The 144,179-nt window shown below is 29.8% G+C and overlaps 6 protein-coding genes and 4 long non-coding RNA genes across 14 annotated transcripts; 6 read left to right on the top strand and 4 right to left on the bottom strand.

Moving 5' to 3' along the window:
* Positions 1–12,641: 12,641 nt before the first annotated feature.
* Positions 12,642–17,521, top strand: LOC108345939 (uncharacterized). The gene is made up of 5 exons (XM_017584803.2): positions 12,642–13,321; positions 14,528–14,686; positions 16,366–16,467; positions 16,586–16,732; positions 17,179–17,521. Exons 1-5 carry the CDS (start codon positions 12,779–12,781, stop codon positions 17,311–17,313), a joined length of 1,086 nt encoding a protein of 361 aa, XP_017440292.1. The 5' UTR covers positions 12,642–12,778; the 3' UTR covers positions 17,314–17,521.
* A 2,009-nt stretch (positions 17,522–19,530) lies between these two features.
* On the bottom strand, positions 19,531–24,353 carry LOC108344933 (uncharacterized). Of its 2 annotated transcripts, none has more exons than XM_052867190.1 (10): positions 23,871–24,353; positions 23,653–23,730; positions 22,856–23,165; positions 22,542–22,765; positions 22,259–22,361; positions 21,400–21,504; positions 21,109–21,279; positions 20,483–20,653; positions 20,038–20,138; positions 19,531–19,934 (listed from the first exon to the last, which is right to left on the bottom strand). In XM_052867190.1, exons 1-10 carry the CDS (start codon positions 24,204–24,206, stop codon positions 19,875–19,877), a joined length of 1,659 nt encoding a protein of 552 aa, XP_052723150.1. In that variant the 5' UTR covers positions 24,207–24,353; the 3' UTR covers positions 19,531–19,874. The 2 variants fall into 2 exon arrangements, with proteins under 2 accessions (XP_052723150.1, XP_052723151.1); XM_052867191.1 differs by having other exon boundaries at positions 19,532–19,934; positions 23,949–24,349.
* A 4,519-nt stretch (positions 24,354–28,872) lies between these two features.
* On the bottom strand, positions 28,873–31,732 carry LOC108343763 (uncharacterized). Its single transcript, XM_017582136.2, has 2 exons — positions 30,206–31,732; positions 28,873–30,020 (listed from the first exon to the last, which is right to left on the bottom strand). Exons 1-2 carry the CDS (start codon positions 31,339–31,341, stop codon positions 29,117–29,119), a joined length of 2,040 nt encoding a protein of 679 aa, XP_017437625.1. The 5' UTR covers positions 31,342–31,732; the 3' UTR covers positions 28,873–29,116.
* Positions 31,733–45,753: 14,021 nt separating this feature from the next.
* Positions 45,754–49,813, top strand: LOC108345972 (trigger factor-like protein TIG, Chloroplastic). The gene is made up of 7 exons (XM_017584851.2): positions 45,754–46,265; positions 46,817–46,900; positions 47,076–47,169; positions 47,262–47,354; positions 47,787–47,936; positions 48,113–48,208; positions 49,038–49,813. The coding sequence occupies exons 2-7, from the start codon at positions 46,830–46,832 to the stop codon at positions 49,107–49,109; spliced, it is 576 nt and encodes a 191-aa protein (XP_017440340.1). The 5' UTR covers positions 45,754–46,265; positions 46,817–46,829; the 3' UTR covers positions 49,110–49,813.
* A 1-nt stretch (position 49,814) lies between these two features.
* LOC108345971 (heavy metal-associated isoprenylated plant protein 47) lies at positions 49,815–52,176 on the top strand. Of its 3 annotated transcripts, XM_017584850.2 has the most exons (4): positions 49,815–49,917; positions 50,021–50,099; positions 51,011–51,298; positions 51,989–52,176. In XM_017584850.2, exons 1-4 carry the CDS (start codon positions 49,912–49,914, stop codon positions 51,997–51,999), a joined length of 384 nt encoding a protein of 127 aa, XP_017440339.1. In that variant the 5' UTR covers positions 49,815–49,911; the 3' UTR covers positions 52,000–52,176. The 3 variants fall into 3 exon arrangements, with proteins under 3 accessions (XP_017440339.1, XP_052723149.1, XP_017440337.1); XM_052867189.1 differs by lacking the exon at positions 51,989–52,176 and having other exon boundaries at positions 50,021–50,092; positions 51,011–51,822; XM_017584848.2 differs by lacking the exon at positions 51,989–52,176 and having other exon boundaries at positions 51,011–51,822.
* An 11,407-nt stretch (positions 52,177–63,583) lies between these two features.
* On the bottom strand, positions 63,584–66,108 carry LOC128193536 (uncharacterized). Of its 2 annotated transcripts, XR_008244841.1 has the most exons (6): positions 65,626–66,108; positions 65,161–65,465; positions 64,619–64,793; positions 64,260–64,396; positions 64,053–64,128; positions 63,584–63,685 (listed from the first exon to the last, which is right to left on the bottom strand). It is a non-coding gene; the product is annotated as an uncharacterized LOC128193536 (long non-coding RNA). The 2 variants fall into 2 exon arrangements; XR_008244840.1 differs by having other exon boundaries at positions 64,260–64,793.
* Positions 66,109–74,913: 8,805 nt separating this feature from the next.
* On the top strand, positions 74,914–75,673 carry LOC108345282 (uncharacterized). Its single transcript, XR_001833648.2, has 2 exons — positions 74,914–75,162; positions 75,375–75,673. It is a non-coding gene; the product is annotated as an uncharacterized LOC108345282 (long non-coding RNA).
* A 31,223-nt stretch (positions 75,674–106,896) lies between these two features.
* Positions 106,897–107,942, top strand: LOC128193535 (uncharacterized). Its single transcript, XR_008244839.1, has 2 exons — positions 106,897–107,005; positions 107,560–107,942. It is a non-coding gene; the product is annotated as an uncharacterized LOC128193535 (long non-coding RNA).
* Positions 107,943–123,459: 15,517 nt separating this feature from the next.
* LOC128193534 (uncharacterized) lies at positions 123,460–125,392 on the top strand. The gene is made up of 2 exons (XR_008244838.1): positions 123,460–124,306; positions 124,479–125,392. It is a non-coding gene; the product is annotated as an uncharacterized LOC128193534 (long non-coding RNA).
* Positions 125,393–135,976: 10,584 nt separating this feature from the next.
* LOC108345798 (nuclear poly(A) polymerase 1) lies at positions 135,977–142,415 on the bottom strand. Its single transcript, XM_017584559.2, has 13 exons — positions 142,310–142,415; positions 141,572–142,196; positions 141,403–141,480; positions 141,158–141,265; positions 140,561–140,623; positions 140,310–140,471; positions 139,245–139,358; positions 139,086–139,148; positions 138,649–138,978; positions 137,917–138,081; positions 136,877–137,806; positions 136,298–136,368; positions 135,977–136,200 (listed from the first exon to the last, which is right to left on the bottom strand). Exons 2-13 carry the CDS (start codon positions 141,689–141,691, stop codon positions 136,155–136,157), a joined length of 2,250 nt encoding a protein of 749 aa, XP_017440048.1. The 5' UTR covers positions 141,692–142,196; positions 142,310–142,415; the 3' UTR covers positions 135,977–136,154.
* Between the last annotated feature and the right edge of the window lie 1,764 nt (positions 142,416–144,179).

Genomic DNA, 144,179 nt, shown 5'->3' with positions numbered 1-144,179 from the left:
TTTTTTTAATTTAAATTGTTTAACGAACTTTTTTTCTTTTTATATGTATTTATTTGCATTTTAATATAACATATTTTTTCAATTATAATATTAATTTAATTAATATAGAAAAAGATATTGATGATGACAAAGATAAAATGTAATAACATATGAATATACATTAAAATAAATAAATAGTTGCAAGATATTCAACAAGTAACTCACTTAAAAATTCATATTAAAAATATTTCTTAGAATAAAAACCTTAAAAAAATATTATAAAATAAGGCAGATAATATCATATACGTATTAAAAATAATATGTAATAATTATTTTACTTAAATATTCAGGAATTATTAGTTAGATAAGTTTATAACAATTTGCTATTGGAAGTGATGAACATGCCAAGAGTTGACTCGTATAAAATTTATACGTCATTTTCTTTCATTTGTCTCATATAAATGCAGGTAAACTTGAATTTTCTTTTTGAATAATGTTATATCAAATTTTCCAATTCAAATTTGTAATTAAAAAGTAAAGATTTACAATAAGTAAAATAATGATATATAGTTAATGATTTTTTTTAAATCCTTTATTATATATATATATATATATATATATATATATATATATATATATATATATATATATATATATATATATTAGAGAGGTTTATATGGGATAGGTTTATGTAGAACAGGCTCATGTGAAACCCGTTACAATGACAAGTAGATTGATCTATACCTTCAACCATCTATATATATAGTTGTTTGTGGTTCAGCAAAACATAACAAAAAGTGAGAAATAGAAATTACAACCTCTTTCACAATCTTGTCAAATAGGTTTAAGATTTCTATCTTTTGTTAATTATGGCTGAAAATCTATCTTAATCATTCAATGAAGTATCAAATAATTATGATAGAATTTTGATTTTCTAAAGTTATTTGGTACTTCCTTGATTTGATTGAGATTGAGATTTCATAGATAAAAAGAAAGTATTCAAAAAGTTTCCTCCCGCTTTGATTGTTCTTTTACACCAAAAATATTTACTAATACATGTTATATATTTTAATGTGACATTTTATTTTATTTCTTCTTCTTCTTTAACATCTCTCCATGAAAATCATCATCTTTATACTTTTTCTAAAAGTTGTTTTTCACTTTCCAATATGATTACATTTTATATGAAAATTATGTTTTATTACACAATTTTTTTTAGCTTTGCTCACAGTATTATTTTCAGTGTTAGATTGCCGCTCGATTTGATTAGGAAAAATTATTTAGTTGAATTAGATTCTAAGATAAGAAATTAAATAATTAAAAGTGTGGAACTCACATGAAAAATTCATAAACTCATATAAGAAAGAAAATTGACACTTGTCATAATTACGATAATTCTCACTAAAAAGTCTTTCAATTCATTGTTTTAACATAAAGCTATGTTATATAATATATATATATATATATATATATATATATATATATAGTTTTGTTTCTACCGGCTCAATAGCATACTAAAAAGCACAATTCAAGAAGTTTCATTAAGTTTTTTCGTTATGAAATAGTCCAAAACCTATGTTCATTGTAATATTTATATATTATAATTAATCTTAACAATTTAGTATTGTAATTATTATTTATGATGACTCATTATATTATCATTAACTATTATGTTTTATATAATTGAGATAAGTATTATTCATACATCCATGATTAATCCTATAAATACATGATTTGTGTTGTTATGAATTTTTAAAAGAAGAAAAAAGTTTAACAAAAAATAAATAAATTGCCTATCAACTTCCATTCCATAAATTGAAACGGTTTTAATGAAAGTCGTGTTTTGGATGCACATCTTCCTTATATTTTCATTTTTTTCTTCTGTTTTTTAATTAATAATGACACAACATTTATATGAAGAAAGAGCAGCTATAGAATTTGAAATTTATCTATTTTAAATGTGTACTTATCATATCCTAAAAGAAATCATAAAAGTGTGAGTGTTCTTTGTATCATGAAGTTTGTAGACTTATTATTGTGAGTTATCATAACCATAAGTTCCAATTTTCTTTCTTCAATATAAGAGTTTATGTGATTTAATAGTTCAATTATTGCATGTTGTCCTTAGAACCCAATTCAACCAAAAAATTTCTACTAATATGATCCTACAAGAGTCTCACTTAAAAATAATATTCTTGCAAAACTAAAAAAGAAATAAAATTATGTATGGAAACACAATTTCCATAAAATAAAATAAACTGTGTCTGTGTCTTTTCTCACACATTAAAAAAAATAAAATAAAATTCATATTTTAATATTACTGTTACCAAAAAAATATGAAAAAAAAAATCATATTGTAAAGCATAATTTATCATTATTTAACTAGAAAACACATTTTTTTTTTCAGGCACTACATAATGTTCTCAATTAAAGAAATTGGGCAAGTACATTGACCCTTGGGACTTTAATAAAACACATTTTGTATTTTATCTATTGTAACGCTGACTTGATATGCCGTTTGATAAAAATATGTGATATTTAAAAAAAATTAATATAATGTGAATATTAATGTAGAGTCGTTTTGAAAATTCTTTTATTCCAACAGGCTATACAAATATTAATTGAAACTTATTAGTCAAACAATGTTTTATGTTTATTGGCACATTATATAACATTTTTAATTATATACAAAAATACTTATAATAGCATCTGCGTAAATTAGCCAACTGAAATAAAGTGTCGCGATTGAGATATTTTTTTTAAATAAGTTAGATGAACAATTGTGAAATAAAAATATATTAGATTTATAAATTGCATGCAATATTTTATTCTTTTAACCCGTTTAATAATGAGTATTGATATATTGACACCCAAAACTACTTTATAATTATAATCTTTTAATTAAAAAATATTGCGGTACTTTCATACTATCAACAATTTGGATTGCTTTTAATTTTTTTTAAGAAATACTTTATTGATTCTTTGTTTTTAATGTATTAAATGATTATTCTAAGAACAATACGATAAAAGATAATTTGATATAATTTATTTGTTAACATTGATATGTTAAGAAGAGATAGTCCAAGTTTTGGTTTGTTGTGTTATCTTGAACCATAGCTTTTATTTTGGTTATTTTTCGGTGTTGAAACATGTTATAGATCTTAAATTGATTAAAGATAAAAACAAATTATAGTGTGTAAATAAATATAAATTTTATCAAAAGTCAATTTAAAAGAATAAGCAACACTTAGATTCAATTTTCTAATACTAAGCTAATGCTTATGACTCTCTCCATAAAGTCATAAAAACTTGAATTGAATTAGCATACATTAAAGAATAGAAAAACTTATAATAGATCATGCAGGTAGAGTCTAACTTTGGACACACTTGTCTCTCTTTTTTCTAAGGGAACTTATCATATCTTTGTTGCTATTGAGTTTAATAAAAATATTTTAGAGTTTTCTTACTATATTCACTTAGATTTTTTCCAAAATGAACCAGCAACCTAATTGTAATGTAAGATTTATAAAAAGGAATGATTCTAATCTATTTAAACATACCTGTAAATTTATTGATTTCAACTTTTTGTCATGATAATGTAAGAATTCTTTCTTTAATAGATAAGATTATGTTGGTATTAAGTAAATTACTAAAATTAACTAGTGGTTTCTATCCAAAATTAGCACCTGATTAATTTTTAGAGTTAAATATGTTTTTAATTTCTTAATTTTTAGTAAAAATTATAATTGATTTTTCTTCAAAATTTTGACCTAATTTAGTTTTTAGAAATGTGTGAATTTAATTTTTTAACCAAATTTTTATAAATTTATTTGACATTTCAAACGTATTCTACGGTAATATTTGAGTTGTTTATATTATTTAATACATTTTTTCTTTAATATTAGTTGAGAAGTACATTTAAAACCTCAAATAAATTTAACAAAATTTGATTAAATGACTAAATTTATGCAATTTTTAATATGAGAAACTAAATTAGTCTAAAATTTTGAACAAAGACTAATTTCAATTTTTAATGAAAGTTAAGAAACCAAAAACATATTAACCATTATTTTTACTGCAAAAAATACCATCTTCATAATTCCAATTCTTATTAAGAAGTCATCTTTTAAACATAGAATTTAAACGTATAAAATGTTATTTAACATTAATGTTGTGCGTTCACTTGTAATTTCTAATGGAGCTAATTATATTTAACATGAAGATATTGAATTTGATCGAAGCATTGAATTCATGAAGAAAGTTCTTGAGAATATGTAGGTATGTGAAGGAAACAACTATAAGAAAGTTTTGGTCAAGATTAATAGCAGAAGTGACAATAGGATAGTATGATGGACCCCAAATACAAAGATTATTTTTAAATTATTACTAAACCCATATAATATATTATGTTATTTTTTTTAGGTGAAGAATTTATGACATGGCACAAGATTTAATTAGGGATTCAGAGTCTTCATCATCCTCTACTGTTTTCATCATCCTCCACTGTCTTCATCATCCTCCAATGTCTCCAAAACGCAACTACCAACGCTATTCTCCATCATTTTTCTTCTCGTTCTGGGCGGCAATGAAGGTTGTTTGCTTTATTTTCCTTCGACCCTGCGAGTTGTGCAGAGTAGAGACTTTTGCTGGGGCCTTTCACTTTGTTCTTAACTTTTTGGGAACAATGGCTTAAGTGGGTTTTCCTTGTCAAAACCTGGATGCCAAACACAGAAGAAAACAAAAGAGATTTGTGGTTTTTTTGAGTCAGAATAGCTAACGCTTTATGGAGTCGATTTATATCTATTTGATGGGGTTATATGAAATTAGAGTTGTTGGGAGGAGGATGCAGTAGTGAGTCTCCAAATGAGGTCAACGACATAATCGATCAAGTTGATTCTGGTTAAATTTCTCCTTCATTTTGTGCATTGAAAATTCAGAAAAAGTAATTCCTAACTTTAAACCCCTAGAAATATCATCATCCAGAGAAAAACATATAACACAAACATCAAAACCCATATTCCAATATATAAAGCTGAAGATGGAAACACCCACCCTCCAATCATTTTGACTATAATAAAATAAAATAAAATAACACGAGGAAAGAAAAAAACGTACCTTGCTTGAAATTTCAATTCTTGAAGATGACAGTAAGTATAAGGGTGACCGTTGACGGTGCCGGTCCAATTAATTCTGGTGAGTGTGTATTTGGGACAACCATAAGGATCTGCCACGGACAAGAACGTGGGAAAGTAATGCTCCTCGAGGTAGCATTCGTCGTTGCGGTAACATGGGATCTTGAATTTCCTCTAGAGGGTTCGGTCCTTGACGACGAGGCGAGTGGCGGTACGTGAGGGCGAAGAATTGAGAGCCGACGCAGAATGAGGGCGGAGAAGGAGATGGAGCAGTGGACCGCGACGATTTGAGTGTCGCCACCGACATGATGGAGTCGGTTTTCGTTAGCGCTGGTAGTTGCGTTTTGGAGTGGATCTTTTGGGTCAGTGGGCGTCTCAACGACAATGTCTTTACGGGGAATATGGTTTTCATCCTCCGGCTTATCACTGAGATTTGGGGATATTTTGGATTGTTCATCTGAGGAAGGGATATGATATTTGGTGGTTCGAAGTTGTGTTTGGATGATGCAAGGACTGATTGGAGATTGGAGTTAAAGAGGGTTTAGGCGTAATGGTGAAAATGGTGACTGCCAGTGGTGAAAACCATGGTGGACCTTTGGATTGATTTAGTTTTTGGCTTAATTTGAAGATAAGTAAATTCCTAATCTGAAAATTAGTAAAACCCTTTGTCATGTCATAGTGACTTAAATTAAATAAAAATTTCACGCAAACAAACACTTTCAGATCAGTATGCAACACGTCAGTCTCATTTAACGTCGTTTCTAAGATTTAACGGACCAGACTTAGTTGACTCAATTTTTTAAATATTTAGACCCAATTGATTCAATTTTACAAATATTATGACCCAATTGAGACACTTAAAAATATGAAGACCTAATTAAGATTTCCATACAAACATGAGGAGCATTCGAGGGTTTAAACCTTTAACATTTATATAACATTAAATAAATATATAAATGCTTTTATATATGCTTTTATATGTAAATTAAATTTATCATTCTTAAAACCCTGATAAATACATAATTTTAATAAATAAAGTCATCAAATAATAAATAAACACAAACTTCTCATAAATGCATATATTAACCTGTAAAAGTTATAAATACATAATTAAATACTTTCACATATTATAATTACATATTTAATATAAATATTTAATGAATATATTTATTTTTTATTAATAATTATATAAACATTATACAGTGTACTTTATTATATTTATTAAATATAATACATATTATGCACTGAATTTATTAATGTAAACTTTATAAGAAAACGAATACATAAACGTTTCTATAAATATTTTCACTAGTCTTCACATTATAAATATATACATGATACTAATAAATGCATAAATTTAATTTTAAAAAAAATTTAAATAAGTACATTAAATACTTTCTTATTATAAATATTTTTAAGAATGATAAGTTTAATTTTAATATAAAAGTATTTAATTTATGCATTTATTTATTGTATTATTTATATAAATATTAAATAATACTCTCTTTTTTTAAATGTAAAATTAACAAAACAAAAATCCTTTTTATATGTATATTTAACATTTTTAAAATAACCTGTTTTTTCAATTGTATATGTGTTAAATATATTATATAACTATTATTACATAAAAATTGAGGAATTATTAATTAAATAAGTTTGTAATACTTATTTGTTGGAATGGAGTCCCAAAGAGTTAACTTAAACAAGTTTTACATATAATTTTTCTTTGCACATTTTAGTTAGTTCTCCAAAACAAGGATTTACACTATGTAAAATAGTGTTAAATAATTTAAAATTAATTTATAATGTGTACATGTGTGAATAAATATAAATAATTTATAATTAATGATACTAAATATAAAATTTACTTAGAAATTGGTCAATAACTAAATATATTCAATACAAAAAAAATTGTATAAAACAATAAAGATTTAAAAGAAATTTTATACAAATTATATGACAAACTAAACTACTTTTTAATCTATGTAAAAAATTACTTGAAAAATGTTCATATAGTACAGGTTTATGTGGGATAGGTTTATATAGTACAGGTTTATGTGGGATAGGTTTATGTGAGATAGGTTTATATAGAACAGGTTTACGTGAGATACGTTTATAATAATTAGATTGACCTTCACTTTCAATCTGTATATATATGTTAGTTTATGATTCAACAAAACATAACAAGACACTCAAAGTGAGAGTTAGGAATTGTAGCCTCTTTTATAGATTTCTCTGATAGGTTTAACAATTTTACTCTTTTTATTATGTCTGAAGATCTATCTTAATCAGTCAATGAAGTATCAAATAATTAAGATGAAAATTATATTTCTAAAGTTATTTGGTACTTCCTTGATTTGATTGAGATTGAGATTTCATGAGTGGATATAAAATATTCAAAGAGTTTATAGTGATAAAAATTAATATAATAGGTGAATCTTTTAATCTTTCATATACGAGAGTTAGGAATTGTTAGTTCGTGGTATATTAGTTTGTGTTTCAACAAAATATAACAAGACACCCAAAATGAGTGTTAGGAATTGTAACTTCTTTTATAGATTTATCTTCTGGGTTTAAGAATTTTACTTTTTTTTGTTATGTTTGAAGATCTATCTTAGTCAGTCAATGAAATATCAAATAATTAAGATGAAAATTATATTTCTAAAATTATTTGACACTTCTTTGATTCCATTGAGATTGAGATTTCATGAGTGAATAGAAAATATTCAAAGAATTTATCGTGATAAAAATTAATATAATAGGTGAATGTTTTAATATTTCCTTTATGAGGTTTTTTTATGAGAAGTTCATTTGACATGTTTACTAGTACATTGTATATATTTTAATATAACATGTCATTTTATTTCTTTTTGAATATCTTTACATGAAAATCACCATTTTTATACTTTGTATAAACTCATGCCCTTCACTTCTCCAACTCTCTACAAAGAACACAAGTCTTTGTTGAATAAGCATCTTATTTCTTGATTTACTTTTGTATTTGTCATTCAATTATTTGAACTTTTTAATATTATTATATTTTTTTCACATTATAAATTGTCATTTTTCAAAGAGCTTTGATGATGACTAAAGAATATATATAACACATTTGTTATATACCTAAAAATTTGTCCAATATCATTATACGCACACAAAAAAATCATCATAACTCTAAGTGTATTATGTATACTTGAAAGCATATCAATCATCCGATCCGAGATCATCTCGATTTATATATATTCCCTATTAGTTTTGAACAATAGATCTAGAAACATTTCAACTTGAAGGCCAAAAAATATTTGTAGAATTTGTCGGGTTTCTTTGATTTAATAAGAACATTAATATAATTTGTGTAAAACTTAGTTTCGGTTTTCCTTTCTTTATTACTATAAATTCAAAAACGACAATAAAATTTATCAAAAATGATTTGTTAATTATTCAAAAGAATGATATTTTGTTGAAGAATATTAGTTTCATATTTTGAAAGAGGAAAATAAATGTTATTATTTTAGAAGTTAGTTCTATGTCTTATCCAACGAACCATCTCACCAAATTATTAATGATAATATGCAAGCCTTTAATTAAAAAGATCTTCACATAGCAACATTAAGTTTTTCACTCTAGTTTCTTTTTTTTTTCTTTTTTCTTTTACTCAAATGGTATTGAATTAATAAAAATAGGTATTTTAAGAAAAAAATAGGTGTATAGGTAGGTAACACAATTTAAAAATGAAGAAATGTTTATAAAATAATTAGAAAATCATGTTTTGAAAAATATTTTCTTTCTTATGTAAATTTTTATATTTCAAAACAACACTTCTATTAATTTTAAATTTGTGGAGTATAAACATGATTTTTTATTACATGAAAATTGTGCTTTTCATACACTTTTTTTTTTAAATTTTGCTCACTATATTATTTCCAATGTTAGACTCCTGCACGATTTGATTAGTAGAGATTTTTTGGATGAATTAACTTGTAAGTACAAATAATTGAACAATTAAAGTGTGGAACTCATAAGTGAAAGTCACATAAAACTTTTAGATGAAAGAAAGAGATTTGACACTTGTCATGGTAACTCCCTGTAATAAGCCTTCTATATCTACGGTAGATTATATAATAATGTCACTCCCAAGTTTCTTTTAGGATATAATATTTGCAGGTATTTAAAACAAATACATTTCAAATTCTACCACTCCTCTTTTTCCATATACATGTTTATTTATTTTAAATATGTGCAATATTATATCCTAAATAAACCACAAAGATGATGGTGCTATGCTATGTGTTATTATCACAGAATTTGGAGGCTTATCATTGAAAGTTTTCATAATTATAACAAGTTTTAATACTCTTTCGTCAAGAGTTTATGTGATTTTTACTCGTGATTTTCAAGTTTATTATTCAATTTTACATATTGTTTTTATAATCCAATTCAACCAACAAATTTCTACTAATATATGTTCGTGGAAGAGTTTCACATTAAAAATAATATTGTAAGCAAAAAAAAAATGTACATGAAAACAAAATTTCTATAAAATAAAAAAAATTATGTTTATACGTTTTTTCCACATTTAAAAAATAAAATAAAAATTACGTTTTGATATCACTCTAACAAAAAAAAATACATAGAAGGGTTAAATATGTTTTTCGTCCCTTAAGTATCACGCGATTTTGGTTTTAATCCCTACTCAAAACTTTGATGGTTTTTAGTTCTGGAAGTTTTGAAACTCTTAGTATTAGTCCTTAAAAATGGATGACATTAAGTTTTAGTGGATGTGACAAACGGCGATGCCAGGTTTGATGCCAGCTGTCGTGTCACGTTAATTGTTTCATTTTTCAAGTTGAATCTAACTTCGTCTTCTACGCCACCCATAAGCTTCCCGTTTATGCCCCTCGCCCTCCACGCCTTCAGCAGCAGCACCGTGGTCAGGAAGGTCCACACCTACGTTCTTAGAACACTATATACACTAGCAGTTTTTATGACAATTTTCATTCTCAGATGCCATGGCAGAAAGCATGAATTTTCTTCATCACCACGGAGATGAGAGCTAACAGTGCCATTCTCAGATGCCCGTACATTTGGGATGAGAGCTAATAGTGTCATTTTCTTCTTCACCAAACATGTACAAACTACTGATGATTTTGCAGAAGTTAATGGCCTTTTCTTTAAATTAGATTTTACTGTAAAATTAAGGTGAAATCTAAAGAAAAATTTCAAAATCACGGAAAAAGGTAATTTTTAAGTTTAGTTCTTACCCAAGTAAACAGTTCCAAAGCCTCCTTCTCCAAACTTCCTAGCTTCATCAAAATTGTTGGTTGCCTCTCTGAGCTCGTCGAAGGAGAAGACAGAGATCCCAAAGTAGACATCTCCACTTTCCATGGTTGTATTTCTGAAGGAAGAAGAATAACCATTTGCGATTGTATTTCTGAAGCAAAAACCCAACCAGGTATTCCAACACATAATGCTGCAGAAAAAGGGCGTTTGTCGTTTGCATGATAGCTGGCATCAAATCTGACATCGCCGTTTGCCACATCCACTAAAACTTAACCTCATCCATTTGTAAGGACTAATACTAAGAGTTTCAAAACTTCGAGAACTAAAAACCATCAAAGTTTTGAGTAGGGACTAAAACCAAAATCGTGTGATCCTTAAGGGACGAAAAACATATTTAACCGATATAAGAAATTATATTTTGAAACATAAGTTATAATTACTTAATTCAAATTTGTGTTTGGAAACACAATTTCTTCCTTTTAAAGTGATATTTTCTAAGACAATTGACCTAAATACAATAAAATTTTTAAATTACTTATTTTTTAAATTTAATCAGAACTTTTTAAATTGACCTAAATTTCTTCCATTATTCTATAGTTTTGCACAATTGAATGTTGTTTATAGCCACACTACATTTCATACACTTCACATGATTTGAAAAGATATATAGACATATATTTGGTAATGGTAATAACCTTAATGTGTAGAGAATTAACACACAAACCTTTCGTAAGGGGCCAAGGGTCATTTTCCAAGCATAGGCACTTTTATACAATATATATACCTATCACTTTTAAAGTCATATGTAACCTCAGAGGTCATGCATACCTAAAATAATGGATGGATTTTTGTCCTTTTCTATTTTTAAAATCTTGAAAAATATTATAGACAGCGAAAAATATAATATTTTATTAAGAGTATTTAAATATATTTTACTTAACAATTTTTGTGTTTAATTAAACACATTATTTTGTATTTTATCTATATCATTGCATTACAATGCTAACTTGATTTCCTCCAGACATTTCTTTTAATTTTAAAAGACATAATTTAAACATTAATACATAGAATATTTGAATTCACTTTATACATAGAATATATCTATTCTCATAGAGTGTAAGTGAAGACAAGTTTATATAATTAATTATATAAGTGCATATAACATGACCCATTCACATTGGGAATAACAAACAGTGAAATGAGTTGAAATAGTTAGGAGAATATTTTTGTAAGTAAATTTCACTTATTCTCTTTTTCTTTGTTGCCTTCTTCTCTCCATCATCCACATATCACTTTTGGTAGAATATATGTATGCAAAAATAATTCATAATTTCACGAAAATGAATGCATGGAAGTTACAGCTAGCAAGGTTGCTTTACATGAAAGACAAGACATTTTTTCTTGGGTCAAAATCTAAGGCACCCCACAACACATGATAACAAACCATTTATGATTCTGTGCAAGTAAAACGAAGGGTGTGACACACTACATCCAAAAAACATTCATGATTTTAACCCTGTGATTTCAGAATGGGACCCTTTTTCTGAAATCTAACTTTCTGCAGTGTCATCTAATTATTTAATGTTTTTATGGCATAAGATATGATCCATTGGTCTCTTGTGCCCCCTTTACATCTTTTCCATTCTAATTGAAGCCACAAGCCAAAACACTACACTCCAAGAACAATCACAGAAGAAGGGTTTTCCAACTTTAGCTCTGATGTGTTGTATCAGTTTGGCTTAAAATGCACAAAAAGAAGCAAAAGTAGTCAGATTCCATGGCCTCACACACCCCTGTTCAATAATAGCATATGCCCACAATTCCAACAACAAGACAAACCTGGTCCCACCTAACAAACAACAGCATTAAGGAAAGTAACTCGCACAATTATATAAATCAAAAAGAAAAACATTATCTCAAAACTAATCAATCCACATCCTATCCTTCTGTTATATGCTGTCTCTGTTAATAAGATGCATGAATAATTAGTTGGAAATCTCACCCTCTTAAGTATCTTTACTGAGTAACCCTCTTGATTGTATTAACATATGTAACAGTTCAAGAGCTATTTAACATGATTTTTAATACTGAAAATATGTTATTTTTATTTTAAGGACAGTGTACAAGATAATAATACTTTATAGATGAAATTGAAGGTTTACTTTGTCAAGTTGCAGTTTAACTGTCCTCTCGAATGTTTCTGTTTGATAAAAATTTACCATTCTTCTATTATTTAATGTCCTCTCACCATGGAAAATATAAATCCACATTCTCTGCGTTCCACATAACTAGACAGTTCCTTTGCTTCCAAGACCAGTTTCAAGATTATGTTTCAGTCCTTTTTCAAAGTCTCTTAACACCATTTATTTCTCTCCCTTTCTCTCTAAACCATGCCTGTTGTGACTGAACACATGAAATGGAGAAGACCAAGAAACCAATTCGGATGCCCCATTTCAGAAACTGATCCAAACCCTCAAATCCCTTCTACAATTCAATCATCTCACACCAAATTCACCATCTCCTCTCTCTTATCTTCATTCTCCACCTCTAATGAAACCACACATGTCAGAGACCAAAACAGCACCAAAAACAGCAAAAAATTCTCTACAGCAAGCTTCAGAGGACTCGGTTGCACTGTCAGAGCATCACAGAAGGTTTCTGTGCCCACGGTGATCCGGTCCTCGGCGGATTGGGAAGGAAAGAGGAACAGGAAGAAAAAGCACAAGAGGAACGGTAACAGTAGCAGTAACAAGACATGTGATGGGGTTGTTGATGATGTTTCTGGTGGAACATGTGTGGATTTTCAGGATGTTTGGTGTGGTCCCGGTATTGGGTTCTCAACAGATGCTGCTGCTGCTGCTGCATCTGTGGACTGTGTTGTGGCTAGGAAGGATGTTTCTGCAAGAGGAAAACTTGATGTGGTGGAGAGGGAGGTACAATACTGTTCTCAATTTTTCACAATGGTCTTTCTTTCCTCTTCAATCATTTAGACCTTTAATTTTTGTGTTACCAATGAAATTTTGCACTTTCAACTGACGTGAAATTTATGACTACAAGTAGCGTAAAAGTTAATAAACTCACTGTGTAAGTTGATTTGTAATTTGTTCTATATGTGAAAAATTCTGAGCATGATAACGCCTCTTATGGTATGATGAACAAGTTTTTGTGGTTGGATGTGTTTGTCATGTTACTAACTTGGAGAGAATTGATCCTTAGGGCGTGTTAAGATCATCAATCATTTTGGTTTGCCTTGTTTGGTTGATTGATTGATCTATGATGTAATGTTGATGAAAAGGGTGTTTCTTTTCTAACTAAAACAAACTGAGATATAAAATAATTGAAAAATATATACTATACAAGTTATGAAATACGACATCAATGATTTGACTAAATTAACTGTCAAAAATTCTAAAATTGTTTTTTATATTAAAAGCTAATAATTATTAAGTGTTTCATATATTTTATTAGGTATTCTTTTAAAAATTTAAAGATGTTATATTTGTACTGACTGTTCCTTTTTTAGTTTGAATAAATATTTGTACTATTAGAAGGCATTAGTTTTAGTATACAAGACATGAAGGGTTATTGTAGTTTACATATCAACTCAGTAAAATAATTACTTATGATTTTTAAAAATAATTAATAAATTTAGCATAGTAGTTTGTCGGTGCATAGATAGATATGAATTAGAAGCATGCACACAAATTCTTCCAATGACATGACAGTTTCCCACTTGATCTTAATAGTCTTAGAAGCATGCAAGGAAAAGCATATAAGACATCGTCTCAATACTCTCTAGCTTAGTAATTAGGACAAAGATTAAAAAGATGGCTTACGAGATGCAGAACTATGTATAAATAGCTACCAGCATCTTCAATGCGTGTACGCATCCCATTTCCTAGTCAAGTCACAAACACATGGTGGAGTTCTTGATTGCTTTCTCGTGGACCCCTTGAAGACATAAAGTGAAAGAGAACACTCATTATCATCACTAACATTCTTAGTTGTTTGTTTTATCCTATTGTACAACACAATGAAGTTGAGACTTTTGATCCATCTGGGTTAGTTAAGTTTCGTCATTGTTTTGGTCTCTACTTGCTCTGACATGGTCTAACTCTGCTTCATAAATATCATGGCAGCGTTCATCTTACTTTGGAAGGCGCATTGTAAAGCCAGAAAATTTCTCTTTTCTGGATGATGAATCTGATATCTTCACAGCACGTACTGGGTTAGACCCTTTTGGAACTGCTAGATTCTATCGCCACGTTCCACATCCTTCTCCTGATGGTCTTCCTGAGGTTGGTTTTTGTTCTTATACCCTTTCATTATAAGTTTAAATGTTTAACCTTTTTGTATGGAAAGTGTAAACCTTTTCACTGTCAATCTCTCAGAAACGGTGGTAGAGATGTCTTCTGAGTAATTCGCTTATGCAAGACCATAAACTTAACAAATGAGATTTTCTTACAGCATGATAGTGGAAAAGCTCTTTATACTATCAGTGCATAAATTATTTGATGTTTATGTATTCATGTTGTTAACTTTAATGGATTACAGAGCATGTTTTATACATAGACACTTGGAGCAAATTTTGGATTTTCTATATAAGAACTTTTGCTTAATTGGTATATGATCTGTCATTGAATTTGATGATCATAACTTCTGAGTCTTCCATGTATTGTGGTATTGCAACATTCTTGTTTCAAATGTAGGAATGTGATCAAAGTGAGTTACATGTTCTTGCAGTAGATGGTGTTAAACAATATGATATGATAAGAAAATAGATAAAAGAAGAAGAGAGAGTATTTAATAGGTATATTTAAATTTAGAAATATGTCTATATTAAAAATTGGATAATAAGAGAGTATTTGCCAAGTCTCATGAATGAAGTTAGGAAATTTTTATGAGGGCCAAGGCAAATAAGAAGATAAAAAAGTAAAAGCAATAATAAACTTAATCAATAATGAAATCATTATAATTTAGGTTAATATATCTTCGTTATCCAGGTTAAATAAGAAAAATATTTAATAGCATGTGACACCATTATATAATGATTAAGTTTCTGCAAATTTGTAGATAGAATGATGGTATTTGTACAGCCAGTGGAAAATATTGCATTGCTTTGAGATTTTGACTCTATTTTTTCTAGACTTTTATACATTTTGTGCCTAATTTCTTTTCTTTTTTTATAAAATATATTTTAAAAATGGAAAAATATTATCTTGCTTTTATATAAAATTTAAATTTAAATGATTTTTTTTTTAAAAAAAAAAGCACTAATCTTTAAATACAAGGGAAGAAAAAGAGCCCAAGCCCATTGTTTTTTATGTACCTAAGGCATCATAGTTGGAAAACAGAAAGGTGGGTGCAGTGAAAAGGCACCAGAGAGAACAAGCGTTTGATGTTGCAAATGAGGTAAAAAGGGTTCTTCATAGTCGACAAACAAGGGTAAATGCAGTCCCTCTTGGATGAAAGCTTCCTATTTTGGTATATTGAAGATTTAACCTTTTCTGATGTCTTGACTAGGTACCTATTATTAGGTTTTTATCACATCAGTTTTCTCCTTTGAGGTGACAGTTCTTATAATTTGTTTATTTCTATTGAAATCGAAACAAAATTCCATATGTAGTAAGAAGAGTTAAAAAGGGGATCTTCTTGTTTTTTAAAAATTGGAATGAAATTACAAACAGCACCTTTTCATGTTTAAATTTTAAAGTATGTCATTTTAATTTTAGTGCTACCTGCTTTCTCACAATTTTGAATTATGTTTTGTTATGCTGTTTTTTTTTTCCTGTGTTGGGGTTACATGTGTAAACAAATTACTAAGGCTTGTTATTGAAGGGTTTGATTTATTAACAAGAACAAACTTGTGTATAGAAACATCAGCGTCACAAATATAAGATATGAATGCTTGGTTTAGTTATTATTGTATTCAGGAAGTGATATATTGTATATCTTGATTGTTATTGGAACTTTGAAGATAATGATAATCCGAGGAAGAAGAATAATAATGGGGGGTCGCTTTAACTCGCACGACCAATTTAGAGACTGGAGACTTGATGTTGATAACATGTCATACGAGGTCAGAGTTCCTTTCTCTAGTTACTAAGGTTTCTATTATTTTCATTTTGTAAAGGATTTTGTCTCTCTGTGCATACATTTTCACTGTTTATTGTAAACAAATTCTGTCTGTGCAACAGCAATTGCTTGAGCTGGGTGAGAGAATAGGTCATGTCAGCACTGGACTCAAAGAAGATGAGATGGGACACAACATAAGAAAAGTTAAACTTTCAAGTTCAAATGATGCATCAAAGCATCAAGAAGACAAAAAGTGCAGTGTTTGTCAGGTGAGCTTGTAAAGTTACATTATTATCATTTGCTTTATAAGCATTGCAGGAAGCCGAGTTAAATATGTTACTCTTACAAATACCTGGTTTTGTTTTAGTTCATGTAGACATCTTAGTTTTAGCTTTCATACTTAGTAAAAGATGGTTTTACTCTCTTAATATATAGTATGAAAACTGCATAATTTTATTAACTGTGTAGGATTAAAATGAGTAAAATTTGTAAAGTAGCTAAAATATAAATGTCATATAATGTGTTGTGTTGTTTTCTACTTACAATTGGTTTTTTACTTTAGTTTATGTGAATGATCAAAATTAAATTTCAACTCTGATTAAATAAGAACACCATAAAATGTATAAAACTATATGCTTCTGTTCTAAAAAAAACTGGTATTTTTAATTTTTAAATAATTGAACATTATGTTAATGTGTTTTGTTTGTGTGATCAGGAGGAGTATGAAGCAGGTGATGAGTTGGGGAAATTGAAGTGTGATCACAGCTATCACTTTCAGTGTATAAAACAGTGGCTTGTGCATAAAAACTTCTGTCCAGTTTGTAAGCAAGAAGTTGTGGTTCGACCCTAAGTGGCACTATCCTCATGTTTTTTACCCTTAAATTGATGTATAGTTTTTATATGCAGCATAACCAATCATCATATATTATAAAACTTTTGGCTTCCATAGTGAGGAGTCCACAGTTTATTCTTGCAAGTGTTATATTTGTTAATGGCCTCATAACTGAACAGTGCTTTTTGCTTATTATTCATAAGGGTATGAAATTTGAATGTTGCCAGGTAAACAAGAAGTTCATAAATGACCACTTACTCTTCCTTTTTGTACTGTGCAATTCCATGTTGTCTTGTCCTAACCTTCATTAAGAAACCCTCATGAGCTCAAAACAATGCTCCTTTTTAAATTGGGTTGAGTGCTTACATCAGAGTAAGTTTAAAACCATTTTGTTCAGAATTTGATTGAAGGTAAGCATAACTTAACTTCCGTTACAAAAATTAGCCCTTTTAAAAAAATTAAGAAAAAATGTGCTTTTATTTCTTATACTTGTCAATCTTTGTCTTAATATTAAGAATGGGCTATGTTCAGGTGAGTACTAATTTCTTTTAGTTTTGAAGACTTGCGCTGGAGTGGGTTTGCAGAGATGGTGAATGCAAGTTCATAGGTTGTGCAGAATGATTCTTGGATCTGGTTGTTTCTAAATAAATGTTGGGTTGTCTCTGAGATTTTGCTGTGTTAAGCTTGCACCACAAATGTTTGAAAAATGTCTCTAGTTAACATCCAAAATAAACATCGCAAAACATCCCCACAAATTACTAACTCGGTGAAATGTCTGTTTGTTACTGAAAAATTGATTTCATCGTATTAGAATCACAGTTTAAAACAAAATGGGACCGAAAGTATAATATAAATACATTTTTCTCAAAAACCAAATATAAATTTCATAGCAAATTCACTTGCTCTTATTCTTGTAATCTAATTAAAATAACATGAAAATCAATTAAAAATGACGATGAAAGTGCATTAGTAACATTTCTTTTAATTTCTTTATCAGTAGCATGTCTTAATCTTCTAAGTGTAGAGTTTAGCAATACCTATGTATGTGTAGTGTACATTAGATTTATTATACATGTGTTATGTGTACTTTACTTCTTTTTATCTTTTACTTATTGGAAAAGTATATTAAATAAATACTACATTTTCAATATAAATTTAGAAAATATTTATTAAAGTTATTTGTAGCTTTATTACAGTTAGCTGGCCATGGTTGTTAATATTTTTTGGGCTCTCTGTTCAGTTAGCTATCTGTTAATAGTAACTTTTGTATTAATAGAATTCATACCTCTTTATATAATCTTTTGGAAGCAAAATTATTTCTAAACAAAGAAAAAAAGATATTGCCAAATATGTATGTCTAATACCGAAAATCAAAACAAATTTTTGATATCTCTTTTCGAACAACTCAGATCTTCTAAATCTTGAGTTTGTTCTTTTAGATGTGATTTCTCTCACCGACACATCTTTTGTACGTTATTCACATTCTTCTGAAGTTTGTTATGGAATTTCCTTTTCTGATTGTCTTCTACTCTAATGATTGATTGTAGGGTAGAGTTTCAAACGTACTTTAGCAGGAAGTGTGATGCATTGTTAAAGCTGCAATACCTTTTTCTGTTGGTCTCCACTGTGAAAGATGAAAATTCATTGATACTATTTGGCCTAAAATGTATGACTACAAATGATTGGTACTGCAAGTAAAAATTACTTTTTGGTCTTTCACTATGTAAATATGATGGATCTTATCCGATGTAAAAATACCTTCGAGAAAAAGAAAACTGCATTTCCTTATAATGTGTTTTGCTGAGATGACACTGATGATAAAACTAGCTATCAAGATTAAGAAAAGTTGTAATTTCTTATGGTGTTTGCCCAAAGCATAAAAAAAGGATTTTTTATATTACAAACTTCACAAGAAGTGAAAAGGATGGTAGTTGGAGAGAAAAGTAATTGTTAAGATAACAAAATTCATAGCTACTTAAGGATCTATTTGATAAAAGGCTCCTTTTTTTTTTTAATGAAGGAATCACTTTTTCAAAAAAAAGTTACCTTTTTTTAAAGCTTTTCATGTGTTTGTTTTAAGCTGTTATAACCTGACTAAAATCAGAAACTATTTTATGAAGGCTTCCATAAGATAAACTTAAAAAAAAAAACAATTTTTGTTGTGAACAAACAAAAATCAACTTCAACTTTTAAAACAAAAATATCTAAAAAGTGATCACAAGAATATTTTAATACCAAAATGACTTCTTTTATTAAAAGCTTTAAAAAATAATCGCTAGAATAGTTTATAACTTTGTAATTTGATTAAACTAAGCACTTGATTCCTATTACCTACTTTCTTAGCACTCTGATTTCAAACATGTACTTTCACCTTATGTGCTTTATTTAGAACTACATATGTACAGTGTCTTTGACTATATGCATTGTCTTTAACTATACACAGGAAGTATTACCACAGATCGTGCATATATATATATATATATATATATATATATAGGGCATGATCTTGTAGGGTGTATATGAGAATTTCCATCTAGTGTTCTTCATGTATAAAAGAATGAGCCAAGAGAGCCAATGGTCTAAACGATGTCATGTTGACTGAGAAATTCAGTTATACATGGATACAGTTCATCTGCAGCCTGCAGCATGGAGTACAATGACAGTTAACAAATCCATATTGAAAAATCTAAAGTTGATTCAATTATGTGTGCCTGTAACTCCTTTTCAATAAAATAATCATACCAGACGACCACCCACTAAGTCATAGTGGGCATAGTGTGGACCATCAAGCTCCCCAAAGACTTTGTATGTAATCAAATCTTCAGGAATAAGCTTCACCGTTTCTGATTCACATTTATCATTACAAGTTATATTCATCATCACAAAAGCTAAAATATTTTTCTTTGGATAAAGAAAGCTAAATCTTTAAAAGATGATGATAATGATGATGATGAGTACTAACAAACAACACACTCTCTAACAATCTTTTTTCTAACTCACTCTTTCTTACTGGTTGAATTCATGTGGGTCTCACTAGTTTGGGAATAAAGCCAAACAATTGAGAAATGTGACCCAAATGTTTAGTGAGACTAAGATGAATTTCAACTAATAAGAGAATGTGTGGAAAAGTGTGTTAAAGAGTATGCTCATAGATTTTTATTTTTTTTCTCATGGTTGGTTTTAATACCATATACAGCTTCGGGAGGACAGATCAAGTCTTGGTCACCAGCGACGGCTAAGATAGGAACATCAATTTTGCAGAGATGGTCCTTGTAGAAGAATGTTCCACTCCTGTCACGTAGACCACCTTCTTGGAAAACTGATGATAACTGCAACAGAATCTTGGAAGGTATGGTACCTGTCAATAAGAGAACAATACAAATTTTGTAAGAGAAAATGTTTGCAACAGCATCATAGATCTCACAATTTAAGAACTTGCAGAAAACCCAAAGTAAAGTCTGAAAGATCTAACAATTATCACAACGTGGAACATCTTAACAATAGCATTTAGCTTGATAGAGATGAAACTAGGTAAGTACAAGATCCAGATAGGGCTGTAGCTTCACAAATCAATTAACTGCAGCATTCAAAAAATTATAGAGATGACTGTTGCACAGATTAGTATGCACATTGAAGAATTACAATAAGATAGAGGGGATGTTTCATCTCTTAATTTAATTTTGATAAGACATGTAACAATGTACTGTGTATAGTTTCATAAGGAATTCTTTTGCTAAAGTGCATAATGTAGTTGAAAGGACTCAGTACAAAAAGTTGAGAAACAATGCTTGATGAAAAATAAATGGAACTTACAGAAGTTGTTCAAAACAAGCTTCTCGAACAGTTTCTGATCCATCATATCTTGAGCTGAAATCTGATAATTCAGCCAAGATAAAACATACGGAGGGTAGCTTGCAAGGGGATAAACAGTGGCCATCAATGGCCCAACTGGAATAGCAGGAATGTTCAAAGCCTGAGCAGGTTCTGTCTGCAAAAGAAGGCATGGTCATCTTAGTTTTTCTGTATCTTTAGCTTAGGTACATATTACTGGCACGGATCAAAACAAATAAAATTTGTCACCACACAATCAGTTTCCTTAAACACTTGCCAGGGGTAAAAGCAACTTGAGAGATGATTTTGAAGGAGTATAGTCAAGTGATGATGCCAAAGTAACAACAGATGCCAAGCCAGAATCCTTTCCTTCAAAACCTAACATAATTTATGTTGGAAAAAGAAAAAATAAATATTGATCAACACATAGCAGAAATAATTTGCAAACAGGTTCCTTTACAAATCACTATTCACAACAATGTTCCTTCCACACAAGATCTCAACCTATCCATAAAATTTATCACAAGATAAAAGAGGGAATATAATGTGCATAGCTATAGATATTTATATATTAAGTACACAATGGTAATGGTAAAACAACTAAAATTTATTTTGTTTGTTAATAAATAGTGATGTGTACAATAATTAAGTTCCAAATATGTCACTCAATTAAAAAGGAATGGACAAAGTCAAAATGCTCAAGATCAATATGGTTCATAATTTCCTTCAAACGATACAGACTGAATTAAATGCTGTAATTGAAAGCACTTGACTGCCACTACCATTACAAAAGGATTATTTAATCCATACATTAAAGAAGAGTTCTTCTGCATTTGACTTATGAAAATTCTAGAATAGAGTGATTCTTTCTTGCAGTGAAGTCGAAGTAAAATTAAGGTTGTTGCTACCTTTTTGCATGCTTTTATTGCTAAACTTTTATATACTATCAAATTAAATTAGAAAGTGAAATGCACAAAGCAACCTTGATAAATTGTGTGAACAAACTTGCACCACAAAACAAGCAAATATGGACTTTTCATATATCTATCAAATAAATCGTGAATGAAAACAGAGCCCCATAATTACATTACTTGTAGAAAAAATAAAACAGAAGCAGATCCATGGGACTTACAGCAACGTGAAAGCCTTGCATACAACAATATACCCCCCATTGAGTGACCAATTGCAAGCAATTTTCCATCCCTTGGCTGGCATTGAGCTCTTATGTACTCCATCTAATGGTTGAATGTATTAAACCAGAAATTAAAAAAACAAATTTATTGAGATCATCCAATTTTTTAAGCTAATATTTAGTGGAACAAAAATAAAAGTACACCACAGAAGTAAAGAAAGAGATAAAAGTAGAACTCTTGCCAAATTAAAAGTAAAAACATCACCAAGGAATGTCACCTCACCGCTGCAGGTACATCCTCTTCCAGATAATGGTCAAAGTCCCAATCATACTTAATAATCAACTGAATCTGTTTCTGAAACTCTTCTAGTGTGGCAGAAAATCGGTCTTGCAGTTCTAAAATCTGTGCTGGGACCAACTGTTGACCTTCAATAATAGCTCGAAGTCTCCGATTGAAATCCTTGATTTGACCAACAAGTGCAGAGTTCTTTCCTCCCTCCAACGAATCTGAAAAATAGGAATTTTCGTATTAACGGTTGATGTAATCATACAATGTTAAAAATGACAGGTTCCTATGAATATGATTCCTTCACTAACCCGGATTCAGAAAGCCTGCAAGCTTTTCAGATATCCTTGTAAAAATGTCCATGAAACTCCTTGTTAACCTCATTTCCTCAAATTTAGTTGTAATTTCGGGAGAGCCAAGGTTCTCAAGTCCCATTAATCTTGCTGGAGAAGCACTGTTTTTACCAATTTCATCACTAATAGCAGAATCAATCTCAGACAAATTCTTTAGGCATTCCTCGTTTTCCTCCAAGCTATCTCCAATAGTGCTCAACCCAACACCCCGAACCTCAAGAATCCACGTATCAAAACCTTGTGCCGACATGTACCGAGCAAATGAAGACTGAACATGAACAACATATACTCATCACAGATATCCTTTAACGGTATCCTAGACTAGAACAAAATACTGTCACTAATAACCGTCACCCCAACAACAAAGTCTTATTCCTGATGCCAGCTACATGAATCTACCATTGGAAAGTTAAAAACCAAATTTTCAGGGATTACTGTCACATATAATCAAACATCAGATTTAAATTTACAGACAAAAAACCAACAAGATGAACTTCTAAAAAAATCTTAACAAAATGAAATCATGAAACTATGAAAGTAATGTTTAATCGGTGCAGAACCTGCGTCAATCATTTCAAAGGTTTTAAATTTCCAGGCAGGGTTGCGATTTCGCCGCAATATTTGTCATTGTGAGAAATAGAGGACAAATGTGGCCCCAGTCGAGGATGTGATAGGTTGAGTCGCGACGAACCCTTTTTTAAAATCTCTATCATTCCCAAGACAGTTCTATGATTTTTTAATGGAAACAAGGTTACCTCAGGAGAGAGATCATAGCCAATTGCATTGGTAGCAACCCCTGACAACAACAAAAGCGGGTGATTCCTCAACGGTGCCTGCAAAACACATACAAAAGCTTATATCTTTCAATACCACTACCTTTAAATCTTGAGAAACTAACGTAAAATTTGCCAAAAATGACTAGCATTGAGCCTTTGTTCCCATGCTTTTCGATAAAAACGAGGGAATTCAATACCCGGAAGCTATACATCAGTGCATTGCCAAAAGGATATTCACAGAAAGCAAAAATTTGAGCACTTGAGAAGAGGGGAACCTCTGGAGAAGGAAGGTAGCGCCACAGAGCGAGCTTCCAATCGGAGTTCGAAACCACGACCCGGTGAAGCTCGTCGGCGGTGCATATCGATCGCCGTTGGTGGCCATTCTTCTCCATTCGCACGCCATGGAACGCCGCACTCGGCGACGTCACCCGCCGGCGATGGAAACGATAGGAAGTGAGTCGGGTTTCGTGGTTCCGGTCGGGTTGTTGCGGGTCGATCCAACAGAATCCGGCGGCAATGTGATTAAGAAGCATTTTTCTCTTTTAATGTTCTGTGAACAGAAACACGTTTTTTTATTTATTTGTTTTATCTGTTATTTGTGTTTTCGTTTTCTTATCCCAAGTGATTGGTTTGTCTTGCAGATTTTGTTCCTAGTTTCTTATGTTAAACGGAACTAACTACGTGAAGAAAACAAGAAAGAGTAACCATTTGTTATTATGAGCTATAAAAGCTTGTTTAGCCGTGTAAGAGATGAGAGTAGGGTTTGAAGTTTTGTACGTAAAGAAACATAAATTATCATAACTAGAAAGTTAAACATTAAATGGAGCCTGAATTAGTAATCTAATTTTGTAAAATTTCAATAATTATGATTTTTAGGGTTCAATTGACAATCCTATTTGTAGTTTATCAATGTAACTCCAATTTTAATCAAACAAAAATCAAATTGAATTCAGACTATAGATTTTATGTTTTTCTCTTTCAGAAAAGTAAATTTAGTATTGAGGAATGTAAAAAGAAAAAAAGTAAGTAGCTATTATAATGTAAAAGAGAGTAAAATTTCTTCCCCCTAAATTTACATTAATCAATGAATTTGTTTTAGTTCTTAAGTACATATTTATGACATGAATTTATCATGTTTGAATTTTTTGCCTTCAATTTTCACTTATAAACAAAAAACTTAAAACGAATATGTACATGGTTATTCAATTTATAGAAAAGTCAATAAATTCATTATTAAGTCTAAAGAAAGAGTCATATAGTGATAGTATTGAATAAGATATGATCTCTTAATTTTTTTTCATATTATTTTTTAAGATCATGTTATAACTTCTGTTTCAAGGTTTTACAAATTTTATATTTCAACAATTCATTTGTGTTTATTAGTAAAAGAAACACTTTTAAAATAAAAATAATAATATTTGTTCTTAGAACTTAAGTTTTATTTAAAATTTGATGTTATGTCTGCATATTTTTAAAAGTTAAGTTTTAATACTATAATTTTGAACATCTTGTTAACAAATTTATAACAATTTAACAGTTATTTTGTAATGGGCAGAGTTCTATAAATTTCACAAGTATTATGTATTTTGTCATCAAATTTGTTTTCATTTATACTATACTATCATATAAGAGTTTATGAGGGTGAGAGTTTGATACTGAAAAGCACAATAAAGAATTTTCGTGATGGTGGCAATGACTAAATGTTAATTTTTACTTCTTTTTTCTGCTTTATGTTTTCATTTGGTATCATATCTTTGTTTTGAATTTGTTGAAGTTATTATTATTTTTTTATTTGTGATTTACTTTGTGTTTAATGTTTGTAATGACATTGTTGACCTTGGGAAATGTATTGCCTTTGGTGAGGTGGGGACTCACCTTTGTGCGTTACTCTTATGTATTCAAAAGGTCTCATAACATTGTCACATTTTAGATAATGGATATGCTAATTATTTTGAGGTTGAAGATGAATCAAAATATACTTTTTATTTTGTTGTGTTGAAATAATAAAGAGTGTTTCGGATGTGTAGGGCTGTGTCGTTTAATACCTCCACGTTCTCTTCTTCTCGTCCTTCGTATATCCGGTCCTCCGTACTTCGTTCCTCAATTTCCTCTTCAATTCTGGGGTGGGAGACCTGCAAAAGATTCTCCGATGCTAAAGTCAGTTGAGAGCAATAACTTTTTTCTATCGAATCGCAATAAATGTGCAGTAAATGCAACCTATCTACTACTCACCATGGACCTAAATTTATAGTTTCCACTATGGGCTTGGGATTAGTGAAAAGTTAATCACGGCCCAAATTCAGCCCAATAGTTTTTAATCTCCATTTACCTTAAACTGGATTAATTAGCACTATGGTCGGTCGGTCCCTTTAGTTCGGCTCTTGGGTTGGTCGGCCGACCATTGTGTATCTGTTTGATGAGGTAAGAGTCACCACCGGCCCATATGATCGTTACGTGCAATAAACGGTACGTCCGACCGGCCTGTATATTGGACGATCTGGTAAAATCGCCTGTAGAACATCCAGTTGTTGTGCCGACCACTCTGTTACTTACCTGAATGACTTGTTTAGTTTAACGTGATTGTCCGACCTATCTACCGTCCGGTCCTTTCTGGTACAAAGAGTATATAATTTTGTTTTATATTCATATTTTAAAGTGAAATATATTTTGGTGTGATGGTTAAATAGTGCATTTTATTTGAATTATGGTGTGTTCGTTTGATTGTCTTTAAACCTGTTACTTGATTGTACGATAGGGGTTAATATAAGTTATATGTTATATATCTAATTTACACATATAAATATTATTATTATTATTTATTTTGATATTGCAGTATAAATAATATTGATGTAATATTTATTTTAAATGTTTGGAATGGGGATAATTTTTTAATATATTAGAGACTAGTGACAATATTTCTAATTGATTGATTGATATTTTTATAACCAAGTAATAAACATTAATTGTAATTAATTAATTGTGACCTAATAAATTTTATTCACATAAATTTTCTTACATTTATATGATTAATTAGGATGAAATATTGAAATATATTTATCAAATTGGCCACACAAAAGAATATAATATAATAGTTTTATCATTTCATTATATGAGTTTAATTGAGTAAAATTTTAGTTCACATACAAGTTTTATGCAAGATTCATATTCATCAAAACATATTTACATTGATAAGTCATAATAATTTTATCATTTGGTTATATGAGTATAATTGAGTAAGATTTAGACAACATTTATGTCACTAGATTCATTGATAAAATATGTTTTTAGCCAACATTATAATTGAGTAAGAATTTAGCCTTAGTTTTATGTTACTACATATATATTAATTTAATGAAACAGGTTTACATAAACAAAATATAACATTTGGTTGAAGTCTAATCGAATAAGATTTTAGTCCATGTGTAAGTTTTATATTAGTAAATTTATTGTCATGTTCTTATTAGTAAAACATAATACTTTTATTATTTTGGGATATGGGCCAATCTAATTGAATAACACTTTAACTCATAAATAAGTTTTATGTCACTATATTTATTCATTGTATTGGTAAAACATAACGTTTGTTAGAGTTTTAAATTATGATGATGAGCATATATTTTTAAATTTGTAGCTTTTCAATGTGTGAATATTTTTTATATTCATTATGGTATTCCAAACTAAAAATGGAATAATTATAAGTTTTTGAAGGAAAAATCTCTTCTTTATTTGGATTGAATGAATGTTGATTATGTTATTAGAAAACTAGAATCATTATTATCCAGACCTAACATTTTAAATGTTGTTGATCTATAAAAAGTGGAAGAGGTTAAAATAGACCTAATTATAATTTAAAATTATATAAAATGGTTTTATTTATAAAACATAATACTAAAATACTACTTAATCGTAAAATTTAGTCTATTAATAAAGAAAAAAAATGTAATATTTAATTCGAAACTATGACATTTTTTCAAAGATGCTAAAATGTGTTCAAACTATATTATGTGTATAATGTAATAAACCACACATTAATAAATTTTGTGTTTGTTTTCTTTATGTAATATATATTGAAATTTCAAAATATTTGCATATAAAAATATCTTATTTATCATTTCATCTTAGTTCCATAAAATGTTAAAGATCAATCATTGCCAATATTATATTAATATCACTGCTAGAGTTGACTAATCTTGCTGTTATCATTTTTAATGTCACCATTATTAATACCTCAACTTATTATTATTGTCAGTATATATTACCACTGTCACCTTTTTATTATATAATTTTCTGTCTAATTATTGTTATAGTAATGGAATCTTAGCAAGTATATTCAACCGTGACAGTAATAATTTTGAAATGAAAAAAGATCAAGAATGAATCTTAGGAATCAACATGGTATATCTACCATCAGTGTTCTATCTAAGCTTCTGCTTTCAAGCTTCAAAGATGTCAGGAAAAACTGTGAGTTATGGCTTTTAGTACTAAGAATCCAAGTGTGATTAGTATTCAGTAAAAATGAAAATGTTCACAAAATAAAAACATTGTTCTAAGTTTTTGAATTGAATATATTGTTTTAATATTTTATATAGGTTTTCCAGAACTAACTGGTTTTCCATTATCTTCCTAGAAACATCCCAGTCAGAGATTTTGCACGTTGCATGTTCATAGATTCTCCTTTATGTTTATATGCCTATTACAAAGTGATATTTTTTTTGTATATATCTTGTCAGTTCTGAGAGAAATTTTGCGATAAAGACAAAGACCGTGTTTCGTATCACGTTTCAGATATAGTTTTTCACTATCACAAAATCGTCAATAGCTATAACTTTGAAGTTTTAAACATGATTCATACTTCAAATAGTTTCCAAGTTTGGTAGAAGTCATTCCAATGATTACGTTAAATTACAGTATTTTGATATCACATCAATGATTCACCAGCCGTAAGCATCTATTAAGGAACAAATGCTGTTAAATCGAGTCATTTTCATTTTGGCTAAATCAAATTCATTTTATAAGCCTCTTTTTATCAGATCACCAGAACCTCACACATGTCAAATTGATGAGTATTTTCATGAAATCTGATGTTGGTTTTGTTATAATCTGAAGCAAACAAAAGGAAACGTGACTGTCAAGTGACTCCAAGTCTAAACAATATGATAGCGTTTGGATAGAAAAACAATAAAAAAGAAGTCCCTCGGGAAAGCTAATGGCAGCAACTTGCATTATTCAACTGAGTAACTGTGATGATCAGAAAAGCTAGGTTTGCAAAATATGGTTTTACATGTCATTCATTTAAAAGAAATAACCTATGGTTTAGTGCTTATTTTGTGTAGAAAGTAGGGTCCATATGTTCATTGTTAAAAAATGAAAGTAAAGTTCAGTTACCTCACGCCCCACCCCTCTCCAATATGCCTCAATTCATTAATTTTTTTCCACTTCTGATTCATACTGGCTGTGATGCTCTATTTTGCTGCTGAATGGTGTCTGCAGGAAACTGTTTTGAAGCATCTTTCAGTGCTGCAGCTGCTGCAGCTGGGGTCATGGATTGGTACTGAGGAAGCAATGGAGCAGTAGTGGTTTGTTGTTGGGTGTAGTATGCTTGGTCTTGCACATGGCCACCATATTCATAACCATAATTAGTAGTAGTACTAGAGGAAGCCACAACAATGGACTGTGGTGGATGATGGAACTGAGACAACCCCACATACTGTGGCTGAAATTGGTTGGGAGGTATTGGAGCATATGCAGGGTTTGAGGCCACAGGAGGAGGAGCCTTGTAAACACTTGGAGCCACCTCAGGTATAGTAGGGCTAACTGATTTGGTGGGATAGATAGGTGGAGTACCATCCTTGTATGCTGCTGAGGTAACAGCACTTTGTGGCATTAGGGTTCTGCCTGAGATTAACACATTTGGGTCACCCATGTTGGGCTGCAAGGCCATGTTGTATGGTTGTGTTACTTGTGTGGGTCCAACAGGCATCACATAAACTGGGTACTGTTGCTGACCAATTGGAGGGTGAAGTTGTTGTTGTTGTGGTGGTGGGGCATAAACTTGGTAGTATGATGAAACTGGTATTTGCCCTGTGGCTGCAGGGTGGTGGATGTAGTGAGAGCTGGCATGGACTAAGGGCTTTTGCTGCTGAAGTTGCCTATTTTGATCTAATTGTGGGGGTAATGTGTAGCCAGAATCATGAACTTGTTGTCCATGGACCTGAATCACCTGATCAGATATTTCACTCTTGCCATTTGGTAAAGCAACCAGTTTGTTGTCTAGTTGTGCAGCTTGGACTTGGTCTTGATAGTAAACAGTCTTGGAGAAAGAATTTGCAGATGCAATACTGCTATCACTGAAAATGTTAACCAAAAAGAGAACTTTCAGAACACATCCCCATCACCAAAATTAAAACTTTTAAGTGTGTGATTCTTCCTTAAAATTAAAACCACTATATTAACAATAACAAAAGCAAACCAAGACAGAAATTAAAAAAAAATCAAAGAAGGGTAATATGGTAGTATGACAGAAATCACACACCTTGCAACTGAATCAGGAGAAGGCAAATTCAAACCACCACTAGTCCTTGGCTGCACAAGCTGCAATGGTAAAGGGGGCTTCCGAAATCCGAGATCAGATCTCTCGTCCTCAGAAACAACTCTGTTCATCACATTATCACTGGCAGTAACCACCCCAACAGATGGCATAGTCACAGCTGCAGGAATTGCAGGTGCAGCAGCCACTGCAGAAGAAACCACACTCACCAACCCATCATCTTGCTTCACCCCGCTTGCAATTGTCATCTGAACCAACTGCTCCTCCGCCAGCCCCGCAACCTTGTTCTCTTGTTGAAGCCTACTACTGTTATCATCGACACGTACCCGAATGGGAGGCAGATTTGCCAAAGAAGGAGAGAAAGAAGGAGAAGAAGAGGAGCTGTTCTCCATCATAGGTGAACCAGGACTTGATTGCACCACATCAGGCAAGATTTTGGCCTTGTTATTGTTAGTATCAGGCAAAGCCTCTAAGTTGTTGCTTGAGCCACTAGCACTAACACCACCACCACCAACATCAAGGTTCACAAAAGAATCCCCTGCAGCAGAATCAGAAACTACTCTGTTTAACATTCCAGAGTTGTTGAGTGCATCAACAAACCATGTCTCTGACTTCACATCATCAAGTAGTGACCCCATTGAAACTGAGGCCTCAGGTTTGGTGAAGAACAGGAACACCCTGAGCCGTGAAGAAGCCGTGCCTTTCGCCGTAATTCGATCATACTCTTCCACCATGTTGTCAAGATCTTCATCAGTGGTGACAGTGATGAGGTTATCAAGGTCTTCATTGGGAAGCTGGTACTTGAGTGTGAAGGGTCTTCCATGGAGAATGGTTCGGGAAAGCCGTGCACACAGATCTTTCAACGAAGAGTGGCGGTCCACCACGACAATCCTCGTGTCACCGCCAACATAGCAGAGAGTCTTGTCATGGGGGCGTGGCATGATGTGGCCGCCATAGCTGCACATAAGGCGCAGCTTGGCCCCAGGAACGGCCGGTAAATTCTCATCACTCCATGTTTCTGCATTGCGGGAACGTGGAGAAGAAGACTCTATCGAATCAGGATGATTTTTAAGAGTGGTGGTAGTGATGATGGTTGCGGCAGAGAGAGGTGGAGGATCCATTCGGAGTGATGAAGTGGATCCTCTGTTTTGCTCTGTTTTGGGCAGAGTGGTAACAGAGGAGGAACAGAGGTGGTGGGGGTGATATCCTTATAGGTTGGTGCAAGTGGACTTATTCCTTCTTTCTTTTCTTTGGAATGTAACTTTATGAGTGAAAAGCAATCCATATATGATACCTCATTGGCAAGTAGAATCCTTTTCTATTACACATTGTTTGGAGCTGTAATTTTGTACCTTCCAGCTTTTGCCAATGTATTCATTCCATTGGAAGTTTCAAAGATCAAAAGCAGAAAAAGAAAAACAAATAAAAATCAGCCAAAGATTCAAAGAACTAAAGTGACTTGAGATCACTTCAATTCAACTTTTGGCTCACATTCGGGGTTGAGTTGAGCTGCTTCATTTTCATTTTCAAATCTGAAATTCCAGTTTGCCATGGCATTCCCCTTGCATCATTATTTTATTTCATTGGATTCAGCGTTATTTTTATCTGTCAAGACTCTTTTCCCTAATACTATGATTAAAAAGCTTTCACATACATTACACATTAAACATGTAATTTAAATGCAAAAATGCTTAATAACTACACTAATTCTTCATGTTAGAAGGAGAGTTAGTTATCTAAGTGTTTAGTTTGTAATGGACTAATTCACATAATATTTAAACCATTCATAATACAAATCTAAAGTCAACTTTGATATAATTGTCCAAAATAAAGTATTCGTTTGTTTAATATTTCTTGCAATAATGGTATGTGAAACAAACCAAGTGTGATAGAGACATAATTGGGTGAACTTGATCTAATTACATTTTTTTGTTTGACCATTTGAGCTCAAAGAAAAACCCACTAAAATAACAATGTTTTCTCTACCAAGTTTTAGAGTAAGCACATTTTGTGGTTACCAAAGGCATTTTGGATTCGTTTCTTTGGTCCAAGTCTCCTCTTAATATTTAGGACACAAATTTACTCCTTATTTTCTGTCACATTGCGCTAAAGTTTAGAACATTTCTCTATCTTCTGTGGCAAACCTTAAAATCAAACAAACACCTTAACATGTAAAAAAAAAAACTGAACTGAACACGTAGCTGAAGAACCTTAAAGGGTATTAGATTTGTCTGCATATATATAATATACCCTTGACATTGCTTTTGTGTATATTTTACCTTGGTTGAGGGGGAATTGAAGAAGCACATGCACATGGTGATGATGCATTGGTACTTGTGCATACCTTGCATAGTTACAGCTTGAATTGGCTGGTCATAAACGCAACCTGCAATGCTAATTCATTTTCTTGACTTGTTGTCCTTTTAAGTTGGCTTCCCCTCACGCACGAGGGGGCTGCTTCAGAAGAACACAACCCAAGGGAGCAACTACAGGAGAGAGTAACATGGTCAACACAAAACAAGGCTACGTGATTGCTTTCTTGCCTCGTTTTTTTATTCATTCAATTGTGTTACATTATTAGAGATTGCTCTCTTATTGTGTGGGGCTACAAGTCACATTCATTCATTGGTTCGAGTGTTTCATTTTGGTGATAATTTTTTTTTTTAAATAATGATTCGTTAACACAAATTTTATGACAATATTTTGATACATACATATGTCATTTTTTTCATTAAATTTATATTACATAAGCATAATAACAAATAAATAATAAATTAATGAAAAAATGACACATATTTGGACTCTGTTCCCTCAATCTGCAAGCTTTGACTAGTTTTCAATAGGAATTACTGCTTGGAATTTGTTTGAGATTATGGATATTTTAAGAGAGCTGAGAATCTAAAAAGGAGGTAAAATCTAATGTTGAAAGGTCCAAAACACTATCTGCTAATTCAACATTGACATTACAGATGTGGCTTCTATTCTGTATAAACAACTATTGTTGCATTCATGCGAGCCTAAAAATAATACCATAGTTCCAATTTCTTAATCTAAGATTAATTAAGGATTAACTAAGGCTTATCAATAACTTCAGAACAAAGCAAACCTTACAATCACTTCCATTGGCTGAAAGTGTATGTGAATAAACTTTACTAGAAATACATTTAAGAAAATGAATAGATCTCTCTATAAAATCAAATTAGTTTTATGCATGAGTTGAAAATTATTTTTTTAGAAAAATTAATGCAATTTTTTTTACAAATTAATTTTAGTTTATAACAAATGTATGTTATTTTTCCTTTTTAGATTTCCCTATAAAAGTGTTATGGAAAAGTTTATCCATACAGACTCTTAATGTTTCCTCGGGCTAGCCCCTTGTAAAGTGAGCTTATTTGCTACAAAAACTTTGTTAATTACCTTTTTTATTTTTATTTGTAGTTTTTAGATTTTTTTTTAAGTTTTCAAAAGTCTTACAAATTTTAATTCTTTTCAAAAGGCATTTGAATTTTGATATTTCCGAAATTGTATTTCCTTTTTTTAAATACAAATGAAAAATATAATAAAATAAGAGAGAATATAAATAACAATGACTGTTTTACTTCTTTTTATTAGCAGGGACTTTTTTACTTTCTTCACCAATTTGATCTTTCCAGTTAATCACTCAAATCAGCCCAATTATTTTGGACCTATTCTCTAATAATTTTATTGAAAATTACTCTTGTAGCTTAATGAAAATTGAACTTTTTAAACATAAAAGTATAATATAAAATGTTATTAATATATTTTACTATAATTTTTAAAAATTGACATCAATTTTATAATAATAAAAAATGTGTTTGTTATGTTTCTAAGTACTTTTGGAGCATGAAACTTCGTCATAGTTTCATTTTTAAACGAGAGATAAGATGAGAAAAAATATTTAAATTGTCTTCAACTTTGACTTTTAAACGTTGATACTTAAACGAGACTATTGGACATGATATAAACAATATTAATAGAACCAGTTTTTTGTTTTCATAAGAACAAGTTATAAAAGAGAAGCAAAAATTAAATTTGAAAGTATAATACTTTATAGAATCCTAAAAAAAATTAAAATTTTATTAAATTATATTTGGCACCAATAAACATATATAAGAGGAATATTGGAAGTAAGGAAGAACATGTTTCCTAACCACTCTTTTTCTTCAAGCTAATATTATATATATTTTTAATTATTTTTCAAAGTTAAAAGAGAAAACAACTAACTATTGATGAGGACGCAAAGAGTAGATAAGAAGTTGGACAACAACTGAATTGAAGAGTGTGAATTTTGAGAAAGTTGGACAACCAAAACTTCCCAAACAATGTTCAATTTGTTATGGAAAATTGTTACCACAAAATAGGTAAATGGGACACTCCCAATTAATAACAATAAAGTTTAATTAATTATGCAACAGAAGAATCTTTAACCCAAATCACAAAGTTGTAATCAAATTCAGACATATTCAAATCGAGGAATTTAGTATAAGGGCATTCTATAATTAAGATTAATTTGATTTTACTCATATATGATTGGATGACATTATTATATGAATGAAAATCCATGAAAAAAAAATTGTAAACATGTTAGAGTGCACATAACATAGAGTTTTTGAATGAGGGTTTAGATATTCAAATTAAATTTATTATCATTGTACCTGGAAAAAACTGAGATTTTCTATATATTGAAATATATGTGTATATATATACATTGTTATATGATAATGATATCCATTACATTATTTGTTATTTGAAATAAATGGCATATTTGAAATGTAAATGTGGTTGATCAAACCTTGATAGAATGAATTAATAGTTTGAAGGCAATAGTAAGAAAAAAAAGGCAATAATTGATAAATTGATTGTTCGTTTGGTAAAGGTTCACATGGATTCGATAATGTGAGTCAATTTAGTTAGTTTACATGCTTTAATTTTAGAAATAAATGAAGATTTATTTTTCTTGGAAAAGGAACAAGATCTTCTTATCTCAATTTTCGAGTGGAGATAAAAGTTTAAACCTAAATCAATTAAGGTAAGATAAATATTATTAAGATAAATTATAATTATATGATTATGGGCTTTCTGGAATGCTATTTTATTGCCTCTTCTCTCAATTAATTCAATAAATAATATTATAGTTGATAGTCTCTAATGTCATCAGTTATTCACTATAAATAATGATCCTTTGTAACTAATTAAAGTATTTCTCTTAAAGGTTTAGACAATTTTTTAAAACCTTTTAAAAATCCCCAAGTTGAATAACACATCAGTATAAATGGATAAAAGTTTATTATTTTAGAATTTTAAATTAAAGGTAATGTCATATTTTATATTTTATTGTGTTTTGACTCTTTATTTATTATAATCTTTTTTAGTGTTCTTCTTCTTAGATGGTTTAATAGAAACAACTTCATAAATTTAAAATAAATAAGTTACATAGGCTTGTTGTTCTCAATAAATGGTCATGAGATTTGTCGAAATTAACAACTATTTAAGACAAAAAATTGGATCATTATTTTTGTAATGACAATTTTAGACTTTCTTTTGATTTGTTGTATTCCAATATCATTCTTAACATCAAATACAAATTAGGTGTTATGGTGCAAATAATTAAAACTTGAGCACTCTAAATTATTGCTTACCTTTATCAAACAAAACCTTAAGCACTCTACTTCATTAACTAAAATATTGAAAAACATACTTTCTATAAAATTGTTATTGAGTTTTAATATTTAAATCTTTCAAATAATTTCACATAAAAAAATATCATAAAACTCTCTATATATCTATGAAAAGGAGATATTTTGAGATGCATAAATAAGAGAACAATATAAAAACTAAAAAAGGAAAAGACTAAAAATGTATATAAAAGTATATGATGAAACACTAGCAAAATGGAACATTAACCATGCACAATAAATTGATGAAAATTAGATAAAATATAGAAGTAGCAGTAATTATTTTGTGAAGGGAAGCCAACCACCACCTCCACATGTTAGGTGGCTTTAAATTTGAATTGAATTAGACAGAGAGAGTCCTTTGGTAGAGGGTGCAATGCAGTTCATGATCATTAATTCAAGCCAATCATCTGTTCTTGCTTTGACAGAAGGTTCTTACACTTACACATGTTTTTATGTACTTCACCACAAACATCACTGTTCTCTTCTGCTCCATTCCTCTTTCCCATGTCTCCATCCCTCTCACCACACACCTCTCAGTAACTTCAGCTCTTCACTGCACCGACCTTCAATCATATGCTCCACATAGTTGGAAAATATTATCTTTTTTTTCAAACATTTTTTAAGAATAAAAAGTTAAGTTTAACTAGATCTATCAAATTAATAATGAAGTTTGTATTTATTTATATACTATTTGTAAAATGAACTATACATTCATGTAACTTGATTTTATCTTTAATAAATGAGATTTTTAACGTACTTTTTTACAGTAATATATATATACATATCAAACAATGCAGGACTTATGATACAATAATAAATTTAATAAATAATAAACTTTATTAAGACAGACTTAATCTTTCTCCTTATGCTAGGTTAAAGAAGTAAATTTTAATACTGTATTAGAAACATCTTTAACTAACTAAATAGTTGAGATAAAAAAAATAGATTATTATTAACTACCTAATAACAGCAACAAAACAGTGAAACAACATAAACTATTATTTAATCTGGTTTTCAAAATATTGGAAAAACATGATTCCTACTACACTTCAGTAAAAATTAGTTTTAACACGAATAGATATTCTCCAAAATTCTTGTATTTTTAAGAAAGAAAAATAGTTTCTACCATCTGTTACTTTTACATTTATTACCTTTGGTTTATGCAATATATAACCATGCATATTTTGCATCAATCACCTTTTTGTTTCTCCGAGGCTCTTGTCCATTCTCTCTCTCTTGGACACAGCACACGAGCTGTAGAAGATGGAGATAGTTGATTTTGTTCCTGTGTGTGGAAGGACGAAGAAGTACAGAAGAAAAGGAGCATACCATAAGCTTGATAGCAGCAGAGAGGTAAGTGATAGTGTTGAGATGAATGTTGGTATGTCAAGGCCAAAGGTGAAGATGGTTGAAGTCATACCTAAACTTCATCAACCAAAGATCAGTAGCTTATCCATAAATATCTGGAAAAGGTTGAGAGATGCTTATGTGAAGCATATGCTTAGTTTGGCTGAACATGTTGCGCACTTGAACAATGGCGAAATTTGCTTCCTCAAGAAGATCCGTGAGGATGATGTTCAGCTCTTGCTAGCTCCATCAAACTTGAGCTTTTGAAGCTTCCATGCAACAAGTTAAAGGAAGCACTTCTGTAGAACTGTTACGCAAATTATGAGTTTTTTCTGTTTCCTTCTGGAGTTGATGTGTACGCAAAAGAACATCAAGTAAGTTTTTCAAATAAAATTTCAGTCTCTCAAAAATTAATTTTTGCCCATCACTCAGAATATATATATATATATATATATATATATATATATATATATATATATATATATATATATTTCTTTAATTTGGACTAATATTTCCATTATAATTAACATTACATATGTTTTCTTGTTCTTGGTTGGTGGTGGTAGATCAAGGTTGAAGAGAAGAAATGATGATGCACATTTATGAGTGTGTTGGTTAAATTGTGTGTGCTGTCTAAACCTTGAAAGAAGTGAAATGGTATGTATTACTCCTTGTTGTACAGATGGAAACTCCTGAGAAAAAAATAATAATATATGTTTGTTGATGATGTGAAGAAAGCGAAGTATCAACTATAATTTGGTGTTGAACTAACTTATTTTGTAAAATAGTTATTGTTTTATATAATTTCATGAGTTAACTTTAAAATATTGTTATTTTTGTAACTTAAACAATGTCGATCAAACTTCCTTTTTTTAAGCAAAGTATGCATTATTTTTATTTATTTTGAATTTTTTAGGGACAAGTTTAAATATAAATCACTAACAAATTCTAGGACTAGATACACATTATAATTTCAATACTATTATATATTAGTGACTAAAAGAAAATCTACTTAATTCGACTTTTTGGAAAACGATTAAAAATTTATCAGAAGTTGAAAAGTATGCATTATTTTTTATTTATTTTAGAGTCTTCCGGAAGAGCTTAAATATAAATCACTAGCCATTTCAGGACTGGATACATAATATAGCTTTAGAGGGTAAAAAAAATATTGCATAAATCACAAACGAGATGGTGAATTAGTTGCTGAAATGACCCCTTTTTTTTCATAACTGAAATGAATTTTTTTCATAAAAATATTCTAACATCCCATAATAGTATGAAACAAAATGATAATTTACAAAATGAGACAAAAATATTATAACATTTCACATAAATATTTCACAAGATTTATGAAATTACATCAAATACATACTAAATACATAATCAATAACAAATTCATCATCATAATATTATACATAAATATCATACATATTTACAACCATGTTACATATTTACAATCATGTTATCTTAATGAAATCGTTATAATTCATAATAATAATGGTAAATCACTTCAAACAAATTAAAGAATCATAAAATCACATAAATTTACACTGATGTTCAGATTGACACTCAACACAAAACCCTTTGCAAAAGAAAGCACCCATAACTCTCACAAATTGTCTTGCTCATCCAGACCAACCTGTTGCTCGACGAATTAAGATGAGAAAACGTTACAAATTTGTTGTGGAAATTGACGCTCAGCGATATTCTGTCACTGTTCAACGTCAGACCATTAGCAAAAATGACCACTCAATTGTGAAAGCTGGAGCTCAACGGTTTGGAGCACAAATGCTTACAAATTTGCACAGCAAGTTGTGCTCAACACCATACAAGCACCACTCAACACCATATCATCAGAAACTTGCATACTGAAAATTATGATTTGGAGAACTAAGGACCTATTCAGATGATCATATTGATACTCTTGACTTAGTACTTGATTTGAAATCAGGGTTCAGTGTCATAATTCATACCAACTTGTTCAAATAACCAAATACTTAATTCCTCAACTCAACATCAATTTAGACAAAACAAACCACACATACAAGCAAGTACAACACAATAGATTTCAGAAGTTCAACACCATCATCGATGAATTAACCAATTCTAGACAAAACAAACATGCAACTCATATTCTCAAAGCATCAACATCTTTAAAATGTGGTAGTTAGCTTCCCTTACAACATGACCAAGGTATATTATTAGGATCACTGATCACAAAAGAGTCTTATAGAAGTCTGAGATACCACATGCAAACCATAGTAGCTCACATGCATGGAAAAATATACAATTAAAGAAAACAGCATAAACCAATTTACTCTTTTGAAAAAACTGATAAGATGAAGTAGAAGATTTTGCCTCAAGAATCACTTAAACAGTCTGATCTTAAAACAAATGAACAAGAAAAGAAAATTTCTAGAAAAAATTCAGATTTTACTAATTTTAAATTAGTGTCATAATTTGATTTTCTATACCTCGTTACAAATGTAATTTCTAATGAAGATGGTAAAGTTAGTATTTTAAGAAATGTATATATCCAATTTGATACAAAATACTTTAGTTGAAATATTTCAGTATATTTTTAAACTATTTAATTACAAGAGTAATTGTGTAACTAATATAAAAGAATTTATAATTTTCTTAAAAAAACTTATTAAAATATGTATTAAAAATATCCAAATACTTATAATTACACCATAGTAACATAGAAAAATGCAGAAATAAGAGAAAGTATTACCTGGAATGACAAATATTCCTCTAGAGTTACAACAGGAAAACTACAACACTCAACATTATTTGATGATGATTTTAAACAATGATTATTTATCCGAATGCCAAAGATAATTCTTTTTATCAGAACAAGCAACTTAACTTTTCTAAGTATTAAAAAGAAAAGAGCTCTTTTAGAATGCTTACCTTTTAAAAAAAGTTTTAAAAATCTGTAATTATTTACTAATATAATCAATTATATTTAGTTATAATCACGTTTAATCTTTTCATATGTGTAAAACATTTTGAAACAACACAATTAATCATTCACTGTGACCCTATAATAACCAGACTTATTAGGTCAATCATTTTAGACTAATTGACATACTTGATTATTCAATAAATTAATAAAACAAATTTTGATCAACATAATCAATTATTATATGAAAAAAATCGATTATATTCGAAATAAGTGAGATCCATATCTAGTCCAATTTGAAATGATTAATTAATCTTAACATAATTAATTATTATGATCATAAAAACATAAAATTAGTTTTAATTGTAAGTTCACTTAACATTATTTTAAAGATTAACTAATCTTTTACATTTGATCATTCTAAAGAAACAATGCAAGGTGTAGTTATCAATTTAGAGGTGTAGTCATGATCAAAATGTCGTCAACATAATGACAATTTAATGACTTTTAAAAATTAAATTAAATCAAATAATTTTTTCTGACATAATTAGATATTCACATAAATATGTAATTCTATGTTTTTTTCCATCTTAGCCTTTGTAGTTTGTTTCAAAATGCGGCGCATTATTTTTATTTTTTTTTTTTATTTAGTAAATTAAAATTTTGTCTTTTTCTTTATCTTTAATGTTAACTGGACTTGGGCTTCTACATTTTGGGCCTAAATTTTGGGTTGAATATTCTTTCCTTTGGGTTCTGTTATCTAAGTTCACCATTTAAAATTTTTGAATTACTTTTTCACCCTCACCTCTGACCCCTTTAGATATCTTTCGCTTACTCTCTTTCGGAACAAAATCGTTACATTTCTCTCTTGGAGCTCTTATGGTGAACTTCCAAGCTTTCCCTCAATTGTGTTTAATTAGTGATTGAAATTTGGTCTAAAAGTCTATTTATTGCAATTTGGTCTACAAATTCATATATTGATTTGCCAATTCCATGTTTTTTTTTTCTTTAGAACTTTTGATAATTTTTTTAGTTTAAAGGCTTCCATGCCACAAAGTTCTTAGAATTGAGTTAATTACCAAAAATTCCTCCATTTATGTTACCTAAATTTTTTTTTGACAAATTATTTGTAATAGTAAATTTTAATTGAAGAAAAAAAATGATACATTTACGTTCTTTACACCTAAACTCCTCATTTAGCAAAGATTCATTAAATAATTTTATGTTCTTTATATACCTAGACTCCTTATATTCTTTTGACCTACAAATAGTTTTCTACTTCACTAAACCTAATGTCTTCCCTTCCTTGTCTCACACCTTACAAAAACTCTCTTTTTTAATTTTCTTCGTGAGTAAATTTGACATTTTGAAAAGAAAAGAAAAGAAAAAGGAAATGAACATAAAAACAAATATCAAATGCAAAAGAAATAATAAATAATAAATATCTTCCTTCTCATGTGGCCAATGTCTTTCATATTTTAATTTACTTTTAAAATAAAGAAAATAATACTTTTATTTTTCTGAAATTTTGTATTATTTGAAAATTAACATCGAAAAGAGAAATTATAATTAAAATAAGAAAATAATTCCTCAAAATAATTAAATAAGTAAACAATATTTATTAATTATGTTATAATGTATAAAAGTAGCATAATAAGATTTGGTATTCCAACCACCATGATGGATATTAGTTTTGAAAGCAACCAGAACCAGAGTACGGTTTTTTGGTATTCCAACAATCATAATGCATTGACAACGCTAAGAACCAGAACAAAATTGTTACCAAGTCATAATAAATAGGATCTTATGTGAACACTTCTTATTCTTAAAACTTACCTTAACACAGCATCAAAATTCATTCACTGTTTGTTACACATTCTCGGTATTGGTTGACAAGTCGTCTTTTTGAGAATACTCTCTAATATTATTATTTGCTCTCATACACTTTTTAAGCGTATGTCACACATTTTTTTAAAAATATATCAGTTATTCATACTTTTTTCTCATGACCTTTAAAACTTCAATATTTAAACACAAATATTATTTAAACATAATTAATAAACTTTATTACTAGATATAATTAATACAAAGAATCACTCTTGAACTTTCCGAACACTAAATATAACTAATCATATTTAAGTTTATCTAACAAAATCTTCCCGTAAACTTAAATGTTTTTTTTATTTCTCATCTTGATTATTCTATATCCAAACTTCTCAACTGTAAAAACTCTTCTCACATCTTGCTTGCTATTTTCATGATTGATTGAGTTCTTATTTTTTTTATGGTTGACTTTGTTGTCGTTGTGATTGACTTGTTCTCTTCATTCTTGGTGACCGATTTATTCTTTGTTTTGATTGACTTCTTCTTAATCTTGACTAACTTGTTCCTAACTGGATTTCTTATTGTCTTTATGGTCGACTCGTCTTTTATTTTCAATAAGTTAAGCTCCTTTTTGAGAGATCAAAATATTTTCACACTCACTTCATACTAAACTCATCATTCATTTCAAGTCACAACTTTTTGTCTTGCACCTCCTGTGCAACTCTCATATTCTTTTTGACTTATAACTGTTCTTACAATCTTAAAGCCGTTTGTTCAAGTTCTTCGATGCATTATTCACTTACTCATTTTTGTTCAAGTATTTTAGTGATATTACACTCTTCCGAATCTTTAACGGGATGAACTATCGGTTCTGATATTAGTTTTTGTAAAAGATTCTCGAAAGATTTGGTACCAATGTGATATGAAAAAACTTATATAAAAAGTCTTAAAAGAATAAGTTCATATATTTTTATATTTATATATATGTTAGTTATTTTACTTATTTTGAATCTATGTAAAACTTCCAACTCACGGTAAATTTCTAACACCAACTTCTTCTCTTTCAACTCAACCTACAAATAGGTTAGAGTATGCCTATAGTATCCACATGTACCCTTTAATACCAAAAAGACGAGTAGGAACTTCATCTTTCAACAAATCATTATTCAACAAAGTACCAACCTTTTGATATAATTATTGAACATTGTACATATGTCTAAGCTTTTTACCACTCTTCAGTCAAATTGTGGATCTGTCATAGTTCTTGCATTAATGACAACTAAACGTGCTAAATTAATATTTTCCTATCAATTCAGAAAAGAAAAGTACTAGAATGATTCATAAACTGACTACGCACGGTCGCTGTTGGCTTCTAAAGGACAAAAGAATTAAGAACACGTTTTTTCACAGTATTTTCAAGACAAGAATCCATGTGAGGTAATCCCAGTGGTTTTTTCATCACAACCCAACTCTTTCAAACATAAGAAAAATATTAATTCGCAAACACACCATTTTTTCAATAAACTATTAGTCCATCCCTTTATTTATTTTGTTTGTGTTACTCACCGATTAGAATTCATGTTATATTATTGTTAAGAATTTAATTACGAATCGAAAGTTTTATATGTGATCAGGACGTTTAATTCTTTTATATTCATTGTTTTTATGGCTTAGTACTATCGATTCTCTTCGATATTTAAAAGTAAACATAACAAGCCAAACTACAACATATATATACATATACATATCACATCTCCTTACACGATAGTAGACCTGCTTACTTCCGGGTCAAAATAAACAAATGTTATTATAAATTAAAGATTTATAAATAATATCAACGATTGGAAAGCAATTAAGACGAAGTTGATCATGGGATTAAAAAGAAATTGATATTGGATTAGACATAAAAACAAAATGATGGGCGTAGGTTTGTTTGAATGTGTTTTCATGGTGGTGAAATTCCAAGCCTAACAGATTAGCTAAGATGTCATTCTCAAGCAGACAGTTCATTAAAAATTGCCAAACCACAGTGTATATCTGCTTGTTCCTACTCGCATAAATGTTATTAGTGTCGGTATTCTACATATCGTATTCTAATAACTAGTGCCTCTTCAAAGCTTATTGAGACTCTTATTCAAAAACTTCTTAAGTAATTTTTCTTACAACATATTGGTAATCTCAGCTTTCTTTCTTGCATCAGAATCTAACACTCGAGACGATATTCTTAATTAAAAACAAATACATAAAGATCTTTTTTTGCTAAATAAAAAAGGGCAAAGCAAAACCAATTAAAACTATTCAGAAGTAAAACTTACTACTCAAGAATTTGAAGATTCATCTCTATACATATAATTTGTTGGGAGTCTTTAGTATGCAAAAATAATAACACCAAATATACTTTTTGTCAAGAAGTTGTGTGAAATGATGCATCAACCCTTCTATCATCACTAGAAAGCTTTAAGAGTTTTCAGATCAATGTGCGGTGCACTCACCCAAACTTTTTAAATTTTGTGTATTATTTATAAAACATGTTATTTAATGAATAAATAATAAAACACAAAATTCAATATAGTAAAAAAAAATTACCAACATATTTTTTTATATTTTGTTTTTCCTTATTTTTGAGTTACTTAGTGTTTGTGTTCGTTTCCTATTTTAATATGTTTTTTTTGTTTCTAAAGAAAAAAAAGAAAGTTAATTTTTCTCATTTGCTTTGTTTTTTATGAGTCTTTTTGTATAGTATTTTTTTATGAACATAAAAGAAAAAAATAATTATGTATTTTTTATAACTTACTTTAATTATAGTAGTTTATTTTTTAAATTTTGATAAAAGAAAAGTTACACATAAATATGAAAATAATACAAATTCAACTTATTCACCTGTTCTTAGTTCCGTAAAATGTAATCTAAGAAACGTTATTAAAATATCTAATAAGTCAAGACGAAATTAAAAGATCTTATTTAAAATATACATTAAATACAACTCCAAAATTATTATTTTTCTAATAAAATATCTAAAGAGATTTCAATATTAATTTTTTTTAATATTAATAACAATGATGAAATATATAAATATTGTATATATTATTATGATCCTTCCAAAATTATCAGTCAGTACTCTTCAAATCCACCACGGTTAACAACAGATCTCGGTTTATATTTTATCCATGGAACAACGTAATCATCAAATGTTACTGTGATACATATTGGACATCTTCAAACATGAAACACATTGCAAACGTTTTCCTTTTGTATATTTAAGAGACAATACACGATATGCAATAAATAAATAAATAAATGAATAAATAAAAATAAAAGCAACATTCATTGTCTAGATCACGTATTATAGCTTGACTTAGAGTCATGACTGCTATAATTACTTAAATAAACTTCTCACTGTAAATAAAGCCAATTTTGTTCTTCTCATTGTTCTTCATTTAAAATCAAAGTTTTTATAACTGAATTTGTAGTCAAACACATATCATCCTAGCTTCAATCGGTCTATCTCCTTACTAAGACTTCTAATAGTGACACTTTTCTCTTATCAAGACCCATATTGAATGTTAATTCCAAAGTTATGTTCTGTTTGTCAAGGGACGAAAATGATAGATCAAAAATCGTTAAAATAAAAAATGGAAGTTAGAAAAAATGATTAGATACTTTTCCTTTTTAACACTTTTCTGTCTTTTTCATATATATTTCACTTTCTTACACTACAGGAAATGTGCTGATTACCGAAGGCATATTATCGACGGCCTTTCAGTCCTTCGGTAAGGATCATTTACCGAAGGCTTTCCCGACGGCTCTCATTAAGTTATTTATCGAGGGTCAAACATAACATACCGAGGGTCTTTGGCCTTCGGTAATGTCCACGATAATTTAAGTTCTCGAATTTGGTATTCGTTCCCATATACTCAGAATTTCCCCAATTTCCCTCCCCTTTCCTCGTCTCCAGCTCCCCTCTCCTTTCCTTCCCCATTGTGCTCGTGCCGTGAATTAACGGTTGCTCTAGTCTCCGTTGCTTGGTTGGTTCATTGACGGTGGTTTGGGGGTTGGGTGCTAGGTTCGGTGACGCTGCCTTGTGGGTTGTGGTGGTTGGCCGTTTGTGGCGATTTGGGGGTTCTGTAGCAGTGCTGTGGCGGTGTGGTGACAGTGCTGTGACAGTGTGACGACGGTGCTGTAGTGGCGTGACGACGGTGCTGTGGCGGCGTGACCAGGGCTTCCACTATCGCAAGGCGAGGCCAATGTAGGGGTCTGTGACGAGGTAAGAGGTGTGCTCTGAACTTGTGAATGAACTGTGTGAATGAACTGTGTGCAAATGTATAATGAAAACCCCTAATTCACTTCCATTCCAAATGAAAGACGTGTGCTCTGCATCAAATCAGAACATCTGAACCAAGCAGGGAAAATGAAACTTAGGTTTAGTTCAACAAAATGTGTTTTTTCCCTTAATCTTTTTTGTTTTCATTGATAAATAGAAATGGGTAACTTCATTTTCTCTGTGATTCAAAACTAAGTATATTTTCTTGTAATATATATGAGATAGAATTTAACACATGTAATGTAGTTTCTTAGGGGATAAGGAAGTTGTGTTCTGGTTTGGTAGATGATGTCAATGTAAGGTTGATCCAAAATTGCAGTGCTGAATTATTCTCTCCTAAAAACGAAAGAATGAGTGTAGATTGATTGACGATGCTGTGAAGATTGCATTTTTAACTTTAAGTTTGTTCTGGGAATCTGCCATAATTTTTTACTTTTTTTTTTCTTATTTAATTTATTCGTGCTGTTGGGATGGAGATGTGCCTAATCTCTCAGGTCCTGGAAATGAATGGTTAATCCCTTTCCACATGGTAGGCTTACTGGATCTGGCCTGAACCTTTTCTTCCTTAAAGACTACAGGTTTTCCCATTAGTGTCCATCTTATTTATTGGTATCATTTCAATTTTAATTTCTTGTTTTGTTTCTATATGGTTATATATTGCTTCTGCTTGTGTGCTTGTTGTAGATTGCTTAAAAACCTCTTTTGCTGCATATACTGATCATGCTTATTAAAACTCTCTTTCATTCATAACAGGTTGAATGCAAAGAACTTTTTTTACAGAGATTTGCCAGAACTGGATGATTCTATTGCTGATAAGCTTCTCCCTGGATGCAGCACAGTGGAGCAGGTGACCTTTTTACCCGTTCTATGATTGTTAACTGAAGTGAGGAATTTTGTTGAGTTGAAATCAGAGTAAAATTCTCTAGCATGAATTGTCAGGTCAAAGACTTATTGTTACAGAGATGCCTAGAGGTGGAGCAAACAGCTCGAGAACAAGCAACTGATAATGCTATCTTAGATCAGATTTCTAAGGTAATATTACATTAGATTGATTTTGTCTTATCTCCTACGTTATTACCATGTACCTTGCATGTGTTTTCTATGTGTGCATAATGAAGCACACTTGCATCTAACATGGATATACCGAGTAATCATCATCATCTTCATTATTTTTGGTAGACATCCATTTTAGAATTTGGATTTAAAGTCCAATTCAATCTCATAAACTTGTAAAGTGAAATTCAAGCTTTATTAGCTCTATTGAAATTGCCTTTCTAGTTGATGTAGGATTAAACACCACCTTTAAGACTGAAATTATTTAAAGGTTAGGACTGTATTTAATTTATGGAGCCAACCTATTAGAAATACAGGTATTGATTGCATGATGCGTCATTTTCAGGCCAATCTTTTTACATTTTTATTCACAGTTTAATGGGAAGACAAACAAACTCTGATCTCTCTCAGGCAAAAATGAAACTAAGTGAGCAACAACTGGCATCTCTCTCAAGTCCAAAGGCTGTGAACCAATATCTTGAGCATCAGAAGGAAAATATAACAAATTTGATAAAACAGAATCTGGCAGTGGGTGATATATATAGGCGTGAAAATCTGCAGGTAGCATGTTTGCTTAAGATGTGTCCATTATATACATATTTGTTCAGGTCATGCTGACAACAAATTCTTTCTCCTTATCAAAATATGGAACAAGTGGACCAATTCTCAGTGATCTGTCTAAGTATAAAGGTCACTTTTGCTTATAAAAATGATTTGTGCATTTGTGTGTTTTGTAGTTTGCTACCGAGGATCTCGTCAAAGAGGTTGAGAATTCCATTGCTGAATTCAAACGTCAAAATCAAGAATATGATGAGGAACGGGTGAAGGATCAGGTTTGCATCATACTTCCTTGTTTATTTACTGTTGTTTATTGTTTTGGCTGCTTCATCGGTTCATGTATATATGTAGAACTACAGATATCTTGAACTGTTTTCAAAATGGTCCATGTAGGGATAGGACTTCATACTGCATACCATTTTGATTAACTATATTATATATGCATCACATTCTGCAGCAACAACGCTCTGTTTTTTTTTTCGCCCTTCGGTAATTACCGAAGGCTTTTGGCCCTCGGTAATTACCGAAGGCTTTTGGCCCTCGGTAATTACCGAAGGGCAAAAGCTCTCGGTAAATGTTAGCGACAAGAGATTTACCGAAGGATTTTTGGCCGTCGATAAGCCTTCGGTAAACACCCATTATCGACGGCCTTTGGCATTTTCCGAGGGCTTCTGGCCTTCGGTAATACCCTACTTTTTTGTAGTGTTAATCAATAATATCAAAAGAGGGATATTCAATGATTCATCTCCTTTTGATTTCCAATGTTTCTCACGTCTGTTTACAAGTTGTATAAATGTAAATAACATCAATATAATAAGTGAATACATTTTACATCAATAATCAAATCATGAAAAGTACTACACGTCGAAGTAAAACAAGCTTCTTTTACGAGAACATGGTTCAAATTTAAGCTATAAAATTAATTAAATTTAATCTATAATTAAACTTAATAAAATTTAAACTATAGTTAAACTCAACAAAATTTAACGTTACTAAACTTTTCCAAATTTAATTTATAAATTCGATCAAATTTAACACATTTATTACAAATATTAAAATAATAAAATGAAATATTAACATATAGATGACTTTCATTTGGCGTAGGACGGCGTGGTGGTCGCAATCGCTTGTAACGGGGAAGGTGACAACTTTGTACTAGCCTTGTGCCGGAGGTGACAATTGGGTGTTTTTTGTGGTTGTTGCTGCAGCAACCAACGGTGACTCCAGGCATTGGTGTTGGACGAAGAATGAAAACAGTGCAACACAAGAGAAGACGAAATATAGTACAAATGAATAGATATGTTGTTCGTGTTCTAAAATGAATCATATAGTACATCGATTGTTAGAAAAATCGATATACTATGTATGATATTATCTGAGTTTTACTATAAGAACATCATAATATATATCTTCTTATTTATTTAAAGAAAATTCACTGATCTATCTCGCAGTGAATCTATAAACCACAAGATAGCAGTTTGACCATAAACCAAAAGTCTGAATCGAAAGAGTTAACTACGATGCAGAATCTTAAACTCTAAACTTTAACGTGTACAAAAAGTAACAATTAAAGAATTTGAACCATATATAGAAAAGTAACTAACAAGGTAGTAAGTCAAACTTGAACATGGAATTAAGACATTAAAGAACATAACTTGATTATTAGATATAAAAATAAAACCATGTTGAGGAGTGTGAATGTGATTTTTGGTGGACTAATTCCAAGCTAACCAAGTAGCTAACATGTCATTCTCAGCCAGCCAGATAATTCGTTCAAGTCAATGAAGACTTGCATATTTCGTAATTTTTTTTCGTTGAAAAACTTATTTTATAATCTCTTCCTCATATTATTATTATCGTTGTTATATAAACCATTGTACCGCTCAGTTCCAAAGCACAAGACAAACACCAAGACACCCCTTTGATTTGTTTCTGATTACAAGAGCGAGAAGTTGCCTTTTCATTCAATTTAGCAAACATGAAGGTATGAACCAATGTTTTTAGTTTTGCTTTTCTGTCCCTTTCTTTTCTCTTTTTGATGATTTCTCAAGAACTTTTTCGCAATAACACGTGTAATATAAATACAGCAAAAAATAGTTATCAAGCTGCAAATGGACTGTGACAAATGCAGAAACAAAGCCCTGAGAATTTCGGCACAGGTACCAGGTGAACATCACACGCCAATCCCTGTTACGCTTCATATTGAAAGAAGTTTCTTTCAGAGAACGAGTCATAAAAATACTCATATTATCCATATGAAACCAAGCTGTGTAATTACAGTTAGAGTTTTATTTGATAACTTTTATTAACTTTTCATATGTTTATGGAAACTCAGTTCTAATCTTAGAATGAAACGGAAGTTCTTAGAGTTCAGTGTGTTATATGAAGAAAGCAAACAGTTTGTTAGTTAGCTAATTTTTGTAATGTTTTCTACTGAAAATTAAACAAACTCATCTTAATCTATACCGATACATATGTTTGTATAAAATTTTAGGAGATGAGTTTTTAAAAATGAACAACTCCTAGAAAACTACAAACTAAGCTCATGTATATGAATTATAAAATGAATTCCAATGGAGTGACATAAAAACAACAAAATAACAATAAATTATCTCTAAAATAAAACTGAAGTTTTATCATAATTTTTTGTCTCATTATATATAAAATTATTCTTAAGATGGTTTCGAAAATTTTATTTTAATAAGAGAGCCATAGAAAAATATTTTTATATTTTTTTTCTTTACACTTTAATATAAATATAATTTTATGATTTTAAATTTAAGATTATTTTATTTCACACCAAATGTTTTAAAAAAAATATTTTCAAATTATCAATCTTTTTCAAGTTTAAAATTCATGGATTGGAAATGTTCTTAAATTATTATACGGTTTAATAAAATTATCATGATGTTTATCCATTTTACACATATAACATGTAATTAAATATGATGAATTATTTTGTGTAAATTTGAAATGTCAACTCCATGGTAGAAACCATAGACACATGATCATATCTTAGGTCATGTGACTGTCCAAAAATCTAGATTCAAATCCAGTATGCATCTTAAACCTCTCAGGTGTGACTACGGTGGCCCTGGACGGCGACGACAATGACCGCGTGGCGGTGAGCGGCCTAAACGTGGACATGGTTTGCTTGGTGAACCAGCTGAAGAAGAAGTTCTCCTCGGTGGTGATTGTGACGGTGGAGGATCTGAAAAAGGCGGAGGAAGAGAAGAAAAAGAAGGAGGAGGAGAAGAAGAAGAAAGAGGAGGAGGAGGAGAAGAAGAGAAAGGAAAAGGAAGAGAAGCTGAAGAAGATGTTGCATGCTGCTCTGTGCAAAAAGTGCCACAGTTCCAGTTGTCACGGTAAGTGTGACGTTGATATCATGTTCTGCCTTAACTGCAAAAGCAGCTGCTGCAATGGCGATTGTTGCGTCGTTTGTGTTAACTGTGAGAACCCCAAGTGCGATGGGGACTGTGACTTATGCTTCAACTGCCACACCTCAAACTGCAATGGTTGTTGTTCTGATCAGAGTCCTCCATCATGCCCTAAAGGGTGCACCTGTCACAAATGCTATGTGCCCTATCAACCTTATTCCTATCCCCCATATTGCCCTCCCCCTTATTGCCCTCCCCAAGTAGTATATTATGATTCTTGCCCTGATCCTTGCTCCATCATGTGATCCACCACAGAACATTTCTTCCTTCTGCACAAAATTACAGACAGACATCTTGATGCTTAGCATCACGCAACCACATGGTTCAACTAGGATATTTGTATTTAGTACGAGGTTTGTCATGTTTGTGATGTCGACTTTGTATTTGTTTGGTTAATTTGTTCATGTTTGTCTTGGATTCGTGTTAAATTTCCAAGTTGATTTCTTGATGAACGAGATCTCAGTTTGTGTGCTTTCTGATATGTTATTAATTAATGAGGAAATAAAATTAAATTAAATTAAACTTCAAAACTTCTCCAATAACCCCAAGTTAAATTAATTTCCATCACCTGTTTTGGCTTTTTATTGTATTTTAATTTTATTTTTGTCTTTTGGGCAGGGCATAAGTAAGTCTACTACTTCTTGGAGTATTGTTGCAACATGCTATAAGACTAAAAGACCATTGCAGTGTAAAAACAAACTTTGAACTTTAGTAACAAATTCTCGCTGTGGATGAATCCTTTTACATTCCGAATTGTAATTTTATTTCATAATAAATTTAAATTAATCAGAATTTTCGTTTTTGTTTTTTTGACTCTTGAAATATTACGTACATGATGTGCTCACTGCTGAAATAAGTCGAAGCATTTGGTTTGGCATAAAAAGAAGTTTATCTGAAGTCAGAAAACGAATGAGTCAGATTTGAGCTACAAGTGGATGGAGAGAGAAAATAAAGAAACTAAAGCAAAGAGTCGTTACCCAAGTTAGAGTAACATCTGTATATGCATTGAATGTTAGTAAGAATGTAACTTGGAAGTCAAAAGAGAAAAAAAAAATGATATTACGAGTTTCTCCGTTTAAATATTAGAAATGAGTTATATAAAATAATAGAATAATTAATAAAGATGTCATGCACTAACTTCTTGTAAAATGTCTCTAATGGTGTCAACGATTACTTAAAGTGGATATTAAACTCAAACTAAATATATTAAGGATGACTTGTGAATGTAAAATAGCTATACCAAACGCAACCTTATACTTTATTGTACTATTAATTGCTCTACCATGTTATAAATAGTTGAAAGTATTGAGCTTTAAAGGAACACCGATAAAGAAAGAAGACAATAAAACATATGTGAATAATGATTTGCGAAAAATTATGAGACAATGTTGTCATAAAATCAATTAGATGATTTAGACATATTCAAGGAAGAATCTTATGTATATCTTTTTATTAAACAAGAGTAAAGAAAATCGCATGAAAGAATCTTTATCTATCAACTAGTAATTAATCTTAATTACTAGTAGGATATAGGATTTTACAAGTTTAATGTGTCTAATAGTTTTAATTTCTTATTTTCGTTTTCAAAATGTCGATGAAGTGAACTTATTGAATCTTTTAAATAATCTTTTATACGAAACCTATTAATCAAAATATCAAGTTTATTTTGAAATTAATTTTTTCCAACTTTTTTTAATCTTTTAAAAGTTAACAATACACCACACTGAATCATTTAAATTTGGTCAAATTTTCGATTTATTAAATAATTTTTATCCTAAAATCATTTTAAACTTCAAACTATATGCGGGAAGAGTTTTTATTTTTTACTTTTTTTCAAACATAAACTATAAAATGACCTCAAATTATTATTGTTATTATCGTTGTTGAATAGTCAATTTATTTTGGGGTCCTTTAAAATTCATCTCTATTGAAAAAAATAAAAACTTTGTAATCATCAATTGGCATCCTAGACATTTTACTTTAAAAGTCAATATATAAATAAATATTATATATATATATATATATATATATATATATATATATATATATATATATATATATTGATGTGGACTTGGTGAGTAAACAATTGCGAATTATTAGAAGGGGTAGGAACTTACTTAAACACTCACCACCATTAATATTTTATACAAAACATAAGCTATAAACGAATTAAAAAAAAGTAAATAAATCCGAGAATTAAATAAGTATTTTTTTTTTGTTTGTAAAAAAACATGTATTGATCGTGCAAATTAACAACATTTTTGACACATGGTGACCTCTAGTGATTTAAGTTTTTAATTGATGGTAATTTAACAAATATTTTAGATTTTTTACTCGGTAATCATTTTTTCAAATCCGTACTATATATAGTATTAAAGAAATAAAATTAGAGAAGCAAGTTGGTTGAAAGTGAAGGATTTGCATTATGTTTTTTGGCTTTAGCAGTTGGTGGGTATACCCTATCATGAGGGACCAAGGATTTCATCAGCCTCTCCACGTAACATATTATTATTACTTATTATATCAAACCGTTTCAACTGCAAATAGAGTTATTTGGAGCATTGGAATGATATTCAATTATTCATAGTTTCACAAAATTATTCTATATTATCACCTTTTGTTCCATATGAGGAGAAAAAGTCATCGCTCGGAATACATATAATTAATATTTTTTATTAGTCTTTTTTTATTCAGAAATAACACTAAGATTTCACTCAGAACTCAATTCACAGCTTGCATACAATACATGAACAGAAAGAGGTTGTGTAGTGTCGTCGATGGGAATACGTACAGTGCAAAAGAAGATAAGAGTATTTTAGTAAAAACTAAAGATATCACAACACATTTTTATATTCATTTGATATAAAATATAAAAATAAAATGATCATAAAAATATAAATTTTATATTTTTTAAAAGAAAAAATAAAGATAAATAAGAATATTATTAAATGAATTAAAAATTTTAGATATATTAAAAAATTATTTTTTTTAATAAAGAAAGGAAAATAAAATGAAAATTATTTTAAATAAAAGGAGAGTGCATATAACTAAAAGGAGAACATGGTAGAATAGTCGTCGTTATTTTTTGTACTTTTTTACTGAAGTGAGAGACAATTGAATAGAAGACAGCAACATGTTCATCAACATGTGTTCATCGTACTGGGAAAACGGGAGATGGGATCTAATTAATTCGTTTGCAATTATGATAAAAATGTACGTAACGATTTAAATATTTGTTTTGTCGTGTTTGCATTAAAAAATGGTTGGGATTTTCTAAGATAACGAATCAAGGGTATGGTTATTTTTTTTTATTAAAATTGGTACTTCTTTTCAATGCTTTTTCTTATCATAATTTATACTATATATATAAAAGAGATATTTGAGATGTGTCTTACAATGTCTATCAAAGTAATGATTTTTTTTATTAAAATTGGTATTTTTAAAAATATTTTTTTATCATAATTAATATTATATATAAAAGAGATTTTGAGATGTAAACTGAATTATGCAAATAATAAATGGAAAGTTCAAATATAGTTTTTCAAAAGAAATGTTGATTAAGTGAAATTGTGATTTTTTTTACTGATTTAGACAAAAACTTGAAGTAATGAAAAATAATGATTTTTAAATAAAATAAATTTAATTTATAAAAAACAATTAAATTGATTAAATAAAATATAGATAGTAACTTTCAATGCACAATTCGATTCAATTCAATATAAAAACATCAATTAATATGTTTTTAATTCCTTAACATTAACACCACGAGTTAATAAAGCTTAATTTCTTAGCGACAAGTCAAAATCTTAAGAATAAAAACTCTAATATTTTAGATTTTTTTTATCAAAATTTCTCATTAAGTTAGAATGTTTTGAATGACTAATTAATACATATATACGTCTAGATGTGAAATCTATTAATTGTTTTATCCTAATTAGGATTCTCAAATTATCTTTCAATAATCAGGTACTAACAAATATGCAATCAATAATAATGAAATTAACATAAAAAATAGAATACAAAGTGATGGAAAAAATATTGAATAGTAGAAATCATAAAGAGTCAATAATGTCCAACCCGTAAATAAGAGAGTTAGTTACCCCTATTCATTCTGAACTTTAGAAAAGAATAATTATTAATGTCTTCAGCTTCTAGAATGTGCACTAACAAGTAATAAATATTTTTCTTTTCACGAAGACTTGTGCAATACATGATAACTCTCACAATTCATAACTCAATATTAGATAACAAAACTCACAAAAACACAAAGAAACTCTTATTGTATTTTTATCAAATTGTTAATGTGTAACAGGAAATTAACATAAAGGTCTAGATGTAATGCTTCCTCTAACACTCAGGACTTGGGAGTGTTCTTGAGCAGGATCATAACAAGAGAATTGAATGGACCTAGGTTCTCTCTGTCAGGAACACAATTTTTGAGTTAAGTCTCGTTTAATTCTTTTCTTCTCAGTTGACATGGTGTTAGCTCTTATCTTGTTGTGATACTCCCTTATTTCTTCTCAAGACCACTTTGCTAAACCTTTCAAAAAAGGTTCTCAAGGATTCTCCTTTCTCTTGCCTAATGTTGAGGAGTGTGAGGGAAGTTTGATTATGGCGACTTGTGACTAACTAGGTGGTGAAGGACGACATCAGCGTGTCGAAGCAGTCAATGGAATAGGGGAAGGCGAGTGAACCATTCTAGGTGCCCCTTTGAGAGTGGTAATGAAGGATTTGCATAAGATTGCATTGTCAATTGAGTACAAACTAACTTGAGTTGTGTAGATGACCACATGCTCATCTAGGTCGATGCTACCATAATACCGATCCGCACTAAGAAGCTTTCACTGCTAGGAAATGTCGGCAGTTCCCTACCACTGCCAAGGAGTGGTGCGTCTTAGAATTGTGGTTGTACTACTCTTCTTCATTTCCACAGATAGGGATGGGGTAGGGTGTTTTCTACACCAAGACAACGTTATCAACAACTTCCTTATACTTTTCCTTACAGGAGTGACTTCAGCCTCGACCTCCTTTTCAACATTGCATTCTCGCCTCGGTAGGTGCTTATTGTTCTAATAAGCTGATAACATACCTTACAAAGACTTTAACAACTCCACAAACATCTCCAACCTTCGATCTCCAAAGTACTGATCCTCCTTCTCAATACTCGTCCTCAATAATATGGATAAAAATTTTGTCTACAGAAGACACTTCGACGCTCAAGTCAACCTTTATATCAATAAAGTAATAAATGTATAATTAGTGAGAACGTAAATAAAATACATCGATCACTGCGTTGTTTATAATATTATTTATGATGTTTGTAGGTTTTTACTTCGATGGATTTGGGCTTGGGTCCAATAGATCATTTACTGTAGTAGAGCAAATGTTTAATCATACCTTGATGATGGCTACAAAGTAGTCAATACGTCACAAGTATTACTTCTAGTGAAAGAAGCCTAGAATAAGCATATATAATCCAGATCGAATATGTTTGGGTGCAAACACTTAAAGACAAATTCGATTATTTAGTTTAAAAACAAGACCAATACTAATATAACTAACTATATTGAATATAAAAGAAATATGAAAGAACTTGGAACCAAAGTATATGTTTCTTTGAACCATATTAGTTACCACTCATATCCTTTTTATATGATTGATGTATTTTTAAGGTTTAAATAAGTTTAAAGTTGATAAATTTAAATACTTTCAATTGTATTTGTATTAATTATGTTTTTTTTTCTATTGTATATAAAATATTAAAAAAATTCATATTTTTTAATTAAGTGTACGCATTTTAATTTATTTGTACTTGATGATATGACTGATATATGTTATCTGGTTATCTTCTTTAATTATTCTCACATATTACTTATAATTTTATATTTTATAATTTTATGAGATAATGATTTTATAAGTTTATTAATTTTCCCAGGTGAAGTTAATAAGTTCTTCTGTAACGTGGAGTTAACAAAATATGATTATTGTTTGTAAGTTATACCAATATAATTTATTTTAATATTTCTTTTAGTGGTGTCTGTTAAATCCATACTAGTTTATTTATTTTTAATGTTTATTTTTTAGTATTTTTAGGGTTCATTTTATTTATTTTAATCAACGTTATTTAATATAAATATTTTAAATTAATTTTACATTTTTTTACTTTGTTTATTTTAAACAATTAATTTACCGTTGACACTGTTCTGACAATATCATAAAAATTATTTAAAAAATAATTTATATTTTTTAAGAAAAATTAATCTTCTTCATCGAACTAAAATTGATTAAATCGATTCTAATAACCATAAAAAACTTTAATATTTAAAAGTTTCTTGTTTATGAAAATGTGCAACTTCTAATATGATCATTGCCTTTGTAAAAAGCAAACACTTTAGGACATTGGTGAGCAGAGCTAGTATTTATTTTTCTTGCACCATTTTGTAGCATTTTATTGGATTAGCTGGACCCATTAAACTAATTTGGTATTTTTTATACCTCTTTCTACCATTTAAGATATGCATAAAAAGAATTCCCCTAAAGAATTTATAGATTTTAAATTTGCAAGTTACATGAAAGTTGTATATATTTGGTATGGGTTTGGCTTTGAATTAATGTTTGTACCTTTGTGTAAGGGAAAAAACAAAAATATATTTTGACACACAAATTTTTATATTTATTTCACATTATTTTTTTAAATATAAAAATTTATTTTTTTATAACTACTTAAATAAATATATATCTTATACGACAAATTACAACTCTGTGCATGACATGTCCCACCATCAAATGAATTATAACCTTCATGAAAGGGCATTCCATGTATACATGCATGCACATCAAATATGTAACAAAAGATATTAATGTTAGAGGTAGACTCACTTGTCTTTTACAACTTCATTGACTTGTTCAATTCCCTGACCAAAAGGATAACAATAATGGAACCCCCAATAACCATACATATTCTCATTTTTAAACTAAAACTTTTTATTTAATTATGTTTTTATTCAGTTTATATATAAAACTTGTGTTTCATCTTTATACATTGGACATAACTTTTTTTTGTGTCAAACTTTTTTAAAAAGTAATTATATAAAAATCAAAATGGGGTATTTTGATTGAATTTGATGAATATCAAACGAGTTGAATCAATAAGAAAAAAAAAGTTGTATACAAAGAGAATAATTTTTAAAATAAAATGAAACTAAAAACTAAAAAAGTATATATTATTTACATAATAAACTAAGTAATTATACACTTGAATATTTAATATTGATTATCAAATATTTTTAGGTGAGAAAAAATAATGAATAAAAATATTTCTAGAAGAAGACAATGATTATATGTACATACAACCAAAAAGAGGTAGGGTTAGCAAATGTTGGTGGTGTTATGAAAGGAACGTTACAAAATCAAGATGAATGGATGACAATGAGAGATTGAACTCTTTAAAACTTGTTGGTTACTCATCAACGGAAGAGGAAGAAGTTGGGCTGCCCTATTTTTGTCTTGGCCCAAAATTGGTCCCACCAAAAACACAAATAAATTCTTTAATAAAAACTGATATTTGGAAAATGTATTTAGAAAATTAGAATTAATTTAATTATGAAACACTACTTTTTGCCTGTTTATATACGTGTCATTTTAAAATTGGTGTTAATGGAAGAAATATGAGTGATAACTAACAATTTATAAATATCTCGTTATAAAATTTGAGTATTTATAATGTTGCAAGTTAAAAAAATGAAAATGTAAAAGAACTAAATGAAAATGTTTTATAAATTAATTTATGTACGAGTTAATAACATTAGAAAATATAATGTAATAATTTAAGAATACAAAACCTAACAATATCATATTTACAAGTTTTTAATATTCAAAATACACGTAAAAAATCAAACATATCATAATAGTTAAATTTAATTTTTTCCAACAAACATCATTCTTTAAAAATGTCAAGGTTTTTTTAAAAGAAAATTTTATATTTTAATTTTTGGAAAACCAAATCAAGACGATGTTTAAAACGACCAGTGGTGGAGGCAGCGGCTGTAACGTCCCGGCAACTCGCAGGGACCGTTGACTGCCCCCACAGACCACCACCAGGCTTTCCAGTGTGCTTTGTCCTCACTCGCACACTTTCTGGGAAAACTTCCCAGAAGGTCACCCATCCCAGAATTACTCCAGGCTAAGCACGCTTAACCATGGAGTTCTTATGAGTCAGGCTACCGAAAAGTAAATGCATTTTGGTGATATGAGTAGCCAAATCAATTCCTTTAAGCTATCCTTCAACTGTATAGTCCCATACCTATACAGTCTCCAGATCCCTCTCATTCCAGTGTATGTTCGATTCATCCATGTACCCCTTCCACCCGAAGCTGCCAGGAGCCGCTCCTTGTCCGTGCCCCCTGCACCATGCTTCTTGCACCGGCGTCACTCCCCGCCCTCGTCTCCGTGCCCGGGTGTCACAGCGGCGCTAGCCACTGGTGGAGGCAACAACGATAAAACGACAAGGAAAACTTGTTTACGCGAGATGGGAAGCTGCAATTCGCGTTAGGTCTTTGACGAAAGAAGAAGAGTGAAAATGTACTTATTGTGTCATGGTTCTGGAATATAAATATCAAAGAGGTTATTACCTCGGTGATAAACAAAACTGATGCGTAAACCTTCCAAAAAAAATTTAAAATAAAATTGTAAATGGAAAATTTAAAAATATCTACTAATTATAGGCCTCGGTTCGCGGTTAAACTGAGGCATAAAGGGCCTTTGACATCGGTTAAAATGGAACCGAAGTAGTAGATGTTGAAAAATCGGATATGAAACATTCAAAATCAGAGACTGTCATTTTCTGGCAGGACATACTGTCTCGGTTGGTCAAAGAGCCAAGGTAGTAGACCTATTTCAAAAGAGTTGTCAGAGTTTTTCGCCTCGGTTGGTCAGAGAACCAAGGAAGTAAGCCTATTTCGAAAAAGCTGTAAGGGTTTCTTTACTAGTGTAAACATATAAGACTCATTGTAATACTACTTAAAGTAGTTTGTTTAATGATATAGATTTCAAGGTTATTAAATCTTAATTATAAGTTAATCTCAATTAAATTACGTAGGTTTTCATGATATATGGTTTAGGGTTTACGATTTAGAGTTAAGGTTTAGAATTAGGGTAGGTTTAGGGTTATGTTAGTGTTAGAGTTTAGGGTTAGGATTAGTGTTAGGGTTTAGGGTTATAGTTTATGGTTAAGATTATGGTTACAGTTAGGTTTAGGGTTATGATTCGAGTTAGGGTTTATGGTTAGTGTTTATAGTTAGGGTTAGGGGGTTAAGGTTATGTTTAAGGTTAGAGTTATGGTTATAGTTTATGATTATGGTTTAGGGGTAAGGTTTATGATTTGACTTAGGATTTAGATTATGATTTAGGGTTAGGGTTTATGGTTAGAAATTAGGTTTATGATTTATGGTTAGGGTTTATGATTTAGGGTTAGGGCTTAAGGTGAAGGTTAAGGATTAATGTTTAGGATCAGGGTTAGAGTTCAAGATTTAGGGTTAGAGGTAGGCTTATGGTTAGGGTTTAAAGTTTAGGATTTATGGTTTAAGGTATATGGTTAGGGTTTATGATTTAGGGTTTAGGGTTATGGTTAATGGTTTAAGGTTTAGAGTTAGGCTTAGGGTTATGGTTTAGTGTTATGGTTTAGGGTTTATGGTTCGAGTTAGGGTTAATATATATGGTTAAGGCTAGGGTTATGGTTAATTTATAGGATTAGGGTTTATGATTTAGGGTTTAGAGGTAGGCTTATGGTTAGGGTTTAGAGTTTAGGATTTATGGTTTAAGGTATATGGTTAGGGTTTATGATTTATGGTTTAGTGTTAGGGTTAATGGTTTAAGGTTTAGAGTTAGGCTTAAGGTTATGGTTTAGTGTTGTGGTTTAGGGTTTGTGGTTCGAGTTAGGGTTAAGATATATGGTTAAGGCTAGGGTTATGGTTAAGGTTAAGGTTAGGATTTAGGGTTAGGTGCTTATGGTTTATGGTTAATTTATAGGATTACGGTTTATGATTTATTGTAAGGGTTTATGGTAAGGGTTGGGGTTTATGGTAAGGGTTGGGGTTAGGGTTTAGGATTTATGGTTTAGGATTTAGGTTGAGAGTTTAGGGTTAGAGGTAGGGGTTGAGGTTAGCGTTAGAGTTTATGGTTTATGGTTTATGATTTAGGGTTAAGGTTTATTCTTTATGGTTTAGGGTTAAGGTTCAGAGTTTACGAGATAAGGTTAGGGTTAAGGTTAATGTTATGGTTAAATTTAGGGTTAGGATTTAGAGTTTATAGATTAGGGTTTCAGTGTTTAGGTTTAGGGTTTAGGATTTAAGGTTTGTGGTTTAGGGTTTATGGTTTAAGGTTAAGGGCTTAGGGTTAAGGATTATGTTTACGGTCTAGAGTTTAGGGTGTACTGTGTAGGGTGTAGGGTTTAGCGTGTAGGGTGTATGGTGTAGGGTCTAGGGTCTAGGGTTTAGTATTTAAGGTTTATGGTTTGGGGTTCATGGTTCAGGGTTTGGGGTTCAGGGTTCAGGGTTCGTGGTTCATGGTTCAGGGTTCATGGTTAAGGGTTCAGAGTTCAGAGTTCAGAGTTCAGAGTTCAGGGTTCAGGGATCAAGATTTAGGTTTCAGGGTTTGTGGTTTAGAGTTAGTGGTTAGGATTTAGGATTTAATGTTTAGGGTTTATAATAAAAAAGAACGCAAGAATGAAAGAAAGGAAAAAACAATGGAATAAAAGTAAAGAAAGCATTTTAGATTAGTATACACGTGTTATTGTCAATTTTATTTTATTAATATATCTCATTTTATTGCTTTATCCTTTAAAATTTATAGTTAATTTTTTAAAGCTCAATTATTTATTATAAAAATTATTCATGGTAAAATTATTTATTTTATAATTATTTTTTATGAACATATTTCATTTAAAATCTAATACTATTTTATATTTTAATAATAATAATAAAAAATAACTTTTGTTACCGTAATGAAAAAACAAATACATATACACATATATATTTCCCCGGATAATGATAAACATTATCTTATGGTCAACATGTATGTATATATATATATAAATATTCAAATATTTATAAAAATCAACTCTCAAAATAACCATTATAAAAAAAAGTATGGAACCTTCATTTTCCTAATTTTTACAGTGAGTAAAAACTTGTGGTATCAAAATCAACATATTTTCATTCTCGGGTAAATATTTTATGAATATTCTTTTCTAAAAGAATAATAAATAACAAATAGTTTAATTTAAAGAGAAAAGAAATATTCAAAAATACATAAATCAATTTCACATATCTTAAACAAAAAGATGATGTATGAAAACAGTACAACTTTGTTTCAAACTGGGGAAAACCCCTTCTCTACCTCATTAAATATATATATATATATATATATATATATATATATATATATATATATATATAAAATATATATATATATATATATATATATATATATATATATATATATATTTTAAAAAAATTTGCTGACAACTGATTCAATAGAAATTATTGTTTAGCTATAATTAGATGAACACTATATGGATTAACGGATTTCAAGTTCAACCACAATACGTTCGACACGGAATAAGATTTTAAGCATATAAGATTCATATGTAATACTAATTAAAGTAGTTTGTTTAATGATATATAGATTTCAAGCTTATTAAATCTCAATTATATGTTAATCTTGGTGGGATTACGTACACTACAAAAATAAAAAATTTTACCAGGGGTTTTTTCTTGCATTACCGACGGTTTTAACCCCTGGTAAATTCATTTCCCGCGGTTAGCAAAACTACTGGGAAAACCACCGTCACAAAGATTTCCGGCGGTTTTGTTTGTAACCGTTGCTATTTGCGGGGTTTTCAAAAACCGCCGTAATTTGCGGGGGTTTTTACAAAAACCGCCGTAATTTGCGGGGGATTTTACAAAAACCGCCGGTAATTGCTGAGATTGAAATAAATTGTTGAGATTTGTGTGGGTTATCAAAAAACCGCCGGTAATGAAAATAGTTTAAGTTTTTTTTTTATTCAAATGACTTGATTAATGTGATTAATACAAAATATATTTAATATTAAAACAGAATAATATAAAACCAAAAATAATTATTATTATATGAAATAAACTGTAAAATTAAAAATACAATTAACTTGTAAACTTAAGAAATAACAAATGTTTGTCCTAAAAATTAAAAGTAAACTTCTACATAACAAATTAAAAAGTGTTCTCCAATAACAATTATCATTCTTGTTCTTCATTTTCTTCATGCTTCTTTATCATATACCTACAAACAAATCTATGAGTGAGCTAAACATTCAACAACTCAAACCTTATAAGAGAATAATAAGCAAACAATAATATATATAACAAATGCCCAGAATTAAAAACCAAAACAGATTATTATATAGACACAAGCAGAATTTCTATATGATTTTTACCTTGAGTGTCTGGTCCAGGTTTACAGTAAGAGAAGAAAGTTAAAATTCGTCTTTATAAACTAAAGTTATCTCATGCATAAGTTGCTTTACAAAAGTTCTGTCTTTTAAAATTCTTTTAAAAAGATACTTTTTTTTTTTCTAAAAAGTCTTCCTATATATCCAAATATCTTTAATTGGGATATAAGTGATAAAATTAAGGAACTAAATCCTTACTGAATTCTTGACCTTTCATTTAACAAATGCTGCACGTAACTTCGTATTGAAATTTTCATTTTCTTGGACGGCTATACTGAAAATTAAAATAATAATATAGTTATGTGTAGGTCAAATAAATGGTTGAAAATAGCTCATACAAAATTAAATGTAAACACTGATGTAGTTTTAGCTTACAAAATTCTGCAGTATAAAATTAATTTGTACCATGGATCATATTTCTGAAAATCAACGATATTCTTCACAAATATGAATGCCAAAAAAATTATAGAACTAAGCACCATGCAGATGACACAGTTCGATGTTGAAGGGTATCCCAAATTCGGACTTCACCATCAGCAGAACTGCAAGCAAGAAGAGGATGATGCAACTAATTATTAAGTGAAACTAATTGTATACGCAACCAACTAAATCAGGGAGTTCTTGTGGCACACCGATGGGTATGGCATCCAAGGCAACTCATCATTTATTGAACACAGATTTTACTTTTAGTGTTAAAAACTATTATAAAAGTAACTAGCAGCCAAAGAAATGCTTGATAGATATTGGATGCCAATGTCCCATACCCAGGGAAAAAATGTGTACCAGAGTAATGCCCATAAAACAAAAAATGTGACCGAAGCTCGATGGCCTCTTAGCACTGCCACGGGATCAGGAGGTGGTCTTCTACTCATTCTTTGTTCTTCTTTATGATCCACTTGAACTGAACTAACAGTAGGCTATCCAGCTCACCTATATTGACTTGTCAAGTAAAAAAATTGAATTTCCTTAGCTGTCATCGAACAGGTTTTACGATGTTCTAATTTCAGATTTCTATCCTGTAAATCACTGAATCATAACCAATGTTTTAAACTCGGCACTTTCACACAAATTCAAAACATTTCATTTTCAAAGTTTTGTTTCTCAAGTTACTAGTAGCCAGCACATTCACAAGAGCAAAATACACATTATCAACGAAAGCTGGATTGATTTTTTCTCCATTGTCACAGTAGAAATCGCAAGGAAGTCAAACCAGAGAATAATTTTGAATATAGAGAGTTTAGAGTTGCCACTGTTCTAGAAACCTATAAAAAATTGTAAAGATAAAACATGATGCAGTAATACTTACATATTTTTTGTGTCCATAGCCCTCATCATCATCATCATCATCATCACGCTTCTCATAGCAAGGCTTTCGGTAGCCCTCCTTCTGAGGTGGATGCCCATAACCATTCTCCTTGGCTCCCATAGCTAGATTTCTCATCATACTCACTCCTCCCTCCATAACCATACCCATTGTCCTGTTGCTGTTCTTCCCCATACCCACTACTCTTCCTTCCACCATACCCAGATCCATATTCACTCCCCTCCGTTTTTTCACTATACCCGGGTCCATATTCAAAACTTTGGTAACAACTTGACTGCAATATGTACCTAAGGAATATCAAAGAAATGCAGAGAGACCTCAGTTACAAGGATTAGAAGAGTATTCTATTTTCAATACCCCAAACATACAATTATACTGGAATGAACAATAAACATACTTGTAAACTTAACATACAAGCAATCAATCCCACTAAAATAGCTTACATACCTGGAATTTCTTCTCCTCCACAACCATACCCAAAATCATGGGACACCGGAAGAAAACCCCATTCAAATCCCTAAAAACAGAACCCGAATTCAAACCTTAAATAAATCGCTAATTCGATCCAAGTCTCTGTTGTCGCTAAAACGCTGGAGAACGAGATCCTCGCGTCGTGAAAACGCCGCACCTGAGTCACCGGAAACTCGCCGTGAAGACACTGAAACACCGTTGTCGCGAAAAAAGTTCCCCTACCATACCCACGGACAGAGGCCATCGCACCGCGGATTAGGTATGACTCTGTCAACTTCTTCCGCAACGAGCTTCCTTGTTTCTCTTCTTGAAAGATTTCTTTGCAAGTTTAATTGCCAAAGTGGAATCAAGCCCAAGAGCTCCGCACCTTGTTTGAAGATGAAGAAACAACTCCACACCTGGTTTGAAGACGAAGAAACGGCACGGGGAGAAAATAAGACCAAGAGGCAGAAGCGGGAATGAAGGAGTGGAAAGGACACTAGGGTTAGGGAAAAATTATTCTAAAATAAATAAATAACTAAATATTAGGGGCGGTTTTGTTATTAACCGCCGGAAATTAGTTGAGGTTTTAAAAACCGCAGGTAAAGAACCTCGCCTAAAATGTATTATTTTTGTAGTGGTAGGTCTTTATGACTTAGTCCAACAGTTTAGTTTTTCTTTTATTAAATAGTTTCATTAAACATAAATTTCAAATCAAGTTTGATTTTGGTTTAATTTAAAATTAATTTAGAATATATGAATTAAATCAAATTAATATTATTATTACATTTTATTTTTATTTTTATAATTTTGTTATTATAAGGTTATTACACTGTCTAATAATAAAAATTATATTATTTTCTATTTGATTATCGTTCTTTAGAATAAAATCTTCTCCATACGTAGTATTAAGTCCGATTTTGTTAAATATTTTATTTAGAAAATAAAGTGATATCAAAGGACTATATAATGGTAATTTTTAATTAATCTTGACCGTAGTTAAATAGTGGTAAATAGAGCTTAGACAAATTATAAATAATAAAAATTAAAAACAAAATATCAACTTACTTATTAAAAGTAAGAATTTAATCTATTTTTATTTTATATCACTAAAATAAAATAATATTATATTTAAATAAATGAAAAATCAAAACTATCCATTTCTATTTTAGATTTATCAAAATCAAATAAAATATTACTAAATCCAAACTAATAAAATAAAATTTAAAAATAATTATTTATAAATTTTAAAAATTTAAGTATATCCTAACATTCTAGGCATGATTTTTTCCTTGGAAAGTCTTCCAAAATTTGATTAGAAGGCTAATCACATCCAAAATTTAAGAATATAGAGTGAACTACCACTCTATTTAACCAGAGATTCAACACCAGTTGAAACTTGTTAATCCTTTATAAACTATATTCTGTCAGAAGAACACTTGCTTCCAATTTCCATCAAAATTTTACATTAAATAAATGCATGTCTTGGTTAATTTCATTTCAGGGAAATAGTCAAACTGCACAATTATTTTTTACTAACACATCATTGATGTCATTTCCTTACACCACAATCAAGGTTTTTTTTATTTTTTTATTTTTTTATCAGCCCAGTTGAGAATCAGAGACTTAGTCAGACCGTGCCTTCACAATCAGTGGGTCTTTAAATTCTTTTTAATAATATATTTTAATTTTAGTCAAATGATTGGAAATTTTAGTCAAATGAAGAAATTTGATTCCATTGGTTCTATGGGACCTATAAATTTGGTGACGATGAAGCAGTCTGGAGTATGAATTTGGTTTTAGCTTAACATACAGTGAGAAATAATGTATGTATTAAGGAGTGTTTGTTCAATATCAGTAACCTTTCTTTTTCTGCTAATGATCAGCTTCACTTTCATTGCACAGATTACTCCAGTCAATGCAGGTTGGTATATATTTTCCTCACATACAAAATGCATAAATTGTTGTAACAGTTTAACAACATTCCGTGATCTTGCTTAATTTGCAGATCTGGTAATGAGAAAATTGGGTACTATGAAAAGTCCACCTCCTCCACCAATTGTTGGAACGCCATGGAAACCTTCACTACCACCTCGTAATCCTCGTAATCCTCCATCCATGCCCTAACTGTTCATGATCTTCTCAAGTTATTGCAATACATTACAACACATTAGCACGATGAGAGACATAAATGAGTTCAAATAGTATGAAATAAATGAGATTCTGAGGTTATGCAAGTATGCAACTGTGTAGTTGACAACAGCTTAAAGGAAACAATTAAGGAATTGTCTATACCAATAATCCATTTTCTTTTTAGTAACTGTAACGAACCACTCATAGTTAAACATCCTTAATTTAGTAGTTTGGGATTTGTGAACTTTTAAAGTTTTCTAAAATATTTGTGAATGAGAAAAACATTTCAAAAATCCTATAATGCATCCTAAACGACTTGGACTAACATTCTATGTCTGATATAGCTCTGCTGCAAGACAAGAAGTGAACTACCGTTGTCTGATATAAGTTATTCTATGTGATAATTTTCAAACACTTTCTAATGTCTAGGTCAGTTAAACTTGTTTCAGCAAGAAAATCTAAGTCTGTCAGATTTTATCAGAATTTGTGAATTTAATATATATATATATATATTATAGAAGGAATGGTATATAATAGAATAAATTAAATGATCATTACTTTTACAAATTTAGGATAACCGGTTGGAAATAAAACAATATAATTTTTTTTAGAAATATACTCATAAATAAGAGTATAAATAAAAGTACAATATAAATTAATATTGTTGACTTTTCAAAACTTACATTGTTTTGATACTTAACAAAAATATTCATAATCGTATTAAATTGTAATTCAAAGAAAGTAATTCAAAAAATGTAAGTATTGCTCTTAAGAAATTTGCATGTATTTACCTAATTATGTATATTTTATGAATCAGATTATCATTATAAACATGGTTTCATTCAAATTTCGTAAACGAAGGTGATTTTAAATTCAAAACATATAAAAATATTAAATTAAAGTTATCTAACAGATGAGGACAAAATTTTACTGTGATTAAATTTCACGAACCCAACTTAATGCAATAATCGACAACATATATTTATAACATAACTCAAACATTTATATCATAAGTTTCTAAATCCTAATTTTTTTAGAGAAAAATTCTAAATCTTTATGTAAAAATATTAAAAACAATGTTTAACATGATCAAGTTATCATAGTCTATAAGTGGAACCAAATCTCTAAGTTGTTTTATCATTTGTTTACATATGTATGGTCAAGAACTACACTTTCACAATTTACTCTTGTTTAACGCGTCAATTTAGTCGTTATATGCTTAAAGTGCAAATGTTTTCTTCTTGTACGGTTCGAATTCGAGCGGTGAATACTTACGAAAGGTACTTTGACGTTCAAATTATATTCAAGTTATTACCGTTAAGTCTTAAATACTCAATAAATGAACCACCTACCTTTTTACCTTGTTTCTATATTTATAGGTTTCGTATTGGACCTTTGGATGAGATTTACCCAGTTGTACCTCAATATCGCCTAAGCATATTTGTACTTTCTTAATCAATGGTCAAGAAGTTTAGACTGAACGGTTAAGATGGTCGTACAAACCTTGATCGTTCAGTGTATAAAGATATGATTTTCCTAAAACGTTTCTCCTAAATCGAAGCCTATCAAAACGCATAATATTAAACTCGCACATTTTTGTAGTTTAGTCAAACTTATACGATTTGGTTCAAAAGAACCGAAGCATACAAGTCATTAACCAAGATGCATCTCCATATGGATCCGTTATAATGCTAGGCAGATGAACTACCATACTTTAATAAAAAGTCATTTTTATATGGTAGTTTTCAAAGACTTTCTATGTCTGTGTCGTCAAACTTGTATATGCAAGAAAGTCTAACCCCGTCAAAAAATTTATCAGAATTCGTGAATTTATTCTCTCTCCGTATGTGTATAAAATAAAGGTGAGGGTTGAGGGTATCTAAACGTATTTTTTTTTTATTTTATTTCGATTTTCGAGTAGAGAGTAAAAGTAAATTCAAAATATAAGAATACGTCCAAATAAACTTTTTCAGAAGGTTTTTTGAAAGAATAAAACAAAGATAAATTTATTATGAATTCAAATGAACTCATTCATGAATTAAAAATAAAAGTATAAAAAATTATATGAAAGATGTTTCATAAATTAATTTATAAATAAGTTAATAATATTAGAAAAATATAATATCATAATTTAAGAACACTAAAATTAATATAATGCTATATTTTACAAGTTTTTACCTTTCAAAATACGTGTACAAATAAAAAATATTAAATTATTTAAATTAAAATATATACTGTATACAACAATATTCTTTAAAAAGTATCATTTTTTAAAATAAAATTATAAATATTAAATATTTTTTGAAGAAAAAATAAAAAATAATATTCTTCAATTTTTTGCTGAAGTGTGATGAACTCATTTTCAGTCAATTTTTGATAATTTTTTTCAATCTTAGACCAATTTACCCGTTCTTAGACTAATTCAACTAGAATTCCATTTGATCAATGATATATAATTTATGGTTAAGTATGAATTCCAGTGGGATTATACTATTATAAGGTCTTCGTCATTCAGTCTAACTGTTTAGTTTATTAACTTTATTTAAATAGTTATCTAGGTCAAACATAAATTTCAAATCCAGTTACTTGGCTCAATTTAAAATTAATATAAAACAAATTAAATTAAATTAATATTTACTATTAAATTTTATTGCTTTTTACAATTTTCTTATTATTAAATTGTCGTACGCACAAAAAAAAAATTCTCCTTTAGATATTGGTTAGGAGAAGTATGCAACCAAAAATATAATATAGGTTAGGAGTATGTACCCACAAAAACGAAAATCTCCTTTATATATTAGTGGAAACAAATACTACTAGTATGTGTACTTGTTTTTTATTCTAACAAAAATTTATTAAATTGTTAAATAAATTTTATTAAAAATAATTATAAAAATAAATGCTCTCCATATATTTTTATTATTAAATAGTTTTTTTTATTATAAATAATTATTTGAATTTAGAAAAAAGTTATTAAAAAGATAAAATGGTAAAATAATTATTTTAATTTATAAAATAATTAAATTTAGATAAAAGTATTTAAAAAGTAAAAATAGAAATATAATTATTTTAATTTAAAAGGTAAAATTGAAAAAAAAATATATATATATATATATATATATATATACACACACACACAGACAAAATAAAATCCCTTTTTACGTATATATAGATATAAATAAATAATAAAATCTGAATCAAAATTTTCAAATGATGAAAAAATAAATCTTTCATGAAACTACTCAGGTAAAAAATAAATAAATAATTAAAACTTAATTAACATATTTTTTAAAAAACATATTTAATTATGATCTTTATGTTTATTTATTCTTTTCATAGTTACAAATGAATAACATTGATCTTTTTTATATATTTAATAAAATGACAGTACCTTTCTTATTTTATTTATAAAAATTTTTTAAAAATATTTTATTTATAAAATTTTTAAAAAATTATAAAAAAAAATAATTTATGTTAATTATAAAATTTTAATTTTAATTTTAATTTTAATCCATTTGACACTTTTAACTAAAATAAAATAAAATAAAATAAACTATTGTTTTACAAGTTTGATGTAGCCTCTGAAGGTTGATTTGAAAAAGTGACAAGTTTCATGATTATATTAAAACAAAAACTTTATGTTGGTTTTATGATCCCCTCTGAAATAAAATAAAAATTAACTACTTAATACATGAGTCCTTCTACTTTTTCTAATAAGTTTGCTTTTATTATATAAACATAATTTATTTATGATATAAAAAAAAAAGTGAATACAGTAATTCTTTTGTGGATCTTAATTTATCGAAAGAATATTATACAAAATTTATCATGCTTATATAAAACAGTTTCGTCGAAGTTCAAATTCATCCTGAATAATAAACTAGAGAAAACCTGTTATAAATTCAACAGAGCTTATACAGATTCCTTGATGTAATGAATATATATATATATATATATATATATATATATATATATATATATATATATATATATATATATATATGACAAACATTGATAAACAAGACAAAATGAGAATGAAATAAAGCTTGATAGGCCTTATGATTTGTTGTAATAGGTCAGGGATTAAGCAACATGAATGGAGGAGTAGAAGGTTGACTACCAGGCATTTGTGGATTGCCAAGCTTTGGTGAAGGAGGTGGACTTGCCATGTCACCAAGTTTTCTCATTTTCAGATCTGAAATTTCATATAGTCACAATCTTCAACATCTACATGTTTCTAGATTCATCAAACCTTACTTTTACATATAAATCAGAAAACACGAAACTTAGAATAATGATTGTGTTTTTGAAATTTCTATCACATGCATATCTTTGTATATGTTTTTATGTTCCAATCAGATATAGACTTACCTGCAGTAGTTACTGGAACAAGCACTGCAGAGAAAGAAAGAAAAATGATTAGAAGAACAAGAAAAGATAGAGATGTTGAACAAAGACTGGTCTTAGCCATGTTGAAAGCAGAAACGAAGTTAATGTTCAAGCATTGCTTCATAGAATCATGGTAATGGAAGTTTATACATGAATGTCAGTCAATGTTACTTGAATAACTTTCAATTAAATTTCTCCTAGAAAAGTATTAATAAAGAGAAGTGATAGTTACTTTCTAGCAAAAATACAAACACTAAAACCTCAAATTGCCTGCTGAATGATTTGATTTCTTGATAATATATAAATGTTAAATTATGAACCTCTAAACCTACATTTGACTTAGGAAACTGTCCATGGTAGATAACAAAATACTCTTTTTTAATTGTGTTGTAAACTTTTTATTTATTTATTTCTCAAATATTTTGCCTTCTTTTCATGCTTGTTTATTTGCCATTGCTCTTTTAATGGAGACAAGCTCTTCAGACATTAAGAGAAGAAAGAGCAAATGGGACAGTTGATAATAAATTGCAGTAATAAGCATAAATAATTATCAATTGGTGTTTTTCTATACCATGTTTTTTAATACATCTATGTCGAATATCAGATAAACCATTCAAGCACACACATAAAATAAAAGGAACTTCTCAAAATTAAGAGAAGAAAAGGTATAAGAGAATGAAAAAATACCAGACTTTATTTTTATTTTGATTCATTTTTTTTAAATTGTCAATAATTAAAATATCCTTCTATGATGATATAGACTAGTTATTATAAATTTAAAAAATAACTCATACATTCAAAAATGATTTGTATTTTAAAAATATTTATTTATCATAAATTTTAAACATAAAATTATTCATCTCATACTAAAATTGCGCGTACTAAAATTATAATTTCCCTTCGAATCAACTTAATCTGAAAACATGAAAACCTCTTGAATTTCCCTTCTAAATTGCATTTCTTTCAAAAATTTATAAAATATATATCTATTGATTTAAGATCTTTCAAAGGTGTCTGTACTAATCCACAAAGCAGACAGTCAAAACAATCCATGCTGAAATTCGGGTTCACTCTTAATACTTGACCTTCAATTATTTTTTATGGTTTAAAGTAATGTGCCATAAAAATAACTTTGTAAATGTTAATACTAAAATTTGGAACATCCCAGTTTTAATAAAGCATTTATATTAAAATAAAAACATCACATATTTAATAATTCAAAATAGATAATCCATATATTATAGAATTATCCTTAAAGTCATTCTAAAAGATAAACTGAAACAAAAGTAGCTGTATATACACATCAAAGAGACTATAGGGACTTTATAAAAACTACAAAGTTTTTCAAAAGGTAATAAAATCCAAAAGTGTTAATCAAAGACTAGATAGATGCACAATCATTTTCTTCTTGAGATAGATCAACACCTATTTTCTCTTATGTTTACACTAATAAATGATGATTATTGAACACACGATAGAAACCCACAAATAATGGGAAAATAAACTAAATTGCAAAGAAATTATCATACATTAATTAATCAAATTATATCGTAATACAATGTACTCAAATAAGTAATATATTGTTGCACTTCAAGTTAGACTAACTACCATTCCCAATTTTTCAATTATTATCTTCTTCAATATAGTAAAAGAAGTTAGAAATAAAAGAAACCAATATTATAAATAATTGGAAATTAAAAAATAAAAATTGTGAAAAAAAACTAGGATAAAAAACTACAGATTATAAAATCTAAGGAAAAGATTATAATTAAGCTTATAAAATTAAAAACCACTCGTAATTAAACAAATGAATATAAATGGTAGAAAACGAAATTAAAAACATAACTTATAAAAATAAGAGGTTGAGGGTAGAACGCGGCTTCAAAATATCTAAACCATTTTGCATGGTCTTTTCCGTTTGCTAACAGCTTTTATAATAACATTATACCTCGAACTTTCCTTTTATAATAGCTTTTTCAGATTATCATATTTGTTTTTTCTTAATGTGATTTTGGATTCTCTTTGAAGTAAAATATAATTGGAAATTTTTGCATGTGATATAATTTATTAGATCCTTAAAAAATGTTGATAAATAATTCATATTATAACATGCAAAAGTTAAAAACAAAAGCAAGTTATTTTTTAAGTTCTTTTTTGCTACCAAAACTCGTTCCCTTTATTATCTTTGTTGACCTAGTTTTCTACGGGAAATTTCAGTGAAAGGTAAAAAAGGTGGAAAATTTATGGTTGGTGACTGTGAAGCAGAAGTTGTATATTAATGGGGTTTGGGTTTCAGCATTGAACACTCACAAACTGGGATGAGCAGGATCATTCTTTCTTCTATGTCTATCTTTTTTCATTCTTCTCATAATCACCTTCACTTTCTTTCATGCAACCAATTCCAGTCACTGTAGGTTTGTCTCTCTCATTGAATCCTCCAAAACTATAAATGAATAGTGTAACATAAAAGGATTTGTAAGTGTAGTATTTAAATTTGGTTGAAATATATTGAGATGATGAAAAGTCGTTTCATATAATATTGAGTTATTTGAATCCGCATTCTTCTAAATGATATATCGTACACTTATAAATGAAATTTGGCATTCCTAAAGAAGATATTATATTTCTCTAATTCCATAAATTCCACATGAAAGCCATCGATGTATAAGGGTGGCCAGAAGTCCTTTTTTGTGTTATTGCCTAAATGCGTTATTGCTTTTTATAGGGACAAGTGGTATGTCTTCCATTATTATTATTATTAATGTTATGTTGCATAATATAGTGAAGAACACCTACCACTTCCTCATTCATATCATATATTGGAAGTTTCACCGAAAGCTCAACCCATTATAAAGTGCCTGATTACGAACAAGCAACACACCAATCTGGTTTCAGCCTTCAAAATACACTGGAATATGGCTGGGATCACTGTTTCTTCTCATTTTGTATCTTTCCTTGTTCTGTTAGCAATGGCCTTTTCTTTCTTTGCACAGCTTACTCCAGTTAGTGCAGGTTTGTGTAGCTACCTCTTTCAAATATGCAAACACATATGAATAACATGTGTCTAGAATTGTAAGATCATTATCACTGTCATCAGTGTTAGGTAGATGATGAGTGCATGAAAGTGTTTACCACGTAAAGTAAAAGTACATTTTGTTGCAGTTAGAAGCATATTAGGTATCTTGAAAAGTTTATAACTAACGTGGTGTGATCTTGATTTGCAGATCCAAAAGTGAGAAAACTGGGTGTGATGCCAAGGCCACCTCCTCCACCTGCGAGTAATCCATCTTTTCCTCCTCCAACCATTTAAATTTTCATTTTCTGCTGTATTTGGTCAGAGGGTTCTGACATTCTTCTTCTTCTGGGTGTTTAGTCCGTGTTTTGTAATAAGCCAGGTTTCAGGCAACTTTTGTTGCTTTTGTATTGTTTTCTGCTTAATCTATGTTGTTCACCATAGTTTTTTACTGTTTGGTTTGTGTAATTGCACCCCTTTAATATATAACTATCTTCTTTGTTGGGAAAAGATATTAGGTTTTCTGTATATATCACACCACCAACATATTTATTTGGGAGACGACTGCTTGGAGAACAAAATATGTATCAAAATATAATATGAAATTCTCAGAGATAGAACAATGAGAAGCGGAACGAAATCATTCAAAAGATGTAAAATTGGACGAAAAACCGAGTAAAACCCATCTTCATTTTTGGAGTCACTAAATACTTTTGGCCATAACATTATGATAATCTGCATATTGGTGTTACAATCTTTTTAAATGCTTAGTTAAAGGAAAATCATTAAATAATAATTCATTTTAAAGACTAAAAGTAATTAATATATTAACTGAATCAGAAATAGTTTTATAAATTAAAAATTATTTATATATAAAACAATCTTTATTATAAATAAAAAAAATAATTGATATGTAAATTAAAATAAAAATTAATTTCTAACATCAGTTATTAAGATTTTAACTATTATTATTATTGATTATAAATTAGTTTATAATTTAAATTCACTTCAAATCCGTTGAATAATTTTTTATGAAGTTGTGTTTGGGAACACAATTTTTGTTTAGAAGGACGCAAGCTCTATGAATACTATACACACGGCTATAATATGATATTAACATAAATATTTTTATATATTAAAAATGTGAAAATCATGATTCGAATTGGTTAAGTCGTCTTTAATCTTGTAGTGAACATCAAAGAGCCATATACGTTTTATATAATTTAAAGTTAAATTTAATAGAAAAAAAATTGTACTTTTTACCTTTTCAAAAAAGTAACCTTACGAATAACAGTGATAACGCCAAATTACCCAACTCTAATACTATATTTTGACTGTTTCTATATTTTTCTGAAGTCAATTTGTAGTGACAGATTTGAACAATAAGTTTTAGGTAGAATGTAGGGGTGCCCAGAAGTTTTTTCTTTTTATTCTTCCCATACCTTTTTATGTTAGTGGTTAATCAATGGAAATATACATTTGTGGTGTATATATAAAAGTCTAAATACCTTATCAGTTTTCTATCTTTAGGTGACAACGTATTCCATTATCATCACTATAATAATCCTATGTTGCCTTATATACTGAAGAACACCTACCACTTCATCATTAGTAGTTGTCGTTATCATCTATTGGAAATTTCACCGAAAGCTCGAATAACTATAATTGATATGCATTATAAATTCCATATCAATTATTGATATGCAACTTTGGATCTAGCCTTCAAAATAATTCACTGGAATGTGTCTGGAATGAGAGTTTCTTCTAATTTTGCATCTTTCCTTGTTCAGCTAGCAATTACTTTTTCTTTCTTTGCACGGCATCGTCATCATATCATCTCCTCCAGCCATTTAAATTTTCATATTTGATACCAAGGGCGGGGTAACCGACCGGGAATGTTTAGACAATGCCGAGCGAGTAGAAACAAGTCTAATATATCCGATCGGGTGTCTCAAGTCTAATATGTCCGATCGAATCTCTCAAGTCCAATATGTTGGGTCAGACGGACTTCTAATTCTATGGACTGGAGATAGCAGTTGAATGCTCATGAATGTGTAGTTAATGAGGACGTCGTTGTCGAGTATTTAATATGTGCATTGAAAGTCATTCAAAGGTAAATTAATAGGTAATATTCTCTGAAATCATATAAATAGTAGTCAAAGGAGAAGGTGAACCCATTTGTATTGAGAACGATAAAGAGAGTGAAAGGTGAAGGACCAATCGGTCGAGGAGGAATGTTTCCGGACGGAAACAGCAAGAGTTTTTCCCGATTCCATTCAACAGAAACAATATTGTTTGATCATTCATCACTACAAAACGTGATGAATCAATCAAGTTTTGGTTCTCATTTCGCTTATATATAGGTTTACAGTGTTAGGTTTTGTACTAGGCATATATATTGAATGCAAAACGCGTTAAAGTATTTAATGTACGTTTAATATATTTATTATCTTCTTTGTGAGGATAATCTGCATATTGGAGTGGATAAACCCTAAATATCTTATTGCTTTTGTATCTCTTGGACCACAAATGCTTGGTGCGTAAATGTAAGATGGATTTCATTTTATTAATATAATCATGTTGCTTATAATAAAAAGAATTACACTAATTATAACTTCAATTAAGATAAAAAAAAAAAGAGTGATGGTGTCTAGCTTCGTAATACAACACTAAAAAAATTGCCTGCTATATATAATTTGTTTGATCTATGGTGGAAACAATTACAAAAGCATCTTTTCAAACCGATGAGAAACAAATTTTTCCATTTTAATCAAGCTTCATTGTGAACTCTTCTTATTCAACATCTTCATTAAACGTACAACATATTTTACATGTAAGAATTCTTTTTATCAACAATAACTAATATATAAATAAATAAATAAGACATTAGATACCTCAAATGGGTGTAAAAAATATCAAATAGATACATAAAGGATTTGAATATAAAACATTTAAATATTAAATTCTTTTTTTAAAAAAAGGTCACACAAATAAAATCACTCCTGATAAAAACTAAAAAGTGAAGCATCTAATTACTTATGTTGACCTAAATAATACAAAAAACACATTTATACATAAATTCTACATACGACTCTACTCCTACTCAAAACAATACAAACAAACTTATTTACATATTGAATAGATATAATATTTATTAACTTAGGAAATTTTTGAAGATTTATTTTTATTGAAAAAAATTATTTACAAAAAATATACAGGTTCACCAATCAGTCATGAGATGATATATATAGTACTACTTCCCTGATGCTTCCACTAAAATTAAAATTGATAATCTCAAAATAAGCTATGCAATTTTTTCTAATTTTGTTCTAATTTAGCATTTAAATATTTACTTCTAGGATTCTTATTAGGATTTTTCACCCTGCCTTTGATTTAATTTAATGGACAAAGATTAATTTCTAATTAGATACTTAAATTAAAAGAAAACTACAAATAATGATAGAAAGTAACTTTTTTAAGTTGCTCTTAATATAGTTTCATCTTTTCTCTTTTCTATATGTAAGGTTACTTTTGATGATCTTACTTTTTATAATGTTTCCTTCCTTCTTAAAAATATTTTTATAAAATTTTATTATGATATTATTTCTATTGTTTATTACATTCAAAGTCTCCGTAATTTAGAGTTGAGATAAATACTAATTTAAATATATTCACTAAAAAAAATATATTTTAAGAGGATTATTTTTCGGCAGTTTTTGAAATCTTAAATAGTTCTCACGATTTATAAGTCAAAACCGTCCCTAAACATTTATTTATTTTTTTAAAATAATTTTTTTGACTAATTATTGTAAATCCCAATTCCTCTTCATTGTCCTTCGTTTAGTTTAAAACTCTACTTTTCTTTTTTATCTTCTTCCAAACCCTAATTGATATGTGATCCAAGACAATCATGGTTCAAAAGATGATTTCTAACCTTTTTCAAACATTTTAGTTTAGAACTATCTGTTGTAGATATAATTTGACGAATAACAATTAAGAGAAAAAGGATGTTTTTCTACATGTACTATTAGAAACTTGTGCAAATATATTACGTAGAGTTTGAAATGTTGTTAGGATCAATAATAGAGAAAACAAACTTATAATTTGATGACTGGACATGAAGCTTTTTTGTCCTCAATGGTGGTGGTGGCATGTTCTACTGAGTGAAAGATGAAATATGCATGGAAATAAGTTGAATAGGAATGAAGAAAAGTGACAGGAATGGAGCGTCCGAGTTAAAGATCAAAACAATCCAAATGGGACAACACATTATATACTAGCGAACTTTAAAGTAACACTTGAACAAAGCTTATGATGATACGGTGAATTGTTTATATGTGAAAAGTATAGTATGAAATCAGAAGACATCTATTCTGTTTTTATGGACATCAATGTCTTATGTCTACTATAATATTTATATGATAAGGAATGAAACATATATTTACTTTTATGATAACCGTTCAAATGTAAAGATTGTGACTTTAGGAATATTTAGATTCAATGCTTTATATACTTTATATACCGTATGATCATAAGATTGTAACTTTAGGAATATTGTTTTTGTGCAGTATAGAGTTGCAGGGGAGAAGATGGGAAGGAGGTGCAAGGAGGCTTCTCAAAAGGAAAATTGATTTAGGTTTTTATCCTAGTCAAGGACAAATGGGTATTATGGGTATTATGAAATATTAGGAGGTGGAAGAATAAAAACATAGGGTGCAGTAAGAAACCCCTATAGTAAGGCCATATTGGTTGTCCAAGAAAAATCCCACACAATATACATGCTTCCTCCATATACTAGGAAATGCCTTATATATATATACGTGTGTACTTAATAATGTTTGAACATTATATACAAACTAAAACAGATTAAAAATAGAGATTAAGAAAAATATTTTTTATGGTATAAGATGGTCAGAAATATATTTGTATTCGGTCTCTTTTATTTTATATTCGGTTGCAAAAAAAATAAAAAAAGATGTGTGAAAAAAAAAAGAAAGTGAGTAAGGAAAGAAAATTGTCGTTTTAAAAAGTAATTAATTAATTAATTAAAATTAAAGTATGAAAATAGATAAAAGAGAGAGAAACGTTTATACTTCCTATTTCTTCTATTGCTTATTGCTAAGCAAGTATAGAAAGATGCACATTTTTTAATCTAAGAAGACATATATTTCAAGGTTTCTTACAAAGCAAGAGTGTATGATAAGGTAAAAGTAAATTACAAGAAAAATAAATTTCGAAGTATTTAATTTTTTTTTAGTTTCGATTATTTTGTATTAAAATTCAAAACAAATCCAACTGAATAAAAAATGGATTAATTCTATTCAATTTTCTAAAAAAAAGAAAACAAATATATCATTTTATCTAGAATTCCGCATAATTTATTATTTTAAAAGGACAATAAAGAAGTTTAAAAAGGTATTGCTATTGACACCTGCTAAACTACTATTAAAACCTTCCAATTTTTAAGAAGTTTCCATCGTATTTAAACTAATTTTTGTGAACATATTCGATTGAAATATCCTCCATTACTGAAACAATGTTTTCGTTGTGTCTTTGAACAAGACTTCTTAGAAATATAGAATCAATAATGCAGTCATTAGGCTGGCATTGACACCTTTGTCACCATGATTGGTAGTATTACAGGAAGTTCAAAGACAGACAACCAATGATGGAATTCGGGTTCACACTTACCTTTGTTTTTATGTTTTTTGTGCAGTTAAAACTAGCTTTGACAATGTTAATACTAAAACTGATTTTAAGGTTTGGAATTTAAAATTTGTTAAGTAAAAAAATGTGATTAAAAAAAGAGATTCTATTAAAAATGTTTAGTCAATTTCTTTAACGAACCTATAGATAAAAGAGAAAAACATTTTTAGCGTATTTCTTTATATAATTTTTTATTATTATCTTAATTTATGAAAAATCACAAACTTTTACTCCTTCATAATGAATTTCATTCATTATTTTATAGATTTGAATAAAATTTAACTGATTACTAAAATTCATCAATAAAATATGTGGAATTTTCAAAGATCTGGCAGTACGATTTCGTTCTATAAAATTGGCTTAATTATAAGATTAATCTCTAAATTTTATAAAATTTGTAATTTTAGTCTCTAATTTTTCACTCTAGTCTATTATGTTTTAATTACCTTGGCTCATGAAATTCTTTTTATGCAATTTTCACCTTCAATGTTTATTTATCTAGATCTTTATTTAACTTTGATTTTTAAAAAGGTTAAACCCCTTTAATTGCTCTATTTATGTGAGTTTTTCTCAATTTGAACCCCGTATTTTTAAAATCACCAATTGAGTCCTAAAAAGTGTTAATTTGAATCAATTGAGTTCCTGCTATTAATTTGGCTTAATGGAGTAAAGTTTTTGCTAAGATTGGAGGTTGATGTGTCAACTTTTGTACACGTGGCATGCTGAGAGGAATGTGTTTGTGCCGCTGTCAGCACCATGGGCAACCCTAGCCGTTGTCAGCCACCCTGCCGCCTTGCTGTAACCTCGCCATCACCCTAGACCACCTTGTGCTGCCGTCACGAGTTCGCGAACATCTTCATCAACCTCCCTCACTGTCATTCAAACACCACCCAACACTACAAGTCGTTGCATTTCCCCCTGGTGGTTTGGTTGCCCCAATTGATGTCATTGTTCCCCCTAGCAACACCAGTCTCGATCCATCTCAAACCTCTTTCTTCCCAGTGCTTAACATTCCAACTGGTCTTGAGCCATCGCTTGGCTTCTCCAAATCGTGCTTTAACATCTGGAATAATTGTTGTTATCTCAAAACAGGAACCCAATTCCAAAACAGAACCTGAAAGCCATAATCCCAAAATCTCGATCATCAACTCAAATGAAACTTACGAGATCAAGAACACAAGAAGCATAACTCTGACCCCAAAACGCAATTTGAGAAAACAAGAATAGAACACCTAAAAGAGAATTCCTAAACAAAATCAAAAACCTCAATTTGTAAGAACAAATTGCAAACCCTAACCCCCAATTCGTGAGACCCAAAACTGCAAAAAGATTTAAGAGAACACCCAAAATCGCAACAATCAGGAAACCCAATTTCAACCCGATTCCAAACGCGAAAACTCATTCAAGCCCCAGTCATCTTCCATTTTCTTTTTCTCCGATAAAATGCCAATGAAAGATAAGGTAAAAATACAAGAAAAAGGAATAGTAAAAGAGAAAACTTCCATAAATTGAAACCCACTAACATATAGTGGCGTTGTAGTGATTGACACCTGCTTCAGGCTTTTCCGAAGAAGACTCGTGGTTCTTTGAAGTCTTCAAACCGTACAATAGCTCAACTATCTCAATCTCGATGTCTGAGGAAGACAATGTCGATGTTTGAGGAAGACGATGTCGATGTCTGAGGAAGACGATGAACCCTAACTTGGGTCTCAATTTTCAGAAATTTTTTAATAATATATTCCATGTACAAAGGTATGAGAATGACATGTTTAAAAAAATGACACTTCAACCTCCAACCTCAACAAAAATAAATTGATTCAAATTAGTACGTCTTAGGACTCAATTGGAGATTTAAAAAAAAACTGAAATCAAATTGGAAAAAAGTTACCATCCCCAATTTTACAATTTTTATCGTCTTAAGTCCAGTAAAAAAAGTCACAAATAAAATAAACCAATATTATAACTAATTAAAAATTAAAGAATTAAAATTGTGAAAAAAGAATGGGAAAAAAAATTGTAAAATCTAAGGAAAGGAATTCAATTAAGCTTATAAAATTAAAAAGCACTCGTAATCAAACAAAGGAATATAAATGGTAGAAAAAGCAATAAAACACAACTTATAAAATATGGGCGATTATATTTTAACAAAAAAAAAATACCAATTTAATCTTAAATCGATTAATCGTATGAATTTTTTTTAAAGCCTATATTGAGTGATCTAAAAGAAATATGAATATTTAAGGGATTTAATGAATCCCAATTAGTGTGGAGTTTCTAATCAACTTGTATAAATGTGTTTTTATAATATAAACTGTTTACTTTTCTTATATTCAACACTTGAGAGTCATATTAACATGCTGACTTACACATTCTTAAAGCAGCAAAAATTTCTCTTCTCCAAAGACAGCTAGCTATATATGTAATATTACCACGAAGTTTCCTTTTATAATAGTTTTTTCTGGTTCGTCATTTTAGACCATTCTTCACTTAGAAGCGGCCAAATTAACATATTCAGTTTTTTTAAGTAAATTTGGATTCAAGCTCTATTAAGTAAAATATAAATGGAATTTTACAAGTGATTAGATAATAGAAAAAAAAATAATACTAGTGATTAGTTTTAGATTGTTGAAAAAAAAAATGATAAATAGTTCATGTTTGTAATATAATGATGCAAAAATTAAAAACAAAAACTAGTTATTTTTTCTGTTGATTTTTGCTACCAAAACGCGTTCCCTTTATTATCATTATTGACCAAGTTTTCTATGGGAAATTTGGTTGAGAAAGTTGAAAGAAAAGCAAAATTTAGGTTTGGTGACTGTGAAGGAGACGTTGTATATATAAATTGGGTTTGGGTTTCAGCTTTGAACACAGACAAACTGGGGATGGGCAGGACCACTCTTTCTTCTCTGTCTTTATCTCTCTGTATTCTCCTCGTAATCACCTTCACTTGAATTTAAGTCTAACTCAACCTTACAAAATTAGTTTATAACGTGAGATTTGTACTTCACTTATATATTATAATTTGATCTTATCTCTAGTCGACGTAAGACTTCTAACAATTATTGCTTTGAATTTCAACCACATATATGTTTAATAAATTAAAAAGTGCATATGTAATGTTTAGTGTAGAAACATGGTTTGAAATTATGGTTATGGAATATTGAAAGTTATATTTGTAACTACCATTTGGTCGTGCAGACTAAAAAATTCTTGTATTAAAATAATAAATTTAAAAGTCCTTGTATTAAAAAAATACTGTTTATTGCTGATCAGGAATTATAAACAATTACTGTATATTGTGAAATAAAATAATTTAAATGTAGTAATTAAATTTGGTTGATGATGAGAAATTGTTTAAATTTATAGATTTGAAGATGAGAAAGTTGGGTGTTCAACCAAAGGCACCTCCTCCACCTTCGCAGGCAGTCCAATTCAAACCACCTACTGTGAAACCACCTGTTTTGAAACCTTCACCTCCACCTCCACCTCCAATTTACATGGGATGATCTTCAATTATTAATCTTTTATGCTTCTTCATCTACTTTCTTTCTCGTCATTTCTTTCACATGTATCGTATAAATAACATTATTATGTCAAAGTTTCATTCCAAACATGTATGTGCAAGTTAGATTCAAAGGAGGAAAGTCACTATATATTTATTCTATAGTGATCAATGATAATAGTTACATATATTTATGGACTAAAGTAAAAGATAAAGAATTAGTTTAATTTTAGATATAATATGATTTTGATATACAATTTTAGGAATAAAACAACCGTTTATTCAAAATAAAAAATAGAAGCTAATAAAAATAAGCATATATATATATATATATATATATATATATATATATATATATATTTAAGTAGATGAAACTAATCTTTTTATACTAAAATGGAAAGCACTTTTGGAAGATTAAAATAAATAATTAATTTGAGTTTCAAGTATTGAAAAATATTCACTGATGTACTGAATATTAATGAAAATCTTAGAACATATCTGATAATGAGTAACAGTGAAACAAATTTAATTAATATTTTATTAATCGTAGATGTCTACCCTTATAAATTTAGTGGTTAAATTAAATTTATATTATTTTCATGTTAATGAATTGAGTTTCCAAAACTCGTAGACAAGTAATCACATTATTAATAAATTTAATTATCATAAAATAAATTATAATACTAACACATATTTAGCAAAACAGAATATTAAAAATAATTGTAATAAATTTATAGAAAATTCTAACTTAACATTGAAATTATTTCTAGCTTTCAACAGCATCACATTCAGATTATAAGAGTATTATATTTTGAGGTGCGTTGGGAGAGGAGTTAATCTTGGATTAAAACTTTTTGTTGTGTTATTAAATAAAGTGGGTTAATAGTTTAATATATATTGTTTACTTTTTCTCAATTCTCACGTGAGATTCATAATAACATTCTCACTTACAAATTCTTAATAGCAAAAATTTATCTTCTCCAAAAACAGTCATGCATAAGGGTTTTTTTTTTAATCAGGAATATATATTTTGATAAAAAAATCATCCATAATTATTTACCAATGCTATTTTTTTAACAATTTTTGTAACTACAAAAAATATATTTATCAAAGAGTTAAAATCGTTGATAATATAAAAAATAATTTCTAATAAAATCTTATATTTTTTTAGTGTTAATTCTTTTTACACATAAATAAAAACAAAAAAATCCACAATGGAAAGATAAAATCCAAATGTATATGTATATATTATAATAGAAAAAGAAAAGGAAAAAAGTTAGATAAATCAACAAAATCTAAGTACACACGTTTAAAACCAGCAATAAAATCAACAACATTGTGCATATATTTTACTAGCATGTTGCTGAAAAACCTATGTTGAAAAGAGTTTAATTTAAGGTTATAACGTGGCTTGAAAATGTCTAAACCATTGGCAAGGTCTTTTCTTTCTTTCACACTTTCAAATAACTCGTTTTTGTCGTACGTAACATTACTAGAAAGTTTCCTTCTATAATAGTTTTTTTCAGTTTCGTCATTTTTAGACAATTTTTCAATTAAAAGCGGTCAAATTAATATATTCGTTTTTTGTAAGTAATTTTGGATTCAAGCTCTAATTGGAATTTTACAAGTGACTAGATAACAAAAAAAAAATTTACGAGTAATTAATTTTAGATTCTTAAAAAAATTTGATAAATAATTCATATCATAAGAACAAAAACAAGTTATTTTTTCTAACAAAACTTGCTCCTTTTTTTTATCGGTCATAACAGATTTAATTAATAAGGAAATTAGATTGTCTCAACCTATGTAAAAAAAGGAAAAAAAAAATTCAAAGTCCATAATATCTCCTTAAAATCACATGAGATTGTATTAAAACCAAAAAAAAAATAAACATGAACAAATCCCTTTCCTTATACATATCATGTTATAAGGAAGTGTTTATAAATACATTCAAGTATGTCACACTACGGTTTTGTTTATAAATACATTGTTGATCATATATAACTGTAGTTATCTCTTCAAGTTTTCTGCATTTCATTTTCAAATTTTTAATTTAAAGCTCTTACATAAAACATCTCTTGCAAATTGTAAAAAACAATCACCAACATGTTTGTATCATTTGTATGTTTTACTTTTCTAATACTACGTTGATGTGTTGTCATTATTATCATATTATTATCATTATTGACAGTCATTTTTCTATGGGAAATTTCATTTTAAACTCAATAGAAGCAAAATTTTGCTTTGGTAATTGAGGCAGAATGTGTATATATATTAACTGGGTTTGGGTTTTGTTATGTAGTAAGATATTTATTAGATAAAATATCTTAGATATTTTAAGCGGTTAAGATATTTATGAGTAACTAACCACATTTTTAGGTAAGGTTATTTTTATTTGACTTATAAATACAATGACTGGCAAAAGTTCAAGTACCTCACATCTGACTTGAGGCTCCATAACTCACATCTGACTTGAGTGTCAGAGTATTTTTGCAGGTACCTTCTCCTCCTTTGGCGAGAAGCAACAAAGACACACTGGTACCTCCTTTGGCGAGAAGCAACAAAGACACACTGGAAAACATCTACACCGAAATAAGTTTCAACAATGAACCCACATAAAGTGGGATGGCTAGGACCACTCTTTTTTCTATGTCTCTTTCTTTTTGTATTCTCCTCATAATCACTTTCACCTTGTTCATGCAACCAATTCCAGTCACTGCAGGTTTGTCTCTCTCGTCGAATCATCAAAACTTTACGAAAAATACCTTTGATACATTAAACTAATATAATGTAAATATCTTATTATATATGAATTCAATAGAACCCTCTGTGATCATTTTATATGAATTATTTTTGTTGATAGAAAAAACAATTTTTATCATGGAGATTAGTTTTCCTTTTTACATTTTTAGTGTAATAAAAGTGAAATTTAAATATAACACAGTTTCATAAAATCAATAAAACAAAACTTAACTCATTTATACATTATAATTTCAATTTCATAGATAAGAATTTGAACCTTCCAAGCCTACCATCACTTATCATAATAAATATAAATACATAGTGAAATATAAAAGGATGTGTAAGCATAATAATTAAATTTAGTTGAAATATATGTGTATTGACATTTATGATGTACCGATACGATATGTATTTGATATCTTTGATATGATTATTTTGAAAATAATAAAATAGGTGGTGTATGTATATTGAAAAATATACAAAATTTTTAAAAACATCATAAATATATTACTGTTATCATTTAAATTTAGGCATCCTATTTGATTATTATTTTATATTAATTTTTTTTGTCAATTAAAAAACATTTTGATGGTGGGAATTAGTTTTTTCCTTTACACTTATGAAAGTAGAAATTAAGTAATAAAAGTATTCTATTAATTATATATTATTATTTGATCACCCATCCTCATTTAGCATAATAGTTATAAATGCATAGTGTAATATAAAAGGATTTGTAAGTGTAGTAATGAAATTTGGTTGAAATATATTGAGATGATGAAAAGTTGTTTTAATTTGTAGATTTGATGAGAAAGTTGGGTGTTCAACCAAGCCCACCTCCTCCACCTAGTTTAACTCCACCGACACATGTTTTATTTTCACCTCCACCACCAGCTCCACCAAGACATGTTAGACCAGGTATGCCTTCACCTTCCATGGCATAAGATCTTCCATTATTAATCATCTATGCTCCTTCATCTACTTCTTTCTATCATTTCTTTCACTGCTTTGTTTTATATTATGTCAAAATTTGATTCCAAGCATGCATGTATGTGCAAGATTCAAAGGAGGGAACACACTATTTATTGTATATTTTTGGATGTCTTTCGTAATAATATGTTGTTGTAATTCCTCTTCATTCAAATAAAAGAATAATTAATTTGGAAATAGTTAATATTACTTAGTTTTATTATAAAATTTACAAAATAAAAACTAAAAAATGTCAAGAATGAAAAGTAGGTTTTGAAAATACAATATTCTCAATTATTTGGAAGGTCTTTTAGATTATACCATCAAAATAGAGAAAAAATAATTAAAACTTTAGATGATACCATCAAAAATCAAGAGTCACCAAAATTAAAATATTGATTAAATGAAAGGTATTCTGGAAATGGTTTCGTTAAATAAGGTTAAATTAGTTTAACTTTCCTGCATTTAACGGGGAGTGTATGCAAGTAAGAAAAACATCAGAAATTATTTAGATTTATCTTTAAAATTATGTTTTTTTTTTCTTTTAGTTGATTAGTAATAATAATTATAATTACATATATTTATGGACCACAATAAAAGATAATGAGTTAATTTTAAGAACTTCAATAAAACCTTTACATTTTAAGATACATGATTTGTTTAGTTTTAGAAATTAATATGATTTTGATATACAATTTTAGGAACTAAATCAACCATTTATTCAAAATGAAAAATTAGAAGCTAGTTAAACAAGCATATATTTAAGTAGATGAAACTAATCTTTTTAGTAAAATGCAAAGCACTTTGGAAGATTAAAATAAATAATTAATATACCTAAAACGGAATCATTTATATGGATTTCAAGTATGAATAAATACTTACGCTTGTTTGTTTCCAGTAAAAAAAAATGAGCACGAACATATAAAGAAAATTCAAAATTTAATTTAAAAAAAAACACAAAAGAACGATATAAACTTTTTTAAGACTTTCTTCACGTGTATGCAAAAGTTTGCAAAGAGATTAAAAAAATATAATAAAATGTATACATATAATCAATTCTCTTATACAGAATATGTATATATATATATATATATATATATATATATATATATATATATAATTAGTTTTCATTATTTTTTATAATAAAATAATATAATATGATAAAAAAGATAAAATATATAAATTAAAGTAATAGTAAATAAAATAAATAATTATAATAATATAAGCAATAATAATAATAAAAAAACAATAGTAATAATAAAAGTAATAGTAATAACATAAAAAATAATATAAATAATAATAATATAAATAATAATACTGTTATTATAAGAAATAAAATAGTATTTATCCAACTTTATCAATTAAAATATCTTTTTAATCTATCATATTCATTACATCACTTAAATTTTATAAATTATTCTTTCATTTCTCACTATCTTTATTTTAATCCAAATAATTTCACATTCATCTTTCTTTTATTTGAATCTACTTTCCTAAATTCATCTAAAAACCAATTACAAACTTACAAGCTTACAAGCTTACCGATCCACTAAAGATTGGTGAAAATTGTATATATGTTAGTAAACTTTTCAATTTCTAACACTATGTTCGTTTCATGACATTTACTGTTGAGAGTGATTGTGAACAATGAATTTGTGGGTGATATTCGTGTTCGTGTCTACAAATATGAGGGCAAGAGAAAGAGCAGATTAGTGAGATGGTAAATTTTTCTAAACTAACTTAAGGTGAGACGATTTGAGAGTGATACATGAACTTTGATAATAAGATCTTCGTTTAAATCACGTTATTTTCACCTACTTACATTGTTATAGGAAGTGCTGTGAACTTCTATAGTGATACAAAAATGATTGTGGATTTTATGGTTTATGTTGATATGGTGGGAATCGATTCTAGTATAGCACAACCAATTTTGTGAAAAACAAAAAGGTAGGAAACTGACTATGTGACAAAAAACAAAGAGGAAAGAAATTGGTTCTAACATGTGTGAAAATTCTGTGGAACCGATTCGAGTATGAGAAATGGTTTTTAACCTTGTTTTGTGTGTTGCATTACGAATAATGCAAGAGTTGCACAAATTTAATGGGATAAATAATTAAAAATATCATTAATGAATGAAACAAATTTAATCTCACTGTTTTATTCATTCTAGGTGTCTAACATTATAAATTTAGTGGTTAAGCTTATATTAATTTTATGTTAATAACTTTCCAAAACTCGTAGACAATTAATCAAATTATTAATACATTCAATTATTATCAAATAAATTATAATACTAGCACATTTTTAGCAAAAACATGATATTAACATAATTTATAGAAAAATCTAACAACTTTTGACATTGAAATTATTACTACAGCTTTCAACAGCGTCAAATTCAGGGTATAAGAGTATTATGTTTTGAGGTGGGTTTGGAGAAGAGTTAATCTCGGATTAAAACTTTTTCTTGTCTTATTAAATAAAGGGATTAATCAGAAATAACAAAATTTTCAATTCTAAACAACAGGGATGAAAGTAATACAAAAGAATTAAAGCCTATGATGGTCTTTAGAAAATAGAGAAAGTGGATATGGGCCCAAGTAGGCCGATTGGTGTGCAAAATAAAATTTATACCTAAGCTGGCCCAATACGAATAAACTTATTTGTTGGAAATGAAATTTTGAAGAGATATACAACTAAATAAAGACAAAAAATAATTAAAAAAAGGAAGACTAATTGTATTTTTAATCTAATTATTTTTAGTTTATTTTGTGTACACTATGTACCAATCGGCCTATGAATTGTCTATAGACAAACGGTCAATGTGTTACAAACCATTCTCTTTATTAGAAAAATGAAGACATAATTAAGGAATATTGGACTAGGATTAGATTACGACTAGATCTACACTAATCAAAGACACACATAAAAAAGGTAAGATAAAGAGGTAAATAACTGTATTTATTATGTATTTTAAAGGATCTCGAGAAGATTCTATACATAGGAGTTAAGGTAAATTGTGAAAGTATACACCTCAGTTCCGTATATTGAAATATTTTTGTCCACTGCTTCTATCTTGCGTGAATATAAAAATTAAAAGTATTATTAAATTTACACATTTGAAAAATACAAAATGAATTATTGGAATTATGGTGGTAAATAACACAAGAAAAAGTTGATGGTCTTGGAGCCACCACAAAATTTTATTAATTTGGATTTTTGTTTTCAAAATTCCCTTTTATTGAAAAAATGTCTACAAAAAATAGATAGGTTCGTCATCCCTTATTCTTTCACTAAAATTATAAGTGGTTATCTAATTACTGAGTACGTAAGTTTTAATAATTTTGAAAACATAGTACTAAAATAATCATAAAAGTAGAATTTAAGTACAAGGTGTTAGTCTGTAATTATTTTTATGGCTTAATTACCTACTTAGTCTCCATGTTAGGAGGTAATTTTCTGTTTAGTACCCGGTTTTAAAAATGTAGACATTTGGTACCTATGTTTTGAAATTTGTATCAATTCAATCCTATCCAGTTAACGGCGTTATAATTGATGCGAGAAGGTAATTAAGCCTATTTTTATTGACAAAAAAAGAGAGAGTAAATTATAGTCAAATTTTAATTATTTATTTTTTAAATTAATTGAAGTTTGGGAATGGACTACTAAATCTGAAATGACGTAAAAGTTTAAAATAGAAACTAAAATTAAAACACACCTTATGGTTTTCACCATAATATTACAATTACATATAAAAGAGTCTTGATAGGATATTTTAAAATATAAAAAAAAAAGATAAAACTTTGAATTTTTTATTGTTTTTTCTTCATAGAATAAATCAAATAATTTTTTTTAAAAATTTTAAATTCTTAGTTCCGATTGGAGAATCTAATTTTCACTGTATATAAAACATTAAATAAAAATTATAAATTTTAAATATTGATATTGAAAATTGTAAAAGAAGAAAGTAATTTTAAATATTAAATAATTAAAATATGTAGATATTGACATTAACTTTTTTCTTTGTCATATAAGTTTGGAAGAAGAAGAAAAAAGCTCTAGTGAAAAGAGAGAATGAATGGAAGGTGTTCTGTGTACCAACTTTTAGGTTAAAAATAATCTTTATTAAAAAAGAACATACTTTAAATCTAAAAATATTTTAATAATTTTAAAATTAAATTTCAAAAAAATAAAATAGAAAATAATGATTGTTTTACGTGTATTAATAGTTATTATATTTTATTATATATTTTTTAAAAGGTAATAATTTTTTAAAATAAAAAATAAAAAAGCTAATAACTATCAGTAAAGTCGCAAGATAAATAACTCCTTTTTATTTTTTTATTTTAAATTAAATTTTAAAATTATTAAAATATCTTTAGATTCAAAGTATATTTTTAATAAGAATTATTTTTAACATAAAACTTGGTATATTACCAACTAAAAAAAAGTTGTAAATAAACAAATCCAAACATATAATATATATATATATATATATATATATATATATATATATATAATATAATATAATATAATATAAAAGAAATATTAGAGATTATTTAAACTTTATACAAATAAATATTATATACATAAAAATAACATAATCATTATCACTAATATATTTAAACATCTAAAATAAATGAGTTAAGTATGATTTAATCAAATTGAATAAAAAAACTTGGAACTGCTCCTGAATTTCCCTTTTAAAATTGTATTTATTTTTTTTCAAAAATTAATAATATATATCTTTTTATTTAGATCCTTCAGAGTGCCGGTACTAATCCATCGAAGTGGTCCAGTCAAACACTAATCATAAATGCTGGAATTAGGGTTCACACTTAATAATTGACCTTCAACATTTTTATCGTGTATGGAGTAATGTGCCATTAAAACTAACTTTGATAATGTTATACTAAAATGATTTTAAGGTTTGGAATTTAAAATTTTTAAATAAAAGAGAAAAACTGTGACATCCCAAAATATAGTAACCACATCATATAATTTAGGAGTCAACATTCCCAATAAAGAGAACAGTTAGAGTATGACTTGCAATTAAATACGGAATTACAGTCATCCAAAATATAATACAGAGTTTTAAACTTAGACATTTTAGAGTATTTAATCTCCAAAGGTTTAAATATCTAAATCCTAACTAGACTGCGCAGCAGCATCATTCTCCTCCAGCTCTTGCTCCAAGGAAACCTTCTCGACAACATCTGCTCCCATCCAAGTGGATGATCATCGCAAAGAAAAACATACAAAAGCAGCACACAACACAGAAGCAAGGGTGAGCTAGATATAAAAAACATGTTATACATATAGTACAATTAATTGATGTCATCATGCTAAATCACATATAAAAGAACAACTAACAACATACCCTTTAAAAACATTACTCAAACACTCACACGACTCATCCGGATTTGTATAACTATCGAACTATTGGTCGTCTTTGCACTTGCGTAGTTCAGCTGGCACACCCCAACACTATGCAAGGTAAATCCCCCAATCTGTCTATGTCTAAACTCTAAGACTATAGACGAGGACCTCCCTCTACTCTCACCACTTACACTGCTCTCCTCTATCTGAGTATGAACCGTGCTTCGAGTGTAGGGATAGACATACCAGTTCAAAGCTCCATACAGTTATACAGAACAACATCAACACCCTACACAACCACTTTCAGTCATCTCACCCTGAGATGTCCAATTCATACTCACATAAATCATTATAGTTCACAACCACATTATTTCCAACCACTCATACCTCATACATAATGTACATGAAAATCTGTTAAGCAAACAATATTAATCATACATTCATATACTTTCCACATAAATCTCATCATACTATGCATTCCAAACATCCCACATACAAGAGAATCTGTTAAGCAAACAACATTAATCAATCCAATACACATTATCAGACAATACCAGTCCCAAGAGAACCACTAAACAACACAAAACCCCATAACTCATACTTAGACAAAGAAAATGGCTTTGAAACCATCACCAACAGTTCCGGAAGGGTTCAAAACCTCCAAATCGACTTAAGAAACGTCCAAAACGGACATCCGAAACCCCAAAAACTATCAAAAACAAAGATAAAGCCACTTTTTGAGAACACCTCGCGCTCGGGCGCCACAGGAGGGGCGTTGGGCGCGACTTTTTCTGAGACTCTCGCGCCTGGGCGCCCCCGGAGGGCGCTGGGTGCGAACCAGATGTCGTCCAGCCCTATACCAGTTGACAACAACCATTTTACACCTATTTTGATTAGTTTGATGACTCTAACAAGTCACAAATGACTTACCTAAGATATCCCAACAACCCAAATGTACTCAAAATCCCTACTTCCCAAAATCACTACCTCACTTCCTCTCAATCAGCTTGTTCAAAACAGTGTATACTTTCCTTACCTTCCACTTGATCACCCCTTCAACAGAATACATACATCAACATACCAATCTCAAATATCATCTCAGCCCAACCACATCCACAATCACAAATTTCCAGCATACAATTCATGCAGCAAATATCAAAATACAATTTCAACCCATAGAAAAGGATCTAGCTCCCCTTACCTCGGAGTTGAACTACCAAGCTCACAGGAACGCTCCTTTATAGTGTCTCACACACGAAAATTCCACCACACCCGGTCGGAACGGAGAAAACGTTCGGTAGAAATGAAGCTCCCTACGCCGCGAACGATTGAGCAGTGCCTATCTCGAATTCTTACAGTTTAGAGAGTTGGAAATCTAGAGAGAAGGCAGAGAGAGCTTTAGGGCACAAGAGTTTAGAGAGAGAAAAGAAATGAGGTTCAAGGAAGAGAATGAGTTCTGAAGAGTCCCTCTAAGGTCAAGTTGGCCTTAGTCTGATGGGCCTGACTGCCCCACATAAGGCCCAAAGGCCCTTTGTTAAATTTATAGGCCCTCACAAAAACATTTTTAGCGTATTTCTTTATATATTTTTTTATTATTCACTTAATTTATGAAAAATCATGAAATTAGATAAGTTTTACTGTAACATCATATATATTTTACTGTAATATCATACGTATTTTATTGTAACTTTATACCTATTTTATTATATTATAATACATATATTTTTGTGTTTTAAATTTTTTTTTCAAATATAACTAACTATTTTCAAGAGTCTTAGTTATTCCACTACATGTAGAATTTATTAGTTATTCTTTAATATCTTGGAAACTGAGAAACAAACAATAATTTGTCGTTCTTTTATATAGATTGAATATTATTCTATGATGACGACTACATATGAAAAAAATTAATGACTTGATAAATAAAATCCCAGTAAATTTTCTCACAATAAAACATATCTTATCTAAAGGATTTAATATCAATTAACATCAAGTTTCTAATCAATTTATTTTCTCTTGGGACATGTATGCATTAAAGGTTAAGTTTTCTTTTATCAATCATAAGTCATGTTCTGAGAAAAAACTTATGTTGAAAAGAGGTTATAACGTGGTTTGAAAATTTCTGATCCATTTGCATGGTCTTTTCTTTCTTTCACTTTCAAGTAACATGTTTTTGTCATATGTAACATTACCACGAAGTTTCTTTTTATAATAGTTTTTTTAGGCTCCTCATTTATACAATTCTTCAATTACAAGCCGTCAAATTAACATATTATTGTTTTGTAAGTAAATTTGGATTCAAGCTCTATTAAGTAAAATATAATTGGAATTTTACAAGTGATTAGATAAGAAAAAAAATTACGAGTGATTGGATAAGGAAAAAAATTTACAAGTGATTAATTTTAGATTGTTAAAAAATTTGATAAATAATTTATATCATAATATGGTGCAAAAGTTAAGAACAATAAAAGCAAGTTGTGTTTTCTGTTCATTTTTTCTACGAAGACTTGCTCCGTTCATTATCATTATTGACGTCCATTTTTGTGGAAAATTTCATTGAAAGCTCCAATAGAAGTGAAATTTTGGTTTGGTGACTGAAGCAGAATGTGTATATAAGTGGGTATGGGTTTCAGCAATGCACCCACATAAACTGGGATGGCTAGGATCACTCTTTTTTCAATGTCTCTGTCTTTTTGTATTCTCCTCATAATCACTTTCACCTTGTTCATGCAATCAATTCCAATTACTGCAGGTTTGTTTCTCATTGAATCATTGAAAACTTTAAGATAAAAATATTTGAATAGCATTGTTATTAGCACTTTGAATTTCAACCATGTATGTTATTCATAAATTATATCTAATGTTTAGTGTGACAACATAGTTTTAAACTGTGATGTATGCTAACGTTGTTTCATAATGACACTACAAAAAAAATCAAAAAGATTGACAGAAATAATCCGTCGAAAATAATCAATATCCATTGGTAATGGATAATTTTTTACAGTTTACAGTCAATTATAAATCTGTTAGTAACTTTGTTGTCATTAATAATTACTGACAAATGTTGATCGTCGGTAATTACCAAAAGATATATCTGTCAGTATATTTGTTAATAAGTACTTGACAAAGTCCAATGCAATTTGTATTAGTCTACCCCACATTTACATAATCAAATCTACACAAAATAATAAGTAATCCATATCTAGACAATCAGACATATATTGAAATACATCTTTTGTACAAAATTCGAATCTAATTTCCATATATTGATTCAGTATAAACATCTAAACCTATGTCTTGATTGTGTTGAATAGCTTTACCAACCAAGACAAAAAGTTGTTTGTTAATGTTATCTTCAATTTCTACATCATATTCACAGTATTAATTTGAATACCCTTAACTAGAGCATTGATCACTTACCACTACACTCACTCAATCTGGACTGATCCAGTTTATTGATTTCAACTTATAAATGTAGTTTTATTTCGTTAGACGCATACGAGTCAAAAAAATTTCCACTTTCCTATTTGTTGGTATTGTAATGTTCGTCGTGAGGTACTCCTTGCGCATTTAACTCTATCTCCACAACTACCTCTTTTACTTCAAGATCCTTCTTAACCAAGTCAATAAAATTCTTATAAAGGTCACACCATTCATCATTCCTATAGAACATGAAACACTACAGTCTCTCACTCTTGTTTGTCATTCATTTGACAACCCTTCTCGTTGGTGACACATACGATTGCCAATGGGCTAAAATTGGTTATGAAGCTCCATTAAAATGTGGAGCTGATCGGGTCTCTCGCTTGCGCTCCACTAAAATTGGGTTAAATGAAAACATAGACCTTGAACAGTTAAATAGAAACATCTCAAGACATGTTCATTTTTCACTAACATAATCATAATTTTATTCAATTTTTAAATAGATTACTTCAAGTGTTACATACTTAAGCGATGAATATCATGAACATTACTTCAAGTGTAACATACACACTGATAAAATCTATTAGTCATTCACTTAAGTGCACATTAGGTACTCTAACCCTTTTACAAGGTACATTCACTTAAAGTATTTACTACCTCTATTCCAAGCTAACTATCTCTTTGCCAAGAAACTTGTCAAACATAGCTAAAAGAATAAACTTAAAGTATGCTTTTATAAATTCAAATGCAATTATGCATATCCAATTCTAAACAAGTTTGAAATGATAAGATAACATGGACAATGCACCCCAACCAACCAAGACAAAGGACACAACCTAAAATCATCATTTCCACCTATGAATGACAATAGAATAAGCGTGACAACACTATCAATCAATATGTGATGCAAACAATGATTCAATTAGCATACTAAACATTGTTCAACTGAAAATTAAAACAAAATGCACACAACACAGGGCTTCAATTTCGACAAAATGCATTCAAGATTGGGGATTCAATTTGGACAAATTGCACAAGGGTTTCGATTTGGCCAAATTCCACACAAGGGTTTCAATTTGGATAGTTAGAACTGACCTACATAGTAAGGACTATCGTTGGATTCCCTTGATCACGAATGGCTCAATAATAACAATCTTTGTTCACCACAGCAACATAAGAAAACTCCATTAAAACTCGCAGCAACGTCCCTCATCCAGGATATCTCAACGACAACATCCTCCGTGGACCATCACTCGTTCTCTCACTACGGGACTGGCCTCACAGTGGCCTTAGGGCAATGCAGGTTGGGGACGATCTAAGGGAATTGAGGTTGGCAAAGGAAACAACATTAAAGTTCACCACAAGAGCACAATCGGTGAAGCGGAAGGCAAGGTCCATTAATGGCGAAAATCAAAAGGAAAAATCGCAAAATTAGAAGACAACATCAAAAGGGACAAGAAAATATAAATTCTCACATTTTTCTCTCATCGACACCAACTACGAGAACCACAAACAAAAGCCCAACCATAAACTAGGATAATCAAGCTTTGCGACAAGCAAGGGGGACGAGCAAAGACAAGGGTGTTCGCGACTGACCTAGGGAACTAGACTTTTGCGGTTGAACTAGGGAAATGGATTTCAATAGCAGCGACAACCACCGGACCTCCACATGACGTGCATCCATGGCCAAGAAACCTCAGAAAGTTGAGGAGAATGAAGTACGTAGAAGACGAGGAAAATGAGAGGGAAAAGAGAAATTGTTTCCCTTTATCATCAAAGAAGATACTAACAGTCAATGATCCGTCGGTAAGTTAAAACATGATTACCTTACTGACAAAATATTCCTTCGATACATACTAATCAAAGTGTCTGTCAGTAAAAATGTCAGTAAAACATGTTTATTGAAGGATAGTGATCCGTCAATAATTGTCTATCAATATTCAATGTTGTAGTGTGAATTTTTATATTACACCAAATTGGATTTACATGTTACAAATGTTATTATAAGAGGATTGTAGGTCTGGGAGGAAGGGAGACTATAAATTAATAAGGTAATTAGATATTAAATCATTTAAAATGTGACCGTATATGAATGGTCTATAACATATTATTTATATTGTCACTTTTTAAATATCTTAGCATCCATTTAATAAGGGATTAAGTTAATCTTTCTTAACAAAATTAAAAGCTATATTGAAATGAAAAATAAAATTGGGAATCTGCTTCTATATTTTTAGTGTAATAAAAGTAAATTTTAAATATAATACAATTTCATAAAATCAATAAAACAATATCTACACTCAATTATATATTATAATTTCATTGATATTTTGAACCCTTTCTCACCTACCATTAGTTACCATAATACTTATAATGCACACTCTATAATATAAAAAGATGTATAGATTTAATAATTAAATTTAGTTGAAACATATGTTTTTGACACATACGATGTACATATGTATCGAATACTATAGGTATATATAGGTATATGATATGTTTAAAAATGTATAAAATTTTTAAAAACATAATAAAATAAAAAATTATAAACTATTCTCATAAAAAAATTATTATTTTATAAATTAGATACTTCATATATAAATGTGTTATTAAAATATCCTAAAATATTAAATATAAATACGTATCCAACACGAATATAGATGACACGTATATATCAATGTATCATAGATTCACATTATAAAAACTTATTTTAATGAAAAATAATACTTTAACATGGATAAATATTTTACACTCATTTGATACTATTTTTTATTTATTAAAAATAAAAAAATTTGTTATTTTATGATATTTTACTTTTTCTTTTTTATTTTATAGATTTGAAGATGAGAAAGTTGGGTCTACAACAAAGCCCACCTCCTTCGCCCCGTTCAGGCTCTCCACTACTACCCGCAGATGTACCTCCTCCAAATTCCGGTGCATAAGATCTTCAACGATTAATCATCTATGCTCCTTCAGCTACTTTATTTCTCATAATTGTGTTGCTGCTTTATACTACTGGGTTATATGTATAAAGTAAATAACACTAATTTGTCAAAATTTGATTCCAAACAAGTATGGGCAAATTAGATTCAAAGTTTATTGTATATTTTGGATGTCTGAAAAAAAGTATTTACTAGTATCCATTGTTTTGTAACGGTTAAAAATGTTGCTAGAATTATTTTTTTTATGTTAATTTCTTTTAAATGCTACAATTTAATTATTCATACGTCAAACTAATAGTAATAGTTATGATATTCTTTTACTTGACAAAATTTCTTAGCGTTGTAATATTCTATTTTTATTGGTTTTAAAACCATTAAGGAACTTTATATGTCCAAATATAAATAACGATACAATCATCCAAGTATAACTATAAGACAAAATATTATATATAAGAGTTGCCAAAAACTAAGGAATATTTAAATAAGCCTAAAGATTTACAAAAGGTAATTATAAATACTACATCTATCTAAACATTATTGTCCTCGCCAGCCAGCTCCTACTATTGAAACTTCATTCTTTTCTCACACTAATTAAGTGATCATTATAAACGAAAAGAACAAGCAAAACATAAGGGTAAACTAACTTTTACAAAGAACAATCAAGAAATTTAGTTCAACCATACATAATAATCACACTCTTAATCCAAGCCAAAAACTTTAAACAGATTCATAAACTTAAACTTGACCATCTGAATATGTATATTCACTAGTGCAGGATGAGGAAATGACATCGGTTAATTTTGTTTATGGGCATTGGTTCTGCAACCGATCCATATTCAGACAATGAAAAAGAGGATGGTTTTATGCCTCGGTTCTGAACCGGGTTATAAAGAGATAGGATGATGTCTCGGTTCTTAGATAACCGAGACAATTGCGTGTTTTTTTTCAAAACAATCCACTTCTCCCTCTTTGTTGCACAATCCAAGCAAGTAAAGGTTTATTGAATTTTTTTCCCTTTCACAAAACCAAATCTCAGAAGATACAAAACCAAATATCAGAATAACACAGAAAAATCAACTACACCAACCTTAACAAAATCGCTCCCAAAATAACAGAGAAAAAAAAGTATGGGTTTTGATGCAATGAGCATTTGGGGAAGAAGAAAAGATTTCGGGAAGAAGGGAGGTTGCTCGCCACCGCTGCAGGACGTCTCGCCGCCACCTCTTCGTTGCTCACCAACACCACTGCTGCAGGACGCACTCGCCGCGACCTCGCCATGACCTCACCGCCACCTTGCCACCACCTCGCCGCCACCTCGCCAAGGAACTCCGTTCAACTCGTAGATCGGTGAACCTCTCATCATCTCTAAGGCATCATCTTCTCTGCTCGCCAAATGCCTTAGATCGGCGAGCCTCCCATCATCGTCGTCGCGGTACTCGTCTCCACCATCGCGCCTCCCCTCCGCTTTCGACGCCGGCCACCATCACGTCTCGTCCTCGCACCGTGACTGTCAAGTGGGAGAGGAGAAGAGAGATCGCGCCCTCTTTGTTTCTACCAGATGAAAGTAAAATGAAAAAGGGGAGATGAGAGTGCCAGAGGAAAGAATCGCTTCGTGTAAAATGAAAAAGCGGAGATGAGAGTAGGTTAGGTGTGATTGATTTGACCGGGGTAATAGGCCTCGGTTCTATCTTTAACCGAGTCAATACGCCAAAATACAGCCTCGGTTCCACCTTTAACCGAGTTAATAGCCCAAAACACAGTTTATATGCTTCGGTCCTTACTAAACCGAGGCATATAAATTCATCAAAACTACAAAATTGTCACCGCTCTCTCATAGACTTCGGTTTTCCTTAAACTGAAGTCTATTAGACGAGTTAAAAAGCATAATTTTTACAAGTGATTGATGTCAGACTATGACAAGTTTTGCTCTTGAAGTGGTTAAACAACTTGTTCACCCAAACTACCACACAAGATTAGTCTTTCTACCACCTACGACTAAAGAATTAAACCATAGACTAAGACCTTTAACAACTCCTCACAACATAACTCCCCTTTTCTACTTGAGATGAAATGATTATTGGACTGTCAGGTTAACTTTTAAGACTAAGTCTATACATCAATTTATCACACTACTGAACGTCATGATGGAGTCTCACCATGAGGTCCATGAAATTATGCCAAACATCGATACCATACTAGCAACTAGAATTCATTATCACTCCCATATCATACTTGAAATAGCATCATACATACCACCATATTCATCAATCATAAACATATACAATATCCACACAATATAATTAATTTGTATAAAGCATTCCAAGCCAATCAACATTTGAAAGTACATAAAACTTAAAGAAAAACTCAAAACAGACGCCCAATACCAAACTGACGCCCAACGAGCAAGCCACTCGCTTAACGAATTAAGAGAAACATAGGTAAAACTTGTAGTAGAGAAGGGGTGCTTAGCGTCACTTCTTACCACTCAACGCCTATCAAATAGAGAGCACATCACTCAACGACCTAGAGTGCTCCCTCAACGTCCAAAACACAAAGACCTCATTGTCTTCGCAATGCTCAGAGTCCAAACTGGTCACTCAACGCCTTGGAGTCTAGTGACTCTTTGACTTTGTATGCTTAACGCCACTCCAAGACCCTTAATGCCACACCAAAAACCAACAACTCATATTTTTGATTTATGTGTATCAAATCATATCCAAATGACCAAATTGGTATCCTAATACTTGTAATTGTTTGAAAAACATGTTTAAACCTTGGTTTGAATATCAATTTGCTCAAATATTCAATGATTCAGCCCACTAGATCAAGCCAAGATTCATTACAATCCAACTACCAACTTAACATGCTTAAACATAAGATTTCAATAAGATAAGAAGCTAATCAAGTCTTAGATGACATAAACTTAAATTCCAAACTCCAAACTAACTTAGAACCAACTCTATTAAAATTTCACCTATCAACCCCTACACTTCCCCTCCTTCTGTTTAACCAATATCATAACCTTTTATCCATATACATATACATATATATATATATATATATATATATCCAACAACAAAAACATCATTGATTTTCCTCAATTTTATCAAGTCAGATCAACAAGAAAATTTAAATTTAACAAACAACTTTCCCATGACTTTCTTATATCAAACCTAAAAGACTCTTAAACCCAAAAAATATACTTATACTATATCACAGTAATATTTCATTACAATTCAAATCAATTAAACAATCATTCATAACCTTCAATTTCACAACATTCGAAATATATAATATAGATTATAAATATTACAATATCTTAAAATGTAGCAGTTAGTTTCCATTACCTATTAGGAGCTAAAATAACTCTAAAGAACTCAAACAACCTCCATAAATCAAATAACTATGTGCTTTTATAAATCACTGAATCATGATTAGAATATGCCATTAGAATAACTGATTCAAGATATTCTTTAATATCTTGGAAATTGAGAAACAAACAATAATTTCTCGTTCTTTTACATAGGTTGAATATGATTTTATGATGACAACTACATATGAAGAAAATTAATTACTTGATGAATAAAATCTCACTAAATTTTCTTACCATAAAACTTATCATATCTAAAGGATTTAATATCAATTAACATCAAGTTTCTAATAAATTTATATAAATGTCTTTATTAAATACATATTGTTTACTTTCCTTGAGTCTATTCAACATGCGAGATTTGTCAGAACCCATTAAAAATCCATCAGAACCCCATCTTAGTGGATTACATGTGTTAAGGAAGGGGAGTTGGAAATCAGAAAGTGGAAAACAGGTGGCTGCAGGAGAGTGGACGTTCGTTTTTTGTGACGGCAGTAGTTAATGCCAAATTTTCAAATGTTGTGCCACTTCTCTGCATGCTTACCTTCTTCTCCAAATCTCTGAAACCATTTTCTCCTCCTTCTCTCTAAGATTTCTTCATCTTCTCTCTACGAAATCTTACTCTTTTCTTCCTTCGATCATCAAACAAACCACACCTGAGCATTTCCGGCGTCGAGAGCGTTAGTTTGAACCGATCGATTTTCGACTCCAAGCTGGTAAGTTCATCTCTCCCTCAGCCGTGTGGTTTCCTGGACATGTAAACCAAGTTCTGGTTTCATGTGTTGATCACACTTCTAAAGTGAGTGATTCTGATAGTGTTTTGATCTTTACTTGGTTTAGTTTCGGAAGTTGTTGAGCATTGAAGGTAGAAGGATTTGTAGAGGTGAACCAGTAACCATATTAATGAGCGTTCGGTCACGTTAAGAGGTAAGGAAAACTTATATAATTTGATTCAGTTTGTTGCTTTGAATGGATGCATGTTCGTTGATTGCTGAATGAATATGAAATATGGTTGTTATTGCATTGTTGGTTGTATGAGTATATGAATCTAAGAGATGAGAAACTGGAATGATATTGTGTTTAATGATTTGGTTGATGATGAAATGTTATATGTTGTTTAAAATTATTGATGATTAATGAAAGCTATGAAATGGGTAGGGATGTTGTCGAGAGTCAATATTGACCATTCAGTTATACTTGAGTATTCGGTCTTGGACCAAACGTTCGTTTTCAGTAGCGTTCGTTCTTAATAAGTGTTTGGTATTAGACCAACGCTCGTTCGATATAGTGTTCAATTTTCTTGAGGACTCGGTTGGAACTGGATTCTTTCATTTGGATGGAATCCCAATTGAGGACCAAGCGTCTTCGTTTTGTAATATTTGAACATAAGCTTTCAACCAAGGATATTCGTTCCTTGGTATTTGGTTATAAACTTCACTATATCTATATGTATTTGTATATTTTGTTCGTTCTTGAACACTATTTAAACGATATCTTATATTTATCAAACCTTTATTCTATAAGTTAAGTAGTGCTCGGTCTTACACCAAGCGCTCGTATTAAGTAGTGTTCGGTCTTACACTAAGCACTCGTACTAAGTAGTGCTCAGTCTTACACCAAGCGCTCGTACTAAGTAGTGCTCGGTCTTACACCAAGCACTCGTTCTCATTTTCGTAATCTATCTTTATAATAAGAGTGTTCGCCCAAACTCAATAGCGTTTGCTCTCTAAAGTGTTCGGTCTTCGACTGACATTTGGTTTCCTTGATGTTTAACTCATTAAGAAGCTAAGTATTTATTGGCGTTCGGTTTCTTCATATGATTCCGTCAAGTACTATTATTTGATGTTCTATAGTATCAGCTTCTATGGTGTTCGACCTAGAGTCTTACTACTCGGCCTGGGCTTATTGGCGTTCGGTCTAAACTCTCATGAGTCAGTTCATTAAATTGGCTCACCTTGTAACTGACGTTCGATTCTATTAGTCTTGGAGAAGTATTATTGTAAGTGGTCTCTTTCACAACCCAATAGTAACTCTCTCGGTTTCGATCTGTTTTTGAAACTGGAGACCTCTCGGTCTCACTTTAAGTATTCGGTCTTGTCTATGTTGAATATTAACGTTCTATATTCGATATCCAATGGGATCTGTATTAAAATTGGTTCGGTTTAAGGTTTTGAAAATGAAAGATGATGGAATATGATATGAATGAAATGACTTTAGTTATGAAAGAGTGTTCCGGGGAGGAATATCTCATGATTGATATTGGAATGGTAAACTATGAATGTGGATAAAGCTAAGCTGGCGGTTCATCCTGATATTCCGTGATTACTCGTTTTTCACGTAGAGAAGGGTAAGTCATGTGTGGAAATGACAGGAGATCCTAGTCCTTATGGTTAATTTGGACAGATAGGATTAACCTCGAGTGACAACTGTTGAAGGTATCCTAGTTACTAGATCACCCGGGTGCACGAACGTCGTAGCTACACAGAATTCATACAGTTAGGATGGTCAGGGTTAAGTGTTGGTCGTTGCATGCAAGAATGAATTATTTATCCTATTTAATTGATTTGTGTTAAATATATGTTGATACTTGAATTGAATTACATAAGCTTACCCTATTTCCTGTCTTGTCCATTTTGTACGTTCGGTCGTTTGTCGTGTTACAATGATCATCTGTGTGGATGTGAGCAGAAGGAGAAGAGTTACTGGAAGAAAAAAGTTTGGTTGATCTGTAGTTTACCCTATTTTCTACATTTTTTTAACATTCTCGTTATTTTGTATGGTCGTTCAGCCATAAGCGTATACCCTATCTTGTGTAAGACTGATCTGTAATATTATTAACATGTAATTATTCTATTATATAGTTTTATACTGTATTTTTGGGATGTTACAATATTCATATAAACATTCTTGCTCACAAATGTAGCAAAAATTTATTTTCTCTAAGGACATGTACGTATTAAAGGATAATTTTTCTTTTATTAATAATAAGGAATATATTACTTATAAAGTAATTGGGTGTTTCAATCATTTTACACATGTAAAAGAAAATACACAGATAAAAACCAAATGTATGTATCTATAACGTAAAAGGAAAAAATTTAGTTGAATCAGACCCATACACACGTCTAAAACCAAAAGATAATGACATTGTGCATAAGTCATGTTCTGAGAAAAAACTTATGTTAAAAAGAGGTTATAACGTGGTTTGAAAATTTATGATCCATTTGCATGGTCTTTTCTTTCTTTCACTTTCAAGTAACATGTTTTTGTCATATGTAACATTACCACGAAGTTTCATTTTATAATAGTTTTTTTAGGCTCCTCATTTATACAATTCTTCAATTACAAGCCGTCAAATTAACATATTATTGTTTTGTAAGTAAATTTGGATTAAGCTCTATTAAGTAAAATATAATTGGAATTTTTCAAGTGATTAGATAAGAAAAAAAAATTACAAGTGATTAATTTTAGATTGTTAAAAAAACTTGATAAATAATTTATATCATAATATGATGGTGCAAAAGTTAAGAACAATAAAAGCAAGTTGTTTTTTCTGTTCATTTTTTCTACGAAAACTTGCTCCGTTCATTATCATTATTGATGTCTGTGGAAAATTTCACTGAAAGCTCCAATGAAATTTTGGTTTGGTGACTGAAGCAGAATGTGTCTATATATATTAACTGGGTTTGGGTAGCAATAAAACGCACATAAACTGAGGATGGCTTGGGTCACTCTTTCTTCTATGTCTTTATCTTTTTTCATTCTTCTCATAATCACCTTCACTTCCTTCATGCAACCAATTCCAGTCACTGCAGGTTTGTCTCTCATTATTCAATCATCCAAAACTTTACAAAAAATAATATTTGAATAGCACTAATAATCTAATGTTTAGTGTGAAAACATAGTTTTAAATTGTGATGTGTGGATGCCAACGTTGTTTCATCATGATCCTTCATATTACACCAAATTTACATGTTATAGATACTATTAAGAGAAAGGGATACTCTATAGTTTTGAGTCAATTTTATCTAAAATATGATATTCTAAAATATTTTATTGATATGAATTTGAACCCTTGCTCACTTACCATTAGATACCATAATAGTTATAATGCACACCGTAATATATAAAAAAATGTACAAGTGTAATGATTAAATTTGGATATGATAAGATACATGTATATAGTAACTTGATATGTTTATTTTAAATATATATATATATATATATATATATATATATATATATATATATATATATATATATATATATATATATATATATATATATATATATATATATATATATATATATATATATATATATATATATATATTAGATTCACATCATAAAATCTTGTTTAAATTTGTAGATTTGAAGATAAGAAAGTTGGGTGTTCAACCAAGCCCACCTCCTCAACCCACGTTGGGATTCGGATTCAAACCACCACGTTCTAAACCTCCACCTTCCGGCTAACTTTACCTTCGCCTCCGATTTCCATGGCATAAGATCTTCAATTATTACTCATATATGCTCCTTTTCTACTTTCTATCATTTCTTTCACTGTTTTATTTTATACACTAGTTTCATGTGTAATATAAATAACATTATTATGTCAAAATGTTATTCCAAACGTTCAAAAGGGGAAAGACAGTATTTAGTGTATAACTTTTCTTCCTCGTTCAAATAAAATTATAATTATTTAATTTAGAAATACTTAATATTACTTAAATTTTATTATAAGATTTATCCTCATCTCCATTGAATAAGATATATCATTATCTTACTTTTTTTAATATTAATTATTTATTTCTTATTAAAAAATAACAAAGACAACAAGTAAAACATAATATTATCAAATATTTAATATAAAAAAAATATTTTTTTCACTTTTTTCAGCCTTTATTGGGTCACCTCCACCTCCAATTTCCATTGCATAAGATCTTCAATTATTAATCATCTATGCTCCTTCAGCTACTTTGTTTCTCATCATGTGTTTCTGCTTTATACTACTGGGTTATATGATTAAAATAACGTTATCATGTCAAAATTTGATCCCAACCATTTATGGGAAAATTAGATTCAATGTAGGAAAGATACTACTTATTTTATATTTTGGTATGTCTCACTACGAAAAAAAGGTATTTATTGGTAGCCATCGTTTTGTAGCGGTTAAAAATATTGCTAGAAATATGTATATTTATGTTAATTTCTTTTTATTAAATAAACTTATATAAATCAAGTTATATAAATGTCTTTATTGAATATATATTGTTTATTTTCCTTGAGTCTATTCAACAAGTGAGATTCATGTAAACATTCTGACTTAAATTTTTAAAGTAGCAAAAAATTATTTTCTCTAAGAACAAGTATGTATTAAAGGTTAAGGTTTTCTTTATTAATATATTAATTATAAATTATTTGGAGGGTTTCAATCATCTCACACATATAAAAGAAAATGACACAAAGATAAAAAACTAAATGTATGTATCTATAACGTAAAAAGAAAAACATTTAGATGAATCAGACCCATACACACATCTACAACAAAAAAAAAATTAACATATTGTTTTGTAAGTAAATTTGGATTCAAGCTCTATTAAGTAAAATATAATTGGAATTTTATAAGTGATTAGATAAGAAAAAAAATTACAAGTGATTAATTTTAGATTCTTAAAAAGATTTGATAAATAATTTATATAATTATATGATGGTGCAAACGTTAAGAAAAAAAGCAAGTTATTTTTTCTTTTCATTATTCTACCAAAACTTTGTCCGTTTATTATCATTTTTAACTTGTCTTTTTATTTATTTATTTACTATTAATTTTTCTTACTATGTTTAAAATAAGGGGTTTAAATAGTTTTTGGTCCTTAGCTTTAAATAAGGGGTTTAAATAGTTTAAATAGTTGCACAAAAAATACTTCCTAAACTCAAAATGTAATATTAAATAGTTCCTAAACTCAAAATATAATCAATATATTTTCTATTATTAACACATCAAAATAGTTCCTAAACTCAATGTTATATTTACCTAACAAAGTTCCTAAATATTTTTACCTAACATAGTTACACAAAAAAATAATTCCTAAACTCAAAATGTAATATTAAATACATCTAACCATCTACAAAATGTTAAAAGAAATATCGCCTACTCCTCGTGAACATCCTATAAAGTTACATGTACATTGAAACTTGTAAAGAACCATTAAATAAGATTGATACTATGTACTTCCAAGACAAATAATATACGTTTTCTACAAATATTATCAAAATAATATAAAATTATAAGGTAACAGTGACCATAATCAACTAAGTAACTAAGAAAACATATCATAAACTACTAAATAATAAAATAACACACGTCCCGTACTAGAGAACTAAAAAACTACACAGGAATTTCCTCCTGTTATGTGAAAAATGCTACAACATAGAACCTATATACAAAAATCAATTTTCTTAAACACCATAGGACCGTAAGAGCTTGCAATAAAGAATAACATACACAATAAGCTTCCCAAGACTTGACAAAAAATTCTTTCTTTTGTGTCTTGTACTTGTACTGTTAGTATGAACAGACTATTTTCCAAGATAGTTTGTCTGTCCAGAATCCACGATTGTCTTCAAGCAAGCGACATCTTCGTTTTTCATTATTTGGATACCTTTGTCCAAACATTACATAGCAACATACCTCCAAGATCATCCACATGTGAAAAATTATGGCAAAATTTCCAAGATTTGGACAACATTATTGAAGACTGGCAGGCATATACATTGCTTCAACAACCAATTATATTACTCTGTTGAAAGAAACGATGGATTTCAGATCAATACGATACTAAACTTTTTTGGATAATAATGTTTGAATTATATATAACTAATAATTAGCACAAAATATAGCAAAAATAAAAAGTTGAAAGGTCAGTTATGTATTCGTTTAAAGAATATTGGACTATACAATTTTTTGAGACCACAGGTTTGACAGTGGTTATATATACTTTTACCGAAGGTGTAGCCAGTGTAGCAGACAACTCAAAAAGTATGTAATTGGTTAAATCATAATATAACGGATGAAAATTTAAATATGAGACATATTCTTACATTTAACATAAATTAAAGAATAAAATTCATGGTTTTACTATTTTGAATTACAAGGGATATCAATTTTTTATTATATAAATTAGATTGATGGCATGTCTGGTGTTTGATAAAAAAATATATAAATTTTGATTGGCTTGCAAAAGCTTAATGCAGTAATTAATTTTCCCTTTTCAATATCCCTCTAGATCAAATAAAATTTCCTGTCAAAATTTCAAAACTTTTAACTAAATAATTAGGACAAACTTTTTACTTTGGAATCTTTAACTATGGTACTTGGAATCTATAACTAGCTATACCAAATATAACAAAATTGACGCGCTGAATACGTCCATCAAAAAGAAGAAATTACCTTATGAGGAAGTAAGTTGAATTCCAATCTTATTAATTAAAGTTTTTAGTAAATGTAATTAGCAGATAACTCAGTAACAATATTCTTACAAAAGGTGGTGTAGCCAGTGTGCTTCCATTAGCTTGTTCTCTCACTTTTAGTTCCTTCTCAACTTCTTTTCTCTTCATCTCACTTTGGCGTAAGAGACCAACAAGTTCTTTTATTTGATCTTTCATTTCCCTTATCTCCATGTCCTTCTCCCAGAGTTGGCACCTATTGTCAACACACAAATTCATAACAGTATACAATATCACAATTGTGCTTTGTTCAATTAGAAAATTGTTTAGTTATCTTATTTATAGAGAATTGAAGAAAAAAATATAATTAATTATAGAGAGAAAAGGTATAGGTCAAAGGACCTAGCATGTGCAGCAGAATTAAACATATATTGAAGCAAATTCTTCGCTTCTCCCAATGAACGCAATTGATTCCAGCGTCTACGATTAGAGATGGCCCTTTCTCGTTCTTCTGCCTCAGAAAGTTTAGAAGGTATTGCAACAAGTGAATTAGATTATATACTCAGCATGTTCTCAAGTGAAGCTATTCTGGTCATTCTTGCATTTGGTGACATGGAGGATGCCCTGGGAAATACAATTTTAAAAGCAGCCAGGAAAACATATATTATCCATCATATCTTCTATGCATCAGTACCTCAAATTAACTTGTTTTCAAAAGAAATAGTACCTGGCAAATCCATTCTTTCTTGGAGGACTGAGACCCTTTGCAGCAAACTCATTTACTTGCTTCAGCATGGCTAATTCATCTGCAAGGGCATCATGTCTAAAGATTGAGCCATAGTATTATAGACTATCCAATATAGATCAATCAGAAGCAAAAATAAGTACTGGACATGTGTTATATACACTTGGCTCTGTTTCTCATACTCAAAAAGTTACCCTAGATTCAAATATCATTATTTACAAGAGAAATTCATAATTCTTACCATATCAGCTAATTCTCTGATAGATGAGATCTCCATAAGAAAGCCAATTCTGCAATCAAAAGAGCTAGAAGTAATATCCTAGAAGAAAAGTCAATAGTCAGCTTAAAATTGATAAGCTTTGGTACTTTAAAATTAATGCAGATTTGTGTTATAAGTGATCCCTAACCCAATACATGTAAGAAAAAAGAATCCCCATATCATCAGACCACAAACAGTCCATGATTCTTTGGTACATGTATACGTACATTGTCGACTATAATTCTAACAAGCAGTGTGAATTTCATGATTGGAAAGAAAACATTTACCATATTGGAAATATTGATGTAAAATACATGTTTTCTTTCTCAACAGAAAAACTTTTAGTGGCTTAAAATCAACCTCAAAGACTGGAGTCAACAAAATCATTAAAAATAATATAACACATGAAAAGTTAAACACCTGTAATAGACTCAAAATCCAACATATAAAACCCTAAAATAATCCTCTGTCATCTCAAACACCTGTAATAGACTCAAAATTTTCGTGACTTTATCTCTTTCAATTCTCCATGAGAATTTTCATTTCTATGTTCAGCTTCTTGGTTTAGCACACAAACAAAGACAACTTACCCATATAACTAACACAATTGCAGTCCAAATTAGAGTCTAAGAGCAAAATAGGAACATTTTTTGTACCTCAAGAGAGAACATCTGCTGCCGTGGTTGTTAGTTGTTCGTCTTTGTTCCACTGGTCTTTGTACCTCAACCACGGAAATCGTTATGCCTCACGGCCTACCGTCTTCCACTTCCATTCCCTCCTTCCTCTTCTTATTCTTGTTTGGCCGCGAAATCTTAGTGAGGTTGTGGAACATCACAAATCCGCGCAAGGTTGCGGTAAAGAACGGGACTCAGAACGTCGCCATGTCCGTCAGCCTTGCCATGGATTCGGCGCTGCACACCGAGACAAGAGTTCTTTCTTCTTCGTTTTCGAATTCGCCGCCACCGTTAGTTGGCTGAGGTAAGAGAGGAGCGAGGCTAGGGTTGAGGTCACCGTCGTGGACGCGGGAGATGTTGCGGATCGAGGCGAGGTGACTACAATGGATACTGAAACAAAGGATAAGAGAGGAGAACGAAGGACTACGAATGAGAAGGAGAAAGAAATTGCATAATAAAAAAGAGAAAATATTGATAAAAAAAAAAATTCATACCAGTTATAATTTTAACCGGTGTAAAACAATAATCTACACCGGCTATTAGGTTAACAGGGATAAAAATAAAAAAAAAATTATACCTATTTGAATCATAATCGGTATAAAATATTTGTATTTTTTTTACTGTAATACTTTTTATACCTATTTTTATTATAATCGGTTGTAAAAAAGTTTCTTATATTTACAAAACTGCCACTACACTACTTTTTATAGCTGATAAATTTTAACAGGTATAAAAAACAGCTATAAAAAGTATATTTTCCAGTAGTGATCTAAATTAGTCTAAAATTTAAGAAAAACTAATTTAAATTTTTACTAAAAAAAATTAAGAAATAAAAATATATTTAACCTAAAATAAGATAACTGGTAGAGAAAGAAGGAAAAAGATATAATTGGAACTTAAAAATGTTCTGTGTCTAGTAGTGAGTTTTCTGGATCAAGACGAAGGTATCAGGCTTTTTGTTTTTGTCAGCATGAGCATTATTGGGTCTTAACCTTCAAATTATGTATAAACCATTTCTATTGGCACCTGCAAAATTACTATTAAAACGCTCCAATTTTTCAGAAGTCTTCCTTACATATTTTAACTAGATTTTGTCAAGATATTCAATTGAAATATTCTCCAATACATAACTTTTATTAAAGTTTTAAAATAAAAGTTTTATGACAAAATTTCACATAACATTGAGAGATGATTGCAAGAAATGTTTGTTCAAATAAGACTTTTACTTCTATATTTTATAAAATTGTCATGCACAGTACATTTTACAAGATATTATACTTATGAAAAAGAATTCATTATACTTATCACTTGATTAATCTTATTAGTCATTTAAAATAAAATAAAACAATAAAAATTACACAATTCTTTTCACCGCCCTTCTAGTAAGTAAATAATTCTTAGTCAAGTCACACATAACAGTTTCACTGCATAATCTAAGTTTGCATTTAATTATAACAGTTGAATCTTATTCATGCAGGAAATTCATTCAACTAATTTTTTGCTTCAAAATTATTATATTAAATGGTACTTGTAATGGGCACGAATGAAGCTAAAGAAGAATTAATAAAGAAAAATTATACTTTGATATATATAAATTTTTTGTGAAGAATGAAGTCTCACATTGGTGGGAACTTCTAAAGTGGTATGGCAAGGTGGTTATAAAAGAAACCCCTTGCCCCCTTTGTAACTCATCCCATTCTCTCATGTTCTCTCCTTTCTTGTATTCTCATAATTTTGAGAAGTTCTGATAGGAAGAGAGAGATGCTGTAAATTTCTTCCAGTAGTATAAAATTTCCATTTTGTCTATCATCGGTATTTTTTCTCTTTCTCTATTTTAGTTGTGTGTGCTTGTGTTGTATGACTGATACCCAACAGTGGTATCAGAGCTATTGGTTAGTATTCCGCTGCTATTGTCATTAGAATAGTGCTGGTAAAATTCTGAGTATGCTCTGTAGTTGCGGTTTAATCCGATCTTCCGCATCAGAAAAGAGTTATTACTGGAAACGTTTGGTAGTGTGAAAGTGATGTCTGGGAAAGTTCTGGCTAGGAAAGACTTGGTACTTAAGAGTGTCCGTTTGTGACCCACCTCTCTTTCCTGGGAACTTCTTGGTGATTTACTTCACGGTCTACTTGTACTGTTCCAGTAGACAATACTATTCATAGTGAGAAGTGCATAAGCCGGTTCTTAACAACCATGACAACAAAATACGAGATAGAGAGGTTCAACGGCAACAATTTCGCGTTGTGGAAATTGAAGATGAAGGCAATTTTGAGAAAGGACAATTGCATAGCTGCAATTGAAGGAAAACCCGCAGAAATGACGGAACAGAAGTGGAAAGAAATTGACAATAACGCCATCGCGAATTTGCACCTATCAATGGCAGATTCAGTGTTATCCAGTGTGGCGGAAAAAGAAACAGCAAGGGAGATTTGGGATGCCCTCATAAAATTATATGAGGTGAAGTCTCTCCACACAAGAATATTCGTGAAGAGGAAACTCTACACTCTCCGGATGAGTGAGTCCACAACGGTGACGGACCACATCAACCATCTGAACACTTTGTTTGCCCAACTATCAGCGGCTGATTTCAACATAGTTGAAAATGAACGCGCGGAGCTTCTACTGCAAAGTTTACCCGACTCGTATGATCAACTCATCATGAATATTACGAATAATAATATTGAAGGTAGTCTACACTTTGAGGATGTTGCCGGAGCAATTCTTGAAGAAGAATCCAGGCGAAGGAACAAAGAAGACATGCTGGAAAGTTCAAAGCAAACACAAGCTTTGGTGATGATGAGAGGAAAATCAACGAAATATGGGTCTAGTGGGAGTCAGTCCCATGATATATCTCAAAGTAAGAAGCATCTCAAATGCTACAATTGTGGTAAGAGGGGGCATGTCAAGAAAGAATGTTGGCACGGGAAGAGTGAAAGAAAGAACTCTGAGGCATCAACCTCACAAGGTTGTATGGCAAATACCTCAGAGGATGAAAATATTCTGTGAGAAAGAAGGGAGGTCTGGTAAGTCATAAAAGCTTAGAAGATCATGGCATATGCTTATGGGAGATACGTTGCAAAAGGCTAATGCAATGGTTACATCGACAAGTCAAGAAGAAGCGGTGTTGACGTGACATCGTACTTGGACAAATGTCAGAGTGAAGTTTGCAAGGCAGAACGTAATCTGTACCCGGGCTTAAACATAGATCGAGGTTTACTAGTTTGACTACCAGAAAAGAAAACACAAGAAGACTTGGTTCATTCTGATGTAAGGGAATCACCGGAGTTATTCCTAGGAGAAGCAAAGTTTATTCCAGGAGTTTGAGTGTATTACATCAAGAGGAAGTCAAATGTGTTGTTACCAGTTCAAGGAAACTACAGCACAAGCTTGAAACTGGGGAAAGAATTAAGTGCTTGGATATGCTAACAATGTGAAGGGGTATTGCCTGTGAGTTTCACCGTTCACAAGGTTATTGTTAAGCAGGAATAAAATGATGCTCCAACCAGAAGGCTTTGAAGAACAAGAAAACTTGGTTTGTAGGTTGAACAATGGCTAGGGAGTTTGATATGAAGGACTTGGAACCGACAAACAAGATTTTAGGGATGCAAATTCACCGAGACAGAAAAAGATAGGAAGATTTGGCTTTCTCAGAAGTAAAACTTACTGAAAGTCTTGCGGCGCTTCAACATGCAAGAGTGCAAGCCAGTTTTTCCCCATCTCCTATCAATCATCCTCAAGTATGAGTCCTAGCAATGAAGCGGAGAAGATGGAGAAGTCTCGAGTACCGTATGCATCAGTGGTGGACAACCTTGTAATTGCTATGATGTGTACAAGACCCAGACATTGCACAAGCAGTGGGAGTGGTTAGTAGGTTCGTAGCAGGTTTTGGTGGAGAGCAGTGAAATATTGATCGGGTGTTGCATTGCGTTTCGGAGATTCGATTCTACTGAAAGTTTAACGAGCAACATGAAGGCAAAAATGGTGTGAAGATTTGATTAGTTTCATCAAAATCTTCAAGTGGGAGATTGTGAAGAATGAAGTCCCACATTGGTGGGAACTTCTAAAGTGGTATGGCAAGGTGGTTATAAAAGAAACCCCTTGCCCCCTTTGTAACTCATCCCATTCTCTCATGTTCTCTCCTTTCTTGTATTCTCATAATTTTGAGAAGTTCTGATAGGAAGAGAGAGATGCTGTAAATTTCTTCCAGTAGTATAAAATTTCCATTTTGTCTATCATCGGTATTTTTTCTCTTTCTCTATTTTAGTTGTGTGTGCTTGTGTTGTATGACTGATACCCAACATTTTTTACATTTATATACTATTATCTTTTTTACTTTTTTTTTTCTTTTTAAAAATATTAACTATCATATTTTTAATGAATGTGTGTCATCTACCATTTATCATAATAAAAGGAAGTTTTGGTCTGACTCATACATGTGGTGTTGTTGCTGGTTGAGTTTCAGTTTCAGAGTATTTAACAGTAGCTCGTCTTGTAGCAGCAATATGCTCAATCATTATTCTGTGAAGGAACCAATTTTGCAGCCATGCTAGCAAAACTTGGAGCTTCAAACCAATTGATTTCATATACACAATTCATTTTAATTGTTCTTTTATAAAAATTTTTGTCAAAAAAAATCATAATAAAATCCTAATAAAACTGTGGTTTCTTTTCAGGTTTAATATATATTTTGGTTTCTAGATTTAGTAGGTTTGTTAAAGTGATTTTACTTTACCTTCAAGAGTATATTGGGAGTATTTCAACCCGTTTACAAAAATATACATGATAGAAAATCATTTTAAAGAAATTGCAAAATTACAAAAGATAAAGAAAGACAATAGAAAAATATAAAGAATACACAACAATCTTGATTATTGTTGCTCTATAATTATTTATATCTACTTCACACAAACAAAACATTAATACTTCTTAAGAAGTGAGAAAAAAAAAATCGTTGAAATATAGCTTGAATATATAAAAGGTTTCAAATAATACAAACTTTGATATTTTAGTTATGGTCATATTTCATAGTATATTAATCAGCTCTCAGATATCTGTATATATGTATGTGTTCGAGATTATATCAACTTTTCATCTTACAACTACACTTTGTGTTATAGCTTCTATGGAAAAAAATATGATATTAAGTTCAACTTTAGTTGGAGAATCCAAATAAATGCTATATTTTTGTTTACCTAAATTGTACATATATCAGAGGTTGGATGGAAGAAAAACTTAGTCAAATTTTGCTAAGATTTTTATTTGTGATGTGAGGTATACATCATTAGTTTTAGAGACTTTTTCTGTTTCTAATAATTAATATTCCCACTCACCCACTAAGTGACGAGCTAAATCTCGTGGAATATATAGTCATGGAATCTCAATTCCCTTCACTTGGATTAACACACGACAACTGCAACACTATATAGCTTTCTTTAATAATCTCTCAGCCATGATTTTGTGGGGACTCCATCTACTGTTTCATTTCCAACTACCTAATATTATGTTTTCTTTCTTTAAGAACATGCGAAGTAACAGTTTTCTTTTCGTTACAAATGTCTGCATCAAGAATCTCTTAATTAAAACAAATTCATAACATATTCGTATTGTGTTTTAATTACATCTTCTCGCTTCTGTCCTTTCAATGCAACAATTCAGCGACCAAAGTCTCAAATCCATGTTACTTAAAACATCTCGATTCGTTGCATTTCGTTTTGAAAATAGAACCTTATTCTTACAGACACACTGTTCTTCAATAACAAAAGACTAGAAGAAGAGTCCTGCAGCTGCATTTTCTGATGACTTTCAATGACAATACAATAATAAGACAAAAACTTATGTATTTTTAGAAATATTACTCCTCTAATCTTAGAGTTTTATTCTGATAAGTTATGTTAATGTTCATTTCTTGTTGTTAAGAATTAGAGTTGAAAAGTTAAATAAGATAACTAGTACACAACTAGAATTTATAAATTTAGTGTTTTAAAGTTTTGGATTTAAAATAATATTCTGATTTTTATATTTACTTATTCTAAACTTAATAATACTGAATTTTTCAATGATTTCACTCTATAAAAATCTCATTAACAAAATAAACTATAATTTTAATTGGATATACACTCCGGTATGAAAAATAATTACAAGAAATATATATATATATATATATATATATATATATATATATATATATATATTTTCCGTAAGTTTTGTCGAATAGTGTATTGCATAGCCACCACCATATATGTGATTGAATTTAGATAGTGGGGTGACCCACTTGATTGTTGCCATTATTTTGGTTTTAGATTTTATTCAGTTTAAACAGTTTAATCTCATAATTATATGTGTCTAAAACCTGAAAAAGATGTTTAATTAAACCCTAAGGTTTCATCTGATAATTAATCATCGTGATGAGTTCTCTTTCCGTCATTCTCATTCCGTATCCTTCATACAATTGCACATGCAAATGTTCTTTTATCTGCTAGTTAGCCATTACTGATGAAAAGTACTTTTTATATTCTGAATGCCCTTTGGCCTTTACAATTCGTGTAAATCTCAAGAATTCGTGGTCTAAACGCTATGTACATATGATAAGTAGTTTTCAAAGATACCAACCATAATTCCACCAAAAGCCACCAAGATATTTGCAGCAATAATGAGATGCTGTTTGGTTAATTTTGATTAGTTTCTTGCTCACTACAACTTTTTCCCACTGAGAACCTTTTTTTGGCCAATCAAGTTGGTCATATGGCACCCAAAAAAAATTCCAAGAAAACCCTAAGAAATGACCACACGTGAAGAATCGTCCTAAACCCAAAAAGGGAAAGTCCAAAAGGTTCCAAAGAGATATAAGTCTTCTCCAATGGCAGACCACAGTGTCCACATTCTGTGGCAGCTTATATGGTCTCTGATTCCCAGCCACTGAGAGGGCCCAAATGAGACATGATGAAGAAAGAAGGTATGGGGTGCTGACAGGTGTTGAACATTTCTATCTTACTTTAATTAATGCAATATCCTCACTTTTTATTTTTCATATCTAGCAGCTCTGAAAGTTTTTCCATTTGCTAATGCAAGTGTGCACAAGAAAAGATAAGAAACGAGTGTTGTGGGATGCTCTTGATTTTTCCTTTTCTTCTCCATGCTTCCTGCCATGTCGCATCTTGTGAGAATATCCTTCTCCAATTGCCAAACACCCCTCTTCTCTGTCATGCATGTGATTCATAAATGTTGTACTCTTTTTCAATTCGTGTCCTAATCTTTGTATAATAATAGGAACAATGATGTTAACAGTTAATGACTTTTAACCAAACTCTTGCTTTCACTGCCAGTGCCTTCACAGTTGTACTCTACCCATTATATTATCATTACTCAGAAGATCACTGGTCCACACATCAAAAATATATGATCATAGCTCTGCTGCTACAGTGACAGCAAATTCCAACAGTTTGCTTGCATGGATCAGAAAATGACCCTTCAATTTGAAAACTCCTCAGCCAATTCAAATAGATAAATTTACCAAGGTCAATCCCAATATTATATATATATAATATAAAACTTTTCATAGTGAAGAATTGTGTATATGGTTAATCCAGTCTAGTTTCCAACAAGAAGTTTGCTGAATGTTCCTTGTGTCATATTAGTTTGGCCCGTGTAAAAAATTAATTACCTCGGAGAGAAGAAGAAAGAGAATTCATGACTAATTTTTCTATATGCTTCAATCATTGGAAGTATGGTGTACTTGATGGTTTGTTCGAGGTTAGAAATCTGTCATGTAGTGGGAGATGTTATCTAGGTAAAACTCATCAAGAAGTAGTTAAATAGATTTTGAGATATCTAAGAAGCACGTAAGAGAAGTGTTTCTAATTAGTAAATAAGAATTAAAAGTATAAGACTACGTAGATTACCGAGAGAAGTACCATCAATTTAGTAATACAATTGTTAGTTGGACGTCACAAATGCAAAGGATTATTGCTTTATCCATTATAGATGTTGAGTGTCCAACAATAACAAAAGCTAGTAAAGAATTTATGATTTCAAAGTTTGTTAAATGAGTTGGCACCAACATAAAAAGGATTTTAACATCTAATATTTTAGACCTTTTACGTACTACTTAGGTCAAATATAATTGTGAAAGACATAAATTTATATGATAAAATATCATACGTAAATTTAAATTTGGTGCATATATAACATACATAAATTTACATATGCGACATATATAACATACATAAATTTACATATGTGGCAAAAGACAACATATGTAAATTTTGGCTTAATTTTTTTCTTTTTAAGCCTAAATTTACTTCCTATGAAGCATGAAAAATCTCTATAAAATATAAAAAAAACATCACAAAAATATTTAGAATTTTTTAAGTAGTATTGATATCTCAAATAAATATATAAAGTATAGAAAAATTGGCCAAAATTACTGAGAAAATAAAAAATATGTAGTAAATGATGGAATTCTTAAAATTCCAGAGATTGGAGTTGCATTCCTCAACCCATTTACAACCACTTCCAGTTTTGGAGTGTCTCTATTAGATATGTTCGTAGTAAAAATTATGATTATTTAAAAATTTTAACCATTAAACTTTTACAACTCTAAATCTTTGACTAATATAATATATCACATGTCAACCCTCTACATTTAAATACAACCTAATAGAAGTTATCACAAAAAAATTTAAGTCAAAAATTATTTTTTACCTATTTTTTAGTGAATTTTAAAATATGATTTAGTAAGACCCTCCACATCTATATATCTCTATATTCACATTGTAGCTTTCTATATGTTGATTTCCCATTCTATTAGTTTCCCTCCACGTCTATTTATAAGAACATGGAATCCATAATCCATTTCAATTAAAATAATTATCTGTGTAAATATTTGAGCAGCAACATTATTATTTCATAATCGCTGTTTTATTTATATAAAGGATAATTCTTTAGCAAAATATTAGTCGTGATCTTTTATTATTTCTCATGTAATTACTTTTTTGTATTAATGAAAAAATATTTGAAATATAAGACTGCGAATATTTATATTTTATTTGTTTTCGAATTCTTACAATGTAACTACTTTAAATGATTTTATTTTTTTTAAATATTTCTATATGAAAATTCTTTTTAGAACATACAATAAAATTTTAACTGTTATATTTATAAGTAATTTTCTTAAGTGTGATTTATTTATTGGATTTCCCTTTTGATAATTATGTTTTTAAAAATTTTAGTTTTAATATAATAGTAACAATTTGAAGAATTTAAAGGAATAAATAATCTTTTATAATTACATTAAAGTATTCAATTTTATTATATAATATATATATATATATATATATATATATATATATATATATATATATATATATTGAGAGGATTTTTCATGTTGGTTTATATATTTATTTTTTAATTTTATTCTTAGGTAATCGTTTTAATGGTAAAATAAAAAAAATATATGATCTAATAAAAAATATTGAAAATAAAATTATGTCAATGTAATTTGATCGCTTTTCTTAAAACAGGTTGTTTTTCTATATTTTTAACATGATAATAAATTATTTTGAGTTTATTATTAATTACTTCAAGTAAGATCAAACCTTAATTTTATCTAAATTTTGGAGATGATCGAGTATAAACAGTGAATAGTCGAATAAATCGTCTTCTTGTTCTTGGAAAGATATTTGATAGAGAAAACTCAACATTTAAGATTTTGAAAAGTCTAAATAGACCATGTGAACCAATGTCACTTTTATCTTTAAATCAGGATATCTCATTGTGATGAACATTATGACAACCTTGTTTAATAAGTTCAAATTCGAACTAGGAAGGTTGAAAAACATCAAAAAACAATTCATTTTCTCTTGAGTTTGTTTTTAGTGATTCTTTATTTTACATTTAATTTTTTTTATCAACAAAGAATATTTATAATTATATCCTAACAATTGGGGTGCTCCAAAAAACCCATTTACTTATATCCACATAAATGCATATATAATATTGGTTTGAAGAGATAAGGAATGGTACCTATTTACATAGTTGATTTATTTAAACAATAAGATACATACAAACTCTGACCCATTTCAGGTACTTCAAAAAACACTACAAGTCCCACTTAGTGCTTCCCTACATAAATACTCTGTCTTTCCATTACCAAAGTTCTTGTCTACCTCTTTCCTATTCCATTTTCTTCGCAGCTCCATCCTAATATGTTTGATCCCTCTCTAGTTTATTTCTAGATTGATGTTGATTTATCATTTTACACCTAATTATATAGTGTATGAAATTATTAACATAAACAGATTATATATTTTGAAAGTAATAACATTTTCATCCCTTTCGAAAATGACAATTTTTCTTGATGAATTCAATGTTAAAATTATTGGTCTGAAACATAATATTACAAGAAACAGGACAAGTTTTGAGTGAAAAACTCTGAATTTATTGATCTGTTTTCCTGCCTGAGAGCTTCTTGACGCTGACTTCCCAACCATGCGTATTCAAAGCAACACACAGCCATGTATGGATCTAAATAGGGTAAATCAATTGAGACAAGCCAAAAGCAATTCTCACATTCCAACTCCAGAAAATACATAATATTTAAAATACAAAAAATATACTAGCAATAATCTTTCAAATTTATTTTTATTGTCATTTAAAATCTATAAAAAAAATACACACTCTTGCACATAACATGACATTGTTTTAATATTTCTAAGTTGATCAAACAGTTGCAAACTAGTTTCTGAATATATATAAGAAAATATGACATGATTAGTTTTTTACTCACACAAATTAGTAGGAACATTTCTAAGAGATTCAAACAATATATTTCTTTTCTTCAAATTGTTCTCAGTTGGCAGTTTATTACATATCTCTCTCTCATATATATGTTTGATGCCTATAACTTTATAGTTTTGTTTATTTATTTTTTTTCTGTCTCTAAATAGATTAGCATTTAGGTGTGAATAAAACATTGTCCATAACTTATCTATGGAACAATTTTCTGAACCACTAGACAGTTTCATTTGCCAAGGTCCCTACGAAGACTGTTTGAATTGTGGACCCCACAGACCACTCATAGTAAGTGAAGGAGATAGACAGAAATCACAACAACTCTGCATAGAATTTGGATTGCTGTTGTAGTAGCAGTTGGAAAATGTATAATGATGATCTCACAAGATTTACAGAAATCCCATTGCACATGGGTGCATATCATATCAGTAACTGTCCCAAATGCACTGAAAATGGACCCTGTGCTGCACCACATAGTACTGTATAAAAGTGTTTTCAATACCTCACGCCATTGTTGTGCCACAAAAACACCATTCCACAACCATGTTTAAGAATTACCCAGCTACCTAGGCTGTGGTCGAGAGATTAAAATCTTTCACAACCCAATTCTCATGCATGCTTTTACGTGAATGAATACATTGGAAAGTTACCTAGGGTGTCCTTTGTTCAGGGTTTTTCTCTTCTTTTTTTCATGAAAAGTGGTTACAAAATTGAGAGTACATGAAAAAGGGTCATTGGTACCAGTTAGTGGAATATTTGATGCCTCTTTCACCCATTCTCTCCATTGAGTTGAAACCTTTCTCCTTTTCATTTTTCCTATAAATAGGTGTTATTGGCCACTGAGAAACCCAAGTTCCAACTCAACTCACTCTTTCTTTCTCTCTCTCTCTCTATATATATATTTTACTTCTTATCTCTTTCTTTTCTTCTCTATACATACACACACTATAATTCACCATTTTTTAGTATATGATTTTCTTTTTCTTTCTGATGAACAGTAGGTTTGTGAGGAATGGATCTTTGGGGAAAGAGAAAGAGAGGAAGTAGTTGGTAAGGTTGTTGACAGAAGATAGAGAGCACAGATGATGATATGCAGAAACATATGGAACAGGAAAGCAATTGCGTCTCACTCCTTTGTGCTCTCTAGGCTTCTGTCATCCACCTTCACTACCCTCTATTTCTCACCACTCTTCCATTACTACAAAGGTGTAAGCAATAATAATCCTGAAGCTAAAATCATAATTTGTATATGCTGATGATCTAATTGACCTTGTTTTTCATTACATCTCAAAATTTCAGCTATTATTCATTACCATCAGTAGTTTTTTAGATAAATAGTTAGCCATTTAAAGGTCATGTACTTCTGCATTTTTTGCAGGTAGATACGCACCAGTTTTGGCAAGTGAAGATCATGAATATGTCTGTTCATGGTACGAAAAAGCTATTACAGTGACCAGCTGAAGAAGGAGTTAGCTTGAGCAAGTACTGTAATTCCTTTCCCAATACATCTTTTTAAGAATTTATAATTAAGCATAATACAATGTCTCCAATCAAAGCTTAGATATATAGATATAGATATTTCTCCATGTCTAAAAGAGTGATAAATATAAACACTTCTATATATGTCAAACACCTCATATTGTTACTTATATCTTCTCATCATATACATCATCTGGTATACTTAGATTTGTCTCTTCTTTTTTTATTCTTTTCCTCTAGTTCTCTATGTTAAGTAGCATTTGATATCCACCATTTTTCTCTATCTAAAGCATCAAACATTTCTTTGGAGGTGGAAGTACTTACTAGTAATATATTCTCGTTTACTTTTTTTTCTCTTTTCATGAAAACAATCACTGTGATGAGATGATTCTCTAGGAAGGACCAACTACTACCACTTGATTTGTGGAAGGACCAAAAGAAATGAGAATTTTCTGCATTGGAAGACTATGAAAGCAAATGAAACCAGTTAAAGAAAGCAACCATAATGTACGGATCCAAAATGTCCATCACATATTGTAGGGCATATACTTTGCAGAATTTTCCAAGTCAGTACCCCACAACTAATTGTTCACTGATTCGCTAAGGTGGCCTCTGTATCAGTCAATGGACCTATATGATTTACAATGGGATCAAGCTTTTCGTTGCCAGAAGCACCATTGGCTGTACAATATTCACCATCAAAACAAGTTATTCTTAATAATTATGTATGTATGTATCTATAGTTTTTATTTCATTATATTTCCATGTCTTTCTCTTTACTTTACATATAACACACATTCATCAGATTTGTCAGTTTTCCTATCTTATTCTTTTCTCTTTTTCTCTTCTTACTATTCATGCACCCCAAAAAATATGTATAGATATAGTTTTTGCATGTAAGATAAATTAATAAGGGCTAGTGAACTCATTAAACTAATTAAACGTTATATATAAAGGAGTTCAACTTTTCAGTAAAGTGAGAAATATTGTAATTATTATTTAAAATATCAAAGTAAATATTTTCCTCTATAAAAAACTAAAATTACATGAGGGTTTCTGTTTAGTAATCCCAGATATAGAAACCAGATCTTTGTAAGAAATTGTATTATTTGCCAATTTGACATGTGCATTGGCAAAAGGAAGAAAGACTACAATAATAAGAAAAACAGTGTTTGATGAATCCTAGCTCATAGCTCTGTAGCTATAGTTGAAATACTGTTTTTGAGATGAACCCTTAAGAGGTCGCAGGTTGGGACATCATTTATAAAGCCTGTCTTAAGCCAATGGCTGAGCCATTAAATTTGTATTTGTCTGTATTGGCTTCAATGTCACAGCATATCTGTAAATGAAAAATACCCTTTGCATGATCAGGATGTTGTTAACACCAGTAATATGGAAACAATGTACGGAAAGATAAGGGACTGAGAGGTGAAAATTGATTATGTTTGTACTGTGATATCTGTAGATAAATCATTTACGACATCGATGGAAAATATCACTGAGGTGAAAATCTCACATTGTGGACAGTTTAATTGATCATGGACATTCTACTTTTTTCTGGGGTGTTTTTGCCTCGTCATGTTCCAGTATTTGTGTCAGTAAAGGTGGTTTTTGACAAAATTTCAGACAAAGATAGTGTGAAAGAGAGAAATGTCATGAATTTAAAATATAATTTTTCTGTTCTTTTAAATATTGGAATAAAAAACAAACTAACCACGTTATGTTCTCTTGCATCTCATTCTTGGAAAGTAGAATAGAATGGTGGGTTAAAGAAGATTAAAAGGATTGGATGTGAATTTTCGGGACTCTTTCTCAATCTTTAAACATAACGACACAAGAAACGATGTATATATCACCATGGTATTTCCATTGAGTTGAAATATATAAGAGAAAAAGATAAAATTATTAAGGTATTTAAGTATACTTATAAAGTATAAAAACTTTAATTTTTTAATATTCACTGTAATTGTTTACAATTGTTTGATTTTTAAATAAAATTAAATATATTTTTAATCTCTCACGTAAAATTTGAATTAATTTATATTTGAAATTTTAATACATTATGATTTTCATCCCATGCAATAAGTTTGAGTGAGACAGAGTCAATGTCGATCATTTATTTATTTTCCTTTTTTTAAGGGACAGATGAAAAACTGAAAAAGATGAGAGAAGATGTGTTGCCTTAAAGAGTATAAAAAAATTAGGGGTGAAAGATATTAGTATATTTAACTAGACTCTTTAATAAAAGTGGTGAAGAAGAATTCATAATGAAGTTCTACCATCACATTATGTTTCCTAACATAGTTAAAGAAGTAAGGAAGGAAAAATCAATAACTTGCATTTGTGAAAAGATATTAAAAGACTAATAGTAAGATGACACATTTTTTGATAAATTGTAAAAGAATAAAATAGTTATAAAAAATAAGAAAAAATAATATGAAATAAATATAAAAATTTTATGTGAGTCAAAATATTATTTTTCAACCTATATTATTTGACCAACAAATTATTAGGTCAATGAGAGAATGGCAGAAAGTCAAATTTTGGTATAATATATGGATGATATAACATCAGCTAAATGTGAAGCAAATATATAATAAATTATTTGATGTGCCACAACAAGAAAAAAAAATGTTCAAGATGGTCAATGGGTGGGTGACAAATAGAAGTGGAATTTCAAGTAGGGAAAGGAATTGTTTGAATGAGAAAAACAATTAATGAACATTTTGAAAGAGAATTGGGAATAAGATAACGAATATAAAGTCAAATCGATGAAAGGTTGTATTGGAAGACAAAATCAAGTAAATTAGTTAGTAAAATCTGAACATAATTATATTCATAAAAGTAAATCGAATAATATATATAATTTGATCTTGAGACAATATCATGTATTCTTTTTCTAGATAGCTAAAAACTAAATATTTTGAAACCATAAGGAAAAAAAATGGAATTATTACAAATCTAAAAAAATTGAAGACCCTTATGAATTCACTCCTTAAGAATAATTGGATACACAAAAAATATAAAAGTCATAAAGACGAAAGGATAGGAAGAAATAGACACTTGATAAAATAAATTGATGAATTTTCCAAGTTGGTCAAGTTTGTGTTAATTCTTTCAAGTACATAAAAACTATGTAAAATTATTTGAACTCTTCGGTAATGCAAGTGATGATGAAAGTGATTATGTGATAATTATTATTGATTAGTTTCACAATTTTGATTTTAAATTTTAGCTTGGATTTTGGTTGCATTGATGAATGACAGTAACATTTTGTTGGATATGATAATGTCAAGATAATTATTGATGAAAAAATATACATATTCAAACTTTTTCCAACGTACTTTTTTTTATGAGAATTACCCTAAGGACATGCGTGATGGGTATAATCAAATAGTACACAGTGCAAATTATTATCATTACTTTGTTTTTCTTATTTATTTATTTTGGATATGCCAAGAAAATATTATTACTTGAAGTACAAAGCGTACTTGAAGTGCAATAATATTATTGCTGAATACTTCAATATTATTATCATTATTACTGTCGTTGCTTCTCATCCCTATCGCTATCAACTTGCAAGATAGAGGACTGAACAACTTCCATTATTACTCTGCCTTCGTCTTGTATCTAACATGCTTCAAAAGGAGACTCATTCTTCTATAATACTCAAAATCAATTAATATATTTAATTTGCTATTATTCTTTATTTTTTTAATTTATATAAATATAAACTAAAGAAAAAAAGTTTTGCTGGATGTTTTTGTGGTTTTGGTTCTCCTTTGCAATCCAATTGTCTCGTCTTAATTGATTTGTTTTTTCTGGTAAAAGATATATATAAGTTGAAAGTCTTATATAAATTAGAAATAAGAAAGTTAAGTGAAAAGGAAAAATATATAAACTCACAAATTCTGAACCTGAAGAGTTTTCAGGATTTTTCTACTCGAACAAATAAATATAATGATTTGTAAAATAATTTCAAATGATAATCAATCAATGGAAATACCAAAAAAAGTTTTTTAGATCAGGAATACCTCTTTTTCATGAATATATTCTGCTTATCTAGAAAAAAAAAAACTTTCCTAATAGGATTTTTTCTTGTCATTGATTTCTCAATTTATTAAAATTCATTTAAGAAATTAATTGCTTGTATAAAATAATATAAGTCCCACCTGCATGCAATAGTATGAAAAGCCAACCCTAAGCACATGCTATGTATATGCCCAACATATACATCCAAGAAAACTTTAATTCAAAATAGTTAATATTCACATTTTGAGTGATATCTAAGATGAAGAAAAAATGTAAAGGTAAACAATGTCTCCCCATGATTTTCAACTTCAAGTTTTGTGTTTTTCATTTGATTAGGATCATTAATAAAACAAAAATGTTCCAACATGTCTTCTTTTTAATTTCACTATATCAAAGCATCTAAGCCAAATTAGCCGATGGAGTTTTGATACGTTGTCTTTTATTCTGATGTTGTCGGGCTAAATCCAACTTACTATCATAAAATAAGCTTTTTATATTATGCCTTTTTATATCAGGCATCCGTTGATCGTAGGTGCGAATTATATAGATTTGTTCGGACAAAATATCCAACTTAAATTTATATTATGTGAACCTTATTAACATTGACATAAATTTTTTTTTCAATTTAATCGATTTTAGCTTAAACCAATTTTGGGATACGGGAAACATGAACAGATTAAAAAAAACAAAATTAATGAAAGCATCCATATATTGGTCGTGATTAAAATCTTTAAAAATAACCACGACTTAATGTTAATAATAAAGTAAATATATGATCATTCACTTCAATGACACATTTAGCTCACAAAAATATTTTTTAAAACATTCAGATACATCAGAAAGTGGGCTTTTTAAACTTAACTCAACCCCACAAAAATCAATTTATAAGATTAGTCGATGTGGAACTTCCAAAACACCACAGCCCGATAGCTGGAACAAAAATGTCCAAGAAACAAGAAATATTGTTAGGATAGGCTTCAACCATGCTCTGATACCGTATTAGAAAATGAGTTTTTTTAAACCCAACTCAACCCCACAAAACCGGCTTGTAAGGTGAGGTTTACTTACTTATATATTATAATTTATCCTTATCTCTAGTCGATATGAAACTTGCAACACATCCACGTAACAATAATTGTTGCCCTAGAAAAAGAAACAAGGAGAAATAAGGAAAAAAAATTGCAAGGAAAAAGAAGTTAAGGATCATAATTTAAACAATTTTATGTCCAACATCAAATTTTATATGCGAATGTAAATAAGTTATAATTATTTACAAAAATATTATCGTATATTTTTTTTCTCTTAATTTATTGTAAATTGTATGACACATTAAAACTAATTTTACATTAATAATTATTTAAATGATAATCTAATCCATTTCTTTAAAGAGGAAATAAGGCAGTGGAAGGAAGATTATTTTTTATATCATTAACTTTAAGGTAATTATACATAAACAAAGTATGAGAGGAGATAAAAATGAAATTAGGTTTAGATGTGGATGAACTGAAGCAATATTTCATCTCTTAAGTACCTATATTCCCAAAAATTAATATGAGTGGGATCCATGTTTCAAGCAAAACGAACATTTTGATAAAGATCGAATCTGTGATGTCTTTTTGAAATTCAATAATGTTGGATGGAACTTAGATAACTAATAAACAAAATACGTACAAATAAACACTATTAGTTGGTGCCTATTCCATCAAATGGTTGAAGCAAATTAGTCTTTTACTAGTCAAGGTACATCATGTCTCTATCATTTTATTCTCATATAATGCCAAATAAATTACTCAGTAAAAATAAAACTAAAACATAATATTTTTAGATTTACAACGGTTGATATCAAACACCAACAATATATACTAATACATATAAAAGCTCAAAATTTGCTAAACGATTTCCTCTTTTTTAATGTTTAAATCAATTTTCCCAAATCACCTTTATCACATTATTTTTTATTTTTTTACATTTGATATTTTTTAATATAATTTTTTCTAGTATATTGTGTTGCTAATACATGAGAACTATCATTAGTTATGTCGTGTTTTGTATAAGTTGTGCATGAATTATGTATTACGCGATAAAGACACACGTAATTACAATGTAATGAATGGGAAGACATAGTCGCACATGGCATGTCTCAATTATTAAAGTGAAACTTTTATATATATATATATATATATATATATATATATATATATATATATAGATAGATAGATATAAAGAGAAACATGTGATAATAAAAAAACATATTTATATATAATAATTTCTTTGCATTAAAATTTATCTAATTGACTTTTTTCTCTTAAATCTTAATTTCTATTCTGCCAAGGTAATTTTTTGAAAATACTTAAGAATATTGATATAATGTAAAAGTGTTGATATAATGTTTTTAAACAAGCAAAGAAAAAAAATAGAAAGTAGTATGTATTAATTTATGCATGTAATTTGACAAAAGAATATAATTTACTAATTTTGTGATATTAGATTTCACAGATATCTTGCACTTTTTTTGTCTTTGTGGTGATGAATGAAGATGCATAGCAATTATAAGGTTGTTGTCTTTATTATGTGGCAAAAGATGATTTGATTATTCGTTTGATAGCATGGCATAGGTGGCCCATAATCATGTGCAGGTGTCTCTTTTCTGCAACTTCATCTTCAAATACACAACTAATTTGAATTCTCTTAGTTTTTCTTTGTCGTGCTTTTAAAATACGAATATTGATTTTGATTTTTTAAAATATATTAATTCTTTTTAAAATATTTGTGACATCCCAATTATATATAGAAAGCATATATAATAAAGACGTCATCATTTCATAATATAAAAAAGCAGTCAAGAGTAATTTTAAGGATTACAGTCACCCTTAGAATAACATGGAATTGAAAACTAGAGTATTAGAGTTTCTTCTTGGAAATTACAGAGAATTTAAAACTTTAAATGCACAAAAGTTCTTCAAAGCTAGCAAATAAAAGCTAGCGAATCTAAGTTGCAGCGTTGTCGTCCCCATCAAGTATTGTTTCCAAAGTATCCTCCTTGCCATATGCTCCCACCTAAGTGGGTGATCATCACACGTACCCAAACACAAACACAAACAAGTAGGGGTGAGCTAGACATAAAAAGCATGTTATTCAACCTCACACGACATGCAAAAATCACTCAAACATGGTAAAATGACATCACAGGACTTGTTACTTTATAAACCGACTCGTCCGGACTAGAATGATAATCGAGCTGTGGCGGGTTTTGCACTCGTAGTGGCTTATGAAACTTGGGCTCCCCCACCCTACCACACTCACGAGGTTAGTCCGTTATCACTCACCTTGGGTCATACTGGAAGCACCCAAGACTAGGACCTCCTGCTACTCCTCACCACATGGTTCAATCTCTCTACATGAGAAGAAAGACCATTGTAGTTTCAGGATGACCCCCAAGACTGAGCTCCTACTTTCATTCTAAACACTACCAGGGCACCACCATGTATCCTCTCTTTGAGGATCATGGAATTACGTTCATGAACCATATTGTCACTTTGAAACTTAACCCAAGACATGAATAACCAGATACCATCATGTTATCATAGTGAATCCAACATATCTCATACATTCACATACTTCCCACATAAATCACATCATGTTCAGACGCATAAATTCAAATCCAATATAATAAAATACAATCATCACAAAAATCGTACAAAATGAATATATCACAAAATAAATTAACAATACTAAAATATCATCATAAATGGTCACCGAAGAAGAATCAAATGTTTGATGAATTAAATGTTTGATGAATCAAATTCACCATAAACGTCAGTACATATGACTAGTCACAACTTACTGGTCCAAGGCTGCTCTATGATCAGGGATGTACCAACTCCAGTTTTTAAGATTCCTCTATCCTACCATCCCAATTATAATTCATAATTTCATATCTACCACAATAACATGAATCCATCAGACATTTTCATTCCAACGAGATATATTGCATAATAATTTAATAGTACTCAATTTGTATAACAAGATTTAAGTTAAAAACATATCGAGTAGACTTCTCAGAAAGAGAGGTGTGTCACAATGGACAACTTAAGTACCAAGTATTTCCTTAGCCAAAGTGTTCCTCAACTAGTTTTTAACAAATTTCTTATTGACATATCCAAAACAACAACATATAATATTAACACCGAAATTTAATATAGATAGATATACAGTAAGCATTAATCGTATTCACACAGAATTTCAAGACATGAAAAACAATAAAACAATACTAAATCATATTATAAAAGCATAGAAAGGTTATCTCCCCTACCTCTATTTCAGACTTCTCTTGCTCCGAATTCGTTTTTCCGAAAACCCTCCAAAGTCTCTACTCTTCTTGCAACTAAAAATTTCTTCCTAACTCTTTTTTCTCTATTTCTCAAGGTTTCTCACTTGATTCTTCCTCTCTTTGTGCAAAAATAGTCTCCCCCTCATGGTTATTTATAGTCCAAAAATTTTACTTTTTCATCAATTTTTTAATATTATTATTATTTTAATATTATTTTATTATATTAATTTCTTAATATTTTAATTTTTTTTTTACAAAAAGGTAGAAAAGAGTTTGAACCTATCACCAAAATTTTCTACCAATTAAGCTACCATAATATCTTATTTAACTTTCCACATTTTATAAACTTATTATATTCTCCATTCCTAAAGAAATATATTTTTACTAATAATAAAATTATAAATATTTTTCATGGGTCTTACAATATTAATATCAATATATTTTGAAAACACAAAATAAAATTAAAAAATTAAGTAAAGAATCTGAACTCGTATACAACCTTTTCAGATATCATTCCTCCATCTTCTTTGTCTTATATATTACACTCTTCATCTTGAAATGTATAATTAGGTAGATAAAAATTTAACCATGAGTTTAAATTTTATATTCAATTTTTATATATCAAATAGAAATATGAGTGATACTAAAAAAAATTATTTATAAATTAGTTGTTTTAAGATTTTAAATTAAAAATTATATTAATTATTTAACTCTCTTATATTGTTCATTGCATTTCATGATACATCTTAATAATGCATCTTAAATTTTGTTATGAAGTAATTTTAGAAATTTTATTTAAAGACTTTTTTTTTTAATTTTTGTTTACACTAATACATCCTTCTATTAATGTAAAACCTCGATTCTTACAACATTGAAGTGTTGTATTCCTCACCTTAGCTTTATATTCATCTACCTTTTACCTAGCAACCACCTTTTTTTTTCATTGTATTTAAATACAAAATGTTCTTCTATTTTTTATATATAGATACTTCTTTCGAAATTTATATCATTCAATCAAGTTACTATTCATATAGAATATATTTTTTATATTCATTGCTAAGTAATAAATGTGGCATGCAACAATATTATATATTTAAGTTACAAAATTTAATAGTATAGTATTTTTAATATGTTTATTGTATTTCATCTTACTTTATATTTATATAATTTGTCTCTCTCGCAACTCAAATTTTTGCGAGTAATTTTATAGTATAGTTTCATCTTATTTCATATAAGTTGTCGCTATTTTTCAATTAAATACTAACTTAAATCAATAATAATAAATAACTAAAATTTTTGTAATTAATATTAGAGACCAATTTAAATTATAATTTTTAAATTAACTGTATTTTTTATTAATATATAAAAATTATTTTAAATATCAAGAATTTTTTATTTATAAAATGATATTTAATTTAGTCGGATTAATTACTTTTTACCTTTAAATGTGGTTACTATTTAATGATATATTTTTTTTTCAACGAATATATATTTTAAAATAAAAATAACTTATTATATCAATTCAAACCATAATTAATATAATTATAACTTTTTTAATATCAATCGCTATTATGACCGATATTTTACATCAATTTAATTGTAATATATTTTAAAAATCATTTTACAAAGTTTTATAATCGTTGCTAAAATTTTAAAATAAACCATATAAATATACTGATCTTTAAATTAATAATATTGACGCATTCTTTAACACATTTTTTCAATACATAATTTTGTATTGGTTAAATTCAGAAGTAAGACTCTTATAACTTTGAAATATTTTAAAAAACTATTATTGTAAAGAATATATATATAGATAGATAGATAGATTATACAAAAGAAGTGCATGGTATTAACTTCTATGTTTGAACTAAATTATTGAAATGAAACGCTATAATAATTAAGGAAAGATTCAAAGGGCAATGATTTGGGTTTATTTGAGAAAAGTAGTGAGAAAGTATGAGAGAATAATACCCAAAATAATGGATATGTAAGTGAAGACTTTTGTATATGGAAAATGTGGTTCTAATTATATCAAATTGTAACAATGCAGCCTATTCTAGGGCAAACAAAAACTTCGCACATTCATTGATTTTAATTAAATTGTGTTTCGCTTATACGTAAAATTTTTAAAAAGTTGTTGATTTTGATAATTTTGGGATAAAATTGCATTAAAATGGTGAAAAAAGTGAGTTTGTAATACATACAAAGGTTTTGATGGATAATGATGAAAAGGGTATATAATGTTTGGAATAGAATTGGCATATAAAGAGTTAATTTTGACAAGAGCCATGGAAATTGGCAATGGTACAGGATTCTTCTGGTTTTTTGCCCATTCTCTCAAATCAAATTATTACCTCCTTCAATCATTGACTTCCATATATCTATTATTCTCAAATCAATATATATGCTCTTTTAATATACAACCCTTATTACAACACCATCAACTTATACTATAAATATTTCTTTTACCATCGTTACAATAAGAAAAAGAATAAAAAAACTATTTCAATAATGTAGGCTAATCCTTTACTCATTAATTATCCTAAATTAGGTCAATCCATTCATTTACGTAGATCGAGTTAATTTACAAAACTTTTAGTTTATTAAAAAATATATTATATTCACTTTTTTAACTATTATGGTGAATGTAATAATTTTTTAATTACGAATTTTCGGTAATGTGCCTTAACGCTTTTTCTTCTTGTAAGATATAACCATTTTTTAACTATTATTTGATACGTCTAGGACTGAAACCTCAATGGAAAAATAAAAGTTATAAAAAACAGAAAAAACTGATACGCAAAATTGCAAATGGTATTTTTCCAAATAGTTCAAGGTAAAAGATGATCATTACTCACATTTATATGCTATAATATAAGAATTAAACTTTTCCTAAGTCACAGGAGGTTAATCATTTAACAAAATAGTTTAAGTTGAACTCATCTACTTCAATGTTTTAACAACATAGTATGGAATTTGGGTTTTCTCCCCAGACAAAAAATATCATGATAACAATATAGACTACACATAACTGGTCAAAATCTTTTTTATTTTTCCGGTGCAACATATTCTCATGTACATATCAATGAAAATTGATGGTTTTCTAGCTCGGGTTTATTTACTGCATCATAGTTATTACATAAATAAACGAGGAACTAGAAATGTCAATTTTACATAAATCAGATAGCTGCAGATTAAGTTTTGAGGTGTCTAAGAACTCTTGTCAGCAGCTTTTACCAAGGAGGTGAAGTTCAACCTGAAAATAATCAGTCAACATGAACAGAGAGAATTAAACACTTGAACAAAAATAAGTTTAAAGTAAAAGTAGGAATATGATTAATAATGGAATATACCTGATAAGAGGCTTCTTCAGCGGTGCAGGTGCAGGAGGCACAGTTAACAATGGTGCTGTTAGCTCAGCAGACTTTTGCGAAAAGGAAGAGATAAAAAGAATAGTCAGAACCAAATGCTACTGCATGGTAAAATAACTTTGATATTTTCATAAACATGCTATGCCACTGTAATGACTCATCTAAATTCATAAAAGAACCTATCAGATTCATGTGACATGTATCATATAACCTACATGGACTCCAGATAACCTCATCAAACATTTGTGTATATACTCGTACTACATAACATTGAACAAAAAATGAAAGCAAAGTCGCTCTACAACAGTCATATAAAAGTACAACAACCAACGGCAGGAACTAGACATAGTGCATGCAGCTGTACTACAGAAGGCGGAATATGAAAACAAGTCTAAAATATTGCAGCTACTATGCACATTGGACTGAGTTTTGAGCAACTTCAGTACAGGAAATGGAAAGCAAATTAGGGAAGACTGGCATTTACTATTTACAAATGCTGCATGTTCAAATGAAAAATCTAGCAATTTTTTTTTAGAATTTAAGGTATAAAAAGAGGCCAACCTCAAGCTCCTCCAAGCCCTCATTGGAGCATAAACTATTAGAGCAAGTAGTTTCCATATAAACAACTGGCTCTTCTGCCACTGCAGGCTTTAAGGCTAAAGATTCAGTAATGTTTTCCAAGCTCCCAGCAGTATCTTTGACTTGAGTTCTATACTGAGTGTCATCTTCAAGCTCTTCAGGTTCTTCTGGAAAGGCTTGATGTGCATCATATGGCCCTGACATAATCTTTTCAATGGCTAGTTTTTCTTCTTCTTTAGAACTGGATATATCAGTAGCAGCAAGTATAGGGTTCACTGGTTGGTTGCTTGCCACAGATCCATTGGTCCCACTATCCCCAGGAGGAATCTCCCCTGGAGATGTCAGACAAAGTTTCTTGCTCTTTTGACCGTCACTACTATTGACTTCTGATTCATCCCATTTAATAGGAGTCATATCTTCATTAACTTCCCTGCTAGGGGGAGGTAAAGATACAGGGGACTTGGAATTCTTTGAACTATTATCCATGTCGTCCTCTGATCTCCTTCTCTTTTTCACATCATCCGCTCCAACAGAAACTCCTTTACCTCCTTGAGATTTTTCGGCTTGACCGTGACCAGAAGCCCTTAATTTAGAACTTTGTTTATTTTCAGCAGTTACTTTTGATGGGCCTGAAGGCCGGACACCACCAGGGAATATGTAGGCAGGTATGTTCCGGCGTTTCACATGGGACACATGAATATCCATTCCAGGTTTCCATAGTGTGTAAGCATTGACAGAATGCTTGAATTCTTCAACAGTTAGCCTTATATCAAACTGTTCACCTTCATTCACTGGAACTCCTTGCTTACGCTGCAGACCCATGAAGTAACAGTGATGAAAAGGTCTAGACTTGTCAGAGAATTCACCAGGATGTGGATGACATTGAAGCATGCCATAAGTGTGCCTTTCAATCTAGAAGTTTTAAGAACAGCCCAATTAGTTGTATATGAATAGGAAACAGACTATACACAGTTGTATGCAACCCCTTGAGTAGAAGACAATGTTACTTAACAGTGTCATACCTTCAATGTTAATTGGCGGAGACGAGACTCAACCCAGCCTTTCCATTGTCTAAGGTCATCTGCATTCTCTGCAGTTATGTCTATCTGTAGATAGTTCTTGTAAGATTCAAAAAAGGGATAAGGCTCAAAAAGAGCATTCCAATCAGCCTTGCTAGCCTCCATAGCCTACCATTACCAGAAACATGAAACTTATTAGAGCCAAATACCATCATAAACAAACAAAAATATAATAAATAAAAAAATTATATTTAACAAAAATCAAAGCCCAAACATATTGATCCACAAGATACTGTTGCTTCCCCAGTAACGACATTCATTACATTTAAGAAAACTTCCACCAACCAACCAACTTCCAATCCTTATCCCATCTAAAATGGATCAATAACCACTCCTTTTGCTAAAACTTGAATATTGATAAAGAAATATAAACATATCCATTACCTATAAATAAAAAGTATAGGCAAACTTCCTAAACAATATCTAGCATAACTGTCCCACTGCCAAATCATCTGATCATGGAAAATCTAACATGAAGGCCCTATATGTCAAACCATATTGGGGCAATGGTGAAGTTCCTCTTACAGTTAATGGGATGAAACAGGTGAAAAATAATTTTGGACAAAATTTATTTCGATTTCCAAACTTTATGTTTGTATATACTGAACTAGACTGCTTGGCTGAGATTTTTACAGAACCTTCAAAGAAAACATTCTTAAAATCATGAAACCATACCTCACATATTTCACTCCCCCTCTGAAACTCATCTGACATAACACGTAATGTACTTGATGTCACATTGTAAGTAGAATTCATGCAAGGATAAGCAGGAGTAATTATAGGCATTAAATGATATCTATCCTTGGGATTTCTTCTAGGATCCCAAACAGGTAGTCCAAGAGATCCTTCTTCAATAGCACAGAGCATGACTGGATTTGGCCATCGCCATTGAGTATACACCCGAAAGAACCGAGACACTAACATATTAGGTAGTGCATTAGGATACAACTGGCATATTCGAGCAACAAGCAATGCCAGATTTATACCACCAAGAAAACCAGCAACCTGCCCAAGAAATAGTAAAAGGATGAATAGGAAAATCAGCAGTGTCAAAATTATAGTGAAAAAAATTTAGAATAGCAAACAAGCCATCCTGTGTAATAATGTTATACATTTGAATAAACACCACGACGCTTTGCCCAAAACCTCATGCATCTCAATGTTGTGCGAAAGGTCTGCATTTCAGAAAAAGAATACAATCAGTATGATAATAATGCCATAGAAAAGATGAACACAAAAATCTATGGAAGTACAAACTTCATATCCACCACCTGAATATTTGGAACCAATCGCAGGACCTGATCAGTTACTCTACAACCATTAAGACTAAGAACAGTTTGTTCATCAACATTTTGTAATATTGACTCCTGTGATATATCTAAGTCCTGCACACACAAAAAAAAAACATTATTACTAAATGGTTAACCAAAGGTAAGATACAATTAACACTCAAGATTCATAAAGCCTAAACAAAACACATATGGGGAAAGGAGATGTATCCACATCTGTAGAAGTTTAATTTTCAAAGGAACTAAGGGGCATTTAGTTTTAGAAGAAAAAAAATCATTCTCTATTTCCTGTTCTTAAAAGTCTGCATAGGACATTGTGAAAAAAGAAAATAAAATCGTTTTCACTATTTCCTCAAACTTTTGAAAACAGGAAACAAAGTGAAAACAGGGTAGCATTTTTGTAATTAAAAGTAAAAAGTCTAAACAGGAAATGTTTTCTGCAAGTAAACAGCCCTTAAGGGTATATTTTAGTCTGCTTTTCAAATATGTTTTAATTTCAAAAACAAAAGCAAACAAAAAACAATTAGAAGAGTAGTTTCTAAAAATTATTCTCAAAACTAATATTTCTATCTTCAGTTTTTAAAATAATAAATAAATAAATCATAATGTCTATAAGTTGTTTTGGCCTTTTACTTGCAGCTTTCTATGACCCTCGTAATCCTTGCACCCTCAGATCTTTCCCTACCGCTCTCTGAATTATAGATTTTAAAAGTTGTTTTAGCTTTTAAAAACTGAAAAACAAAAACAACAATCAAGGTACACCTAAATGTTCTATTATAGAGCCCAAAAATAAGTTGCTTCTCTAATACCAATCACTTGTGAAATATCTACTATAATCAAGTAAAGGTTCAGGGAGAAACGGAGGATACTATCAAAATGATATTTAAAACACCGAGACTCTCTCATATTTTGTGATCTTCTTCGATTCAGAATGCTTTCAAATTGTCTAAAATTCTGGGAAGGAGATATGGAGAGAAAACAATAAAGGAACAACAATTGTACCTAAAACAATGTTATTTGTTTTTGCATAATATATAGATCACTTACTTCAGGAATAACCCACAAAGCTAATCTTGCATACAAGAGATCAACTGAAACACCATTAAACTTGAATTTCATCACAGGGACGTGAGCATCGGGCACAGGGTGCAATTCTGTTACTTCTTGCATCTCAGATAGCATTTTCCTCAGCTCACCAAAGAAGTCTTCCTGAGGCCAATTTAATAACAACTTTAGCTGATACAAGATATGACCTGGAAAAATTTCATGTACACAATAAAATGGCAAGAATTACAGACATCTCTGGTTGCATGTCTAGGTCCCACACAAAGAGTATCTATGTCAGCTCCAGGGCCATGCACCTACAGAATTTGGAGGGGAAATTTCAGTAAAACAAAAGTCACAAACAAAAATTGTTTCAATATATTGGATTGCATAGCCTTTGAACTAAGTTTTGGTCCTAATTTTCGTTGTTTCTCCTTACAACCCAGTACATTCTGCTTCAGGGATGGATTATATTTGCCTCCACAACCTCAGCAATTTTTCTCCTTACAACCCAATACACATTACCAACGTTTCAGAAACTAGCTGAAAAAATTCTCAATGGAACTGTGATGAAGTGTCTGTGACAGGCTTGTAAGTGAAATTTCAACAACTCTATCTTGTCTGTGACAGATTCTTGTTTTCACGTCATCGTAGTCAAAGGTAGTTGTTTTCTCTCAAAAGTTTATATGTTAACGATTGTTTCATGTTCCTTCAATTCACAGTCTCAGATAATTTTTCTAGACAAGCTTTCTCCAGCAGGATGCTTGGATACAATAAAAATGCAACGCAGAAAGAGTACATTGTGTTTACGCACTAATTAAAGAGACAGGAAGATAAGAATAGCCCCATACCCCTAACCGATAAGAGCCGAAGGTGAAAATCTTGGCATTTGCTTCTTGAACCAGTTGTTCATTAAACCCCTTTCCTCGGCTGATGTTCTTGACCCAAATCTTCACAATCTAATTTATGTCACAAGGGCACAATCAAAACAAAAAATACTCACAAGGATGTCCACTAATTTCCAAGCACTTTTCTTTTTTGGGTGGACAAAAGTTAATGAAAAAAAATGCATTAAACACAAAAAACAAAACTCAACCTGGTCCAGCCTGCCAAGAACTTCTTCCCTACCCACAGCCTCTTCCTGACTCTCGTACAATCCAACACCTTGCAAGTACTGAACACCCAGAATCCATATTCAGCATTAAGTCACACTCCACAAGCTCCAAAGCATACATATATGAATTAAAAATAAGTGCAAACAGAACCTTCTCAAGTTCACGCGTCTTGATCAAATCATCCTCACTTGGTCCAGCCAATGAAATAGGCTCAGTTATGCCTAATCTTTGTTGCCCATTATTCTGATCGCTCAAGCCAGGGATCCCCATGAACAAACAGGGACAGTTTTTTTTTCCCTTTTTTTTTTACTTTTAATAATATCTTTTTGTTTCAACGATAGGGAGAGCAGCTGTGAGTTATCAGATATTGATGATATTTTTCAATTTTTTTCCCAACAAAATCAAATAAAACAAGATGATAGAACTAGAAGAGGAAAAAATTAAAAAAGAAAAAGAAAAAACACTATAGCAACGCTGTGATAATTGTTGATTGTACACTATTTGGGGGAAATGTTCAAAGTCATGAACTTTGACCACAAAAACACGAAATAATAAAAGGGAAAGAAATTACAAAGCCACCCAAAAGCATTTCATTGCAAACGATAACCTAGACAGAGTACAAAGCTTCTACGGGACTTCAAATTTTGAAACCCTAAAGTACTAAATAAGAACCTAGCAATCGCGAGACCCAGATGAATCAGAACTGAAAAGGCTTCATCTTGATGAATTCTTGAGGGTGCACCACTTCCACCGGAGTCGAATTGAACCTCAAAACCTTCAATTGCAGAATATATATTGAATTATTACATATTTGATCATATAAATTAAAAAAGAATACATTTCAAAAAGATTAAAAAAAAATATCTGTACACAGGGAGAAATGCTTACAGATAGAAGGAGAAAGTCTGGATGTGGTTTGGGTAACAGCTTGTTGATTAACCACTTTGGACAATGACGAAGATACACGACAAATAAACCAATTCTACTAAGGCTTGTGTTGCTTGTAGTGTTATATATATAATATCACACGGTAAAACATTTCCTCTGTAAAAGAAATATTTTCCCTTTTACATAAAAAAATATTTAATTTAGAATTTCTGTTTTTAAAGATTATTTAAGGTTCAGTCAAAGAAATAGTATGCTTTCTATCTTTATAACTCGATTTTCTAATTTAGAAATACTATGATTTTAATTTTCCAAATATCAACTAAATAAAATTTTATTTTTATTATCTCAACCATTTATAAAACCAAAAATATACGTTTCAAAATTTTAAACAAAGTAATAAGCAGACCAGAATGACTAAAATTAAACTTTACAACTCAAACATTTTATAGATACGATAACATATTTTACATTATGCAGTATAATTTGTGAAGATAAAAGAAAATAAAAAGAGTATATATTGCTCTATTACTAGTATACTTTTTTCCACTTTCAATATTTTAGAAAAAAATTGGAAAATAAAAAATAATTAGAAATATGAGTTTTCAAATTTTTATTTATTTATACTTATTTCCTCTTTTTTATGTATATTTTTTTTTCATTTTTACTTTTAAATAACTGTGATTTTAAATTAAAATAATTACTCTATCAATTTTATCTTTTGAATATTTTTTAAACTTTAATATTTTTTATTTAACTGTTTTTTTTTAATTTAACATTTTTTAATTTTAAAATAATTATTTATAATAAAATTATGAAAATTATTTACATTTTATTTTTTATAATTATAGTAATAATAATTTTTTATTTTTTTGTCATTATAAAAAAAGGTAAACACATGTATGCATGTGTTTTTATTAATTTATATTTAATGTAAATTGATAAAACATTCCTTAATTCGTTGTAAATTAAAAGATATATTAATTTCTCTAATGGTAAAAAAAATATAATAAATTTTATATTTATTCCTTTCTTAATTCACCTTCATTTACCATGTATCTTGAGATAAATGTAGGATCATGTTTCGTTATACATATCAAATATTTTTCTTTCTTTTTTTCTGTATAACTTTTTTATTTTATGTAGTCCTTAATTTGTAGGAATGTAATTAGTGGGTCAATTTAATCTTTAAGTTATAGCATATAACATAAGTAATGCTTAAAATAATCAATTTGACAAAATATATAATTTTTAAAATTATAATTTATGAATAACTTTATTAGTAATTCTTAAAATTTGTTTGGTTTAATATTGCTTTTTATTTTCATCACTTTTGTTCAAATTAGTTTTTGACTTTTCTGGACATTCAAAGTTGTCTCAATTTTTGTAATTTTTATTCAATCTAGTATTTTTCTCTAAAGGCGTGTAAACATGAGCCAACAGTAAATGATGTGATCATGTAAATATTATTGTTGAATTGATTATTGTCTTAGATTTTTAAATTAATCAATGTAAATTTTTTATTAATTTGTGAGCACTCTCACTTTTAACCAAAGTAAGTTCTCAATTAAAAGCACAATAATCATAATAAATTTAACCAAAGTACATTCTCAGTTAAATATTATTATGCTTAATGATGTCTATTCTTTTATCTCTTATACTAAGTAAAAAGCTAATAAACCAAAATACATTTTTGATTAATTTTTGTTAAAATTTTCATCTTTAATTAAAGTACATTCTCAATTATTGGTAAAAACTCATTCAATCACATGAGAGTTTTTAATTTTAATTAATTAAAGTAAATTATCAATTAAAATTAAAAACTCCTTGAACTCATATGATTGATATGTTATGTAGATTTAATACCATGCAA

Source organism: Vigna angularis, chromosome 8, assembly GCF_016808095.1.
Source record: "Vigna angularis cultivar LongXiaoDou No.4 chromosome 8, ASM1680809v1, whole genome shotgun sequence".
NCBI classification, from domain to species: Eukaryota; Viridiplantae; Streptophyta; class Magnoliopsida; order Fabales; family Fabaceae; genus Vigna; species Vigna angularis.
The sequence above is the reverse complement of the archived record's forward strand: the minus strand, read 5'-3'. Positions and strand labels throughout refer to the sequence as shown.

Bases quoted from the DNA above. Each gene is read 5' to 3' on its own strand.
- LOC108343763 (XM_017582136.2), bottom strand. From the start codon at position 31,341: ATGGATCCTCCACCTCTCTCTGCCGCAACCATCATCACTACCACCACT. The intron at 30,021-30,205 runs GTGTGTGATTTC...TAACATTTTCAG, and splicing joins TCTCCTGATTCAGTTGCAAG to TGATAGCAGTATTGCATCTG.
- LOC108344933 (XM_052867190.1), bottom strand. From the start codon at position 24,206: ATGCTTCTTAATCACATTGCCGCCGGATTCTGTTGGATCGACCCGCAA. The intron at 23,731-23,870 runs GTATTGAATTCC...TGTGTTTTGCAG, and splicing joins CACTGATGTATAGCTTCCGG to GCACCGTTGAGGAATCACCC. The intron at 20,654-21,108 runs GTAAGTTCCATT...TCTTATTGACAG, and splicing joins GCTTGTTTTGAACAACTTCT to GTACCATACCTTCCAAGATT.
- LOC108345971 (XM_017584848.2), top strand. The intron at 50,100-51,010 runs GTGAACATCACA...TAAACCTCTCAG, and splicing joins AATTTCGGCACAGGTACCAG to GTGTGACTACGGTGGCCCTG.
- LOC108345939 (XM_017584803.2), top strand. From the start codon at position 12,779: ATGCCTGTTGTGACTGAACACATGAAATGGAGAAGACCAAGAAACCAA. The intron at 14,687-16,365 runs GTTGGTTTTTGT...GGAACTTTGAAG, and splicing joins CTCCTGATGGTCTTCCTGAG to ATAATGATAATCCGAGGAAG. The intron at 16,468-16,585 runs GTCAGAGTTCCT...TCTGTGCAACAG, and splicing joins TTGATAACATGTCATACGAG to CAATTGCTTGAGCTGGGTGA.
- LOC108345972 (XM_017584851.2), top strand. From the start codon at position 46,830: ATGGTTAATCCCTTTCCACATGGTAGGCTTACTGGATCTGGCCTGAAC. The intron at 46,901-47,075 runs GTTTTCCCATTA...CATTCATAACAG, and splicing joins TTCTTCCTTAAAGACTACAG to GTTGAATGCAAAGAACTTTT. The intron at 47,355-47,786 runs GTAATATTACAT...GATCTCTCTCAG, and splicing joins TCTTAGATCAGATTTCTAAG to GCAAAAATGAAACTAAGTGA.
- LOC108345798 (XM_017584559.2), bottom strand. From the start codon at position 141,691: ATGGGGATCCCTGGCTTGAGCGATCAGAATAATGGGCAACAAAGATTA. The intron at 136,369-136,876 runs GTTGGCCTCTTT...TTTTCGCAAAAG, and splicing joins AGGGCTTGGAGGAGCTTGAG to TCTGCTGAGCTAACAGCACC. The intron at 136,201-136,297 runs GTATATTCCATT...GATTATTTTCAG, and splicing joins CTGAAGAAGCCTCTTATCAG to GTTGAACTTCACCTCCTTGG.